The 124,535-nt window shown below is 45.5% G+C and overlaps 5 protein-coding genes across 7 annotated transcripts in view; 1 reads left to right on the forward strand and 4 right to left on the reverse strand.

Moving 5' to 3' along the window:
• LOC307239552 (palmitoyltransferase ZDHHC14-like) overlaps positions 1-35,821 on the forward strand; it is a 54,772-nt gene extending 18,951 nt beyond the window's left edge. For 2 of the 3 annotated variants that reach the window (XM_080012984.1, XM_080012985.1), the window contains exons 3-10: positions 7,135-7,295; positions 19,272-19,424; positions 22,315-22,452; positions 23,713-23,767; positions 25,141-25,243; positions 27,406-27,515; positions 30,819-30,924; positions 34,679-35,821. In XM_080012984.1, coding sequence (XP_079869110.1) covers positions 7,135-7,295; positions 19,272-19,424; positions 22,315-22,452; positions 23,713-23,767; positions 25,141-25,243; positions 27,406-27,515; positions 30,819-30,924; positions 34,679-35,113 — 1,261 coding nt within the window. In that variant the 3' untranslated portion in view covers positions 35,114-35,821. The remainder of the gene's footprint in view (positions 1-7,134; positions 7,296-19,271; positions 19,425-22,314; positions 22,453-23,712; positions 23,768-25,140; positions 25,244-27,405; positions 27,516-30,818; positions 30,925-34,678) is intronic. The other variant, XM_080012986.1, reaches the window with a different exon arrangement.
• An 848-nt stretch (positions 35,822-36,669) lies between these two features.
• On the reverse strand, positions 36,670-42,907 carry lgals8b (galectin 8b). Its single transcript, XM_080012144.1, has 8 exons — positions 42,683-42,907; positions 42,067-42,155; positions 40,447-40,657; positions 39,914-40,033; positions 39,793-39,819; positions 39,616-39,704; positions 39,063-39,228; positions 36,670-38,210 (listed from the first exon to the last, which is right to left on the reverse strand). Exons 1-8 carry the CDS (start codon positions 42,719-42,721, stop codon positions 38,061-38,063), a joined length of 891 nt encoding a protein of 296 aa, XP_079868270.1. The 5' UTR covers positions 42,722-42,907; the 3' UTR covers positions 36,670-38,060.
• A 1,363-nt stretch (positions 42,908-44,270) lies between these two features.
• Positions 44,271-49,135, reverse strand: kbtbd11 (kelch repeat and BTB (POZ) domain containing 11). Its single transcript, XM_080012431.1, has 2 exons — positions 48,837-49,135; positions 44,271-48,029 (listed from the first exon to the last, which is right to left on the reverse strand). Exon 2 carries the CDS (start codon positions 47,935-47,937, stop codon positions 45,853-45,855), a length of 2,085 nt encoding a protein of 694 aa, XP_079868557.1. The 5' UTR covers positions 47,938-48,029; positions 48,837-49,135; the 3' UTR covers positions 44,271-45,852.
• A 2,443-nt stretch (positions 49,136-51,578) lies between these two features.
• Positions 51,579-115,792, reverse strand: arhgef10 (Rho guanine nucleotide exchange factor (GEF) 10). The gene is made up of 29 exons (XM_080012052.1): positions 115,727-115,792; positions 105,873-105,982; positions 100,123-100,485; positions 97,981-98,346; positions 97,114-97,150; positions 96,482-96,570; positions 96,146-96,202; positions 94,402-94,589; positions 93,418-93,534; positions 92,748-92,859; positions 92,448-92,560; positions 92,263-92,340; positions 91,998-92,177; positions 90,247-90,363; positions 89,884-89,976; positions 88,653-88,823; positions 85,539-85,684; positions 83,368-83,555; positions 76,311-76,426; positions 75,260-75,387; positions 73,757-73,857; positions 72,802-72,923; positions 71,018-71,104; positions 70,251-70,489; positions 69,580-69,737; positions 62,753-62,895; positions 59,424-59,598; positions 53,748-53,870; positions 51,579-53,556 (listed from the first exon to the last, which is right to left on the reverse strand). Exons 2-29 carry the CDS (start codon positions 105,907-105,909, stop codon positions 53,054-53,056), a joined length of 4,347 nt encoding a protein of 1,448 aa, XP_079868178.1. The 5' UTR covers positions 105,910-105,982; positions 115,727-115,792; the 3' UTR covers positions 51,579-53,053.
• An 884-nt stretch (positions 115,793-116,676) lies between these two features.
• Positions 116,677-120,823, reverse strand: cln8 (CLN8 transmembrane ER and ERGIC protein). Its single transcript, XM_080012851.1, has 3 exons — positions 120,761-120,823; positions 119,628-120,219; positions 116,677-119,076 (listed from the first exon to the last, which is right to left on the reverse strand). Exons 2-3 carry the CDS (start codon positions 120,162-120,164, stop codon positions 118,762-118,764), a joined length of 852 nt encoding a protein of 283 aa, XP_079868977.1. The 5' UTR covers positions 120,165-120,219; positions 120,761-120,823; the 3' UTR covers positions 116,677-118,761.
• Positions 120,824-124,535: the final 3,712 nt, after the last annotated feature.

Raw genomic sequence — 124,535 nt, forward strand, 5'->3', positions numbered from 1 at the left:
AATAACCCCCTGGGATGGTCGTGTCCTTCTTTATTACGAACTTCTCTTGAACGGCTCTTTTGTAGGAATGAAGGGAACAGGGTCTCGCTGGGTGAGGAGCTGTTTTCTTTTTCTTCAAGTTTAACAGTTTTATGTTGTGTTATTTGTTTAAGTTGCCGTCTCCTGCCGCCGGCATATGTTTCCCCCTCCATGTAAGAGAGCCTATGCTCCTCCCTCGCCAGGAGGTGCCCTGGGTGAAAAGGAGCGCACCGCACCCACTGTCATGTCAGGTTCAAAAAGCGAAGGCACACACGCACTGGTCTGATTTTATTTCAATAACTTATTTTACTATTAATATTCATGCGTGAAAAGTACTATTTATACCTGTTCTACACAACTTAGTACTGGTTTTATTTATTTTTTATTGTGAAATGTTTTTAGAATATTATATATATATATATATATTAACGAGAATTAATATTTGAATTATCCACTATCCAGGACACAAAATTATGCAAATTATAACAACCCGCCAACGAACTTGAAACCTGTGATTTCCCTCCCCCCAGTCATACACACAGAGCGTTCCACTAGTTATTCGTGGCAGACTGCTGTTAAAACATTTTTTTACATTTTTTTTTTTTCATTCTTTCTTAAATATAAAGATACCGTACGGTGACTGTGGCACCAAAACAGTGATACATACCAAACCGTGAGCCCACTGTACCGTTGCATCTCTAGTGTACGGTGTGAATCGCAGTGTGTAATGTAAAGTGAGGAATTGGTTGTTTAGGCTGTTTGGACAAACAGGACAGGTACAAAATAACATGTCAGTCCTTTGAGCATTGAGTGTGTACTGCTCATAGTATGAATGAGCCATTCCACACTTAAATTTTTTGCATGATCTTACATGACTTGAGTGTGAGAAACAGAGGGTTGGTCCTCTGTAGAATACTCCTCCTGAGAGCAAACTATTTAGCTCTGAATATTTGTGAAAGGTACGTTTTAATTTGTATATTATAAGATGTTTTTGTTTTCTGATAGTTCTGCATTTTTCATGCAGAAAACCAAGCCACTTAACAAGTGGTTGTTTGAGTTTTTCTCTCTATAATAATTTGGACTAAATCTGCTGCCATTCCTTTTTTGTTGCTAATTGTACTCCATGCACAAAAATCTTCTGTAAAACATACATTTTAGGTGCTTCTTTGGTAGCAGAGCCATAGCAATGCAACAAACCAATTTGTCCAGTTTCTTTTTATTTATTTTTTTGCAAGCTTATCTGGAATCGGATCTAAATGGTAAGTGTTGCAGCAGTTCAACACTGCTGCTATGGTTCCCATTTGCACTGCAGATATTGACAGCTCCCATTACCAGTCAGAGTCCCCTTGAGTAGCACTTACAACGCTCTAAGATCTGTGGAGATTCAGTGAGAATCCGAGGAAAATAAAGAACCACGGTCGACTGTTGAATAATATTGCACAATTCTGTTTTCACACAGGACTCGCTCATAGATTGCGCAAATCATTTCAGTTGGCGGTATAGTCATTTCCTTGAGACACAAAAGGCGTGCTGGGTTAAGCCCAATGCTTGGCCAGCTGCCATGACATTTATGATTATTACTAGGATTTCTTATTTTTACATTTTCTGGCATTATTTTTCATGTAGTTATCATGAATCTGTACAGCATGTCAATATCAGTTAATGGAGGTGTGTGTGTGTGTGTGTGTGTGTGTGTGTGTGTGTGTGTGTGTGTGTGTGTGTGTGTGTGTGTGTGTGTGTGTGTGTGTGTGTGTGTGTGTGTGTGTGTGTGTGTGTGTGTGTGTGTGTGTGTGTGATGGCAAACCCATTTTCTGTGTTGATGAAGTGGGCCCCCACTTAGAGCCTTTCCACCCGTCGACGATCCTTGGAATGTATGGAACTTAAGACAAACATCGCTGACCAAAATCGCCTGGTGCATTATGATATTAGGGCACAACAGGAATGTGTCTTTACTCTTGGCAATTTGGAAATGCCTACAACTTGTTAGAACAGATTTATGTGTATTTGACAGTCCAGATCAATCCAAATAGCAGCACAGTTTGTCCAGAAGTGTATGGGTATTTGGGGACCCTACCAATAAGAAGCAGCTATCACATTGGTAATAGTTCTCTCTACCCATCCCAACTGATTAGTCTGTAGCAACTCCAAACTGGTACTGGTGTCTTTCAGAGTAGAATCCCAGGGACCTCCAGTGTCAAAGGTCGCAGATGTGTTTTTGCTGCCTCAGTGTTCTCCTGCATGGACCACCCCCCTGCTGATGTCCCAGACAGCCCTGACAGACTGTTCCTCCCTCTGTCCAGATGCAGGGAGCAGAAGGCCTGGATACATTTCACTTGAACACTAATTTATGGCCTCACCATTTGTTTATGGAGCATATTTGCCTATTATTTTCTCAATAAACGTCATTCGAAGTGCCAAGTCAATGTAGGCTAATTGCTAATTGGTGTGGGACCCCCCCCCCCCCCCCCCATCTCATCCCATCCCACTTCCCATCCCGTCCCGTCCCACTACTATAATTGGGCGACGGTCCGTTTGTGTGTGTGTTTATGTTTGTGTGTTTGGATTTGCATCGCACACCATTCCTGGGGTTACCTCCAAACTTTGCCAAAACACTGTTCAGGGGTCTGGCTTTTGCATTAGGTGTTTTGTATTGAATTTACATAAACACTCCATCAGCAGTTTTAGTTTTCTTTCGCATTACTAATTTGTGACGTGGAATCCGGAACTGATGTCACAAAGAAGAAAGAAGAAAAGGAGGAAGAAGGAGGGAGTGAGGAAGGAAGGAAGGAAGGCAGGATGGGAAGGAAGGAGGGGGGATAGAAGGAGGAGAGGTAGGGAGGCAGGCAGGAATGAATGAAGAGGGAGGGAGTGAGTGAAGAAAGGGATGGAGGATGGATAGAAGTGAACGAAGGAGGAAAGGAAGTAGGGATTCAAACTTTCGGGACGGACGAGAGGCACGTGGGGGCAGGAGCGTGTCGGGCAAGATCGCAGCCGCCCGCCACATCCCCACCCACATAGCTCGCACCCCACCCGCCCTGCAAGCCGAGGCCTATTGTGTAGTGTTTGTACTGAGTATGAGTCTTGGCACAGGGAGAGATAGACGAAGCACAACCAGACCAACGCAGGGGCGCAGCAGGCCGGGGAGCTGCCACACGGACGCTGTGCATTGTGCTTAGAGGGAATTATTCTCGCCGGACATTATGATCAGACAGATTTTCCTGGTCAAACACCGGCCATTACCGGATAACGGAAACTCTGAGAGAGAGAGAGACACGCACGCACGCACGCACACACACACACACACACACATTCCTATATTACCAACAGTGGACTATCTTTCTACACCGAGTGTATTGCAAAACCAAAAATAGAATAGATACATTTACTTTTCAGGTCTTTTCCCGTAATATTACCACAATGTGCTTTTTTACATTTTCCTTTTTTAAGAAATTGCCAAGAGGGCATCCTTGAACAATGTCTACCTATCAAACACTCAATATACTGCAGTAGAATTGTCTGTACCCATCCTCTCACCTAATGATTGTTTGTTTACTGCAAAGACTTTCTTCAGGTAATGGATAATTTAACTTTAATGTTATCAATATTCAAGCATTTCTGTGAGACTAATATTACGAAAATCATGGCCACTTAAATTGAGAACAAATAATGTTTTACCTACAATTAGGGATGTAAGCCTTTCCCTGTAATGCTGTGACCATGGTATTAAAAAAAAAAAAAAAATGCCAAAAGCACCACAAGTACCATAAATCACTTTGTGGTAAAATATTGGCATAAAGCAGTTCTGCTGACTTATTTAGCCTCTCTTGTGAATTTGAAAGCCCTGGCAAGCGCCATGCCATGCTGCACCTCGTCAGAGGCCATGTGTTTTTTTTTTTTTCTTCTTTCCTTGTGAATATACAGAAAACTAAGGGGTAAATATTAATACAGTATACCAGTGTTTTGGTAAATACCATACTGTACTGTGAAATTTCATAACGTTACATCCCTACCTGCAATTCAGAAGTAACTTGGCGGCATGCACATATGCAATATCAAGGACTGCAGTATTAGCAACACAATTAGGTTTATCTAGTCTTTACTTATATAAAATATGTTCTTACAGTTACATTCTTAAGATTGATTACATTAGTACACTCATTTTTTATTTTCTCTTAGGGGAATTCACATTCTTGTGTGTCTTATTGGTCATTTTTATGACCTGTGTGGAATGGTGAAGTATGCATTTTAAAGAAGGCTACCGTCATCCTGTGCATTAGATCTTATTTTTGTATTCTTCTTAACGCTTAAGAGAGCTTAACTGTTCCTAATAACTAAATTGCAGTAGGAAAGAAAGTGGACAAAAAAGCATTTCCCACTCTCAGGCAGGTTTCAAATCATGTGTCGACTACACTTCGTTTTGGCTGTTTGGGCATCTTCAGGGCATTCATTTTAAACTCATTCATGAATATAGAGAGGTCAGATAATAGACATTGATTTATTCTTTTTATTAAGGATAATTTGATGTACAGATTTTCTCCTCTGTTCTATCATCCATAATTGCTTATTAATGTTGCTTCTGTCAGTTTTAACAGTACAAGAGGGGACCCTCTAGTTCATACAATTTGATGATGCTGGTACTGCTTTAGTGCCAGTAATAATATCCACTCCTCGGCAGTTAGGGAACACTGTCGTGAATGTCTGGCACCACATTCACTGAGGGGAAAGCGAGGTCGGCCTAAAGCACCTGAGGTCCCGTCAGCAAGCCAGGCACCTGTGATCTTTTATTTATTTTACCGAGAGACACAGACCCATTACACACCTTACATGTTAATCCTCTTTGCAAGCATGTCCTCATAATCTGGCCACCCTTTGCCCTCCTTTTAAAGGGCAAACATCTCCACCTGATCATTTGAAAAGCCTATACTGTACTGTAGCCAACTGCTTCACAAAATAATACTTTGTCATCTAAGCCGAAAAAATGCTCTTGCCAAATCAAATTTCTAGTCTTATGTGACTAGATGGATGTCTGCTATGGGCATTAGACAAGCTCAGAAATGCAAACCTAAATATAGCTTGGCTTGGTAGGTGAGAGCAGTAGTTGGTGTTGGCACAGAACGGCGAATATGGCCAACCATCTGGAGGGGATGTGGTGTGACAGTGGTACATCCCTCAGCACCTACCCGATATACAGTATGGCTGGAAGAAGCCTTTGGTTGTCTTGCCAGCCTTTACATGTGATGTCATGTATTTTTTTTATGTTTTACCTGTAAATACAACAGTGCAGCAAGGGTGCATGGCCTATGCTGTGCTGTTCTGTGCGATCATTTTGATCAATGAATTTCTTCAAATGGCCAAAAAAGGCAGCCCTCGTCTGCCTCCTTTCAGTGTCTCCTCAACACAAATATGGTTTTAGCAATGTTTCAACTCTTTGTCAGCGGTCGCAGTCCCAAATCCATCACTGACACTTTCAGCCCTGTGTTCACTCCTAAGCTATAGCCTTTGATGCATTACATTGATTTGCAAATGGCAGTCAATGACGGAGTGAGGGGTTTAAGTGGTTTTTGAATCGCTGGAATGCCCTTCCTCCCCATCACTGGTGTTTTTCAGCTCACTGCTGAGCATTATTGTGATAGAATAATAGAGGGCTCCTCCCTCCCCCTCGACCCCAACCCAATCCCAGTGCCATTCTTAACCATTGTTTAATGTTACTAAGTAGTGCACAGAGCAAGCACGGCCTCCCCTCACAGAGGCAATCTTACATGTAGTATTCAATCATTGCACTGAGAGGAGCTGTTTTGGAGATATTGCAAGTCCAATGTGACCTGAGATTTTGGACCGTGTTTCTATGTTCTCATGTGATAAAAGCATACGTTCCAATAATTCAGCCCAGTTGCGCAACAATCAATACTAGAGGACTAAACCGACCAAGGTTATTGATTAAAAAGATGATACTATGGTACTATTTTGCATTCTTTGAGGGTATACCATTAAACACATGGGTTCCACATGCTCCAATTTCTTTCCCCTTCTTCTGTTAAGGAATGCCGCCACATCCGCTGGTATTCCACGCGGCTCCTCTGGCAACCTTTTCTATGCTGCACCATTCAATCAAGAGAAATGTAGTGGTTTGGGGGGGCCCGCCCCTATCAGGCTAAATGTGATTACTGTAATAAGCACCTGCACTGCCAGACAGTTAACAGGATTAGCTCGAAAATTTTCTAATAAGATTAGATTACGACACAAGGGAATGATCCTGACCAAGTGTGTGTATGTATACTTGGGGATTATGCCCAGCCACTGGTAATTAACTAGTGATGTAATTATCCCCATAGCACAAACTTTGACAGTTTGCCTTTTAAACTTGGCTGTGGTTAAGTATGAGAGGGATTCCCTCACTTGAAGGGCTGGTTGCGTAAGGGCCTGTCCACATGTTGCAGCTTTTACGCAGGTAAAGCCATTACTTTCAATGTAGGTGCGGTACAGGCACACTTTCAATTCTGCAGGCCACAGCCATGACACGCTGTGATGAATGTAGAAGGCACACCACAAGTCATGTGGGAAGAACTAACCAATCAGCCATGCAGGTCCTACTTCTCCGTCCTATCACCTAAGAACATTTCTTAATTTCTTTATGAGTTAGTCTTGTCTTTTGTTTTGGTCCTAGCGTCCCTACAAGTCACAAAACATTCAGTAAAAGGAGCGCATCGCAGGTATGCAATAGAGGGATTTTGTAAGTGCCGTAGCTCATGTTTTTCACGTGTTTTAGACCACCATATGTGAATAGGCACTCTTGGGTAGGGTAGACGGATATCTCTCAGGATCTCTACCCATCTTTGTCCCATGGTTCTGACTCTTTGAGCTCCATTTGTTTAAACCACTGACAGTGTCTTTGAACTAAAGATACTACTATAAGACTATAGGGGATGGTAGCTCAAGCGGTAGAGCTGGTGGTCTAGTGATCTAAAGGCTTGCTCCTGATGGCTGCGTCCATCGGTGTTTGAACAATTGTAAGTCGCTTTGGATAAAAGCGTCTGCTAAATGAAATGTAATGTAATGTAAAGATAAACTAACTCAAACTACCCCTCCCCCCATTTCCATCTCTTCTCATCCACCCAGCTGTCCGTTCCTGGCCCGCAAGCTGACCCCTGCCATCCCAGTGCTAGGGGGTGTGCTGTTTGTGTTTGTGCTCGGGACCCTGCTGAGGACCAGCTTTAGCGACCCGGGAGTCCTGCCCAGGGCCTCCGCAGACGAAGCAGCTGACCTGGAGCGGCAGATAGGTAAGAAGCCTCCCTGTGACAACCTGATTCATCGCTGTTTCTAAAACTCCTCCATTTAATTTGCTCTGTTCATTCTATAAATCTCTCACCAAGTCTGAGTTCTCTTTTTCACCTCTTTCTGCTGTCCCCTGCTTTACACCCTTCTGTCCATATGTCTGGCTTTTTTTTCAGAGGACAGGGTGCAGGTTCACCATCTTCAGGGTTGTAGTTCTCCAATGTTCTCTGAACTACAATACACACTGCTGCACTCACACACACATCCCTTCCTTCCTACTCCATTCCGAACTGGTATTAAACGGGCACCGGGGCTGGATTATTAAAGATTGTAGTATCGATAAGATCCATATTCATAACGGTATTGAAGTAATTAAGAACATTGATTTTCTATTAATTTAGGCTATATAACCCGTTTCTAACTTGCAGAAAAATTAAGATATTCTTCTAAGAAGCGAAGCTTGCCGCTTGCTGTGCAATCCTTGAATCCCAGAATTTGCCCCAGATTTAACAATTTCAGTAGTGGATGCAGAAATTGGAAAGATATGGTGATATGCGAGAGGGGGGCGGGGCCGACTCCCTCTGCATGGCTCTCACGCGCACAAGGAGACCCTGCGCCGAGCGACAATGGCACGTCGACTGCAGATTGTGCATCGACTGCCTGCTCTCCATGCATAATGGGCTGAGAATAATAAATCATATAATAAATAATATAATAATAAATAATCATTAAAATCTTAACGATACCCATCCGTAAAAAAAAGTGTGTGTGTGCGTGCCTGCCTGCCTGCCTGCCTGCCTGCCTGCCTGCCTGCCTGCGCGCTTGTCATTGTTATATATTGTTATGAAGCAATGCCTGTCGTACCCCTTCTCAAATCTCTAAAATGCTTCACACATAGACGTCACGTTACACACACGTGCCTTGTGCTGCATGTGTTTTGAATATAGTTTGCATCTGCATTGTTTGATTTACCAATAACCAAGGTAGTTTTACATGTGGTTAGTCGTAAAATCCGGGCCGTCAAGCCAGGGACGACACAAATGGGCTCCTTCCACCGTTTAGAGGGTGCGTGCGTGCGTGTGCGTGCATGTGCGTGTGCGTGCGTGTGCGCGCGCGCGTTGTCCATGCAATGGAGAAGTGATGTTCTTCTGAAATACTCTCAAAGTCGGTGTTGTTTTATTTTCAGATATAAACCTTGTGATTTCCAGCCAGAGTATTGCTTTCCATGCCTGGGGCCAGCAGGGCCTTCTTAAATACACTCTGGGCTGTCCTAATTAATCTTGTTAGAGTACTTGAAAGCCTTTGGATGGAGGTATAGAGTACATAGAAAACTCAGAGCAGCAGGCCTTGAAGCTGCACGGTGCCTGTCGGTAAACAATTGAGTACAAACAAATTACAGGGTTCCTACTAAGTATGGGAAAGTGTAGAATTTGAGTAATTTCCAGGTCGAGATAATTATGGAAAAATGCAAGTATGAGAGGAAAAATATTTACGTTTCCAGGCTATTGCCCCAGTTCTGTTTTCTAAATTGTAAAATTGAGAATATCTAAAAATGTATTGGTCATACAAGCAGTGTGTTTTTCATGCCAGCACAGCCAAACCACTACCACGGTGTGAGAGAGCGGGGCCAGAGCGAGCTTGATGTGGTGGAAAGCAAGGCAAGAAGTGTGGCGTGCGACTGAATGCACACTCCTATCTATGGGACACCATTTCAGTCAATATCGAATAAATAAATAATACTTAAATAAATATGCTTATGAAGTAAATGTGTATTAAATAAATCCTGGAATAAATAAATGAATATCTAAATATATAAATAAATGTTAATATTTAAATGAATAAATATAGTTCAATAAATAAATCGTTTATTTAAATAAGGACGTGTTTCAAAAAATGACTGCATTTCAGTGGACTTTTATTTCATAATTCCACATTTATTTATTTGAGGCAGCCTTTTTATTTCATAATGCCCCATTTCCACCTGTTATATGTGGATGAATGGATTGTGATTATCTCACCCATTCATAGCCGGTGGAGAATGGGTGCAGCCAGTGCTGCTGTTGTTGCTGGGAGCTGGTCCTCAGCTCCTGATACCTCCTCGGTTGGAGCCAGGGGCCAGGAGGGAGCGACCCGGTCACGGTGGACTGCCACCACCCTGTTCCGCTTGACCAGAGATCAGAAAAGTAAACGTCTTTTCTGTAAAACATGGGTACGTTCATCGACGTTTCCATGGACACAGTGAATAAACAAGGCTGCATAGACGCTGTGAAATTTTAGTTATTTAACTTTTGTAACTCATTTTCGGTTCTAATTTATAAAAGAGACTAAAAATTTGGGGGGAAATGTGTAGGACACCTGAAATTAAATACTTGGGAATATGAACAAAGTTGACACAAATACCTCTCTGGGTCCCTTCCCTGCAACATTGCGTCCGTCCCCTTTGGCTATCCGTTGTCAGCAAACGGTACAAACCCCTGACTGTCTCTCTCGTCTCCTCTTGTCGCCCCCTTCAGTGCTCCCTTCATCCCCCAATTCCCATATCCAGTGCTGCGCTGTTTTGATTCCAGCGATGGCGTGGCAGTTTGACATGCAAAGGCATTAGCGGCAGATCTTTTGGCTCTTAGCCGATCGTCTAAACCCCTTCCTCAGCAGCCATGCAGCATCTTCCAGAGGAAAAATGAATCCCTCTCTCACCGTCTCACTTCGGCCCTGCTTTCCTTGTGGACACATGTTTTGTGTGGTGTGCATGCGCCAGTGAGCGTTGACCACTCAGTCCTCATCTGCCTCCCGCTGATTCTCTCCCCTGACCCCCTTAGAGTTGCCGTTCTACGGGTCAGTCGCAGAGCGTGCGCTAACTTTCTGTACGACTGTGCTGCACGGCGGCTCATCCTCCATGGAAAGGTTTCATCTGGAGAGCGTAGCCGAGATTACATCCAGCATTACAACTCACGCCCTCCCATCCCCCTCCTGAGTCTATAAAACCCGTCCTCCAACCAGAGGCCCTGAACACCACAGGGGACATCTCTTACCCAGTGTTTCCCTTCTTTGAGCTGCTACTTTCTGTCTAAGCCATTCAGTTTCCAAACAGCTCACGCTATTATCTAGAAGTCTCTGGATGAAAACACAGTGGTGTGTGTGTGCTTAATAAGCATAGTGCTTTCAGCACTTGGTATTTTAGAAACCTTATTATTGCGATGTGTGTTGAACATCACGGCTGCTTTTATTTGTTATGTGTGCTTTTATGTAAGCCTCTCTTGAGCTCGCCGAGGCAAATTCTTCCCGGCTTCTGGTTGGAATGGCCTTCACGTTGACTTTGAGCCTTTCCTTAAATCTTTCCTTCAATCTGCTTGCTAGTACTCACTTGACCAGTCAGATTTGGTGATCTTACGTCTGTGTGGACAAGACAGTTCATTAATTGCCTTGGTTTTAATGTCATAAAAGCACATTTTTGTTGCTTATATTGGAATTGAGGAAACCCGTTGATTCTATCACGCCACTGTCTATAAGCCTGTCAGGGTTCAACATGACACATAATATGCCTTTTCGGAGGTTACATACAGTTTTAAAAAGTGATATTCCACACAAAGGGCGAGCAGACAAGTAGCGGGCCAATCGGAGACTGTCCATGTGACATCACAATGCAGTCTGAATGTTTGATATGTCGGGGGGAAAATCCCAACGGTTGGTGCTGTCTGTAAACAGGCTGATGTAGGGCCAGACTTATCTGTATTTTTCATTAGACCGTCCCTAACTTACACTGTACAGTATGTGGAAAGCTAGGCCACTGCTGCAACTTGCGGAGACATAAAATTTTACGCCTCAAAGATTCGCGTAGGCACTTTGATGGTTGCATTTGCATATTTGGAGCGTAGCTTTGTGACTGTATGCTTAAGTGAGAGGAAGCTGAGGCTAATGACTGGCTGGGCTAGTCCAGGCAACAGCACCGCTGTGAGAGAATGACTAAATAAAGGCATATTGACTCAGGGAACCCATGGCTAAATAAACACTGGGCCACTGGGTCAAAGAACTGATAGAATAAGAGGTGTGTGTGTGTGTGTGTGTGCCTGTGTGTCTGTGTCTGTGTCTTATGTAGACTATTCAGAATCCTCAAGGGCAGGTCTAATGGTACAGGCACACCACGGGCGACGGGGCTGCAGCGTGAAGGAAGCCAAGCAGCTCTCGTCTTGTCGCCAGGTCTCTGTACCCCTGGCGTTTGTCGGCGTGTCGGCTCCAAATGGACTGGCTGTTGTGGGCACGCCAAACATTTCAAAGCTCTCTCCCTTTCCATATTTGATATAAGTTGTATAGATAGATGGTGGAGTGTGTACTTTTTTTTAATTCAATGGTATCGCTGTTTACTTGGAAAAATAAATGATCTTCCGAAAAAACTACGTAACAAGTATTACCTTCTGTCCCTTAAAATAAAGAATTGTCCTTGTTGGTGAAACATAAAATGACGTGTACCTTATTTTATCCATATTTTAAGGGACGTTTTTCATAAAAAAAAATAGCCTAATCTTCTACCTAACTATGAAGGCGGGAATCTACCTGTGTGTCAGTGTTAATTTCGTTCAGCAAATGTGTGACGTAAAATGTTTGTCAACTATCTTTTTTCCCATGACTAAGACGAGACCTTTATTAGCTAGCAAGCTGGCAATAGGTGACATCAGTTCCGTAAACATTGCCAAAGAAACGACCCCAAATAATCACCAGAAGCAAGACATTTAACTCCGTGAAAACATATGATCCTGTGTTGTTATGGGTTACGATAAGAGGGTGGCAGAAGCTCTCAATTATATCACAGAACTGCGCTTTCAGCGCGAGGTGGCGCAGCGGGGTTCCTCCCAAAAAACAACAATTCCCATTGTGTATACCGCTGCATCGTGATGGATCTTACAATCAAGAAATTTCCACACCTCTAATATATAATACACTGGGAGTTTGATTGAATTTGGCTGTGTGGTGTGCCCCTTGGCTGGTATCTATATCAGGTCCTTTGTAGGGTTCTGCTGGCTTGATTAATTGAAATTTCTCAGAGACTGAGAGAGAGCGACTCCGACTGGCACCCCGAATTAAACGCCAGCCCTTAAAGGGAGAAAACATTTTGACTAGGTAATGATTCAAAGTTGGCCCAAATGTAATGATTCTTCGCCGACTAAAACTGGGCTAAAACGTTTCGAGTTGTCGTCGACTAAAACTAGACTAATTATGAAGGGTAAAAATTACTAAAACGCGACTTTTAAAAACTTTTAAACTAAAGCATTTTTGTCTCAAGATTAAGACTAAATCTAAAATAGCTGCCAAAATTAACACTGATCTGAGCTTCAGGGCTCTGCGACTGAGTCACTTACGTCCGCACTACAGTACATTCCAAACAGTGCCGTAGGGATGGGCCATACCGCCAAATTTAGTTTCAATCTGATACAAAGTAATACCTAGCCTGGGAACCAGACGAATCTGCAAACTCATGTTTCATTTGTTCTACAGATTATGCCGCCCTTCCATTCAAACAGATTTCAACCCGACCTCGCCAGGGTCGGGCCAATCGCAACCGATTATCTAACCTCATGTCAATTACGCATATTTTTGTATTTTTATTTATATGTATGCGACAAATAATCTCTTGAACTTGTTGAACTTGCGCCTTGTTGGTAACACCCCTCAGAAATCGAAAAAATGAATGGTCTGGCGAGGCCAGGCTAAGGAATCCCCCAGAACAAACTGTAGTTACTGGTTTTTGGGTTGGGGTGGGTTGGGTTTTGAGAAATGGTGAAGGGGGACGCACAGCGGATCGTTTTCACTGATCGCTTTTCTGCCGGTTTTGTGGATGGGCCTCACGTAACGTGCTTGTGGAAAGGATCTCCCGTTCACCTCACAGTGACGGGCACCAAACAAGCGCAAGTGAGGAAATATTGAGACAAACTGATCCCTTTTTTGGTATTGATCCTGTTGATGCTAGAAACGATCTTCAAAACGACACGTAGTATCGGCAGTAGTGATACTTTTGGTATCGATCCGCCCACCCCCGACAATGCAGCCCTGTTCTGAATAGGCACGTTTGGAAACACAAGCCATAGTTGTTCATGACTGCACTCGTCATGAACAGTTACGCAGTGGGGCCCTTACAAAATGGTGCAGGCATGGTACAGTAACTGTTATTTTGGAACAAAGCAAGCCCTGTCATGCTGTTCACTATAGATAACCAACACCATGGATATCACCACATAAGAAATGTAGGATGAATGTTGGGTAAGTGATATAAGTTTAACAAAAAAAAGAAACCAGCATAGCCTGATAATGGGCATCTAAGAAGCAAAGCGTGATTATACTCTATTTAACTCTTGCTATAACTGGGTTGACAAACATGTCATTTTGTAATTGCATTCATGGAATATTTGTAAAGGAATCCACACAATGAACCAAGCAAGCCTGCCTGAATGTACAATCCAGATCTCGCAGTGTTTTTCATTATAAACATGTAGCTGCTACCTAATTCTAATGTCGGGATTTGAAAAGACAGTAACACGCAGAGCACACCCTCCTGATTACATCCCTCTGCTTTTCTCCCTCATTTACTGCCATAACTATGACAGGAAGAGGCCACGTGCCCAATTGCTGTTCCAGTTTTCCTGGACTTAATTAACTCTGTTTTGTCGATACATGTTGTCGTCTGATGTTTCTATGTTTACCTTTTTCCATGTACATGTTGTTGTTTGGTTCTATGTTTATTTGTCTCACCCGTGGTAACTTCCCCTCTTGGAGTTGTAATGATGATTAGTTGTTTATGTTGTTTAGTTCTTACCAAAACATGGTAAGATTGTTCTCCAAAGAGGGGCGGTGGCGGTTCTGTAACAAAAAGCTGTGGTCTTGGCATCCCACAGGACAGAGTTATTGCAGCAGTTCTTGATGGTTAAAAAAATGATTAAAAGGATGCATTGCAGGTTAAGAACTTGAACTCCATTTGCAGACTAACTCCTGTCCTAGATGCAATGGCACAAATACTCTGTTGTATGCCAAGCATGCTGACAGCACAGGTAAAAAAAAAAAAAAAAAAGAATGTCCAATAGGAGCTTTATACCCACAGTCTGTCATTTTAGTGAGACTGGTAATGTTGTGAGTAGAGGCAGGAACATTGAGCTTTTGCTTAGCACTCCGTCTCACTTTGTTAAAATGGAAAAAACACGACGACAACTTGCAATCCATGCAGACACAACACAGGGAAGATCTTCTCAACATGCCACTGTGAAACTCCCACAGTGTGTCATTCATTGTGATTATTTAACCCTTAGTTTAAACATTTGTTTCCTTTCTTTGTTGTTTATCTCTTCTGTGTTTGTACCTAGGTGTGCGTATATATATATTTTTGCACCAGTCTGAATTTTAAAGCAAAGTGTATCTCTAGCAAATCTTACCTTGCACTGCTGTAATTCAACAGCAGCTTCATTAATAGATAATGATGTTGTCAAGTGCTACATGGCTCAGGTTCGCAACTATTGATCTGTTGACTAAACTCCACAGAGTGGACATAATGACTATACGACAGGACACAAGGACTCTCGTTTTGTCTATAGTCCAGGAAGGTAAGCTGATAGCTAGTTCACTGCTGCCGTGGTTGTGTTGAGCAGATCTTTGTATTGCCTTTCTATTGGGGTTTAAAAATGATGTCTATATGTTGTTGTATTCAAAACCCTGTGAGGTCAAGGGTCAAGGGTCAGTTCAAGGGTCTACATAGTTTGGTGACCTTCACCATTTACCTCTTAGACACTGGACTGTACAAACCTCCCCCAAAGGTTGGGCCATTGAACATATCAAGCAGTTTTTGGGATCGAGGACAGCAGCAGGGTTGGCGTACTCGATCATGCAAAATTCTAATCGGTGATCGCTGGTGGGCAGCAATCGCTAGTTGACAATTTTATTGGGAAGGAGGTGGGGCTGCGGGAGCACATATAACGTAACGTAATGTGGCAAATGTGGTCTCCCCATTACAGAAGTACAGGATTTATTATTTACAAGTAAATTATTTACACAAAAACATTCACAATCAGTTTTTACTCAATTAAGTCCCATAGCAATGGGGAGACACCACTGTCCCGACACGAGGGATGCACAGGTTTTTTTTAGAACGGGACAGTCCCTTAACTCAGTTGTGTTTAAAAATGCTGTTTCATACATGTAGGAAGGAAACAAAAATAAATAGATCTAAAATAAAAACACAGGCACGCGAGTCGGGAACCCGCGCACAGTGCACCAGTGTCTCGAGGAGAAATAAATAAATAAATAACAAACAGCGTAACTTCCGGTCCATTCAAGAGCGACAAAGTATGTAATTATTCTATCATATTGTATTCTTGTTACAAAACTCTCTAAAAAGAAACTGCACAGAAATACCAATAAACACGTTACATTTCATTACAACGACCCTGTTAATTTACAATTAAATCACTAAACCTGAATGAGCTTTTTGCGTATACTATTTTGTCTCTGCATCAGAAAGTAATTGGTAGACAAATTCTTCTTTAATGTTTACAGCAGTTCTTTCCTAGTGGGTTGTGCACAGCTCCCCCTGTCATCGACATGGCAACACGCAACTCTAATACTCGTGCCATGAGCAGCACGGATCGCTTGCGGCGAAAAGGAGGCTTGATAGTGTGTGTGTTCCCGAGCAGGTGCTATTTATTCACACTAGTGCAGTAGTGCATTTAAAATGAAAGACTTTCTAAGATGTTTTAACGGCACACTTTAACAAAATGTCAATGACTCAGTCCTATGTTCCACAATGGAAGTTGAAAATGCTGGTTGAAGCCGTACACCGGGGAAAGACACTCTTTGTGAGTCAGTCGCAGAGCACTAAGGCCCCGCCCCCCACTGGCTCGCTGTTTGCTGTTGATTGTGTGTTAATTAATACACCTTACATGTGTCCAAATTGTACCAAATTCGATACTGGACGCCCTTGGGTCCCCAGCAATACACCCTCCAACTGTGAAGTTGATGGATGAATGGTTGTCGAGATAATTAAACGTCATACAGACAGACACAGACAGACAGACAGATTTCTTCCTTTTTAGTTAGACTAGTGCATGCCGTTCAAAATCAAAGACTTTCTATGACATTTTAATGACCCTTTTTAACAAAATGTCAATGGTTCAGTCCTGTGTTACTGAGTGGATAGAAGATGAAACGGCCGGTTAACGTCATACACTGGGGAAAGAGTGTTTGTGACTCGCAGAGCCCTGAAGCCCCACCCTGCTGATGCACAGAGCTGAGCGGTCACATGTTGTTTATTAATATTACACGTGTCGCGTGTCCAAATTGCACCAAATTCGACACTGCACGTCCTTTGGTGCTCAGCAATACACCCACCAAGTGTGAAGTAGATCGGATGAAACAGTTTTCCAGATAATCCAAGGACGTACAGACAGACATAGATTCCTTCCTTCATAGTAAGATTATCTAGACGGTTATATAATCCTGCAGTGAGTTAACTCACTGCTTCTCTGCTGAGAGTTCATTTTCTGCGCTTTCCCTTACACTTGTAATTAGGTGTCACTGTTAAAAAGGGGTTACTGCTCAGTGGTCAGTTTGGGACCCTGGGGTCCCTGTCTGTTGTCCAAGGTCAGTCAGGCTGAGGTCAGTCCTGTGAGGTGTTAGAGTTCATCAGACGAGTCCAGTAGACTCCTCCATCTGCGAGGTGGACCTTGCTGGTTGCCTTTCCTCCACATGCACAGCAGGGTCGCAATTACTACCACTTTATACCCCGCCAGGCAAAGCATGGCGCTTTTGGCTGACATTGAACCCTCATTTAGCGTTGTGTGTATGTGTACACGCCTGTGTCTTTGTGAGCGAGCTGTATCAGCAGCCATTCCACCTGGCCTCAGGCTCTTCTCCCTCACAGGCATCTCACACTAGACTATATAAGGCATGGCACTGGCAGCAAGGGAGCTAAATGTACGCATACCTTGGCACAGCAGAAAGGCTACTTGAACATTTTTATTTTCTTCCCCTCTCAGATGGTGTCTAACACATGCATTTGAGAATGATGGGTCGGTCGTTAGTGTGCTTGAGTTTAGTCGGTTTATTTTTGGGGCCGTGTGCTACATGAGGGAAGTAGCTGAGCCAAAGGCTGAAAAAGGGAATGAGTTGATAGCACTGACTGACATGCTGAACTCTTAAGTAGAGAGTATCTTTAGTAATTCTTGCCTTTTTTAGCACTCACTCCACTTAACATTTATTGAGGAAATTCAGCTTCTTTTCATCTCCTTCGCAATAATAGAAGCAGTCTACAATCGTCAATCTCGTTTGGCTTGGTGTCAAATATGAGATGGTCAAATGTTAAGTTTTTTCTTATAAGGTGTTTTAGGATTCAACCTTTTTGAAAGCATGTCCTGGACCACGGAAGATTTATGAACATAAACTGTATGTAATGAATTGGAATAACTGTGGCGCGCCAAGGGCGTGGTTGCAGCTTCCTTCCCTTGGCAGGACAGCTGTCCCGAGCTCAGCCGCAGCGCCAGGAGCGCGAGAGCCCGACATTCCTCCTGCGCCCGATTAATAAATTTCCTATTTTTTATCGTTTTGGCCCGCGAGCCCCTAAGTTCCAGACTCAAGAACGCCTACTTGCCTATCACACATACTGTCAATAAACGCACGCCACACGGCGTTGTGACAAATAATCTCTTGAACTTGAACCGGTCCTCGCTCTCTGCCTCCTCCTCACCACCCTGAGAAGAGAGCAGTGTTTTTTTTCTGATGTTGTGAGGTCTTTTATGGGTGTCCTAAAACGGAAAATGCGAACCGGCGATAAAAAGGGAAAACTTCTACTGCCTGAACATCCCTGAGCAGCCTTTCATGTTCCGACATTTTCCTTAGGTCTTGAGGTTGGAAATAGTCGGAACAGATTTCCCGGAATATCGATCCCTGCTCCAATTCACACATGACCCCATCTAGGAACGGTTCCGGAACGTTGCTGGGGAAAAAAGACTGCATGTGCAAGTAAGGGGCTTATAATTGGGTGGGGGAGCACTCTCGCCAGGTCGGTGCAGCTCTGCTCACCAGGACCGAAGTCTGGGGCGGCATTCCGAGTTTATTCTCAAAACACAGGGGTACTGTTTTCTGTGCACGACCCTACTGTTTTATTGTAGATGTATTTATCCACTCCCCAGGTCTGTGAACATTTTGTGCGTGATAATAAAAAGGTGGGACCCCTGCTTTAGAGGACTGATTCCTTTGAGGGTCATGGAAAATACATACACAGTACACCTATTGGGAAATAAAGCATGGTTGAGCACTCCTCTTTTAGCTTGATGATACGTCACCCAATACGTCTGTAATCTCTCCAAACTGCAAATACCTGAATGAACACATCTCTCTCTGTTTTTTTTTTTTAGATGGTGGTAGTGTGGAAGGACAATGGGAGGTGGGGTGGGCACAGAGGAGAGAGGTTCTTAGGCTTTAAACACAATGGAGATTAATTAAATATAACACCTCCTTGGCAGCGTGGTATTTTACTCTCTCATAGAAACTGCCAGACCCCCAAAAGGGCCTGTGTTAACCTGTAAATACAAACCTCTCTTTCACACGTAAGCCTCTGCACTCGGGCTGGAATAAGCCTTTGTGCTCCGAACGATCTTCCCACTCATGCACTCACTCCCTCCCACATGCACGCTCGCACGTACGCACGCTGCGTGAGAGATCAAATTGAGCCAAATCAATAATGGGATGGAGATTCTACCATTTTTTTTTTAAATGGTTTGAAAATCACTATCGTCTCTAATTCTTCCGTCATACTCCACAAAATGCAATTCTAGTAAATTTCCCGCCTTCAGGTTCAGTTTTATAGCCTCCAGAGCACTGAGTAAAATGGATTTTATTTCAAATTTTTTAATGGCCTTTTTTAATGACTCTTGATTGGGCTGTCCTTCTAGACCTCCCGTTCAGTGGCATTCATTTCCTCCTTCTCTCCTTTTTTGACTCTGTTTACAAAGACGGGGCGAACGGCAGTTCAAGCTACCGGCCGCCCCCCAGGACCAAAGAGGTGGTCATCAACGGCCAGACCGTGAAGCTCAAGTACTGCTTCACCTGCAAGATCTTCAGACCGCCACGCGCCTCCCACTGCAGCCTTTGTGACAACTGTGTGGGTGAGTTCTCTCGATGTGTGTGGGTGTGTGCCTGATGGTGTAGCTACGCCCGGTTGAAAAATAATGTTGTTGTTTTTTTTTTTTTTTCAATTCAAGAAACACAAGCCCGACTAAATGCGTATCTTTGTGTTGCCTACCTTTTGGAATCCACCGGGAGCCTTAGTGAGGGGTGAGAGGCGGCGTGGGGAACGGAGAGACTGAAAGGGATAAGGAACTACAAAGACACGGCAGTGGCAGGGGGGGCTTTTGCTGGAGTTTTGTTTCCGAACACAGCAGCTCACTCTCCTGGGAGATGGAACGATGAGGAGAGGGAGAGAGAGAGGGAGAGAGAGAGGGAGAGGGAGGGGGAGAGGGAGGGGGAGAGAGAGAGAGGTGCGTGATATACCTAGGTGTACCTATTCATTATTCACCGGGGAATAGTCAACTCTCAGTTTGGGCGTCCCTTCAAATGAAACCAAACAAACCCGTGTCTGACCGAGACTCTAGGATGGTGGATGTTGACAGAAGTTTGACACCGCAGACAGATAGAGGCCAGAGAAATGGCAGAAGAAAGAAAATCGGTTGGATGACACAGAGTAGCTCAGCCATATACTGTAGATAAAGATGGTTTTGGTACATCACTTTTACCTCAAATGGGACTAGAAGTTTGAATATTATGTGATAAGTTACTGTGGAGGTTTCATTTTCGGCCATTTATTTACACATAAAGGATATTGCGATATGAGTCTTTCTAATCGAATCTAATATCCAAAGACCAAAAATGGTTTAATAATGGATCTGCATTTGCACATTATATAAAGTTATACCGCCCATGGTTGAATTAGTTCAGCAAAGTGACCCCGTTTGTGCCGTCGAGGGGCTGACAAGCTCTGTAAAATGTAACCAACCGTCAGATGTCTCGGAACAGACAGGGCCTCGGAAGGACCATAATACATGGTAGCGTCCCTTTAGCTTTCCTTAAAAGGAAATTACAGTGCACCACATTGGCATTAAACTGATTCAACAGACTGAGGCGTAATTGATTAAGTCTCCACTTGTGGCTCGCCAAAACAATCTTTACGGGGAACTGTGCAAATATCAAGCAGCTGCGGCCGTGGGAGAAACTTTGCCGCGGGGCTCGTATCCTTTTTTTTTTTTTTTTTTTTTTTTTTCTGGAGAAGAGAGAAGAAGGCTTGCTTTGTTCCCCCTGCTTAATTGTAAACAAATCTAATTTCAGAAGCGGTATGTGTGAGTCCATGTCAGTGTGCAACGCTGTCGTCCTTCAACCCAGATATGTCTCGCACACACACACAAAGACCAAAAATGCACACACACACACACACACACAGCTCTGGCTTGAAGCTGTGTGTTCTCCCATCACCTTCCAATTAAGACCCAATTAACGCAGAGGGAAGCAGGGCTCTTAGCCTCGCCGTACAAATAACCGCTCTGATTAGTAAGGGAAGTTAAGTAGCGAGCGCTGTGCACAGCGGGACCGGCTCCTCACTTTTGGGGATGAACGAGTTCGCGCTCATTTCTTAACCATAGACTTGCAATCGCAGTAGTTAGCGAAGTGACTGGCGAGCAGGTGTTCCTCGCCAAGAATCGGAACTCGGTTCGGTCGCCGGGATTCTGAAATGACTACAGCCAAATATTTCTCGGGGAGTCGAGGTCTTCACCGCTTCAGAACGCGTGGAAAGGCACGTGTTAGGATTTTCGTAATCGTGGCCCAGGTTTTTGAGAGATATTTTTGAAGTCTGTGTTGTCTTGCGAGGAAGCTGGTCTCCCTCCGCTCTTCTTACCAAGATGGCTGACTGGTGCATTGGAGATCCTGTTGGTGTTCTTTCTGCCGCAGCGCTTTAGTGTACAGCAAACGGCAGAACCGTTTTTTTGGTTTTTTTTTTCCTTCTCTTCAACCCTGGAACGGTCTGAACCGTTCTATCCGTTTCTCCTGATTCCGTGTCCTCAGAAGTCCCTAAATGGAGGTCTTGCAGGAGGCGGTTATCTGTTGACCTGCCCCCCCCCCCCCCAAACGCTTCTTTCAACCTCTGGACTCGGAACTTCCACGCAGACAGGGCTTTTCTCAGCTCTGCATAACATCTCACAGCAGATTTACACAAGTAGGGAGTTTGTGGAGAAGTAGCTTTCTTTTTTTTCCCCCCCGTTCTCGGGTCATTTCCTACCTAAAGTGGTCGGAAAATGAGTTCTATTGTTATCAAAGGTTTAGACTCTTCGGCAAGGCGAGAGGTCAAGTCTGTGTGTGTGGGTGTGTGTGTGTGTTTGTTTTACTATACTTGTGAGGACCGCTCTCGGAATTAGCTATTTTTGGGTTTAGAAGTAAGTGTGTGTGTGTGTGTGTGTGTGTGTGTGTCTGTGTCTGTGTCTGTGTATGTGTCTGTGTATGTGTGTGTGCGTGCGTACGTGCGTGCGTGCAAGAATAAAGCTCCTTGTACATATGCAGATTCTAATATGGAGTATTGACATTGGACGATGGTGTAACCACGTCAGTGCTGGCCAATATTCAAGAAATACAATATCGATCATTTGTGTTTATATATATATATATTATATCATGTAGATATTTATTATTTACACACAATAATAGTAATGGCTATTACATGTGTGGACAAGCAGGTAGAGGCATTGATTAGGTATAACAATATTAAGAATCCCAGACCATAATGGTCTCGTATCACAATATCGATGTCATGACGATATATCCTCCATCCAGCCCTAACCCACCTGTCGGATGGATCAACTGTGTTAGTACGCGTATACTACGCGTATACTACTATAGTTACTTCCTTTTGTACGTTAACTGGGCTTTCATCCCACAGAGCGCCGCTGCTGTGATCAAAACACAGCTGATGTATCTCTCTCTCTCTCTCTCTCTCTCTCTCTGTCTGTGTAGAACGCTTTGACCACCACTGTCCGTGGGTCGGGAACTGCGTGGGAAGGAGGAACTACCGGTTCTTCTACATGTTCATCCTCTCCCTCTCCTTCCTCACCATCTTCATCTTCTCCTTCGTCATCACACACATCATTCTACGTAAGTAGCCGCCGCGTAGTGAGAATCCAGAGAAGCTCTCTTTGCCTCTCCCTCTCTTTCTCACACACACACACACACACACACACACACACACACACACACACACACACACACACACACAAACAGTAGCCTGCTTTCGGTGCTCTTTGCTGCCAGCCAGCAGGTTGTAAGTGGGTGTTGTGAAAAGCAGCAGCACTCTGGCTCCTCACCATCTTTCCTGTTGGGAGCAGGCTCAGCACATCACTGTCTTCCTACGTGTGTGTGTGTGTGTGTGTGTGTGTGTGTGTGTGTGTGTGTGTGTGTGTGTGTGTGTGTGTGTGTGTGTGTGTGTGTGTGTGTGTGTGTGTGTGTGTGTGTGTGTGTGTGTGTGTGTGTGTGTGTGTGTGTGTGTGTGTGCGCCTGCTCACCCGAGTGGGAGGGTGCCAGTGGGCGGATGAACGAGAAATTGGGCCCCAAAATTGGCTGCTGTGATTCTCTTCCACTTGATTGATGTTTCTGTTTTTAATTTGGGAAACTGATTTGGTCGTGCGTGATGGATGCGAGTTACTCGTGGAAACGTTGAGGTCGGGAGTATATCAAAAGCCGATACCCCCGAGCTACAACAAACACGTCGGGGTTAATGGAAACCAACACGATTGATGCTTTTTTGACGTGTAGAAACAGGGCGAGGTGTCTCTAAAAGAGGGGAAACACAGATGCTATGTCCATTATGCCTGCTCTGCTTGAAAAGAAATTTGGGCCTTGACCTTTTCCGTTGCTAAGGTGCTTTAAAGTGCTTCATTGGAATGAAAGTCACTCGAACAATATAACCAGAGCATCTAAAAATGAATTAATAAATATTCATACAATTAAGTAGCTTGGTTGAATTCATTCCAATAAGAAGAAATAAGTGAATGAATGAATAAAATAGGGAGGTTAAACAGGCCTTAGTGGAATACATATTCAGATGATAAAACACACAACGAATATAATAATTATAAAGAAAGGTACCAAAACATGAATGAACAAGGCAAACTATGTATGAACTATGAACCGTCTCTCTCTCTAGCCCTCTGTCCCTGTCTCTCTCTCTCCATCTATCTCTCCAACTGTATCGAACCAATGCCCTTTCTGTGTTTTTTGCCATTTCTGTTTTCATCATTTATTTTTTTTGAACCTCTGTGTGAAGTTTTAAGTAAAAAAAGAGACACCACCTCTTTATTTTTGTCCACCGTGATTGTATTGAAGAGCTGATGGAGTGATGATTTGTTCTTTCAACAGTTTCCCATGAACCCCGGAATGGGTTTCTCAACGCACTCAAAGACAGTCCGGCCAGATATCCTTTCACTCACGTCTCCCGTCAAGGTTTTCCTGTGTCCCTCCCTCCTCGGTTTGTGTCATCCCTTTGTGGCCTCATCTCCTCCCCTATCTCCTTTCATCTCCTTATTCCTTTCGCCGTACTAATCCGCCTCCCGACGCTCGGCCAAAGCCGCAGTGACTTTCCAGTTGGGGGCGGACGAGCGTTGACAGACCTGACTTCCTGTCTGCGGTCAACAGGTCAGAAATCCCTCAGTCGCAGAGTCTTTTTTTTTTTCCTCCCAAATTTCCTTTTTTTTCCTCCCCCCGCCCCGGCCGCTTCTTCTGGAGCCGCGCTACTTGCACGACTACTTTTGCGCCTGATTAGTTCCGTTTCATCAGGCTCAGCCAACACGCGAGGCTGCGGCTCTCTGCCATTGATTCCAATCTCCCTTTCGTTTCACCTCACTTAAGCTCCCCCCTCCCTCGCGCCGCCGCTGCTGACGTGAGCGTGAGATTGAAACGTCGGCGCTGCTCGCCAATTGTGCGCGCGAGGCGTCTTGGGCCGCAGCTGTCGCATACAAAGTACAGACCGGCTTGTTGTCCCGACGTGATAATTCCGTGCCCCGTCAAAGCATTTTCATTTGGCGCCGGGCCGAGGTCTAGTGCCGCGCAGATTAACCTGAGCCGCCGGCTCCAGAAATGTGAGGGAGGGGGAGAACAGACGGACCGGGTCTCTGTTAAAGGAGACTCGCATGTCTCGGGGAGGGACTAAATAAATAACATGAGCTTGGAACCGGTCCGCTCACCTTGCAATTTTAATTTCACCTTGACCCGACAGACTCCCTCTGTCATAAATCAAGTAGAGTGAGGATCCCTTTCTTCTTCCTTCTCTCTCTCTCTCGCTCTCTCTCGCGCGCAGAGTGAATTAAGAGTGTCTCTGGGAAATGTGTTGCTGGGCGAGCCTGTATCCTGCGCAACTTTAATAGAGAGAGAATTAGAGGAAACCAGGTGACTCCTGACAGGGGGAGAGAGAGAGGGAGATGGATGAAGAAGAGCGCGGAAGACATACACGCGGCGCCGATGTCGCAGACAGACGTGCAGACGGTCTTGGCTCGTCACTCACACGGCCGTCTTTATATGTGCGAAATAGGTTTGAAATATATCACCCATTCTACATAATCCATTTGGAGCCTCATATGCAATGTGGACCTAAAATTAGAGGAGGCCGGTGTGTCTGAGCAGTCAAAGGACTCTTTTTGGCTCTGTGACTCCTGGTCTTCACGACGGCTCCATTCGTCTTGAATCTATTGGCCTTTGGTGTGACGGTGTGTTTTCTGTGTAACATGTTCTCCCAAATGGAAAGATGGATTTAAAAAAAAAAAAATGTTGTCGTCCTTGACTCTGCGATACTGTGCTGGAGGTGGTGGTGTGCTTCTTTTCCGTCTGGTCCATAGTGGGCCTCTCAGGCTTCCATACCTACCTGATCAGCTCCAACCAGACCACGAACGAAGATGTGAGTAGAAACGTGCCGACACAAAAACGCATGCATATATCCAAACATATATGCTCACTTAGTACTTTAGGAGGAACACCTGTACAATCGCGTGGCTGCAGTGCATAAAATCATGCAGCTTCAGTTAATGTTCACATCAACCGTCAGAATGGGGGAAAAATGTGATCTCAGTGTTTTCAACCGTGGCATGATTGTTGGTGCCAGAAGGGCTGGTTTGAGTATTTCTGTAACTGCTGATCTCCTGGGATTTTCACTCACAGCAGTCTCTAGCGTTTACTCAGAATAGCGTGAAAAACCAAAAAAACATCCGGTGAACGGCAGTTCTGCAGACAGAAACGCCTTGTTGATGAGAGAGATCGACGGAGAAGGGCCAAACTGGTTCGAACCGACAGGACGGCTACGGTAACTCAGATAACCACTCCTGTACAGTTGTGGTGAGCAGAAAAACATCTCAGAACACACAACGCATGGAATCTTGAAGTGGATGGACTACAACAGCAGAAAACCACGTCGGGTTCTACTTCTGTCAGCCAAGAGCAGAAAGCTGAGGCTGCAGTGGGCATAGGCTCATCAAAACTGAACAGTTGAAGACTGGAAAAACGTAGCCTGGTCTGATGAATCTCCATTTCTGTGACGCACACATATGGTAGGGTCGAGATTTGGCACCAACAGCAAGACTCTGTGGACCCAACCTGCCTTGTGTCAACAGTCCAGGCTGGTGGAGGTGGTGGTGTAATGCTGTGGGGAATTTTTTTCTTGAATGCCACAACCTATTTGAGTGTTGTTGCAAACCATGTGCATCCCTTCATTGCCACGATTGACCCATCTTCTAACGGCTACTTCCAGCATGACAATGCACCGCGTCACAAAGCAAAAGTCGTCTCAAACTGCTTTCATGAACATGACAATGAGTTCAGTGTTCTTCAGCAGCCTTCCCAGTCACCCGATCTGAATCCAAAAGAACACCTTTGGAATGTGATAGAACGAGAGATTCGCAGCCTGAATGTGCAGATGACAAATCTGCAGGAATTGTGTGACGCAATCGTGTCAACATGGAGCACAATCTCCCAGAATTAGTAGAGTGTTCCTCATACAGTGTTCATTGACTGTAGATACTGTCATAAATTATGTTTTTTTCATATCAATGAAAGACAACAGTTAGCTATATCAAGATATCACAATATCCAAAATCCCAGACAATATCTACGCTCTCATATCATATCTCATATCATATTATAACAATATATCGTCCAGTCCTAGTTTGTATCTATGGTCAGAGTTTCAGTGTCAGTATGGAAAATGACCAGAGGTGTTTACAACCAGACATGTGATCCAGTTCCTCTTATCCAAGTCACAAGTAAGTCTCAAGTCATTTTTCCTGGGACAAGTCAAGTCACTAGTTAAGTCAAGTCAAGTCCTGAGTTGAAGGCAAGTCAAGTCAGGAGTCAAGTCACTTGTTTCCCCTGAGATACTCCAATCTTACCGGCTGTGTCCAGTCTTTAAAAAGAGAAAATACAAGGTGTTAGTACCTGTCTAATATTGACATTATTGGCTGATCCGTCTAACCTGTTCAAAAGGTATGACAGTGGATTGAATTTGTATTATAATTATTGCTATTCAGTGAAATAAATGTAATCAAACAAAAAAACAAATAACTGTATAAAAGCGAATTTATTTCTGAATTTATTCTCAGTCAAAAAAATATTGCTTGTTTGACGACTGTTCAAATTTTAATATAGCTTTTATTTGAGCTTTATATGGAGAATTATTTAAATGTATCTTTTATTTGAACTTTATACGGAGAATTATTAAAAGGTTTCTTTAATTTGAACTTTTTATGCAGAACTGTTTTAAGAACGTGGGGTCCCCCCCCCCCCCAAAGCTGAAACCATAAAATGAACACAAACAAGTCATTTGAGTCATCACGTCTCAAGTCAAGTCACGAGTCTTTCACTTCCAAGTCGAGTCTCAATGAGTCAAGTTGTCAATTCAATCCAAGTCAAGTTGTCAGTCATAAAAACAGTGACTCGAGTCCACGTCACAAGGACTCGAGTCCACGTCTGTGTTCACAGCACACCATGACGAGGATCCTTCTCTCCTCTCCTGTTCAGCAGTTACACTGTGCTAACGTTGGGTTATTTAAATGTGCCCTCTCTTTCCAGATTAAAGGCTCGTGGTCTTCTAAAAGGGGGAAGGACAACTACAACCCGTACAGCCATGGCAACATATTCACTAACTGCTGTGCGGCGCTGTGCGGACCCCTGCCGCCCAGGTACGGAGCGTGATGAACAGGAGATAAAACTGGTGCACGTATTCCCACACACGAGCCAAAACGACTTTGCTGATGGATGGATACTTTATTCATCCCTGGAGGGAAATTGCGGTTTTTACAGCAGCTCACATGAAAAACTATAGGCAATAATGATAGAATAATAAAAATTTAATAAAAATGACGATATGCTAGAAACGCCCAGAATTAACCAAAAACATATAAAAGAAAATCGGCAATATACATTAAAGTTAAAAAGGTTGACCAAAAATTGAAAGAATTGCCATTATACAATAAACTTAAAAATGTACAATAAAACAAATAAACAATATCAGGATCAATATCATGCCAAAATAAATGATAAATAAGAAAATTATTTCAGTGGAGAAAAATACTGACTATTAACAAGAAAAATACAGCTGAAAAGGAAGTTCATTTTTATTGTTCATTTTTAAGAATATAGCATCCCGAGTAATTCCTTCATTTTCCCAGCGACGTTTTCGGGTTCACGGCGCCTGGAATTCACCTCCGCTGTAAACCATTCCTCGCGGCGAACCTGATCAAATAAAAAGTGGTATCCAACTGATGTAGAGAGGCCATTCCAAAGTAAGGCCGCCCTGCAGTCACTTCCGCTCTTTCTATACATAGCTAAAAAGATCCTGCTGAGAGAGAGAGAGCAGAATGGATTTTCAAGCCCACGTCAGCCAAAAACCCTCGGATCAGAAGTTTTGTCAGATGTGCTGGATTTCACAGTTCCGCTCATCGGGGGGGCTCAAAGGAAGCCACCGGCCGCTCGTCGTGCGACCCCAGAGCGGCGCTGTCTAATTTTTGCTGCTGCTCTGGGTTTCAGGACGTCACCCAGGCCAGGCTTCCAAGTGCGTGATGGAAAGCACACACTCTGTTGAATATCGGCAGTAAAAAGTGCGTCGTCAATACCGAGCGGCCCCAGTAGAGATACCGGCTTATCTCCCGTTATCTGGGTCCGTCACTCCACACACTTCAAGACGTAAATGTGGTTCAGAACCATCATCTGGGGGTGGGGGTGGGGTGGGGTTGGGGGTAGACGTCAGAGTGCTTGCATGTCCTGTGTTTTGGCCATCACAACGTTACTCACCAGTAATGACTCGAGTGGGCGGCCAAGGAAAGTTCTCAACCACACAGGTGGCCGCCATCTGGTGTGTGTGTGTGTGTGTGTGTGTGTGTGTGTGTGTGTGTGTGTGTGTGTGTGTGTGTGTGTGTGTGTGTGTGTGTGTGTGTGTGTGTGTGTGTGTGTGTGTGTGTGTGTGTGTGTGTGTGTGTGTCTGTGTGTGTCTGTGTCTGTGTCAGTGTGTGTGTTTCTCTCCACAGCTCAGTGTTTTCTTACATCCCATGCGTATTTAAAGCATAGTAGCAGTTTCCTTTTAGCCTCAATCACTTTCAGTGTTGGTCAATGAGGATTTCAAGGAAGGACTTGAGTATTTTATTTTTTACCGAAGCCTTATTTTTCCATCCTTGCGAGTTAATCCGAGTGATTGGCGTTAAAAAAGTGTTGTCGTTAATACTTCAATTTTGCCTGCAACCTGCAACAGCCCTTGAAAATAAAGGGATTAGGTTGCAAGACGGTTAAAAAAAACCCACAGCTTTAACAGCTTTAAAACTTCTCTCACCCCCGGGATAGGAGCGCTCACAGAAAGTGAGGACTTATTTATTTATTCGTTAAACAAGGAGATATTTAAATTGATATTAAATTTGAATTCACCGTAATGTTTTCATTTATTTGTTTGATAGATGGGTGATGGAAACAATGGAAAAACAGGGGTTTTAACAGTTGGTGAGACGTGCCTCCAACCAGAATCAAAATGGCCTTTCGTAGTATTTGCTGCAGAATTCCCAGACGGGTAAATCATAAGGATTTGGTGTGAAAACCGTTTTTGGGTTGTGGGACTTTTGTGCCTAAGTATATTTGGCCCATTGGGTCCTCACTAACCAGGTGTATTTACACAGACCTCACTTTGATACCAGCACAAAAGTGTGTGTCTGCGGCAGAAGCTGCATTGTTTAAGACCGACTGTAATCTAGGTGATGAATGGCTGCTATCAGACGTGGTTAGCAGTGAGCATACACACACACACACACACACACACACTTATGCACACACACGCACGTTAAACTCAGCAGGTTGTTGCCTAACCAACCGTATCAGGGTCCTGCAGCATTAATGGCTGTGTGTGTGCGTGCGTGCGTGCGTGCGTGCGTGCGTGCGCGAGACAGAGATGATAAAAGAGTGGGATATGGAGTCCATACACCTTATCTCTTGGGTGCTGAGATAGTGAGCCGTATTACACACATCGAAGACGCACTATAAACACACACTCACATAGACACTACAGACGCATTTCGAATTTCACAAAAAAATAGACGTTTGGAAAGAATTCATCGTTGTTCGCCTACGACTATCACTGTTTGACTATTTCATTTGTAAATCTGTGCCTAAATTCCACCTTTCACCGCTATTGATATTATATTGATAAATTGGAAACAATTGAAGAATGAGATTTATTTTTTACGATTGTGAAGACAACGGCTTTTACGATCCGGCTGCTTTGGTGTCATTTTCTCCGGCCTCTGATGGAAAATAGAAAAGAACTTAAAAAAAACTCATGTACTGCTATAATCCAAAACAGGCGACTGTGAACCCAGCAAGTGCGACCAGCCGCCACATCACTAATGATACTCCAGTATCGCTCAAGTAAACAACTCAAGAGATCAGAAGCGGTGCTTAATTGTGGCTGTGCAACCGAATCCAGACTTCTGAAGAGCTGTGTGTGTGTGTGTGTGTGTGTGTGTGTGTGTGTGTGTGTGTGTGTGTGTGTGTGTGTGTGTGTGTGTGTGTGTGTGTGTGTGTGTGTGTGTGTGTGTGTGTGTGTGTGTGTGTGTGTGCGCGCGGGGTGGCAAGTTAATGTGTTGATTATGAAAGCTTGGAGAAATATTTAACAAGCTAATTTGCAACGTTACAAAAATAGCAGCTGAATTGAAAGGAAAAGGCGGAGATAGCCATCCACCGTAAATAACCAAGGACGGAGGAACTGAGAAAGGCATTCAAGGCCGTCGAGAAATCTGTTTTCACAAGCTGCCTCGTCCCACAACAGCCAAAATGCATCAAAATGGACGATACACATTTCTACACTAAAATACACACTCTTGTGCGTTTGGCATTATTATCATTATATCACTCTGGTATAGATTAACCAAACAACTGGTGTTGAAACTCAACATAGATTACGGTTTAAATACCAGTGATGTATTCTTGTTTTGTCTTGTGTGCAGTCTTATCGACAGACGAGGCTTCGTCCAATCAGACGTGCCGCAGCTGGCGCCGCCAACCAATGGCATCGCCATGTACGGAGCCACCCAGTCCCAGCAGAGCCACATGGTAAGAAGTCGCTCACATCCCACCGCTCGAGAGACCAGCTACCGGGTTTGGTGCATGACTTAAAAAAGTTAAAAATGAATAAAAAAGAAACTTTAGAGCAGGGATCAGAAAATATATTAACATTTTTGGCGATTATGGGTTGCTATGGCATTTCAAAATGTGCATTCTAAATTACAAGTAGAATTCATTTGAAGGTAATTTAAAATTCATATAAAAGATAGGGTTAAAGATTATGTTTAAACATGTTGATTTAAAATGTGCATAGAAAAATGCACATTTAAAAAGTACATTTAAAATGAAAAAAAGTACAGTATATTTATTTGTTTATTTCGAAACAATGCTGATTATATTTACCAAAAAAAGTGATTTTTCTGTTGAAAAAAATAATTCAGAAAACAAGCGGTGAGTGGAGGAGCAATAGACAAAGGAAAGACTTAATTCTAAAAAAAATAAATAAAGTACATTCAGAAAGGTAACAGGACGTCTTGCTCTGTGTTGAGTGGTTTCTCTGAGCTGCTCGTGCCTCGGCGTGTTCTCTCCAGAGAGAGAATGACGCTCTTGTCCCTCGTGAGGCCGAGCAACATGGCCGCCCCGGCAGCTGCTGCTACTCTTTCCTCCGCTCTCCTTCGCCCAACAACAGCTCCACTGTCTGCCCCTCGGACCCCCCGCGTCCCCGCGTGGCGTCGGCGCTCTGCGTCTCGCCTCCGAAACAGCACGCGCTCAAGTAGGAAATCAATGGATCGATGGCGTCCCCCCCCCCCCCGTAGGCACACAAATACCTTTCCCAGCATGCAAATGGAGAGAGGTTAATCCCGTTAGTGGAGCCTGTTTCTCCAGATTAACCAAAATCAAATGGCTCGGGATTCCGAATGGCAACTCAATGATGATGTTTTTCAATTTCATACGAAACACTCAGTGTGTGTGTGTGTGTGTGTGTGTGTGTGTGTGTGTGTGTGTGTGTGTGTGTGTGTGTGTGTGTGTGTGTGTGTGTGTGTGTGTGTGTGTGTGTGCGCAAAGACGCATTGTAAATCACAAACAACATTGTTTACTTTTGGCCGAAATGCCTGATCTGGTTGTTTGCACGTTCAGTATCTGCATGTTTGTGGAGGCAAAACCAGAAATGGGGCAAATACGCGGTGACACGTCAGCGTTGCAAGGCGCTTTTAGCGTCTAACCCCCCCCCTTTTTTTTTTTTTTCCAAGGGCTCGTCTTAAATACCATTTGTGAGCGGTGGTTACCATGGTAACAGAGCTCATGTTCTCTCTCTTTCTCCCTCCCTCTCGTGAGGACGTCGCACACCACCCATCGAATAAAGCCTCCACTTACGCGTTGCGCTAACAATGGAAACAAAAAAGAACTTCTCGCTTTTTCTATTTCTAGCTCTGGATCCCCCCTCCCCTCCAGCGACTCCCTTCCCTCCTTCCTCGCCCGTCTCGCCGCCTCTTTCCGCAGTTTCCTTTCGTTGGCCGTGAGCTGTTTTTTCTTTTTTTTTTTGCACGACAGATTAGACCTTGATCGAGCTGCCGTTTCCTCTTTCCCCCCAGCGTGAGTGATGAGAGAGCGGGCGTCGTCCAACTGGTTCTCTTTTCCCGGTGGTGCCGCGGAGAATCGATATTAAAATCGCGCACCGGTCGTTTCATCATAAATGACGCTGACGGACGGATCGGGAAAAGGCGGCGGCGGCGGCGGCTCTCGGTGCTTCCTCTCTCCCTCGTGGAACGGCTCCTCGTTCCGACGTGGGAAGTTAGGACTCGGAGCTCTGTGTCCCTTAGATGCTGAAGCAGGAAGCGACGCCGCCGCTCCCCCTCTCATTAGCACCTGCTCTTTAAAGGACCCAGTGTGGTGCCATTGAGTCCAATGGGGCAAATGTTTAATCCTTTAAAAAAAACAAAAAAAAAAAAACCTTATTCTTTGAACAAGGTTTTATGAACAGTAATATCACATTTTATTTACAACTTGTTGCAACTGCCCCGGAACATCCAAAGACAGGCATAACGGTGGCTAAATGGAATTTTCCAGCGGGAAGCGACGCAGCTTCCTGTTTCTAGTCTGACGCGGATATAGCCATTAAAGCGGAATAAAATTCAGGCTTTCCATCATTAATAAATGTATGACTTTATGACAATATTGTGAGCTTCCTGTTTGTTGAGGTCTAACTTGAAGTGCATTAAAGCACAGCAGGAAGTTGCAGCAGAGTGGCAGGTTTCTCAGTAGTAAGGCGTCTCAGTGGGACGGAGGCTGTACACGCTTCGACGCCATGGAGACCAACGTGTTCAAAAAAGGCCCGAGTTGAAAATGTTTAACGTGTCCTTCAAGTTTCCTCAGGTCGGGTCCAAGAATGGAGCTTAATCACTGGTGGCTTTTGGGGACTTTTTAAAGTTCATAGCGTGGTTTCATTTATCTTTCTACATTGTCATACAGTATATCTTGTGGCGCAAGAAAAGTATGTGAACTATTTGAGAAATGAGAGGTGTTGAGAATGGGTTTGAAATTGCACAAAAGTAAAGTGTAGCGGAATAAAACACTCTCCAGGCGCGTGACTGCACAGTGGAAATACCTCTGGTCCACTGACACATTGTACTTTTACAGTATCAGCGTATGGTACATGACATAGTGCATGGTAAATAATATACATTCAATCTTGGTCCTTTAGTTTTCGTAAATTGTTTTAAAAAGAATGGAAACGCGAAAGAATAGAATAAATATGTGAAAGACACGCACACAGATGAACCTTGCCTTGGGTGTAGACCGAGCTCGTCCAAAAGGTAAACATTGAAAACAGTGAACACAGGCCTGGAGCTCCACGTTCAGAGCGTCGACAGCCTGCATCCTCCTCCTTCCTGTGGCCTCTTGTTCTGCCGAGTCGGTCCGGAGGGCGAGGTTTAGAAAACAGCGGCGGGGCAGCCTTCCTGTTTATCCCCCTGGTTGTACAGTTTTGGGCGCCCGCTCCCGGAACGCTCTCCCCCGGTAGCGCAGCGCTCCGTGCGGCGTCAAAGCAGCCGCGGAGGTTTGTGGCGTTTCCGTAGGAGGAGGAGGCGCTCGTGTCGTTCAGAGTTTATGTGGTAGAACGGGTTTCTCGCGCCGCTGGTGAATAAGGTGATGAATAAGCTCCTCGCGTCCAGAGTCGATGGCTCCATCGGCTGTTTGAAAGTAACACACGCCAGCGGTCGATGACTGCACCCGTTCCTCTTCCTGGACACGCGTGTCCGTCCGACCTCGACGCGGTCTGTGGCCTCGGCTCCTTTCTAATTTCGTCTGAGCGATGCTGCCGTTGTGATAAAAGGCGAACAGCATTAAGCTAATCTCCCGCCGGCTAATGCGCGGTATTGACAACCCCGTCCTAACCCTGTTATCGCCCCGTTTTTAGAGCCACGCACTCTATTCCAGAGCTGGGAAATGGGAATCAATAGGCTTTGAGTCTGTGACTTAATGGCCGCTGTGTTTTCAACTCTGCCTATTGACTTTGACGCTATATGCTGGGGTGGATGGAGCGCTGGGCGGGGTTCGAGCGCGTGGCTCTGCATTCTAACAAGGTATACTAATGCTGGTGCGCCTCTCTCTCTCTCGCTCTCCTCCCCCCTGTTCATCCACCTCTGCCCTCCTCCGCTTTCCCTTTCACTTCTCTCTTGGTATTCCGTTCCCCGCTCCCACACCTCCTCTGCATCCTCCCTCTCCACCTCCTTGTGGCCCCTCTTTCCTCGTGCTCTTTCCTTTGCACTGTCTTTGCTTCTGGTCCGTTGCCGCCTCCCCCCAGTGTGACCAAGACCAGTGCATTCAGAGCACCAAATTCGTTTTGCAGGCGGCGGCCACCCCTCTCCTCCAGCAGAGCAGCGAGCCCGTGATCCTGACCGACAACGGCGGCGGCTCCTCCCTCCCCGGACGCACCTCCCTCACACTGGGGGGTCCCTGCGCCTCGCTGCCCCTGGGACAGCCCACGCCGGCGACCTCCAACCCCAACCTCAGCTGCCACGAGTCCGCCGACATGCTGCCCGTCCACGGCCACCCGCACCACCACTTCCTCACGCCCGAGGAGGCGCCCTCGCCCCCCGGCATGCTGCCCTGCGGAAGCCCCCTGGGCCACAACCACAGCCACGCCATGCACAACCAGGCAGGCTTTTACAACCCGGCCAGCCAGGACTCCCTCCACGAGGACTCCGTCCGGGGGCTGGTGAAGCTCAGCTCCGTCTGACGGAGGAGTGAGGCCCCCCTCCTCCGCCCGCCAGGGGGTGGAGACCGTCCGCCCATGCCCTAAAGACACTCCTAGCCCCTTCACTTCCTGACTCCCGGAGGCTGACTCTATTTGTGTCAGGGTTTTGGGATATCCCACATGGTACGTGAGAAGTTCAGAGATTGTGGTTTTTTTTTTTTAATTCAGCTGCTAGGAACCGAACTCAAGCATGGTGATACCAGTTTGGCTCTGGTCGCCGTCCTCAATGAAGCCGGCAGATAAGACACTCTGCCCCCCCACCCTCGAGGGGCGGGGGACACCGCTGTAGGGGTCAGCTGCTTCAAGCAACAGAAGAGAAAGTTTCAAGTCTTAACATGACATGGTCGGTTTAGTTTTGCGTAAAGCTGCTTTATTATCTCATCAATCACAGGTGTGGCTTTTTTTTTTTTTTTTACCAAAACAAACTTAAGCCTCTTTGTCCGCTGCCGGTCGGACAGCGTCTGATGCCTTTCGTACTTGGACATTATTGTTGGCGGTCAACAGTGCAATCAGTTCCAATGGTTGATGTCAACACATTGCATTATCATTCTGCTTTTTATTTTCGTTTTCAAAGGTTTGTTTTAAAAGATATACAGCGACTATCGTTCCACGCCACACCATGCCATGGTTATTTTTCTCTTCAGAATTACTATATTTCTTGTGGATATTAATAAAAAAAATACGACTTTTTATGGGACGAGCCTGAGTCCTTATTGAGGGTGGAAGGTGCTGCTGTGCGTCATGTGGCTCGAGCCGTGACGAGACAACCGATCCTGTGACCGGCACCTTCCCTGCCGAGGAATTCCACGTAGGAATCAGTGAAACATTAATGCTAACTGAAGAAGGTTAAGGCCCGCCGCGGGGCCATTCGTCTCCCCGATCGATCCCGTTCCGGTCTTAAATCCGTGATCGCCTCCAGCTCCGACCTTTTCAACCAAGACGTAGACAAAGCCTCTGCTGTCCGGGGGAACACCCACCGTGTTAATGAAAGTGATTTGTGGATCAAAAGCATGTTGAGCTGTCCAGTTGTTTTTTTTCGGCAGGGTGTAGATGCCACAGAGACACCACCATTCATCAACAGGTATTTCCTGATTCCTCCCCAGGCACTTCACCTTGGTAAGTCTTAGTATGCAAACCAAAGGATTTCCAATCCATTATCTCTACTGGTCGCATATCAGAGCTTCTCCTCCACCGCTCTCTTGTGGTGAACTAGGAGAAATGCAACTGCAGGGCGGCGTTTTCATTGAACGAATTGAAGTGAGTTTTCGTAACCCACCCGAAAAAGGAGGACTCATTCGACAACTAAGCCACAACACAATCGTCTATGCTCTGTCTCTGAGACAGGAAAACATAATATATCAAAAGCATTCAAGCCAGTTATTTATTCAAAAAAAAAAAAAAAAAAGGACTTGTTGGACTTATACTTGGACATCTTGATGATTTGTGCTCGAAGACTCAGTCACAGTCTGACGCATTCAAAACGTTACATAATAGTAACAAATTTATTTGAAATGAAATAATACATAAGATTGCTGATTCATGTTAATTAAACTAAATAATATGCAATGTAATATACATGTCTGGGAGCAACCTGTCCTTGGTGATCGCAGGCCACAGCAATTCACCATCTTTTGATCCTGTGCAAGAAGTACAGGCTCAAAAGATGGTCACCGATGCAGAAAGGTGAGTTGAATAAATATGGATAACAGTCCATCTTCTATAACTTACATACATTTAGCAAAATCTTTTGTTTTTTGGTTGAAATCTTGTTAAACAGTAATATTTTAACGTCGCTGTGCTTTAACTCTGTTACACCAACACACTGTGGTTAGACCCAAAACAAATTTTATTTCATCAATTAATCCAAGAATATCTTTTGTGTAATTTGAGCTGTTTTTCGGGGGGATACTCTATTCAGGTCTTCTATTCAGAATCAATAAAAAAAATAAAGTGTCAGCACTTCCATCAAGTTTAAAAAGGCATAAATGAGATGGACAGACAGGATAAACAGTCGCTACTAATACGCCACAAAGGAAGTTCAGAACTGATTTAGACTGATATCTGCAGGTAGAGCTGAGGTGACGACGTTAAGATGGAGGGTTTTGTTTTATATATAGTTGTTTATTTCTAAATGTTTCAACTTGGAGAGAAACTGCCCCACTGTGGACCCTTTTTCTACAAGATCTGGACAGAAATGGCTGCAGCGGGTACCCTCAAAGTTCACGTCGCACAAAAATGTCTTCAGATACGATCAAACTCTTAAATCAACAAAAACCGGCTCCGTTGTTAAGCCCCGCCTTTTTCTTTCGGGAACAGGGCGTGTTATGATTTCATTTTCTCCGTTAAAATAAATTCAGGTGTCTAATATCCAGCTCCAATGTCGACAGCCCTTTCAAATCGTTCGGCCTTTTGAGATTTGGGACATCTTATGGAGGCCGTTTTTTTTTTACTTCTTGTTGCATTGCCATTGAAGCAGTCAGAGTGGAGTAATTACCGGTATATTGCAGTTGATGTTTTATTATAGACAGTTTGAAGAAATGAACCACGGTTAAGCCTGGCTTGTAGCCTGTAAACAATGATGGTAAATTCACATATAAGAGCTGGCAGCCTGCCCAGCTGACTCAGAGTTCTCATGCAGGGCTCCTCCCTCCCAGGGCACCGGGGCGGTTCAGAAAAGACCTTTAAGGCGACGAGAGAACCTCCTCCTCCTCCTCCTGAGTCTCAAACGAAAAAGGGGGAAAACGCTGGAAAAGCATGAAACCAATGACGCCCCCCCCCCCGGTGTCGCCGGAAGTCCAGCCCATTCCGTGTCCGCCGTCCCCCGGTCACCATAGCTACCGTTTGTCGACCGTCGTCCACCGGCAGCCACGCCCCTCGCCGGGTTCCCCGCCGTCGGGGTGGGACCCGGCCACGCCGAGCGGCTCCTCCTTCACCACAGCTTGACGTCGGTGAGCTCCAGGTCTCCCATGATCTCCAGCTGGTCCACGCTGCCCAGGTCCTGCACCCGGTGCCTGAACTCAAACAGGTGGGAGCCGTTCACCGCCAGCTTGAACTGGTGCGACTGGCAAAGGATGAGGATCTGGACGGAGAAGAAAAAAACAACAACAAAAGGAAAAACTGTGGATGGAAAGTTCAACCCCAGTTTAACAAAAACACTAGAACTGTGCCTATTATTATTATTATTATTATGGCGACTCACAAACTATTTGTTCGTATTGAACAAATCCTTGAAATGATCGCACCTGCAAAACAGTTGCAGCTGAACAGTGAATCTTTTGGACAAATTGGAAATAATTAGCGAGGACTCGATTCAATGATTTTGAAAAACAAATGATTGACGGAAACGAATGACTCCTGTGATTCTTCCGTTCACGACCTAAGAGCCGAGCCCACTCTTCTGACTCTTGTTCGTGGTTCAGGAAGTCCCCCCTCGCTCAGCGTACATTACACCAACTGGACCAAACCAACCAAGAGTCTGAAAATTGAAAAACTCTTTTTCCCCCGAGTGACTCGTGCAGAACCGACTCTCAAACAGTGGAAGAGGAACCTTTCCTCACTACGAATAGTTCTCACGTTCAGTGTGAAACTGGAGCTTGAACACAGGCTGGTTTTCAAGCTGGAACTGAGGGATTAGCACAGCCGTGACATGTTGATCTTGCGACGCAAGAGCTAGTTTCTTTTCTCAAAACTTGCAATGCAAGTCGTCAAAGTTGACGTATTACTTGGCAGTACAGTGACAGAAATTGGCAAAAAGCAATCAGCCAGGGGAAAAAAGTGATTGTGATTGACTACAAACCGAAAAAGAGGTTCCGTATGGAGGCCATGTTGGTTGGGGGGGGGGGGGGGGGGGGGGGGGGGTTAATACAGACTTGGTGATTAAAACCCAGTGCCCCCATCTAACACCTAAGACATTCCCAGTCGGGGCGCCCACCTCAAAGTACTCCCCTGGGGAGAAGGGGAAGAAGGGCAGCTCCCTCTCCTCCCTCCCCCACGACTCGCTCAGGTAGGAGTTCCTGACGAACAAGCCCGACTTCATGCGAGGGTTCAGGTGGAGCGCGATGTTCTCCGTCCTGCTGTTACGGAGGTTCACTGTGAAGCTGGATGGGGGAGAGGGGGGATACGACTTTTCAAGGACCAATCGCAGCCTTGAATGTCACTCAACTGTCAGTTTGGGCTTCTTTTCAACATATTGTCTGAAATCTTTTCAATACAGACTTTGATACTTGACTTTGATAAGAATTCCTTCACAAATCAAATACATTTCCACTCATTTCCAACACAAATGAGTTAAAGATCATACTTCTCAATTCAAAAAAAAAAAACAAAAAAAAAAACTTTGCTGCCTCCCTTAAAAAAAAAAATCTTTAAAGCCTTTAACAGACAACTGTTACTCACTCTCACAATGTCCTTTAGTTTTATTTTTTTATGAGATTAACTACTTCAGGCGTCAACCAATGGCACTGGACCAATATGAAAGCGTTTACCTGTGGGGGTACATGCTGACCTGGCCCTTGATGGTGATGTGCTGTCCTGGGATCAGCCCTTTGAGTAAACTACCCTTGTACGGGAGACTCTGAAACAACACAAGGTGAGTTCTGAGGCACCGCGGCACACCGGCCAGCGCAGCGCAAAGAGCGTAAACAACCAAACCGAGAACTTACAAAGTCGCCCGATTCGGAATATATTGCCTATGGAGGGAGAAACACACACGTGAATAAGCAGCTAGATCAAGGTGTGATTTGATGTAAAGGTTTGTGCAGAAGACGGTGGCGGGGCACGTACCGAGTTTGGGATGTATCCAAGAGCGTGCACCGCGACTTTCCCGGAAATAGAAAACGTATCGACCCGGTCAAAAGGGATTCTGTGCTTGTACTCCAGTAAGTGAGAACCGTTGACGGCCACCTGCGGGTTAGAACCACATGCGCCACAATATGGACACGTTTTAATTCCAACCATTAGGGCCCAAACAGACATAAATAACTATGAAAACGCAATGTCTGGTTGTACAAGCTACACGTGCATTAATACAAACCTGATCTGAAAGCTGAAATAATACAGACTACAATAAAATGTGGGTAAATGAACATATTTACGCTGTTCGCCAGAGACTCATAAAATTTGAAATGAAAAAGTGTTTTTTTTTTTTTATTATGTTTACTTTATATTGCTTGCTATATCGCCCCCCTGTTGCAACGCGTGGTACTGCAACTGGAGCGGCCACATTGGCGTACTGTAGTGACGTAGTATAGGGTGTGTTTCAGCCCTTAACGCTGACAGGTCATTGGTTTAAAATGAAAGGGAGCGGGGGCACTGGCCTTGAAGCCGTGGTGGTGCACCAGGATGAGGGTCTCGAAGGGGGCCCCCTGCTTGTAGGGCAGCTGGTGCAGCGTCTCCTCCTGGCCCCAGCCCTCCTGCCGCAGGGAGTTGCACACCACGCTGGGCGTTCCCCGGAAGCGGGCGCTGAAGTGCAAGGCCACGTCGGAGCGCGGTTTGGTGCTGCAGCCGCTGGACAGATCGATCTGGAAGCTGTGGAGACGCGCCACAGCGTGGATATCAGGTTTTATATTATTAGGAACCTCCTTCAAGTGGAAATCCATAAGATTGTCTGTGTTGGGTGGATTACGCGACAAATCCTAGAATTCCACTTGAACGACAAAGTTTTTCTTAATTATTTTTCAATATCTGGCTTTACTCTATATCATGGGTCTCAAACTCACGGCCCGCGGGCCAATTAAGGCCCGTGGGACAATATTTTGTGGCCCCCTACTTGACATCAAAGTTAAGCGTTCGTGCAGCCCGCAAGTTTTTCCCACACGCACCTTTTTGCCAAGTCGTTGCGCGAGTCATTGCCCTGGGCGTTTTATTTATTTTTTATCGCTTAAGGGCTCCCATAGCTCAGGCTCGTGACAGCTTCCAGTGGTGTTTGTTGACAAGTTAGCCAACGCGAATTAGCAACGTTAGTCACTTGGTTGAAACGTGATTCCGGAGTGACACCAAGTGGAAGGAAAATATATCCTGTCACCCAGTGCAAGGTACAGAGGACTTAGGAAGTGGACGGACTCAACAAGAGTAATCAGTGACCAGTGTGTTGCAATAGGAAAGGGAAAAGAATTACATGGATAGCAAATAGCATGAGATGGGCAGCAAGAACAAAAGCGAAATGGTGATTAGAACCTGAATATTATGAAGAAGAAGTTATAGATTATTATTACAAGAGAAATAAAGAGAAGGAAAAAGGACGGATATGTGCGATCGCAAAAGAAAACTAATTTACCAAGAACAATTTAATCCAAAAAGAGCAAGAAATGAAAAGATATTAAACGAGACAATGCACTTGATGTTAAGAATTAAGACAGGTGGAGTAACATGGACATATCTGTGTGAAAAGCTCTTCTCCACCATGAACTTTAATAAGTCAAAGTACAGGTCCAAACTTACTGATGAGCATCTTCAAGTCATACTGAGGGTCTCAACCGCTTCCCCCCTCAAGCCAAATGTGGCCCAGCTGTGTAAGACGAAGCGCTGCCAGGTCTCTGGCAGCAAGGAGTAGGTAAGAGAAGCCTATCTTCTGAACTGTTATTAATAAAGATTGAGAAGATTGGAGCAGTTGTACTTGTTTTTGGAACACTTGAAACCCCTTTTTTGTGGAATACTTGATGCGGCCCAGACTCTACCTCCAGCGGCCCCCGGGTAAATTGAGTTTGAGACCCCTGCTCTACATCATGTTTACTTTTGAGTTTCACTTCTTGACGGAAACAGCGTATAGAGGAGCGCATGCATAACGCAAAAACATTGAATGTCTGTTTCTCAAAGTGCCGGCTAAATAAATATCAAATATGGGATTTTTTTTCTTTTTTTTTACAAAATAATCTCACGGATTACCACTAAATTCCTCAGTGTTAGGTCTTTGAGTATTTTTTACGCTCATCTCTCACCTGTCGGCGTCTGGCAGGACGGTGCCCTGGATGATGATGATCTCTCCAGGGTGGAGGCCTCCGGGGATGCTTCCAGTGTACGGGACCACCTGGGGGGGAGGGAGCACAAATACACACAGAAAACCAACCGATGGCTTGGAATTTGTCGGTTATAAGAAATAAAAATAAACGCAGGTTTTGAGTGCTGCAGACTACGCTCCGAGATGTATCCCATGTCCTACTGGGCTGGGTGTTTGAATAGCCCTTTAACCCCTTTAAATCTGTCTTTTTGTCTTGTTTTTTTTAAATGTATTTTATTATGTTAAGTGTGTAGGAAGAGTCCAAATAGGTTTCTCGCTAGATTTGAATCCTGCTAAAGTGTGTGTGTGGCTGTTCTGAAGTGATTCCTCTTGCTTTTATATTGTGTTTCAGGCCTCATGTGCATGGCCATTGTTTTTTCTATATGCATAAACTTGTCTTGTAAGAGCCGGAAGATGACTAGTATCTGCACTATCACCGCAGAAATAGCTGCACCGGTCATATTCGTATACAGTGTCATTTTAACCGATATTTACGTGTTTTTATTGCATGTTTCTATCGACATGTTTCGCCGCTGTACAGTAAATAAGCCCCTTACCGGATTCAGCACCGTGTGCTTTGCGTTCGCCACAGACATCTCTGGAGCTCTGGGGACACGCTACAACACGCAGCGTGTGTTAAAAAAAAAATATATATATATATATATATATATATATAAAACCACACTTAGACCTACACTAAATATCAACGCTTTGAGGGTTTTTTGTTGTATCGTTTGTTTTGATAATCATGAGCTATGTTTTGATGGCGCCGAGCGGCTCCCTCCCTCCATCAGCCCTGAAAGCCATCACACCGCACCGCGCATGCGCGGATCACAGTCAGCTGACCGCGTCCGAAGGGTCGTGGGCGGGATGACGCCGCGACGATGATTTGTTTTTTATTCCCTTTCATCAGTTAATTACATATGATACCGATTTAAAAAAATATATATATATTTTACTATTTAAATTTTGTTCAATTTACTTTTAAATTTTTTTTTAAATTGTAACTATTTTTTTTATCGATTTCTTTACAATACAATTGGAAATTGGAAAAGGGTACATTTTTTATGAATTATTCCCCTCCTCAAGCTGTGTATATCTTTTTTTTTTAATCGCAAAAATATATACAAGCATAAATTGATTTATTCGTTTACAATTATCAATTGCACAAAAGGTTGTCCAGTTTACACATTTGAATCTTCTGCGAATGATCCGTTTATAATTAGGAATAGGACAACCTTTTGTCCAATTTATAATGTATGTTTTTGCGATACAAAACATAAATAAAAGCAATGATTACATTATGCATTATATGAAATGTTACCTTTTGTGCCATTTGAAATTGTACTTTTTTGGGGGATGTATCTTCTGTTAATTGTTATAAAATGGAATGTCTGACTGTCAGACATGGGATGTATAATAGTGCATCCGTTATACATCCATAATATTCCCTTTTAGATACATTACTTTAAGAGTGAATGTTTCAGTCTATCTTAAAAGTCAATCACAAGTCTGTAAGAAGTAAATAATTAAAAAAATAACATGACAAGACTTTCCTGCCGTGGATTCGTCTGGATTTTTTCCTCTAAGTACAAAAATAGAAGAACATTCTAGTATAATTACAATTGAGGAAACACGCCCTTTTCGTGTTGGGACCTTCGTGGTGGGTTGACTTGTGACTGAGACTTTCTGTTTGAGTCCATTGATTCATGATATAAGATACAGTAAATAAACCAGTGTGTGTGTGTGTGTGTGTGTGTGTGCGCGCGCGCGCGTTTCAAGCTAAAATATGACAGGATAAAAAAATAGCAAGAATCTATAACTTGCATTATCAAACAACAAAAAAAAATCCAGGATTGTTGTTCAAAGACACTTGTGCTCGACTCGTGTCATTTAGTAGTTCACTTTGCAATTCACACATTTAACAAAATCATTATGATAAATGTGTAAATTACATGAAATGAAACGACATTAAATGCAGCTTGTATATGGATTGGTTATGCTGGGAAAAATGTGTTTTAAAATCTTGTTGTTACTTGTTACTTCAGCCACGAGGCGGCAGCGCAGTGTTCGATGAGATGGTCAAAGGAGCTCAAACAGTGGGTAAGTTCAATGTGTCAGGAAAAAAACCAAAACAAGCATATCTTTCAAACACAAAATATTTTATTTGAAGCACTTAGATTGGACAGCATCCAACGGTTAGTTGGTTAAATGTCTTCGCTTGCCTAAATGCCTTTTACATCATTACAGCATCCATCAAAATAGCAGTCATCGCCAGTCTATCAAAAACACCGACGTCGGCCGGCAAAAATACCAAACACTCGAACCACATCCATGTTCGTCTTAGTCACAGTGACCACATCACCAAAAGCATTTCATCTCATCGACTTCCACACTGTAGCGTCACAAAACTCCCACTGATCTTTTATTGCAACAGAAACAAATACAGTTGAATCTAAATAAAATAAAGTTTTAGCGTGATTGGCTTTTATATCCACTAATGTGACGAGGGTGTGCTCCGTTGGCTTTGTGAAATCAGTAGAGAACCGGGAGGAAAGATGACGGGGTAAGTGCTGCGGAGTGACTTCGTACCGGACTTGACCCCCCTGCGCTCTGGGAAGTGGGTGAAGAGGCCGCATTCCAGTAATTCGCCGTTTTCCCTGAACCAAATGGGAAAAGATGACGGTGGCGGGAAAAGCCAGTGTGCATGGGCTCTTCTCAACCCTCCGGAAAGTGCTCAAAAAGCTATTGCTCCAGTCATTGTGGTCGAAATGATCGCGGCAAAGTCAAAGGAGCGCTTTTAATAAATTAACGCACTAAAATGTCCCGACTTCTATAGCCTCACCGGTGTTTTGCCTTCCTCTTTGGTAAACGTGGTAAAGGTACAGCCGGGACACCGACCCGCTGTGTATTACAACCAAAATAGTATATATTGAACACTAATGTAAACACTCGTTGGGCTTTTTTCCGTCACTGCCGATCATTCTGTTTAAAATTGTCATAAAAAAAAAAAAAAATCCACCCAACGCATCACCATCCCCACCTCACTGAGCACGGACATGCTTGCCGTGTTACATGAATACTGACCCGGGTTTCCCCCACACGGCGGGATACGTACATCCAGCTAGGTACATGCTTCGTAGATCTGCAGGGCGGGGATATTTTGTGTGCAGGGATGGATGACAGTAGCTCTCATCATAGTGTCACATTTACAACATCGATTCGAAAGGCAGCTGAGATGAGGCGTTTGGGAAGCTGCGTTGGCTCACGTTTCCTTCGCGGTCGCGACGCAGCTTCGGAACGGGCTCGCGTTCGCCCGCTTGTTTCTTGGCGTTGAGACGAAAGCAGCCGGCGGCACTGGATCTGCCCTTTGAGATGTTTCCTTTATAGCTGTTCTAACAGACATCGGGGGTGGGGGGAAAAAAAAAAGTGCACCAAACCCAAAGTGAACGCGGAAATGACACGATGATTTAAGGTCGGTTCCGTCGTGTTGTCGTCTACAGTCGGACGCGCGAGTTGTATTCATTCGTTCAACACTGAAAAGGTTGTTTTTCCTCATAAGGCTTGAACTGAAGACACATAAACTTCGCCATGCAAATGCGCACATTCCGTTTCAAGCGGGTAAGCCGGACACAATGAAAGATAAAGCCGACACTGAGCGACGTAAATAAGGTTTTGCCTGCTTGTTCCGGTCGCGTGTGACGCGGTGCCGTTCCCGGACGCGCCGCTAACACACAACCCTCTCAGGCTTTTCGGCCAAACTGAGAACGAAAGGAAACAGCACGCCTTTGGCCTCCGGAGGGGCCCGCAGCGGCTCCTCCACGAAGTGGGCCTTCTCCTCCTCCGCCATGAACCGCAGAGTCTGGCTCTTGTTGACGCAGTAGATGCACCGCCCGATCACGGCGCACCTGAAGGGCGAGGCGCTGCCCGTCCGCTGCGACGCACAGTCGTGCCACATCTTCACGATGGTGTTGTACTTGAACACGTCGATGCCCTGCTCCCGGTTGACGTCGAAGCGGTAGATGAAGCTCCTCAGCGCCACCATGTCGGTGGACTTCTTGCGGCTGTTGTTGTAGGGACACTCCTGCCACTCGTCCCTCTTGGGGTCGTACTTCAGGAGGCGGTAGAAGAGGGAGCCCCCGGACACGTAGAGCTCGCCGTTGCAGGTGGTGGCCTCGTGGGCCACCGCGAACGCCCCCTTGGGCAAGGGGGCCACCGTAGTCCAGCGGTCCATGCGAGGGTCGTATTTTTCCACCGTAAACAAACACTCCCCTCCGATGGCGTACAAGTGGCCGTCCATGGACACCAGCTTTAGCTGCGCACGCGCTTGGTTCAGAGGACGGACCTCGGCCCAGCGGTTGGTGACGGGGTTGTAGCAGAAGACCTTGTCCGACACCTTCCCCTTGTCCCCGTAGCCCTTGATCCCGCCTGCCACAAACAGATAGTTGTACATGGTGCAGATCCCGCAGCCTTTAGTGTTCACGTCCTCGGGCATCAGAGTCAGGGGCCTCCAGTCGTTGCCCGCCTCGTTGAAGTAGTAAATCATGTGGTTCTCCTCTAACGACGCCACGGAGAGGGGGCTCTGCGGTCGACTGCCGCTGCGACTGGGCGGCCTGCTTCCCACGCGGTCAAACACGTCGTTGATCTCGGCGACCATCAGCGTCATGTTTCCCTCCGTTCTCTTCTTCAGGATCAGGTCCCTCTCCGAGCCCGTCAGGCGGCCGTACACGGAGGGGTCCTTGAGGACCTGCAGGAAGTTGTCGCTCATGAAGCGGTAGGCGGTCTCCTTCAGTTCGCTGAGCCGCTGCTTCTTGGCGATGGCCAGGATCTCGTAGCAGTTCTCCGCGGTGACCTGCTCGGACATGGAGTCCATGGCCGCCTGGACGGCGCAGGGGATCTGGAGGATCTTGGCCCCCGTGATGACATCCACCACGTTGTCCTTGCCGACGCTCATCCGCGAGGTGTAAACATAGTCTATCAAGACGGACAAAGTCTTGTAGCTCAGCCCCTTCACTTTCAGGATGTCCCGCGACAGACGGGCTTTGAAGTAGTCGCTCTTCTCGGCCAAGACCGACTTGTGAGCGCTGATCTTCTGCCCGCCGACCTCGATGACCAGATCGGGCTCCTCCCTACTTTCGGCGCTCCGTCCGCCGCCGTCCCCGCGCCCCGAGTGTCCGAACAGCGCGCTGTGGTCGGGCGGAGCTGGCTTTGCGCCAGCGGTGAAACAATGGGTGTCAGGCGGAGCGGTCTCCTGGCCCGCGGAGGAGGTGACGGCAGCGTTTCTTATCTGACACTGACCCCTCATGGAAGCCTCCTCTCCAGTGGACGCGCTGCCAGCTGTTTCCTCTTTGCCTTGGAGGGAGAAGCCCACGGAGGAATTCCCGCTGTCGGATACTTTGGCCCTGGCGCCGTTGTGGTTCTCGCCGTTGCCCTGTTTACCATTGATGCAGTTCTGTTTCAGGGCAGAGCTCATTTTGTCCACACCGAAACAGAGCTCCGGGCCTCCCTTGTCGTTGGAGGTGCAATTGGCTTTTGAGAGGTGCCTTTGATTGTCCAAGTAGTGATTTCCCATCAAGCGGCCGTCCAAGAGGTATTCCCTCTCAAACGTGACGGGGGCCGCGGGATCGAACTCCAGGTCTTCCTGCAGGAATCCCCCGATGAGCGGGGTGGTCCCGTCCCTTTCCGGCAGGCCCGGGCATATTCTCCCATCGGCCTCGGCCGCCGACACGACGTCGGGGCTCCCGGCGTTAAAGATGACGTCCGCCTCCACGGGGAAGGTGTCTCCTGCCGGCCTCTGGCTCTCATTCATCATTGACCGGTTCACCTGTGCTGGGGATCCGCCTCTTCAGGGAACATCGTGTAACGGTTGCTACGGGGCGTAAACTCGGCTTCACCTTTTTCCACCTGCAGCACAAAGTGGGATTTTAAACCCGGGATGAAAAGAGGGAAATTATGTCTGAATCGGTCAAGGCATTTTTCAAACTCTGAGGGGCGCCCTTTCCCTTATAATGTGAATTAAAAAAAAAAAAATAGAATAATAAACCGCAGCGGCAGTTTGTTTACACTGTGCGACGTTTAATTGCATCGATTACACAGATAAGAATCAGCCTTTGTTTAAGAGGAATGTGAGTCCAGTTGTCAGTGACTCCCAGCTCGCACAGAACATACAGTAACATGTCAAAAGAAGAAAAAAAAAAAAAAAAGTATCGCAAAATTAAAGACAAATATGTAGATACTCGAGGTAGGGTCTGTAACAAACAGGATTTACACTGTGTGCGACAGTCACGCTGCATATTGAAAGAGGTAGAGAGGCAAATGGTACTGATCCATAAATTAATATTGAAATATCGACTACTTTTATTGCATTTTTTTTTTTTTGTGCTGTATCCTTTCTTTCGTCATTCTTATATTAAGAGCTGGATTTTCCGACGGCAACATTCCATTCCAGTTGATCCATTATTTCTCGTTATTGAGACCTGGGGAGCCTGTCACACAGAGCGCGTGCGCAGTAGGTGTTGCGCTCCACTGCAAATTGATGGGAGAATTAATCCCAATGCAAAGGCAGAGGACGTGCAAAAACCCAACAGTTGACAACGTGTGAATTACACGTCCCTATCTATAAAAAAAGCCTAATAAATAATAAATAACATTGTTTGCGTGCATTGTTCCAGCCGGCTCCAATGCATTTCCCAGCAGTTTGTTTTGACCTACTTGCGGCTCCTTCGCACGTTCTCGTTACGTAAGGAGGTGGATTTTTAACGCTCCGGGCGAGCTGCGTGTCCGGCTGCACGGATCCCTGTTTCACCGGAGATCCATTTGATTTACTCCTCTGTTATTCCCACACGGAGAGAGAGACGCGGATTGCCGGAGAACGGTCCCTCCACATCTCCCTGGACGCACGGGTGTCCAAGTCATTTCCTCCTGGGAGCCTCGTCCGGTGGAGTTCCCACTCCCGTAAGGAAACGATCAGTACAGCGTGGAGCGCAGCGGCTCCATCCTTCCGTCCCTCCTCCCTGTTGGAGCCGTTTTGGTTTTTACAGTCGGCACCAGCCAGTCCGTATGGATCTAAGCCACGCCCCCTCCAGTACAGTCATCCACAGTGTGTCAGTATGGATCTAAGCCACGCCCCCTCCAGTACAGTCATCCACAGTGTCAGTATGATCTAAGCCACGCCCCCTCCAGAACAGTCATCCAGTGTCAGTATGGATCTAAGCCACGCCCACTCCAGGCCGCTACAGTGTGTCAGTATGGCTCCAAGCCACGCCCCCTCCAATACAGTCAGCTACAATGTGTCAGTATGGCTGTAAGCCACGCCCCCTCAGAACAGTCATCCACAGTGTGTCAGTATGGATCTAAGCCACGCCCCCTCCAGGACAGTCAGCTACAGTGTGTCAGTATTACATTTCACTGCATATATGTATGGAAGTATGTATATGTATGTGACAAATAAAAATCTTGAATCTTGGATCTAAGCCACGCCCCCTCCAGTACAGTCAGCTACAGTGTGTCGGTATGGATCTAAGCCACACCCCCTCCAGTACAGTCAGCTACAGTGTGTCAGTATGGCTCAAGCCACGCCCACTCCAGGCCGCTACAGTGTGTCAGTATGGCTCCAAGCCACGCCCCCTCCAGTACAGTCAGCTACAATGTGTCAGTATGGCTGTAAGCCACGCCCCCTCAGAACAGTCATCCACAGTGTGTCAGTATGGCTGTAAGCCACGCCCCCTCCAGTACAGTCAGCTACAGTGTGTCAGTATGGATCTAAGCCACGCCCCCTCCAGTACAGTCAGCTACAGTGTGTCAGTATGGATCTAAGCCACGCCCCCTCCAGTACAGTCAGCTACAGTGTGTCAGTATGGATCTAAGCCACACCCCCTCCAGTCCGCTACAGTGTCAGTATGGCTCAAGCCACGCCCACTCCAGTCCGCTACAGTGTCAGTATGGCTCAAGCCACGCCCACTCCAGTCTGCTACAGTGTGTCAGTATGGCTCCAAGCCACGCCCCCTCCAGTACAGTCGGCTACAATGTGTCAGTATGGCTGTCAGCCACGCCCCCTCAGAACAGTCATCCACAGTGTCAGTATGGATCTAAGCCACACCCCCTCCAGTACAGTCAGCTATGGACCTTAGCCTCCTGTAAGCATGTACAGTATCTAAGCCACACCCTCTCTAGTATATCAACTGGTCTGTATGACAAGTACTTTAACTTTTAATACTCAGAACATTTAAGGGTAAGTACCAAAACACTTTTACTCAAGTATACATTTATTTGTGGTAATGCCACTTTTATGTCACAGTATTTGTATTTTTTACTTTAGAAAAAGGGCTGAGTACTTCCACCGCTGTATCATAACTACAATTTTCTAAAAACTGTATAGAATTGTTTGAGAGATGCGGTAGTGTGATCGAGTAGTGTGTAGCGCACTTCAAGATTCAAGATTTTTATTTGTCACATACATATACATACTTCCATACATATATGCAGTGAAATGTAATAAATTATAATAAATTATAAATTAATTAATAAATTAATAAATTAATAAATTATAATAAATAAATTGTACTTCGTTTCCAGCGGGCAGTCGTGCTCGAGCAGCGACGTTCGGGTGCATGTTTTAACATGACCTGGCGTCGGCCCAGCGCCTATACCTGTTCAAAAGCAAAGCTACTTAAAGGATTGTGAACCAAAAAAGTGCCACGAAACAAAACGTCCTGAGAACAAGGACCTGGGGACCACACCGACCGCTGTTACAAATGACGGCCTTCACACGTAGGAGAACTGAAGATAACCACCACCCTACCTGCAAGCGAGAGTAGAGCCCAGCTTCCGCGGGGCACATTTGATGCTGGTTATTCCGAGAACAAAAAGGACTATTCCAGAAAGAGACAAACACAGATCTCCATGGAAACCCCAGGGTTGAAGAAAAAAAAAACAACAACAAAAAAAATCCCCACTAAGTAACAGAGTCAAACCAGCAGATATGTGAAATACAACCTCAGTTCTTAGATAACCGCGGGTCACCGGGTCAGCCAGCCCGGGGGTAATAGACAGAACAAACACACGTCGGTATTTAGTTACCGCGGCTCAGTATTGGCGGATCAGATCGGTAAATATTTGGAGACATGCAGGGGCACGGTGGATTACAGCACGGGGGAAAAAGCTTGTGATTATTGACGGAAAGGAAACCCCTCCGGGTCTGGAAACGAAGAGCCATCGAAACCTTGAACCTTCCCTTTTCCCCCCTCCATGTGGATTTGTGTCAGAACAGACGATAATACGGAGGCCGGGTTGCGTAACGTGGGCGTCGGCGAAAGTCGGCCCGGCTGAAACGGCTGCCCCCGACTGTGCGGCGGCAGGAGAAGTGGAGGAGAGGCAGAGTTTTGTGTGCGGGGTGGGTGATCGTCCTGGACTCTCCCGTCGGCCCCCCCCCCCGGGCGCGGCGCCGGTCCAGGCATGCGCCGACGCAACCGCAGTGCGCGGCGCACGGCCTTGTGTCTGGAGCGCTCAAAGCCAGGACGGCGTCGTCCTCCAAAATTCCACGCCTGCCTGCACCAAACATTTAGGGAGATGCCAGTGAAACGAGGATCAAGACGGTCATTCTACATAATGGTTGCAAACGTCTCGTAAATTCAACCGTTTATTCATTCTGCCGTGGACCACCTGGAACCTCTGGAAGTACCCCTGAGAGGTCCCCCGGACCCCACGTTGAGAACCCCTACTCCAGACGGCCACAAAATGTCGACACGGTGAAATAAAAAAAACTGAAATGATTTGGGGAAAAACAAGTTTCTGAATGAAATATTGTTTATGTATTTGTTAATATACATTTCAGCAATATATAAAGAATGAGACAAAAGTAAAGCATTTTTATCTTATTTTTTCTTTTAAATACCTTGTAAGTGTAAAAAAAAACAAAAAAAAAAAAGTATAACAAAGAAACGAATCATACCAATAAACAGATCTCTCCTGGTTCCACGCCTTCCTCATCCACGTCGTACGAACCTGGCCAGCCAGGAACACTCTGCCTCTGACATACTAGTTCAGTCATCGATAAACCTCCTCTTGGGTCGTTTTTTTCCTCTACGCCAGGACCACACTCTCTTCAGTGTACCAATTAAAAAAAAAAAAAAGATTTAAAAAAATGAAAATGATTCCCCCCCTAAACGTAGGACCGCTTGACCTCAAACGCAAAGACACATCTCATGAACGCTAAACTTGCCATGAACGATGAATAAAAATAGAAAAAAAGAAACGTTTTAACCAAAACCTCCATCTTTCTAATGATAAAGCTTCAAAAGAATAGGGCCAAAGTCTCAATAATGCTTCCCCCTCTTCACAGGCAGGGAAAAAAATATATATATATATTTATAGTCTAATAGCCAACGTACATTTTCAACACTGGTTTCAATACTGTAATTGTATACAGTCAACTGGCACGGCACAAAATCTAATGTGAGAATGCAATATATTAGACCTGTTATTAGACCACAATACTTTCAGGAAGTGTAAAATTAATGACATTTGAGTGTCCATCCATTTGAACAGGACTTTGTTCTTCATTAAAAATGAAATAGTCCACCTGGATGCCGGTTGGCAGACGCCTCCTCATTAAGTGGTTATATCGATCCCTTGTTGTCCAACTCCACCATGTGCACAGTAAGTCCCTCAATACGTCCATCGAACCGCCGCGGGGAGGTCGTGGAAAAGCCTGGTGCTGAACTGACAACAGCAAGTTAAGAGTGATTCCGTACAGTGTGTCTCGGCCTTGGTTATCAGCTGACTGCAGCGGCAAGACACAAACTGGTTTATTGTCCTTATATGATAAGGCGAATAATATTGATTGAAGATATTTTTTCTTTCCAATTGGTTGTTCGTGTCAGTCGAGTCACCTCACAACAGTTAGTTCATCTCTCGCTCGCTCTCTGAAGTCACATGTTGAGCAAGGGGATCTGCCAGACCATGATGGTGGAGGTGGTGTCCTCGTGGCGCATCGGCTTGGCCTTCCTGTTGACCCGGCGGTGGCCCTGGCCGCCGGAGACCACCAGCAGGGAGCTGACATCCACCTTGCTGGAGCGCCGGCCCCTCTGGTGGTGGTGGTGGTGCGCCGGGTCGTGCAGAAGGTCGTACAGGGCCCCGTCCTCAGGCCCGTGCTCCAGGGAGCCCTGGGACGGGGCCAGGCTGCCGCACGACGAGCTAGAGAATGAGTCCTGGAGGGCCATGGTGGTGCAGCCCGCCTCCCCCAGCCACACGCCCCGTCCCTGGGGAGGAGGAGCCGGGGCTGAGTCCGGGGGCTTCTCTCCATCCTCAGCGTTGTGCGGCTGCGAGGTCGGACCGGCGTTGAGGGCTCCAGGAGGGCGGTTGCAAACTGCGGCAGCCATGGTGAGAAACTTGACTGGTCCATTGTGAGCATGGAAGGACACCATGCCACGACCTATAGAAACACTTCACAATAAGTGCCAGGGCTAATATTGTCTGGAATTACCAAGTCAAATTAACCTCAAAGAACCTCTGGTGAAGTTAAAACAGGCTCATAACTGTTGTAGAAGTTCCTTCTATGGAACACTCTCCATAAAACCATCTGCTTTTGTGATGCGCTGAGGAAGGGCCGGCGTCAATTCTTACCTGTGACCTTGGGGATGCCCTGCAGTCTGGGCACCGAGAGGGCCACCGTCACTCCCAGGTTGGTCCCCACGAGGAGCAGGCCGTGGCACACTAGCAGACTGCTCACTGACACCCTCTGGTTCCCTGCCGACACACAATGACAACGGCCGACGTCTTAGCTCGGCGCGAAAAAGACGCTAAAGTCCCGTTTCGCTGAAGGTACTTGGCCCACATGGCTGTTCTGAAACAGCTATCAAAGGTTTCTTGTACAGGTGGACACAGACATACATTACCAACAAGGGCTCTTGTGTTCCCTGGAAACCCAGATAACGCAGGTAGTTAATAGGCTACTTCAGCAGTCTTAAGCACAGTGTGGCAGGGGAAGGTGGGAGGGCGGCATTACAGCAGAGATAAGGTTAAACGGCCATTTGTCTCCAGGGCATCCTATGTAAAGAGGAGCTGGGGTAAGTAAGCTGGGGCTCTTTTCAAAACGCGCCTTTCAGCGGATATAAAAGGGCACCATTATGGTCCGGTCTGAGTCAAACAAACAAACACAAAAGCGTTACACAACAGAATGAGCGAAGCGTAATGCAGTAATTAAGTGAGCATCTCTGCCTCTATTCATGAATACGGTTGAAAAAAAAAAAGTTTTGATCTGTGTTTTGGCATTCCCTCCTGGTTAGGGAGATGTGTGTCTGCATTGTCGAGGACTCTTTGGACCATAAACTCGGGAATTGTCAAGATAGCGGCACCTTTCTGGGCTGGGCACACATTCGGCCGCACAGGCAGCCTGTGTTCAGTGACTTATTATGAGGAACTTGGCGCTCCACTCTGACTGTCCCATCCCCGCACGTTACAACTGGAATACCTTACCGTCCCATGGTTATTCAGGTTGCCGGAGGAAAGGGGAGGATGATTCGAATTTCAACAGGAAACTGCAGTTTTGCAATAACAGCTTTGAGTCGAGGTTCCGTGGGAGGTGAGAGCGTCATGAGTCATTACTGCTAAACAGCCTGACTAGCGTTGGCTCCCCCATAAGCGATCCTCCTGGACTTGAGGAGAAATCACTGATCTCTCTGCCTGGGCCCTCCATCATTGCAGGTGACCCCGTCACCCCTCGCATGGGGCAAACACACGCCACAACTGATTTCCTTACTTCCAGGAAAGCAGCCAGCCAGATAGACGGGCCCCCCCGAGAATGGTTCACATGTGCGTATAATGGAGGGCCCACGGTTAGCAGAGGCGCAGACTGCTTGCTGGTGGCTCTTGCTCAACTTCCTCCTTTCATAATATTTGGAGTTCCCCACCCACAGGGTGAACTAAAATAAACCCGGGGAGAGCGTCAACATGGCCAGACTCTGGCCCCGACCCCATGAGGCAGCGCGGCTTTGATCCGCACTTAGTCCCGTCAACCCGCGGCGGGAGGGAGAAAACACATCCCAAACATCACCGTCCATACACCGGGCCTGAAATAGCCCAGCAGGACGCGAGGAGACTGGATCCTCGCCTCCAGGTGAAAACAGCTCCTCACCGCCCACTTTTGGTAAACTGCAAACCAGGGGGTATCCCATTAGACCACAATGGGCTCATTTGGGATCTACAGTTAGAGTGTCATCCTGGTCGAGGTAAGAAGCCGCGACGACGGACAAACAAAGAGGTCTGGAGGTGTTGTTTATTGCCCCCCCCACCCCCACGTTTGTCACCCATTAGGCCCCGCGTGACTGCCTATTTAGGTCAGAGCGATGCGGACAAAAGCGGTCTGCGGAGACCAGAGCCTCCTCTTCCGTAACAACCGTCCACCCTCCGGGAAACACCTCCAGCGACGCGCCACGGGGGAGTATGCTCACGACGCTAAGTGGAGACTTTGGGACGGTGTAAAGGGGGAAAGGTGTGGTTTACCTTAACAACCTTAATAGCACCAAATCAGCCCATAAACCTATCCCCACAAAAGGGTCTGTTACAAATGAGAGTAACTACGTGCTACAGTCCAAATGACTGCCATTACATATTAAAAGACTTCCATGTGTTAAGTGCCCGAGTAAGAATTTTTTTTTTACCCCCCTGCAATCAGGGGTTTGGCAAGAATTGCTCCAACATGTCCGAACATGAGAAGCATAACCCCACCTTGTTGAGCGCCGCTCCCTTCGCAGCGACATGGAAACCGAAGCCGACGCCCTCCCGTCTTCCCTTCTCCTGTAGTGTGGTGTGATTATTGTTAACTAGATCAGTGCCCTGCCTCAAAATGTGTCCGAAACTGTCTTCAGAATTATAATGACAATCATACGTTACAGATTAGTAACCATTTAGCCTCATCAGACAAATTGTCCTGTTCTGCCAGATCATATAGCAGCCTTTTTCAATAGATTCTTTTCATTCCTTCTTTCTATCCAAACATAAGGTATTATTTGGAGGGATGGGTGGCACATTAAAAGCCCCATTTATTCTTTACCCCAAACACGTTGATTGTAGTCAATCTCTTGTGCCCAAGCAGTTTCCTTTATGTCAAGGCTTTTTTTTGCACAAGCAGCACATTCTTGCGCTCACTCTGTTTCACAGCAGCAGCCGTGCCACATTGTGGAAAAGTGCAGATCGCAACACGCCACAGAAAAAAGTGCCACGCAAGTGGGCAGGATGCCATGGCTGTATCGGAAACAAAGACAGCTCAAATCAAAAGAAACCTCGACTTGCTCTGACAAATCACATCAACGGGACTTGACAACAACGCACTGCAGTCGACCAAACCACTCGGGCTGACTCAAGCCGGGGGAAGCCGGTGGTTTGGCCAAGAACAATTCTTGGTGGGGGGAAATGGCTGTGGCGATGGCGCTCACTTCCTCTGATAACCATGACGGGTCAGTGGCATAAGTAGCAAGGCCTGGAGGCGAAGGGCTTTCATGTGTGATGGTTTTTCTTTTTTCTTTCCCAGAACCAGCTTCCTCTGGGGCTGTATGGCTTCTATTAGTTAGTGCAGGCACCGAGGTCCCGGAGCTGGGTAGCTTTATCATTCACATCTGGATGGAACATTGGCCTCCAACTACTTCTGCCACCAAAACCCCCGATATTGGAATGGTGACTGCAAGGTCTCCTGAATGTAGTTATGCAGAGCATTCTGCGTTCTCTACTGATAACCATGGTGCATTTCCAAGGAGACCCATTGGTCTGCGTGTTTAGCCAGTCACTGGCATTCCCATGGCGGCCTTTCAAATAAAAACTCTATTAGCGTTCCCTTCAAAAGGAGTGTAAAACTGTATTGTTTGCTGTGTGACAGTCACAAAGAGCAGGTTAATAAGTCAACCTCATTATTGACATAGAGCTAAATCATAGTCTTGACACATTGTCTGACACGTCTAACATGAAACCTTGAGTAGAGTAAGGGACAACTTAGAAAGGCCTTGGATAAAGGAATCCCATCTAACCAGACTGGTGCCACGTGGTGAACACACATCTTGAGTAGATCTTTGTACTAACCCTTGCTAAAACAAAATACTGTTTTACTGTTAAAAAAAAAAAAAAAAAAAAAAAGCTCCTTAATAAAGTCTACCAACAAAACTAAAGGCAGCAAATTTTCATGAATTACAGTTTTCTTGGCCAGAAATCATATTTTGCTGATATAATTTAATATGTCTCGGAGGGAAGGTCATGTTGGGCAACGGAACAATTATATCATTGTTGGTGGCATCTGTTATAAATTTTTTTTTTTTTATTATTATTTCTTTTTTACATCATCGGAAATATGCAGTTTGCCTATTGAAGCACACATTTACCCAACTTTGACATATGCTTTCCACTAGCACTGTAAACTAATATCACTTATTATTGCAATGTTTACAAGTTGGCAAGAACAACAGTTACTCAGCGATCACATAGTCTGAGCTAATGGGTCAAATGAAAGCACTGCTTGTTAAAACAGTGTGGAACCACTGCAGGCTAGTCGATACTGACTGACCACATCACACAACACAAACACTCTTGCTTTCTAGCGGGCATGCAAAGAAAATACAAAAACATAGTTAAAACACACATTAAACCAGTGGCCACCACAGAATGCACAAATTTGTCACTACAGTCGATCCATCCCAACCGCAGAGGAACACACCGGAGGAGTCTCATCCTGTCACTGTACATCTCCGCTTCAAGGGCGAGGCCCAGACTCTGCTGTCACAGACTGTTGAGATTTAACTGTGTGACAGCGTCAGCGGAGCCCTTCAGGAGACGACCGGAGAACCACACGGAACGACTGAAAAGGAGGCGAAAGCGGCGGCGATCCCGCCGTACAAATCTGGCCTCGGTGACCAAAGAAAGCGGAATTCTTTACAAGGAAAAACAAAAAAACCCAACCACCATCTTGCCAGGCTGCCTGTATGTGTGTCATTTGGCCGGTGTTTATCTGCGTAGAAGTGTTGCGTGTGGTGATATTTAAGGCCAAGGGAGGCTCCAGAGGAGAAGCGGGCAGATTATAGTGGTTCGGAGGCCGATGTCAAACGGCAGATTACACATTCCGTCGCAGCTGGCCGCGGGACGTTTCCGTCCGAAGAGGGGAAAAAGGGACACCGGTGCGTCTGGCTCGAGGCCACGGAGAGACGGAGCTGACGACGCGGGAAAATCCAAACCAAACAAAACAATGACTGTTGCATGACTGTAACCGTGATGCCATGGCAACAAATCTAAGCGACGGCCAGGAAAACATACTTCAAAGCTGTGTGTGTGTGTGTGTGTGTGTGTGTGTGTGTGTGTGTGTGTGTGTGTGTGTGTGTGTGTGTGTGTGTGTGTGTGTGTGTGTGAGTGTCGTGACCCCACTTAAGGGGGATTACGACACTCTCTTTTGGCACACGCATGATGAAGAGTAACCATTACTAAATACAGCTCAACCCAGTGTTTGTACTTCATCCAGGCCTTATCCCAGAGAGAAAACAAGGAAGCAGCGTGGACCGTGAGCCGCGTTCCAGGTGTCAATCATAACAAGCTGACCTCCGCTACCTTATTCTCTCCTCGGAGCCCAGTAGAGGCGACTATCCATCACCATTACGCCGGAATGAAGGATTGTAATGAAACTGAATCCTCAGGGGAGGCCATCTTTAATCAGTTCACGTAATCACCGCACTGGAATGTGATTGAGGACGGAGGTAGTTCCGGCGCGCTGAAGGGACCCCATTCAAATCGACGTCGCAGTTTAGGTTTACGCGAGATAACCTTTATACCACGGCGAGCCGAAAGGGTTCCGAAGGTACACGGTGAATGGAGGCTGCGACACAATGACAGGCTGTAAGGTCACTTGTTTAGACAAAGGAGGAGGATGACAAACCTGCCATAATAAAAGCGTCCCTGACGAGCACCTAGGCTGACGTCAGCTGATTACAGACAGGCACATAGTGAGACAGCCGTCTGAAAACACATGAGGTCATGGTGCACGGCAGTTTGTTCAAAGGGTTTGGACGTTCACCGAGTGACTCAAGTGCGGCCCGAAAGAGTAGAGAGAGGCGGTGGTTTTTGGTGGAAAGAGCAGAGGATCACAGTTACACAACCACAACCCACAAAGCTGGACGCGGCAGAAAGGTGTTAAATTTCTCAGAAACCTCAACAAAGTTTTTTGGGTTTTTTTCTGGGTTGTTGTTCAATGGACGTCCATGGCGGACTGGTCTGTCGTTTGGGGTTTCAGTCCACTCCGGTTAAAATTCCATGGAGGCATATGCTGCTTACCGGCCAGGATGCTGTGCACAGGCGTGGCGATGTTGATGTCCTGCAGGTGCTCCAGGGTCTCCGTGTGGAAGAGGCGCAGGGCGGAGCCCGAGCTGAAGGCGATCCAGATGCCCACTCCGGCCACCACCATGTGGGACACCACCATCCCCTCCTCCTGATGGGCCTCCAGCTTCCTCTGGGGAGGGAGAGGAGGGACAGGACGTCAACCGCCGATAATCACTCACCTCATTTACTGTAGCATAAACGCTGAAGAGGTACACTTATTTCAGAAATACAGATGCTCTTCCATTGCTTTATTTCTCTAATAACAAAAGGATTTCACAGTAAACAATGCACAGCAGCAATTTGCTGCACAGAGTACAAGCGGCTACTGACTAGAGTTGAAAATAGGTTTACAACTCAGCTGTTAATCTCCCTGGCAACGCGGTGAACATGGCGGCATCTGCGCTCCACAGCGAGAAGATTAAATGCAAGTTCAATATTTTTAATTCCCCTCGGGGCACACGGACCGGGAGAGCCACAATCACATAGCAACAACCAACGACGCCGTTACCTCACCGCCATACATCTCGCAAACAACGGGGCGCTCATGGGAAAGGCAGCCTCTGTTCTCTTTTTTTCAAAATGGTCTCGAGCGGACTTCAATAAAAGTTAAAATAAAAACACTCCAAACTGAACAGACTCGCCGTCCTCGTGATTGAAATTCATTTTGATATAAAACCTCTATTATTAAAGCCGGTATTTGGCTGTGATGTGATGTTATGAACTAACAATCGTGTACAATCATGTGCGTGAACTGGTGTGTGGGGTTCACTAGAACCTGCACTGACTGCATAAAAACAAGTTGTACAAGTAAAGTCCATTTTATGTACTGTAAGAATGTACACTTTAAAGATGTTATCTCCCAATATACGTTCAAAACTGTCTTTGTGCGGCTGCACACTGAGCCAGATAACAAGTGGGGACAAGGTTCATGAGAAGATTGGGCTCCCCAGTGACCCAATCTGTTTAGCCTACAGAAGCCCATTCAATGTCGCCGTCCGGGGCCCGTTCGGCTCTTTGCCAACAACAACAACAACACCTTCCACTAAAATAACTCTTATTGTAATTATGGCCGTCTGCCAGAAGTTGGCAAGATGTTTATTCAGGTGGGATACGAATGAGTTTGGGACTGATGGGGATGTCCAGCGTAGACAAAGAACTATGTGAGAGTATTTCATATAATTTAACAGGCTCTGATGAATCCATTTCCACTTGTGGGATCGTGCTCTTAAGTCTTCTCCTTAAGTCCTCTATTTCCACTGCGCTGACTGGTTCGAGTCGAAACAGTAATATTCATTTGAGGGGGCTAAGGACTGTTTTAACGCTCGGCTCTGGGCTCAGTGAAGTTTTGGCAGCGCTCCATTACGGCCGGTTACATAATCGCTCCGCACATCCTGCGCACACACAGTGCACCGGCGTGGGTGGAGCTGTATCTGGCCGAGCGGAGCCCATTCACAAGTGTCTGCTGGCAGGATGAAGGGCAGGAACGTAAAGCTCTGTCCCACGTTTTAGGATGGGAACGTCCTTGATTGATATTTTCATTGACCTCTCAATCACTGCGTTGTCCGTTATCTCGTCTCCCTCCAAGTCTCCGCCCCGGGGCCTATTGTAAACTTTCGGTGAGGGACCGAGAGAGAGACAGGCAACGAGCGAGAGACAGACAGGTGGTCCGTAATGAGCTTAATAGGGATAACCAGATTATGAGTGGGTGCGTGTGGGAGAGGAGAGGAGGAGCGTTCTATTCCTGGCTGCCGGGCAGGTGCTTCTCGTCCCGAACGGGACAAAACGGAGACGCGGAGACACCATCGACATTTCAGGATATTTTAAGAAAAGAACAGAAGGAAGGAAGTGGGGGTGGGTGGGGTTATTAGGACCCCACCATATCCTACTAGAGGCCCTTTAATATGATTAGCTGCCTTGAGGGGCAACCAGAGGTGACAAAGGCAGCGCGATTAGGTCGATTCCTTATTAACCCCGCTAAGTCCATTCACTCCGGATTCATTAAATAAACCATGTGAGGACCAGGACGATCAAACTGGAAAATTTAAAATGGCTGCTTAGATTTCAATTTTCCCCGACCGTGACCTAGCAATTGGGAGATAAAAAGGAGAAGGGATTTTATATTTTTTGGCAATTTATCACAGCAGCAATCCCAACACAACTTTCAGATGACAAAACAGCCAAAGCTTCTGGAGCAGAGGACATCGCTGATGAACTTTGCATTCCATGGTGAACGAGGGAGCTTCATTGCGCATCAAAATCTATTTAAATATGAAGAGAGCAGTGCTCCATGCTCAATTGTAAATATGAATAAATGAAGGTGACTACCACCTCTTCATCATACGTTTACTGCAATATGTCTCAATAAACCCTTTGGAAATCCACATAATATAAGCTTTAATATCTCTTTCTCCTCCTAGTTTTCTTCTCCCGTTTGACTACTCTGATCAGGGGAATTCGGTTCTCTGGCACAGTGGCAATTGCCCTGTAAGTGGCTTGAGGCTTCTAGTTAAAGTGAGAAATGACCACTATTGAATGTCAACGGCAAATGACGTGAAGTCCTTTCCGTTAATTTAGTTTTCGATTTGTCAAAATCATTATGAGCAAAATCTACTTTTTAGACGAGACTCACACAACAGCTTTCTACCCTGCAAGTCCCCAGCGCCGTGGATATTTCAGTGTAAATCGCTAAATTCTGCTCGGCAGTGTGGGATGCTACTTCACCATCATAATGGATCCCACAGCGCTGCACGCTACGTCATGCGTGCCAATACTCCCACGCCTGCAGAGCCACGGAGAGGGAACATCACAGGGACACGGACGGAGGATCATCTCGCTTTCGGTAAAAAAATATATATATAAATTACACCGGCACAGTCACAGGTTCATAAAACTTGATATTGCAGAGTTCAGCGCCGTGCGTGATGTGGAATGAAAATAATTTTGCCCCGCTTCCCTCTGATGTGGATTTGACCAAATGATTTGTGCAGATACGAGCAATAATACACTCTGGTGGGGGAAGAGAGAGAGAGAAAAAAAAAAAAAAAAAAAGACTTTCATTTCACTGTATCGAGAGTCCAGACTTTCCTACAAAGCTTAAGAGCTTGACTGTGCCCCCATATTTCATTCGCTTATTTCCAGCGAGATTTCCACAGGAAGACTACACACACACACACACACACACACACACACACACACACACACACACACACACACACACACACACACACACACACACACACCCCCCCCCCCCCCCCCTCAATGGCGTCGGCGACAGCGTGACGTACCTCCACGGAGTGTGTGTGGGTGCTGATGATGAAGACCTGGCCCCCTGACGAGGCCCACACGTGCTCCTCCACAGCCAGCAGGGCCTTGACGGGCAGGACCCCCAGCTTCAGCACCTTGGGGTCGTCGCAGCTCCACAGTCCGTCTGAAACACAGGACACGCACAGGGCACGGCCCGTTGACACTCCTGCTAATGCAAATTCGACAATAATCCACTCCACTCAGTGCTGTTTTGTGTAACCCCTGGATTACATTAAAGTGGTAATCCGAAAATCGTCTGTGTTGGGTGGATGGCACTTTTGTCCTCTTATAATTATTTTTTTTTTCTTGGCCGCTTGAGGTGGCAGGGATATTCTTTCCATTGGAGGGTGCAGTTCTTTTTGTGAAAGTTCATCCATATTGAAAGCCCACTGACCACACTAACGAGGCTGCTTTATGAAAGCCACTGCCTTTCACTTCTTGCGAGTGGCGGACCCCGTCACGAACAATGAAAACAGCGTATAGAGGAGCATGCACAATGCAAATACATCAAATATCTGGTTCTTATAAAGTTAGTGGCACCTTAAAAAAAGATAAATATGGGATTTTTTTGGACAACATAATTTTACGGATTACCACTTTAACCAACACACATGAATGTGTTGGTACTTCTATATTTGCAATTTACACAATTCTGCAGTGACAAATTTGTCTTTAAGCATTTGCAAGTTGTGTTTAACGTGTCATTTTCTCACAACAAAAATCGCCAAAAGACCTAAAATGCAAATAAATGGTATATATCAGTGAAGGACAACATTTTATACTGCAGACAAGCAACCTCTTAGTGAATTCCATCAGCATTTATTATCCTGCCAATAGTGCTGGAGTGGCCATTGATGAATAAACACACAGCCTTCACTATGAATATAGATGGGCTGAGAGGCATTACTCATTACCACCCACACACCCACACACACACGCGTCTAAATCGCTCAATTTGGATTCCAAATGCTGGTAAACTACGACTCAGAACGGGTGTAGGTTGGTGGATAGGAAGAAGAATCGATCAAACGGGTTTCACACCAGGAAAAGGGAGCGTGTAGAGTGTCTTGAGGTCTATAAAACTTAATATATATTGTGGCCGCCGTGAAAACAATCCCTGGGAAAGTCGAAAGAAACGGCAGCGACCAAACGCACACTTTAATCCAGAGAGATGAGTCAGAGCGCTGCATGGCTTTCTTTAAACGCTCTGGGAAATGCCCTGCTACGCATCAAATCCCTGCCACTTCCAAAATGACTACCCCGCCGCCGAAGCGGGTAAGGAATAAGAAAGATTTCCTCCAGATCCCACCCTCGTCTAACCCGGGCCGAAGGGGGCGAAGGAGGCCTGGCCGACGCATTTGTCTGGAGAAAACACAAAGACGGCCATTGAAGGATGAGGAACCGCGGGGGAAGACTTCTTTTTGGAGGCGGGGTAATGACCGGGTACGGCAGGGATTTCTCTCGCTGAAGGAGTGAGGCGGAATCAGCGTTCCGACAGTCCTCAGAATCTACCACTGCGGTAGTTGCAGTGTGTTCATGCGAGCTAAACCGGAGGAAGGAGGCGTGAGGGAAGTGAAAGGAGAGCCGGCTGCCAGGTGATACGCAGAGAAGTAGAGCGGGAGGCAGAGTGGTAGTAACGCTTTGTGCCAGTCGTATGGGGGTCATCTCCCGAAGAGCAGCACTCCACCGTGCCCCCCAGCTGCTTCGACTTCGCAGATCTATTACACGGCTCTGTGGAATACTCCGTTCCGATCGGTCAGTGTAGCGGGCGATGGTCAATTATTTCAAAATATTGACCATTTTCACGGGCAACCACTTCTCCGCTGGTTTAATGGCCAACGTTTCTCATGCTAATGCTAACGCTAGCTAGCAGCGACATGCTGTGGCGCTACATAGAAACTACAATGGAAGACTTTAAGAGATGAATGCGGATACGTCCACTTTCACATTAATGAGGTTTGTCATATGTGGGTCAAAGTTGTTTTGGTTGTAGGCTGAACAGGTCTCCATGTTGTTGCAGTGTTATCTCGCGTTATCCATTGTTGGGGACTATTTTTCTGAGCAGAAGCTTTGCTGTTGCAGCACGCTAGACATACTTGTTATAGAACTAGACATACTAGTTATAAACCTAGGCTTACTAGTTATAACACTAGGGATACTAGTTACAATACTAAGCTTACTCGTTATAACACTAGACATACTACAGTAGTTATACCACTAGGCTTACTAGTTATAACACAAGGCTCACTAATTACAACACAAGGCATAGTAGCAACAACACTTGGCATACTAGTTACTACACTAGACATAATACAGTAGTTATACACTAGGCTTACTAGTTATAACACAAGGCTCACTAATTACAACACAAGGCATAGTAGCAACAACACTTGGCATACTAGTTACTACACTAGACATAATACAGTAGTTATACACTAGGCTTACTAGTTATAAAACTAGACATACTACAGTAGTTATAACACCAGGCTTACTTGTTATTACACTAAACATACTACAGTAGTTATAACATGAGGCTTACTAGTTATAACACTAAACATAATACAGTAGTTATAACACTAGGCTTCCTAGTTATAACACTAGACATACTACAGTAGTTATAACACTAGAAATACTACAGTAGTTATAACATTAGGCTTACTAGTTATAACACTAGACATACTACAGTAGTTATAACACTAGAAATACTACAGTAGTTATAACATTAGGCTTACTAGTTATAACACTAGACATACTACAGTAGTTATAACACTTGACATAATACAGTAGTTATAACACTAGGCTTACTAGTTATAACACTAGACATACTACAGTAGTTATAACACTAGAATACTACAGTGATTATAACACAAGGCTTACCAGTTAATACACTAAACATAATACTGTAGTTATAACACTAGGCTTACTAGTTATAACACTAAACAAAATACAGTAGTTATAACACTAGGCTTACTCGTTATAACACTAGACATACTACAGTAGTTATAACACCAGGCTTACTAGTTATAACACTAGACATAATACAGTAGTTATAACACTAGACATACTACAGTAGTTATAACACTAGAATACTACAGTGATTATAACACAAGGCTTACCAGTTAATACACTAAACATAATACTGTAGTTATAACACTAGGCTTACTAGTTATAACACTAAACAAAATACAGTAGTTATAACACTAGGCTTACTAGTTATAACTACTGTAGTATGTTGAGTGCTATAACACTCTGCTTACTAGTTATAACACTAGACATACTACAGTAGTTATAACACTAGGATAACTTGTTATAACACTAGACATACTACAGTAGTTATAACACCAGGCTTACTAGTTATAACACTAGACATAATACAGTAGTTATAACACTAGACATACTACAGTAGTTATAACACTAGAATACTACAGTGATTATACCACAAGGCTTACCAGTTAATACACTAAACATAATACTGTAGTTATAACACTAGGCTTACTAGTTATAACACAAAACAAAATACAGTAGTTATAACACTAGGCTTACTAGTTATAACACTAAACAAAATACAGTAGTTATAACACTAGGCTTACTCGTTATAACACTAAACAAAATACAGTAGTTATAACACTAGGCTTACTCGTTATAACACTAGACATACTACAGTAGTTATAACACTAGGCTAACTAGTTATAACACCAGGCTTACTAGTTATAACACTAGCCATACTACAGTAGTTATAACAATAGAAATACTACAGTAGTTATAACACTAGGCTTACTAGTTATAACATTAAACATACTGCAGTAGTCATAACACTAGGCTTACTAGTTATAACAATAGACATACTACAGTAGTTATAACACTAGGCTTACTAGTTATAACTACTGTAGTATGTTGAGTGTTATAACACTCGGCTTACTAGTTATAACACTAGACATACTACAGTAGTTATAACACTAGGATAACTTGTTATAACACTGGGCATACTAGTCATAACACTAGGCTTACTAGTTACTAGTTATAAAATAATTTCAAAACAATATTCGTTCTCAAAGTATTATATTATTAGTAAGTAGCCATGTAATAAGCAGGATAATGTGCAGCGAGCCGGTCATTATCCCAAATGAACAGCCTTCAGAGTGATACTAGTCCTGACATCAACCTGTCGGGGTTATTTTACAATAATGACAGTGGTTATTAGTTCTCATGGCTTTTCCTCCTGAGGTGGATGCGTATAATGCCTAATTCTATGATGGCCACAAAAATGAACATAAAAGGCAATCAAACCCACTAAAATGTTATGATCGAGACAGCCCATTGAGTCATTTCATATCGCCAGAAGAATGTTTGTTCACATTCAATACTTTAACACACAGGACCACAGCGGACCACAGCAGACCACACAGGGAGCTGTGGGAGGAGAAGGACGAGCGAAATAAAAGTGAAGAGCGGGTTCATGTGCAGGCTGAGACGGGCTACCTTTGCTAAGTCTCTCTCTCTCTCTCCCCCCCTCTCCCTCCCCCCCTACCACAGGCTCACAAAGAGAACAACGGACATGGCAGAATGGGGCTGACTGCCTGGCATCAGACAGAGCTAGAAAGACAGCACACACACACACACACACACACACACACACACACACACACACACACACACACACACACACACACACACACACACACACACACACACACACACACACACACACACACAAACACACACAAACACACACACACACAGAAGTCAGCTTAAAGGCTGTGTGTATATTTCCATAGTATCGTGCGGGTGTTTATTTTCCCTCCGTGGCGAATCAATATTCACCGCCACCTTGCGGTTACATAACGCCAGCCGACAGGTTTCATATCGAACGATACCAGCTCGAGTTATTCTCCCTTTGTCCTCGTACAATGTTGCGAGGACTGCGATGTCTACTCTATATGCTAATAGGGAGTAGGCCGCACGGCAAGAATTTTAGGGAGTGAAAATGTCAACATCAAGTTCGGGACAATCAGAGGCGTTGCGGATGGGGAGTTATGGCATTATGGAAATGACACGGCATTAGGGAGATGATCAAGCGTCCCGACGCTATGAATGATCATGATTCGGTTTAAATAGCAAAATCAAGGACTGGATCTATCAAACTGCTGACACTTTTACATTACAGTACATTTACAAGCAAGAACTGGCTTTTTAGCTTATTTGATATATTTTTGTTAATTGTTAAGTAAATTGTATATTACGAACCAATTTTAATATTTTTATTGTTAATCTTTTCGTTTATTGTATATTCCATGTTTATCATTGCTAATTACTTTAGACCTGAGCTCTTGAAGAACCCTCTGCAGACAAATAAAGTATCGATCCATCTATACTATCACGTAAGTAGTGATAATGTAGTATGTCAATGTGTGTATGTATGTAAATGAAGTTCTTTTACAAGAGCAATTTGGCGTCTAGGTATTTGGACTTTTACTTCAGTAAAAGGTATGACTATTACTTTTACCACTGACGCCAACACCCGCGGGAGACCCCGACCGATCCATCAGTGTCATGGAGAGAACAAAGCTCGAGAGAGGGGGAGAGAGATCTGGTTGGTGGAAAGGTGGAACAAACATTCCTGAAGCGTTGCACACGTCTCATCCTGGCAATAAGCAGCTTGGCTGAGGAGCGACCAAGAATAGTTTCCCTCTCTCTCTTTCCCCTCCAGGACATTGTCATCCTCCTTATTCTCTCCATCACACACACACACACACACACACACACACACACACACACACACACACACACACACACACACACACACACACACACACACACACACACACACACACACACACACACACACACACACACACACACACACACGTCTTTCTTGCAGAGAGCCAGAGACCCGTTCCAGTCATTTGAGGATGTCAAGTCCCAGTCAACTATGCGCGATGAGAATGAACCAAACAAAACCTCGGGCAGCGGTCACACCAGACAACTCTCACACTCAGATTCCCGCTTGGAACCGCTGAACAATCAGTGTTTCACTCCACCCTCATACGAGAGAACATGTCCCCTGTCCCTGCCAACACCAGGGCTCTGGCTATTTGGCTCAGTCCGGTACAGAAATGACATATTTCAACCCATTTGCGACTATGGTGGCATTTCATTGAAGCGGAAAACGGCAGCACAAGTTCCAAAGCAGAGTCAATTCAGTGTCAGGTAGAAGGCACAGAAAGAAAGAGAGAGAGAGAGAGTAGAAGAAAAGAGTGTCTTTGTGCTGCCACAAAAGATAGTGAGAGATTGAAACACACACACACACACACACACACACACACACACACACACACACACACACACACACACACACACACACACACACACACACACACACACACACACACACACACACACACACACACACACACACACACACACACACAGAGAGTGTGTTTCCTCTGTGATGCCTGTGCTCTTCAGCGGTTCTTCAACATTTAAATAGGTCAGTGTTTTCCCCCAGACAACCGGGTCTGGGTTGAACAGGACCTCCTTGACCCCCAGCCCCTCTACCCATGTGACTGGGGCCCCAAATAACGGCTCCCTCTTTACTCAGTACCCCGCGTTGTCCCTCGAGATGTAGGCGGACAGAATATGTCTGCACTGGAAAAACATTCACCTCGCTTGGACTCCTTTACACCGACATGTTTGTTTTTACCAACCTGTAATTGGCCCTAATTACAAGCCCTTAAAACGTCAACCGACTGTACAATGGCGGCGGTTTGAGACCACACACACACACACACACACACGGCGCGGCACACACCTTGTTTCCTGGAGAAGATGGCCACGGCGCCGCTGACCAAGCCGGCGTACAGACAATGCCTCCTGCAGACCAGGCTGGTGACAGTGGACTTGTCCGGAGTGAAGAAGTGCTGCAGGCGCACCTTCTTGGAGCGCTGGCTGCTCTTGTACACGATGATGCTGAGCAAAGAGAAGAATGAGAAGAAGAAGAAGAAGTTAGTAACAGTAAAAAGGTCGAGCTTCAACGCTGTATCAACGAGGCAGTCAAATACAGAGTGCTGCTTAAATACGACGCAATCTTCCATCTGACTTTTGCAGATAACAAAGATGTTAAAGTGGAAATCCATAAGATGGTGGTGTTGTGGTGGATTACCCAGAATTCCCTTCAAAACTTTTTTTTGCTTGTTTTTAATTTGTTTTTCTCCTTTCTATGTATTCGTATCAGGGTGCTGTTCTTTATTGTGAATGTTCACCCATAGCACGTGATGGAACCCGCGGACCACAGTAGCAACAGTGTATAGAGGAGCACATAACGCTCATAACGCAAATCCATTGAATGGCTGTTTCTTTCTTATTTTCTCAAGTGCCAGCAAAGTAAATATTAGACGCATATCAAATATGGGATTTAAAAAATAATAATAATAATCTTACAGATTGCCACTTTAAATGGATGTCTGAGTGGCTGTACGCTACCTTCCCTCCTCCATGCCCAGGCAGACGGTCGGGGTGTCGCTGGCTCTTCCTGGGGGTGTTGGTTGATGGTGGTTTTCTCCGGGGGTTGAGTCCCCGTTCTCCTGGGGCGGCAGCTCGGCGGGGACGTAGGCCATGCAGAGGATGCGGGACTCCACGTTGAAGCACTCCGTCACCTTGGGGCTGGAGTTCTGCATGGCCACAATGGCGATCTGCCCCATCTGGTTGGTGCAGCTCGCCACCTGGACCCAAAATATGGAAGGTTTGATTAATAGTGGTTTGGCGTAACCAAGGCAACAAATCTGATATTATTCAAGTAAAAAGATGCTTGAAAGGGTATCTGGGAAGGATAATAGCTACGCATAATTAACAATCCCATGTTGAAAAAGTGTCAAGACTGGAGTACTAATATTCTTGCTTTTCCAAAACATAAATTCCAAAAAAATCTATTTTATCCTGATACATTGTACAAAAAAACCCCAAACCACCTCATGTACAGTATCTCCTCCATTGCACGCTGACAATGATTGTGAATTCTTTAAGATTGTTTATTCCACACTCTGACCTTTTCAAATGTAATCAGCTAATACAAACTAGTGGTTAACGGGCTAAAACTCAGTTTTAACACCGGAATGGTTCTTTAAAGGGCACATTTCGCTTGTTTTCAAGCTGGTCGTGAAAAAAGAAAATTCAGGTCATGAAGAAACCCCCACGGACATTATGTTATGATTGTAAATGAAAGATGTAAAACAATGAGGAACGGGTCTCACCCAGACGCAGCCGTGGCCCAGGACCGGGGTGTCGGCGGTGCTTTCGATGTTGATGTGCGGCTCCGGGTTGTGGACCGCACACTCCACCTGGACACAGGACGGAACCACATCAGGAGAACAGAATTTATACTTAATTGAATATCAGGGACATTTTTCTGGGCTTTATAGCTTTTGTGATCAGTGAAATAAATGAGTCAATGATGAATTACAAGTCATTGTCGTCAGTGTCAATTTAGACATTTTTGAATTCAGAGTGCTGGTGTGTAAATATCTTCAGAGTGGAAATTTCGACCCACAATTTCACATTTATTCTACACATTCTAACATCCACCCATCACATCCCATGGTTTTACATGAACTAGAACAGAGGTACCGAACTTCAGAGGCCAAGCGGGCCACATTTAAACCACAACAGACACAACAAGGAAACAACATATTTGTACAGTTATATTGACTGTATTTACCAGTGGTGCTTAATATGCTGCACAGTCTGGATGCTCATTTTTAATGCATTCCAAAGCATTGTGGAATATTAACCATAAAATATGAACTAACCCCTTACCCATTATGGAATATAAATAAATATGCTAAATTTGAGTAAAAGAAAAAAAGTTTGGTGGATAAACTTTTTTAATGCATTATGGAATGATTAAAAAAATATATAATTATATTATAAAATAATTATTATGTAGGTAAATAAAGTTTGTCTTGCTGTTCTTTTGAACGCAGCATTGCAAAGGATCGCTGAGTATGGAAAAAATATTCTCAATTGGAAAACATTTTATTTGGGTAAAAAAACTTTACTTTCATTGTGGGAAAATAAGTTACGTATTTCTTGAGAGAAATCATAATCCACATTTCTGTTTATTTATTTATTTAATGACAAGGTATGTCGGGGGTCACAAATTAAAGGGTCGGGGGACACCGGTTGAATAAATATGAACTACAAAATGACGGATTTGGCGAGTGCACTTCTTATGTGATGAAGTTGCATCTGATTCAGTAATTGACCGACCAGATTTAAGGCAAAAATATCGTCTGGTCAAAGCTAAAAGGTCCACGGCCAGTATGGGGACCGAACACGCGACCTTGGCACCACGCGCTATCCGGCCTGGATAGAGAGCCAGCGAGAACGCTCTCTGGGAGATTACATTACAGGCACAGAGTCAAAAGGCATTACTCAACCACATCAGACACACATTATGACATTCATTTCATTCACAATTTCCTATTTTTGTCATATTATTTTTATTGTTTGTAAATATTTTGGGTTTATTGTATATTGCCAAAATGTTTCTATTTTTATTTATGTGTAAGGTGTATACATCCATCGACCCATCTGTCGATCATCTATCCATCCATCTATTATACTGCCTCTGTAAAGCAGACTCTGTTTCATGGCGGTATAATTACAAATACAGTTATGTTCCTGAACACATATGAGAGTTTCCTGAATTTCCACCGGGGGATCAATAAAGTGTTCAATAAATCTTATCTTAAAAGCGGAAGCAGTATATGTGGCTTTTGAAGAGCAGAGAGAAGTCAAACATTTACACAGCGCCCAACCTGGAAAATGCTATTTTTGGTACTTTATGGTTGGCAGCAGTTATCTTATATCAGTATCACCCATTTATCACACTTTATCACTGTGTTTAAAGTTGAAAATTGCCATTCACGCTTGACATATTTCATCAACACTGTTGCTATGGCTTTTCAATCAGAGACAGAGAGTAGGAAGAGGTTGGAGTACGGTGTGTGTGTGGGAGGGTTATGATGAGCACTACCTTGAACTCCTGCAGTTTGGACATGACCACTGGCATCTGCCCAAGCAGCAGAGGATGCTTCTGCTTCTTGATGTGATTGCCGTCGTCTTCCGCAAAGAACCAGCCCTGCGCATTGTCCTCCTCTGTCACACACACACACACACACACACACACACACACACACACACACACACACACACACACACACACACACACACACACACACACACACACACACACACACACACACACACACACACACACACTCTTACACAGGATCTCTCCAAATGCTCTGTATTGTCGGTTGAGTCTGTACAGCGCAGGCCAACTCGAGACCCCTGGGGCTCTTGTGATGAATCTTCAAAAACCTAATTCACTTTGGACGGAGATCTTAAGACGAGACAAACGCACACAACTTTCTCCTTCATGGTGTTTTTGTTGTATTCTTTACGCAATTTTTCAAAATATTCTCAAAAGCAAGATTTCCCTGTTACATACAATGTAGATGAAGGAATTAATAGTAAGCCATTCTGTTATATTCACCAATATACTTTGTTCTTATATACTAGATTTACATACAGTATATAGGTTTATTAAATATCGCCAATTTTACCAAGTTGCAGCCTATGAGCCTACAGTATATGTTCTGAAGAGTGCTGCTGCTCCAACACCACATTGGCTTCGTAATATGATTATTTTTATAATATTCTATTTTACCTCTGTTTTTTAAGATATTAGGTGAAATTGTGTGGATTAATTAATCACTGCGATTTCAAAATTTGCAGGCCATATTTAACAATACATTATAAGCATGTGGCAGGGCCACAATAAATTGTCCTGCGGGCTGGAGCTGGATGTGGGCTCCTGGGCCCGTGGTTACAGACCCCTGGACTAGAGTAGAGTGTCCATTAGAACAGAGAACACAGAGAACAAACGTAGAACAAAAGTAGTATGAAAAAGTATGAAAAATGAGTACCCAGAGCCAGCTTGGCCATCTGCAGGTTACTGATCCACGACTGTTTGACGGCCGGGCTGAAGGTGTTGAAGACGGCGTTGAAGTACGTGGGCTTTCCGGTTCTGTGGATAGAAAGTTAAAGAGGCAATAGATAGGTTTTCAAAAAGGTTGTTTTTATACTCAAGGGTTTTATGATCTACCTCATTTTTCCCGTGGATTGGTACCGAGTGGCAGTCTGAATGCACCGTGAAAGCGAGGCTTATAGGGAACCAATCTAAACGCAGATGGTGTCATTATTCTGCAGCCATTACATGATGGAATCAACATTAACTTCATAATGATAAGCAAAAGCAAAAAAGTTTTCTATCGCCCCTTTAAAAGGTCACGACGGAGGAAATTAGGAGTCGGTCGACACCGATATGAAGCTCGGTCAGATTCAGAGAAACGTCTTTACTCAGTGACCACAGAGGAGGTCACAGGGGTCACGGGCGAAGTGATGGAGCCTGACAGTGACGTATGGGAGGGGAGAGACACTTATTGTAGCGCCATTTGTTTCGGAAAAGGCTTCTCGGTCGTTCGGCAAGGGTGAGAAACCTCCGGGTTAGGGGGACGATGAAGGGATGATGGGGGGAGGGGTGGAGAGGTGGAAGGGTGGGTGAGAGGGGGACAGCTGTGTTTCCAAACATAACTGGATAATATGCCAGCGACGTTGGGCACGGGGAGAGGGGGTGGGGGGTTGGGATGGAGTGAAAAGAAAAGCGAAAGGGATGGAGTGAGAAAGGAGAGAATGTGTATCAGGGGCAAATATCAGGGTTCATTCTGGCATTACAGAATGCAAATCAAGAACTTCTACATTACCATTTGAATTACAAAATCAAGGGGAATATCACAGGTTTTCAATGATCGTCTTTTTTTTTTTTTTTCCCCCTGAAGCACTTCAACACAAAAAGGGTATCAAGGTATTCCAGCACTTATAGTTCTGAGGCCAAAATTCAAGCACTTCAAGCACCTCAAGGACCAGGTACGACTCCTGAATGACACAAGATTTGGTCACAGTGGTAGAGAATGTGAGTAAACAAGTTCAAGGTGGGCACTTGGAGGGGGGGGCGTGTGTAGATAGTAGTGTGTGTGTGTCAGCTGCAGCTGCCTCCTGTCGCCAAAGGCCGACCACAGGGAAGCATGGCGGCGGATGGAAAGAACAGCTAATATGCTCCCTGGTGATTCATGCCTCAGATTATCACGGGTGATGGTGGTGGTGGGTGTGGGCGACTGGTTTATCCTGTGTAAGGGGGTCGGGTGGTGGTTGTGGTGGTGGTGTGGGAGGGGTGGTAGTGTAGGATTAGGGGGGTAAACGGGGGTAAAAGGGGATGAGACAGACCATGGATAAACACAACCACAAGGGTGTGTGGAGGATGGGGGAGGGGGTGTTATGAAGATCGGTCAAAGGGGGATCATGGCTCTCATGCCCCAGACCAGTTTGTGTGTGTGTGTGTGTGTGTGTGTGTGTGTGTTTTGAATACACACTTGTCGTGTTTGCCAGGGAGCTGGAGCTGGATGCGGCAGCGGTCGGCCGCTCGGATCTCCTCCTCCTTTTTGAGGATGAGCCTCTGGAGGCCGGACACCCAATCCTGGGCTACGGTGGGGTTGACGTTCTGCACCCGGACGAGGGGGTGGGGAGGGGTGGAGGAGAAAGTGGGATGGGGAGGAGGGGGAAGAAGGGGTTAGGAAGGATGTGAGACTGGAGTATTTGCAAAGTATACTGCTTTTAATATTTGGGGAGTCGATACTTACTGTGTACAAATCGTAAGACTGGGCCCTGACCTTCTTTATTTCCTCTTCTCCCCGTCTCTCCATCACCCCCCGCCCCTCCCCCCCTCCCTCCATCTCTCTGTGAGCCTCAGCTCAGCTCCCTGCTACTGACGGCACAAACACCGGCCTTATAGACTCTGGTTGCTCCACGCTACAGACAGGTCTCTGTGTGTGTGTGTGTGTGTGTGTGTGTGTGTGTGTGTGTGTGTGTGTGTGTGTGTGTGTGTGTGTGTGTGTGTGTCACAGATTGAGATGACAAGCTCGGACTGCCCAATTCAAGACCTGGGGAGGGTCGGGTGGGGTAGGGTGGGTACAGAAAAGTCAAACAGTCCACGCAGGCACATTCCACCGCTCAAACCTAATATGCCGGCCAACCAGGCGGCTGAGATTCCATGGAAACCCGAGTTGAACTACAAGGGACCAAACGTGATTTTGAAAGGGAGCCGTTGAGGGAAAGTTCCTCCATGTCCGGCTCCGCCTGGCTCGCCAGAATGTCCAAATACACCCTCCCCAAACAGAAGAAATACAGAATCATTGTTATGGTAAAAAGAACCTGAGACTCTGCTAACGTCTAAATTAGAGGGATAATGGTGCAGCTTGAATGTGGTGCCTCTATGAATGTGCTTATCACTTGCAGATGGTGTTGTTGTGCAATATGGTTGTTAATTGTTTCTTTAAATTGACACCATTTTTTTTTTTCCTTTACACAAGATTGAAACGGAATTTGAGTTTTTAAAATTCAAGCGGTGCGGTTTGCACGGCGTACCTGGTAGTTGCCCTTGAGGCTGCAGATCATGTTGGAGATCTGGTTAACCAGGCTGAGGTCATGAATCAGGTTCTGGAGGTCCTGGTAGAGCTGGCCGGGGCCCATGTACAGCTTGTCTGCACGGGAACATAACAACAACAAGTACAGTTAGAGAGGATGGTTGGGGTGAATGTGCCGACTCATCAATCTCACAGTCTGAGCTAGCGGTTCTGATCGACAGGTTGCCGTCGATGCAACGGCTGTTGGCGCTTTTTTTTTTTTTTAAGACTCCCTGGATTAAAGTGCCTGATTGTTAATGCTTAGCAGAAATTGACATCGTCAGCATTTCTGAGCAGTCTGAAAGAAAATAAGTTTTATAGGAGTCACGAATTTTTTTTGGGCCATTACAAGCGGTTACAGAGATGGATTTTTACTGACGGACGACAAGTTTACGGATTGGCCGATGTGCGTGCAGGGCCCCTGAAGGCACAGAATCCACGACTTGACAGGTTGTTTGGAAGGGGGGCAGCGATCTGGGAGGCCGCGACCGTCGCCCCCCATTCCCCCGAGATAAAACTATGAGTCATAAGAAGAGGAGCGTGAGAAGAGAACCGCGGTGCAAGGCCGGTGTAATGAGTTAGAATGAGACCAACTAGTAAAGACGAAAATCAATGCAGTACAATCGTTCCCGCAGAGTGCGGTGACAGCTCTGCAGAGTTAGCACTGTCCTTCAACTTTGGGCTGTGTGTGTGTGTGTGTGTGTGTGTGTGTGTGTGTGTGTGTGTGTGTGTGTGTGTGTGTGTGTGCGCGCGCGCGCGCGCGTGTGTGCGTGAGAGAGAGAGAGAGAACCAGTCACACAAAAATGCTTTTACCTTTCCACAACTTTGCAATTTTGAGGGAAAACCTTTACACTTTACACTTTTTACTTTTAAAAAACAACAGTGAAGAATGTGTGTGTGAGGCCAGTGATTCTCAACCTTCTTCAGATCAAGGACCCTGAATTTGACAGGCATTAGGCCACGGACCCCATTTGATAAGATTTAGTCTCTGGGACCCCAATCTGAGAAGATTTATTTTATTGTTGGATATGATTTAGGCCAAACTTCCAAAGCGGTCTATAATATATAATAATGGTGAAGTTGAACTATTAATCATTTTGCTGGAGCCCCCCTGGAACCTCTTCAAGGACCTCTGGGTGTCCCCCAGACCAGAACTAGTGTGTTCGGCAATGACTAACTAACGAGGTAGAAGGCTGGATGTAAATATAGGGAGAACTCAAGCTTTGACAAGTATTATATTTTTCATCTGGGAATTTTCTACTGCGTGCCATTTCCCTCCACTACGTCTGTGAGACCAGGAGCCTTGAGCTCCCTCTCCTTCTGCCAGTCTATTTTCTCTCAGTCTCTCTCTCCCCCCTCCTCCACCTCCTCTCTCAGTCCCAGAGTTCCAGCTCCATGGCAACACCCCCATCCCCACCCCCTCCTTCCTGGAGGACTTGCAGGGAAACCCAAGCCTCGTCTTTAAACCTCCACCAACTAGTTTGTATGCAAAGGTGGTCCTGCACAAAGAGAGGAATTGTTACACAGTTAACTTCCTTCCGGTTCACAGGGAGGGGATTGGAGAAATGCGGTTATCACATGCACACACGGCACAGCGGGCATATTTGGGTGGGGAGTTCCACTGACATTTACATGCCCAATGAGCTTCCATAATGTCAATCCCAAACAATGATTCAACTTGCGAAGCACTCCAGACATTAAATCTATGCAACCTGCTCGCTTGGTGAAGCCTTGACTGTCAAATCGATTTTATTTTATTAATTTATTTTTGTTACTTTGTAAGTCGTTCCATTTTTAATGCATTTATGCTCTCTGGTCCCGTACGATGGAACCGGGTGAGCTTTTCATGGTGGCCGATCAGTCTCAGTGAGAGCAGATACACAGGCGGGTTTGTCTTCGGGTCAGGGGTTTAAAAAAGGCTGAATAATCCTCACGCACCTCCTGGTTGACACATCATTCCAAAAAGAGCGGCAGCAACAGCATCCCTGAACACAGGTCGCTTTCTGACATAAAAATGAGTGAAAAAGGAAACCAGGTTTTGGATCTCCCCTCTCCAATGAACTGGCTGTTTAGGGACCTGAAGCGGACGTTGCATTCTAAGGCATTTCAAATTCATTACAAAAACTTCGTTAGATTTAGGAAAGGGGAGGTCCCATATTGAACCTTTGTTTCTCTGTGCTCTCTGTTAACAAATAAAGAACGTCTTATTCCTTATTGGATCGCTATCAAGCGAAAAACGCAACTTGTGTTTCCAAACATTTCTGAAGCCGGCTCCATGACTTAATTCTAAATTTATAATAAAGAGATTAACTTTGAACTGTTTCCTTATGTAGGACATTTCCCAAATAATTAAAAAACGGCAATCTCAATATCAAAAGTAAGTCGGGGAAGTTTAAGAGCTTCACTTACACGCCATGCAATTAACATAGCTGAAATGACCCAGCCCCTGATGAGAGGGGGCTCTATGGAAGACCTTTCCACCTCAGGTCCAACCTCCTCAATGGCTCTTTGTGAGTGCGCCAAGAGCTAGTGCATTCCCCACAACCCCCGGCCTAGAATAACCCTGGACATCTTCTGTGTGACAACAAAATGAACAGTCAGCCCGGGTTTATTATACGTTTCCTGTAGACACAAAAGGGGTCTGTGGCGGGCAAGAAAGGAAAAAAAAAAAAAAAAAAGGCATGAAGACTTTGCAGGCACGAATGACTGCTCTTCGAGGTGGTCTGTGTCTAAACAGAGGTGAGCTAAGCTTGGAGACACCCAGGAGGATGACATCATGCTACTGGACGGGCTTTTCACTGACCCAGCAGCTTCTGGGTGAACCCAGTGGACTGTGGACGCTATAATTTCTACTTTGTCAAAGGGTCCCTGGATGATGCAGCCAGAATGCTCAACATGCACATGAGGAGCATGGGTTTGCTAGGGAATTACTAAATCCAACTTTTATAAATGACGGTGGTTCAACCGGATGGCACCTTTACCATATGGGCAAAATGCCTTGCAGTGACGCAGGTTTTGGGGTCTCTGCCACAAAATTTCCTGTCTCTCTTAAAAAAAAATAAAAAAACAGGTATTATTTTTAACCTAAACCTTATTTTCCAGATCACTGGGAGTCAATCCGAGCAGGTGGCATGAGAATCTTTTGAATATATCTAATATTGAGAGAACAGCTTCAGCTGAACTGGGGCAATCACTCACCAAAGAATGTGGTTGAGATTCCCCCATTGGGCAACAGTCCACTGAGTTTAGAAACTCATTACTGAATCTGAAACTATTTAGAAAGGTTCTCATGGCAATCACTTGGTTTGATTCCCGATGAGCAAAAATAAGGTTTAGGTTAAAAAAAAACAAAAACAGAGTACTCCTTTAACTGCTCTCTTTAATTAAAGCCAAACTGCAACAAAAAAAGAAAAACATTGGTAGACATAAAAAAGAGAGAAAAATTTTTTTAACAAATTATATATATATTTCAAATTACACACACACACACACACACACACACACACACACACACACACACACACACACACACACACACACACACACACACACACACACACACACACACACACACACACACACACACACACACACACACACACACTGAATGTATTATTCTGTATGTTTTCCTGTAATTTCCATGTATATTTGATACTGGGCTCCGTGGCTACGACGGTCAGCCATGGTGCCCGGACGAAGGCCCTATGGTCATATCAGCTTGATTCAATGTCAACATTTGCCTCATCTGATTCAATTAGTCACAATTACAGGGTGACCCTCTCCAGACAGGGCAGCGAGGCCCATATGACCCCAACTCCTTCGGGGGTTTTGAGCAGCCGCATCAGGTTTGGACATATGGACGTGAAACCATCTCGCTAGCTGTCTAGCTGCAGCCTCCAGGAGGTTCCTGCAGTCAGAACAGATGTTACGCAGGTCCGTCTGTGGCTTCTGCTAAGCCCTGCTGGACTAAAAGTAGGACTACGGCCATGGTTGGGGGAGGGCGGTCGCTCAGCGGGGGTAGGGACTGATGGTCTTTACAGTGGAAGTACTGGGTGGATGACAGGGTGAGGATGATGAGTGATGGGTGTCGGTGCCTAAAAGTGCAAGGGAGAAATGAGAGAGAAATAGTCCCTGGCAAACTGAAGCGGAGATAAACTGGGGATGTGTAAACCCCAAACCATCAGAGCATTCCCAGTGGGGAAGAGGATGACGAAGAGAGGAGGGCGACTGCTGTATGATGTCTCCGATGAGTCTTGTCCAAATGGATTTGTTCAGGTTACAACTAGGGATGCATATTTAAAGGAATTGCCAAAATAGATACAGTAGTTGTTAACCTTAACAACCTTAACCTTCATTTAATTTCATTTCAAAATGGAGAAGTTTGAAGCAAGACTCGCTGAGCTGGTTCAGGCGTACAGGAATATTTACGCCCCGCCTTTGCGCGAGTTAAATATTTTAACTTTTTGCCGTCCTCCGCGACGGAATGATCCTCCCCCTCCGTGCCGGCCAGAAAGTGCCCTTTCCCGTCTGCCATGTTCCACCTGAACGCGGCATTAGTTGTTGAGCAACAATAAACATTTTGTTTCCTTCTTGGCATCGAGGAGCTCCCATTTTCTATGCACAGCCATGTTTGTTGTTTGCCATTCTTCTGGAAGCCTCCGTCTACTACTTCCTGCTCCACAGGGCACTGTCCCGTCGTTCTGGTGAGTACTACTACTTCCTGGTTGGGTATTTTTATTCTCGAAACGCCCTGCGCCCCCTACATCCCGTTGATACGACTACAACAAGACCGCAGATTGTTAAGTTCCCATACCCCTGATGGTATGGTTGGAAAAAAAAGGTATAGAATCAAGTATTCTATTGGTATCGTGAGCAAAACCATACAAACAGTCTTTTTTTTTTTCTAGACCTGGGTACAAAAAGGATCGAATGCAGGTGTTGTTCGACTGGAGGAGTTTCGATACTCCCTGGTATTGGGTTATTTTGGTCGCTACCTTAAAAGGCATTGAGTGCCAATACCCAGCCCTACCTGTACACCACCAAAAATGACAGTGATTCCCCCAGGAATTGTGCCAGCCGGTGACATAAGGAATGGTCACCGGATGATTTATAATATTGCAGGTAGATTGGCAGCATAACTGGCTTGAAATGACCTATAAGTCAGCCAATCTGTGGCTTTATAGAAATCAAAGGGTTTTTTTTCCCCCCCTCCAGAGCTCAAAGAATCACAATGAATCACAAATAAAAACACAAATAGGACCAACTCGTGCAAGACACCCAAGATATTTCTTTAACATCTGAAAACAATCCCGATGCTCTGGACGGTGGGCAGGAGTGGGAAGTCAGGGGCTCAAGCCGAGTGCATCAGATATGATCATCACCTAAATCGATGGTCCTCATGACAACTGCAATGATCCATATAGACACGAACCTCAATTGTGGAAAAATTGTACTTCCTTATTGGTGCAAAAGCCCCCTGCCCCCCTTTACCAGTGCTATGGCTCCAGTGGTATTTATCGTGGTTGGTGGCCTACATGCAACAGCAAAAGAAAGGCCAGTATCAAAGTGTCTAGACGTGAACATTCGAAGAAAAAAAATAAAAAATAAAAATGGAACAGTGTGCAATTGCATTCCAGATGGAAGACTTTAGGGCGAGGGAGCGGAGGCGGGAGTGAAAAAGAGAGCGAGAGCCAGAACCAGAAAGAGAGAGGGGGAGAGAGAGGGATCAGAGCGCTGCGTGTAATGGACTGGTGGTAATTCTAGTCTGCGGTCACAGGCGATGAACGAAAAATAAACCTGAGCCGTTGACCTCGGCTCAAACTCCGACAACCGGCATCAAACACTCCAAACACCACCTGATCCGGCCACAACGTGGGTTACACGCAAACAAAGTCACACACACACACCCCAAACAAATCCACATCTCAGAATAAAAAGTGCACAACCACAAATCACACAGCTCAGTGATGGCTGTTTTCTTCAAGTGGCTGAGCAGCTGCGTGGGACAGGGGGGGTAGAGACTCGTGGAAAGACTGAGGTCACTGGGCCCAGCGGAGGAGGAGGAGGAGGAGGAGGAGGAGGATGATGATGATGGGAATGAAGGAACTGCCAGAGGAGGAAAACACTCAGTGGAATCATTTTCATATTATTTGTGAAATATTCGGCTGGAAGACTGACTCTTTGGGAAATTATCAGCGAGGCAGGAAATTGCGCCGCCGTTCTATTCATCGTCGTGATACGGGTCAGTAAATGTGATGGATTCTAGTATTCCACGAGAATACATCCACCAGGATTTGTCCGTAGTTTGGAAGTTTTGGAAGCCCTACGTGGGCGGAGATCATTGCTTAGTCATAACTTCTTCATTCATTATGTATTTTCTATTTATTTTACCGGGTCAGTCTCACTGAGATTCTGAATCTGGCCAAAAGAGAGACCTGGCCAAGGAAGCAGCAGACAGTGTCACTGAATACGTAAAAACATAAACACATTAAGGAGACGGCAACAGAATATCAAATAACAAGTACACCTTGAAAGGGGTGGGAATCTAGGAGGTAAAACGACCATAAACATCAGCCTCCTCGCCCACAGATTTAACCCCTTAAACTTGCTCAGAGAGACAAAAAATAATGCAGCAATTTGACCACAGATGATGTGCGACGTTTGGACAAAATAGCTACATAAGTAGTTTGGGAGTTGACCTAGTACTGGTTTGTAATGAAAAATAAAAGAAATTTAGCCTGCTCGCTGCCAAGGATCGTCAGACCACGCTCACATAAAGGGAACGATGATGAGTGAGCGCTTTAGAATTGGTGACAAACCTTATTTTCCACCGGGAATCCATCAAGCAGCACTTGTTCACCTTGAGCAGTGTTTCAACTCCAGGAGCTGACTGGCCTGTCTACAGTGGCGATTACCTCACATCACATGCCTATCTCCACACACGAGAGCGAGACAGGTGGAGAGGTCCGGCAGATCGCCGCTTAAAGCCCTGAGGTCGGGAGTGACTGAGAGGTTCCTACTTGGCTTGGCGTTGATGACCACCTTCTCCCCGGAGTGGGGGGCCTGGTAGCGGCTGCTGTCGGCCATGTCCTCACTGGAGCCGAACTCCACCATGTCCACCAGGCTCAGCGGCACGCTCCACTTCAGGAGGAACTTCTGGCCCGGGGGCCCGCTGCCGCTGCCGCTCCCACTGCCGTCCTGGCTGCATCTGCAGTGCACGTGGGAAGAGAACGCGGTGATTAAATGTTCACAAAAAAAAATCCACAGGAGTTTGGTTTTGTGTCATCTTGTTGTTGGTGTTGTTCTCCTTTTTTTTTTTTTTTGGTGAGTGGGAAGTGTGTGGGCTCCAGGAAACATCAAGTGTCAAAGGAGTGGGTTCTATCGCTGCCAAGGTTCAGTGGAGACGAGTGGATATTGCGATATTGTGAAAATCAGAAATGACAATATGTTTTGGCGAAATCCTTGACATCACCAATTTGATGACAATTTTGGGGTGATCTTTGGTGTTTTCATTGGATATTTAAACACAATAAATATTTGAGAATAAATCAATAGTGTGGATATTAGGACAAAGCAGGTAGAGACAGAAGAGTATCATGGGTTTCAGAAAATTGCATTAGTTTACTGTAATACCGCCTTAAAATTGAAACATATCACAATATGATATTACCAAATCCCAGACGATATCTAGTCTCATACCACGATATTGATATATCGCCTGGCCTGATCAGATTTTCATTTTTTTCCTCCAAGTCAAACAATTGGTAAGAAGAATTTAGTAATTACAGGACAAAAAATTGGAACCCCCGGGTCAGCGCTCGACTGGTTCTCTGGGGAATAATATTTCAAAGCACCAGTGGCACACAGAGCTCTGAACCGAGGACAGGACACACTATTGTGTACACCTCTGTTCAGCTATTTGGGTATTCATTGGTGGACAACAACAACTTTACACCACATAACCCCATCAGCGGAGGTACTCTATGTGTAAAGCTCTATGACAGCGATTCCCAACATGGAGTGCCATACCCCTCTGGAGGTCGCCAGCGATCAGAGGGAGGCCTGGGATGATTTGGATCAAATAGGAAATAAAAATTGTTCAAATACCAATTTTAACACTACTCTATGCCCGAAGAGCCTTTCTCTCTCAAGGCTCCAGACTAACTTTTCCAGTAGTACAGTAGCACTGGTGCTCCCTACTGAAAGTTTCAGGAGCACCAGCACAAAATTTAGGAGCACCACTGAAATCGACATGCAACGCAACACATTCATATTTTTTCCATCTTAACTGTATTACTGATTAATGCTTTGGTAATGAATATACAACTTGCAGAAATAACAATGTGCTGCTTTATTTCAAAGGAAGAAGTCACAATGTGAAGTAGTACCTTGAAAGAAAAAAAACCATGAAATTAAATAGTGCTAGTTAATTTGATAATTTATAGACACCAAATAATAAATACAATTATGGAAACATAAGGTATGTGGTCAGTACATTACTGTCATTGACAACCACAACAAAACAAGTTAACAAGGAACTCCCTCTCATTTGTCTCTCCTTCCACTCCGTTTAGAGCACATCCCCCTGAGAGCTACTAGGGCTGGACACAGATTTTGTGTTTGTTTGTTTGAGTGAGAAGAAGTAAGATTTTACCCATTTTAAACAGTAAACAAATATAGAAAATCAATATGTGGCAGTCAGTGATGATATTCCACCACAAATAAATCCATTATGTATGGGAAACTGTGAGAACCTCAGCTCTTCAGCGCACACACACGCACGCATGCACGCGGTCCCTCCCTCCTAGTGTTTCACATGATGTACGATGATTAAAAAAGACTTCGCAAGTCGTTATAATCGAGTTATATAATTTAGTCGCACAATGTCCAAAAATTGTTGCAAAATGCTACTAAATGGTCGCAGTCTTTAGCCCTGTCTCTCTATGTTGACAATAGAGCCAAATCAGACAAAATGACTGCCGACCGATCTACAACAAAATTAATTGCGGGTTTTAAATGGGGCTCTCAGAGATTGAATCAGGTTTAATTTGGGGGGGGGGGGGGGTTGTGAAGTGTATGCTATGCTTATCTGGGGAGAAAAACCATTTGAACCAGAAATTGCCCAAATAGTCATTTGGTACAAAAATCAAAGTCATCTTTCGATGGTGTGGTTGGGCATTTCGGCTCCTACCGGACGTTTGGCGTCGCGCACATGAGCACGTCATTGAGCAGGAACAAGCGTCGCTCCTTGGTCTTGACAATCTCGCCCCGGTCGCTGTACACGGTCTCCACCATGTCGTCAGAGCGGATCAGGTAGCGGCTGCCGTTGCTTAGGAGCTGAGGGACGGAGGCGTGAGGTCAGAGGTCAAAGCAGCATCTCCTTTAAAGGTATAATCAAGCTGGTAAGTGTACCATGACATCAACCGTTTGTCATCCTTCTACCCACAACACATGTTCCTGTGCAGATACCACAGGGCTGGCTGCAGATAGACAAATGGACAAATAATTACATCTTGGGAAATTATGGTGTTCCACGCACATGTTGCGCCAGGCTCTAAAAATACACTATTCCGCAAAGGGAGGACTTGGCAGAAAATGTGAAGTATCTGAGCTGGGGATATGCCTCACACACGAAAGAAGAGAGAATCTCTTTCTGAAAAGAAGGATTTGATATTTTAAAGCAGACCTATTATGCTCCTTTTTAACAAGTTAATGTAGGGCTCTGAGGTCCCCATGTTTTTGTATTTTTTTGTTAAAAATAGCACTCAGAGTATGCATTCTAGCCATTCTAACATGCCTCTATATAACGGGCTGTTTTCTGTGGGTGGAGCCACCCTCCTGAGACACCTAGTGTAGTTCTGTGAGCCAATGGGGTGTGAGCACAAGTTCGGGGTTCTGTGAACCGATGGGGTTTGAGCTTTACTCCGGGTTCCATTGTATAAAGTACGTTAACTTTCACTGGCTTCACTATCAGTACACCAAAATCTGATTCCGAACAAATTTAAGGTGACACATAAGCAATCCAGTTGCTGAATCAAAACTCATATTAGATCTACAAGGCCTAATAAAAACATGTTGACTTTCGTTGCCATTCTGCAGGCTTGTGGGGGACACGGACACCGCACCGGGACTCTCTGGCGCAGGGATTATTTATTTCGGGGACGGACGGGGCCTAAAAAATGGCCCTGGACACTTTTACCCCGACCATACCACCACAACCGCAGATACTCCACCACCCCCGCCCGCACATACAAATACACCAGCCGTTGATTACCACCACTTACAGTATAAGTATCATGGATGGATACTCTAGGCTACTGTAACATCAAAACAGAGCTATTTTAAGAGAAAGTGAAAGGTTTGTTGCCAGCAATCCACCCCGGTGATGACACCATGATGGATCCAGGCAGTCATTGTTCCATGAATGTCTATATTTGAACAGGCTGTACAATCTATTTCAACATGGGAAATAAGTCAGATAATGCCATTGTCCACTTGATCACTTTAACCTTGACACTTGAAGGACTTTGTCTTCAGGGCAGGTCTATAAACAAACAATTACAAACAGATACAATTATAATCAGGTACTGGCTGTACACATTTGTATTTCTAAAGTGCAGTTAAACAATAAATAATATTTAAATAAACAAACTAGAAATAATATCTACAATTGAACAGAACTTAAGTACTGTACAATTTTTGGCCTGCTGCTAAAGTACAGACCATGACTCATGGCCTGTGTATTGCTGGTCTATAAACAATAAAATAATATTTAAATAAACCATCATCTTGTATATATTTGTATTAGTGCATTTCTGGTCCATATATTATAAATAATATCTAAAATTGATATTATATTATATATATATATATATATATATATATATATATATATATATATATATATATATATATATATATATATATATATATATATATATATATATATATACACACGGCGCTCGAAGGCAGCACAGTAGCATTTCCGACAGGCCTCGAATGCAGCGGTGCTACCTTTGAAAAGAAAATCCCTTGCAACTTGGAAAAACAAATGATGTTGTGCGCCGTCGGCAGTACTGCAGCTACTGCTAGTGCTCAGAAAAATATCACTTATCTCCATGCAAGTTGTAGCATCAGCATCAGCCTGAAGTTTTAATTACTTATTCATTTATCTCTAGATTTTCCAGCTCCCCCTTCCCTCTTTTTAATCAAGTATTTGTCCATTTTGACCAACTTGGTCATGAATCCACTGATCTCTCTGATCCATGGCCGGCTCTAGCCATTTTGCTGCTCCAGGCAAGCTGTCGACTCGGGGGTAAAATAAAATAACATACATGTAATATAAAAACACTGTTCACTGCATTGGTAAGCGCATCGTCGTAATTGGGACAAGTCCTGTGGATTCACCGGTGGGACACACACACACACACACACACACACACACACACACACACACACACACACACACACACACACACACACACACACACACACACACACACCAAGGTGGACTCAGCACAGGCAAACACACACACTACCAGCATCTGCCTTGAATACGCCCCTGAACACCCTCCGGAATACACCCTTCTCCTTTTCTCCCCTTTACTGCCATAGCTATCACAGAAAGAGGACGACGTGGCGTAATTGCCGTTCCAATTTTTGTTGTTAATTATTCATGTTTTGTCTCATACATTGTCGACTACAGAGACAACCAACAATATGTACTTAACAAAATAGAAATATCCTATTTTGTTAAGTACATATTGTTGGTTGTCTCTATGTTCATCTATCTCACCCATGGAGATTCCCCTCTCCTGTAGAAGTAATTATGATTAATTGTTTATAGACCAAAACATGATTATATCGTTCTCCAAAGAGGGGGATAGGTGGCGGTCTTGTATAATAAAAAAAAAAGCTGTGCTCTTGTCATCCCACAGGTCAGAGTTATTGCAGCAGTTCTTGATGATTAAAAAATGATTAAAAAAAAGGCATTGCAGGTTGAGAATTTGAACTCCACTTGCAGATTAATTCTGTCTTGGATGCAATGGCATACAAATATCCTGTGTTGTATTCCCAGCATGCTGACATCACAGGTTTAAAAAAAAAAAAGAAAAAAAAAAAAAAAAGAATAAATAAAAAAATAAAGGAGCGTTTGAGTCATAGATGTCTTTTGTACTTCCTCCTCCATCTAGTCGATCTCCGCCACCCACGTTACCCCAGAATCCCCTGCGACGCATTCCCCGACGGGTCCATCATCCTATCATATAAAAGCGAGAAGAATCCCCGGTGAGAGCAGCCGGCGGACCTTGTTGAGGTAGCGTTCGTTCATGGCCTTGGCGATGTGGCGGATCTCACAGCGCTGGTCGGCCTCGCGCTTCTTCTCGTTGAGCTTCTCCGCCAGCGTCTCCAGCTCCGTCAGGGCCATCTGCAGGGGCAGCCGGTCGGCGTGGCCCACAGGCGTGTTCTTCAACATGTCCTGGAGCACAGAGCATCACCTGTTAGGGCTGAACCCAGGCTGCTAGAGGGCATGGGCCTTAGTTGGTCTACTTGCAAAGGTTTTCCAAGCTATGAACATTTCAGACCTCAAAGCACATGGTAGTGACCATGAGTTTGTATTCTAAAGGGAACTACCGCATGGCTTCATTAAAATGGTTCTAGTGAGACTATTTTTTACAGAGTTGTTTAGGGCATTCAGGTTACACACATTTAAACTGGATGTCAACAGGCCGAACAGTTTATAATAGTGCTATTTTCCCAAGGAGGTTTGTGATCTTTCCCTTTTTATAATTTCGCAGCTAAATGACAAAGAGGAAAATCCACATTGCACCCAATTGTGAAATTCATGATGCTACCTTACTATTGCAATATTGACTCAGGCCAATACTGCACCCACTGCATTCCAAATAAAGCAAAAATTGAGAATTGCTCAGATGGACTTGCCAATGCAGAAACTACAAATATTTGTAGTGGATGGGAGCAGGATGAGCAGCTCTGAGGAAACTGTCCCGCCTGGGGCGCTGTTGGCACCGTGCTCCGGCGGGTTCTCCCCCAAATAGGAGCCTTTCTGTGTGGAGTTTGCATGTTCTCCCTGTGCTCACATGGGGTTTCCCCCACCTAACGTCAGTAAGGACCCCCACCAAAAACATGCACCCATCATCGTCTGACCAGCGATGGACACTCATCACCTGGTCCCCGGGCGCGTCCACGTATGCTGCCCACTGCTCCTGGCTGTGCCCCCGGAGGAAGGACAAGCCAGGATGGGTCAAAAGCAGAGGCCTCATTTCACCGGCCACCATCAAAGCATGTGCATGTGTGCGTGTGTGTGTGCATGTGTTTGTAGTGTGGTGTGTTGTGTTGATTGATAATTAAAGATTCTTCTTCTTCTTCTTCTACTAAACTTTCATTGCGGTTGGTGCGTTTAGAAAACAAAACAGAGCTTAGAGCTCCCCCTGCTGGTCAATGTGCATAATGCAGCCTCTGCTGTAAATTGGCAACAAAGTGGTGAAACAAAGCTCATCTTCCAGTGAGTGGCATACTTGGAGGAGCAGGATGAACTGGGGGAATCTCTGGATGGGCTTCATCATCAGGCCGTACAGAGTCACCCGGTCACTGCTGCTCTCCTGACGATGCTGCGGAGAGACAGGAGAGAGAGAGAGAGAGAGAGAGCCAGAAAGCAAAGGACGGCGGTTAGTGCAGGCATCACTGGGCTATACACATAACTCACGCTTAAATCAATTTAAACCACACTTATACTTGTATCAGTCATAAATTTGAATTCTGAAGCCATTTATGAGGCCAATTTTGTCAGAAGGCCACATCCACACTCATCCTTCCAACTTTCTTTACTGCTACCCTTTACAAGAAACTGCTTTCTGTGTGCACTTTTCTCCTTTTCTGACCTTGAGGAACTCCAGGAAGTTGGGCTTGGAGGCACAGGTCTTCCTCACCACCGCCATGGCGGTGCTGAAGTTGTTCACGTACTCGCTGTAGGCGTCCAGCACCATGGACTTGGAGAACTGTTCAACAGACACACAGATAGATAGATAGATAGATAGATAGATAGATAGATAGATAGATACAGACAAAGTTTGGCTAATAATAATAACAACAATAAGATGTGCCGGCAGACACAAAGAAGGGTCTGACTAAGTCATGACGGTATTGTGAGACAAGATGAAAGCTCTGAGTTTCAGGTCCCAAAGTAAGGTGCTAGTGCGTCTGTCCATCCTGTGCTTTTGGACGTGGATGAGAGAGCGGGACGGAGGGAGGGCGGAGGACAGCCTTGCACGCGACTCTCGAACGCATCTATTCGCAGCCTTGATGTCACGCCAGGGGTGAGAGAGCCCATGACAGTGAAATAACAAGCAGTAGGAAGTAGGGATGCAGATGGGACTATGGGGGATGTGAGCGTGTTTGTTTGGAGTTTTTGTCGGGAGTTGCCCGGCAGTGGGGGGACAGAAAAGGGTGGAGGACATCCTATCAGGGAGCAGAGTGCAGCTGTCCGTGTGGTGGTGCGCGTGAGGAAGAGAGATTGCGAGCGTTTAAAGGTGCAGTGTGTAGAATGTAGTGGCCTCTAGACATGAGGTTGCAGATGGCAGCTAACTGAATACTCCTCATGTAGGTACAACATGGCGGCCTCCGTGGAAGGGACGGTGGCCACGAAACTCGCGGAAAACGTGAAAGTCCCTCTCTAGAGCCAGTGTTTGGTTTTTTGTTCTAGGCTACTGTAGGGGAAACATGGCGGTGCAACATGGCGGCCTCCATGATGTGTACTGTCCCCGCACCCTATGTAGATAAAAACGGCTCATTCCAAGGTCACAAACACAATGATTAATTTTTTCATGGGATTATGCACTAATTAAAACAGACTTATGAATATCATATTCCATTTCTGCCACGTCTGTCCTGTAAATACTACACACTGCACCTTTAATGAAAGGAGTTGAAAGAGAAAGAAAACCCATATAAACCTTGTGTGATCAGACATTTGCTCTTGGGCCGAAAACAGAAGATAAAAGTCAACAATGAAACCATAAATAGCAGGATGGAGGATTCAAAAACAAGGGAAGTTAGACAGGTTAGGTTCTTTTTCCCCCACCGAATCAGCACTTTTTTTTTTTTTTTTCTTTCAACTTAAAAGGGAATTTAAAGTTGTAATTCATAACATCATCTTTACTGTGACTTTTTTTTTTTCTTCAACATCCAGGTTTACACTCGCCTTCATTCGAAGACGCTCACTTTATTTTCTCGAAAATTTGACAGATTCTAAATGATTGATTTTTTTCTTGGTCACTTGAGGTGGTGGGGAAATAGTTTTTTCATCCTAGGGTAACATTCATTTTTTGTGAAAGTTCCTCCATGTGTCGACAGTTTACTGACCACAACTAGCTACGCTAGTTTATCAAATTCGCCACCAATCCCTTTCACATTCTGTATGTAGTGGACCCCACCACCAACAATTTAAAACAGCACATAGAGGAGCAAATACATGAGGCAAATACATGGAATGGCTCTTTCTTATAAAGTGCCAGCTAAATAAAGCATCAGATATGTGATTTCATAAACAATGTAATCCTATGGATTACTACTTTAGCTGCAGCCAACACTATCAGCTTAAAGAACATCCTTCAGCCTTTAAGCGCCGACTCACCGACGCCACAAAGACGTCGCCGATCATCTCCAGGTTGTCCCAGTCGGCCACGCGGCTGGCCAGCGCTATCTGGAAGAGGAAGTGACACTGCAGGATCTCGCGGACCCGGTAGAAGGTCATCTTCAGCTTCCTGTCGCTGAGGAGCCGCGGTTCGATCTGGGACAGCGGCTTCTCGTATTGCTGGCGGACGAGGGAGGCGAGAGGGGGTCAAAAGAGCGGACGGGCTCGGCCGCGTATTTTGACGAGGAGTCGGCGCCGGTCGTACCTCTAATATCCTCTTCAGCGCGTCCAGGTAGTTCTTCTCGCTCTCCAGGATGGAGCCCAGTATGCACCTCCTCACCAGCTGTGAGGTGAAACAGAGAACGGCACACGTTGGCCTTTGCCGGCTGAGGACGGCGGAACTCGGGAGGAGGACGGGCCGGGGGGCAGGTTGCAGTGCATGCTGGGTACCTGCTGCTGCGACAGGCCTTCCGGGGCGGGGCCCAGCACCGGCTCCACGTTGAAGCAGTCCACCTCGATGAAGAGCTCCGACTCTTCATCCTCCAAACAGGTCGACTTCCTCTCTGCGAGAATTAAAAAACACAAGACCGACAAAAGACATGAACAGAACTTTTATCATCAGCCTGTAAGTCCTCATGCTTATTTGCTTTCCCTTCATACAGAAATTTATGATGTGTGAAGGTTCGCGTCATGAACGGGGGAACAGCGTTAATCGATCAGTGATAATCAATCCTCCCCGGGTGTTGGTACCGTGACAGAAGGACTTGGTCTTGATGAAGGAGCGTCCCTTCTTCACGGCCGCTTTGGTCTTCTCCAGCCCGTCTTTGGTCCCCTCCTTGGCCGCCTTCACCAGCTTTTGCATCTTCAAGGCAGAGAATTAAAAAAAAAAAATAATAATCCGTCGACAGGTATGAGAACGCCGAAAAAAAACTGGACATTCACAGCACTCTACGGTTCATCTCGGGGCGGGAATTCCCAAAGAGGGCAGCGAGGAAGAGAAGTCATGTTAGAGGCTGACATTCAAAATGGCGGATTTACTGACTCGCTGACTAACTACGGCTACTTCTACTGCATAGCATAGAAGATGCTATATCTCCTAGTGACGTGGAGACTCTACTAGGACGATGAACGGGCTTTGGGGTGGGGTTGAATGAACTGTTAAAAGGAAAATACACCAACACAGGTCTTACGGAGGTAATGATGCAGCTTAGCGGCCGACAAGACAAATGGATTGCACACAAACCTACAGAGACCACGCCCTCCACCACCACCACCACCACCACCCGACAGCACCAGAGCAGGATGAGGACACCGACGGCCACAGTGGGGGTTAGCGAGGGGACGGAGGGGAGGGGGGCTAAATTATCTAGCGCAGAGCGGGGGAGACAAAGGGGAGGGGGGCGAGCGGCAGGCGGTTTACCTTCAGCTCGTGCTTCTGCTTAAGCTGCTGCAGCTCTACCGTTCCCACCGTATTTGCCATAAGATCTTTCATCTTTTTCTCATAGTGTTCTTTCAAGCGTGTCAGATCTTGAGAGAGCTTTGAACAGAAGCAGAGCAGGTGTTACCATCGGAGATAAGGTCGAAATCAAAAGACCCCCAAGCTGGGACGGGGAGGGGGTTGGCGGGGGCAGCAAGCCAGCTTCAAGTAAACAACTCCTGAACTTTCATGGAAATATTAAAACGCAGCAGTGATAACACTGCGAGCCACGACCGACGAGGGGGAAAAAAAAAAAAAAAAAAAGCTTGAGCTTGGTTGTCCTTCTGCGACGCGATCTGCGTGAAAATTAACAAATGAATGAGACATGGATTTATTATGATTCAGCCCCGTTCCCTGCTTTCATCGTACACGACTCATTTCATTTGGTGCTTACAGCATGCTGAATTTATTTTATTGATTACTGGAAGCCGAGCATCAGCGCCGTATTTGATTTTTTTGGTCATTTAGTTTGGGCCCATGGTTCAAAAGGATGTGGTCCCAAAGTATTTCCAGTCGTGTGTGCAGCATGTGTATTATTATAGCCATAAATTATATAACTTTAAATTCAAAATTATTTCTTTCTGTTTGATTGGAATTTTTGCTGATTGGCAAGGCTTTGAGAAACAAAAAACAAAAACAGAAATAAATAAATAAATAAATAAATAAATAAATAAATAAACACATACATACATACATACATACACACGAGAAAAGTTTTGAGATAAGCAGCTGCAAAATCAAGCAATTTTGGTCCCAACCATCACAAAACAAACCCCAGGAACTCCTGGATGGACATGGAGCTTCCCTCCTCGTTCCATTCTCCCTCCATCAGATATACAATGAGATATTGCTGTCAAATGGTTGTTTTTGGTCTGTTTTGTGCACCTAAACCTAATTAGGTTGTTTGTTTTGTTTTTTTTCACTCACGTGTGTCTTCCTCTGCGGCGGCTTCCCCCGCATGAAGGCGTGGGGCATTCCATTCTCGGCGCGGCCCTCGCCGTCGCTGGCCTCGTCGTAGCTCTCAAACTCGCTGGAGCTCCAGCCGTTGTCCAGCGAGCTGCCGCAGCCGCCCTCCTCCCCCAGCTCCACGTCGTCGTAGATCATGTCATCTGGCTCTGAAGGGGGCGGCGGGACAGAGGTTTTGGTTGTACTGAATCCAGATATAATATATATTTGGGATGCACTGGGGTGGATTGGGGGACTGAAACAGTATAAGAGTGTTATATTAAAACACACACACACACTGATTCTAACTTTATATGATTGTTTTCGGTGTCCAGAGTATATCTGGAGAGAGAGTGAGAACTACGATATTTTGTTTTTGTTGTCATATTGATGTGTAAAGTTTATTAAAGTTTATTTGCAAAGTAATAAAGATATATTTTTAAAAGCATTTATGATTTGTCTAGATTTAATATACAAACTATAACTAGTGTAAAACATATGAAATGGTATTACATTTGGTGAAGAGCACATTAGGACTGTTTTAGGACTCAAAACTCAGAGTTTAGGACCTTGACTTGGACTTGCCCGTCTTGACTTGGGACATGAGTGCTAAGCTTTGTTCCCACCGCTGCCCCTTAGAGTCCAGATCGTCCTTCATCAGTAATTACACCAGGGAGAAAACTATTATTCATTGGCAGCATTGCACACGGTTCAACTGCGGAACAGCTCTGCAGGTTCGATGAGAGCGGCCTTTTCTCCAAACAAAGCAAATAAAAACAATGTGTTTTTATTGCAGATGTATTTGATTTACTCCATTTCCTACTGCTGCTCCGCTGCGGCGCAGTTAGCCTCTGAAAAGATTGCCGCCCACGTTCTCACAGGCTGCACTACAAGACATTCTAACTCTGTCGGTGACGGTCAGGCGGCTTCGGACCATGTACCTCAGCTCAAGCTCGCAGATTCAATCTTTAAATCCAGACCCCTGCAAGATGTTAATTGGACGCAATTTATCTGTAATCGTCATTTGGCGACGATTATAGATAAAGATAGAATATAATATATATTTGGGATGCACTGGGGGGGATTGGGGGACTGAAACAGTAGAAGAGTGTTATATTAAAAATAACACACACACACACACACACGTATGTATATACTGTATACACACACATTCATATACTGTACTGTGTATACACACACAAATATATATATATATATATATATATATATATATATATATATATATATATATATATATATATATATATATATACACACACACAGACATTTATATACACATAAACACATAAATATATATATATATACAAGCAAGTTCAAGAGATTATTTGTCACACACACACACACACACACACACACACACACACACACACACACACACACACACAATATTAAAATGTGAAACTCCGATACAATTATATTCTATTGTTTGAACAATAATCAATTGTAGTATTGATATTTTCGCATCGAAGCGTCACCCTTATTTAATTTGAAATCGACTTGAATCCTGAGATTCTGCCCGGCACCCAGCCCTAGTTGTGGCGCTCAACTGACACTTAGCATTTAGGATTCAGCATTAGCAGTTGAAAAAGTGCACCTGTACTCCCGGCAAACACAGTCTGATCACAATTCCTGCATACATCAGGCTCATAAATAATTCCAGTGCCCTGGTTTTGATAAATGGAAGTGATGAAATGAAAACACGGACCTGTGTTGGAGTCAGAGTTTTCTCTGGCCACGTCGTCATAGATCACCTCGTCTGGATCTGCGCGGCAAAAAAAAACAATCAAACAAACAAACAAAAAGTGTTCACAGCGACCACATCAACACCCGACAGCACGCGTGTGTTGGCAGAGCTTCATTTGAAAGAGCTGTACGAGGAGTAACTAGTTCCTCAACACAAGAAGAAGGAAGGAAGTTTCTGGAAGTTGAGATGAGACATTGGGGGGGATGCCGTGCCAGCGAAATGGTTAAGAAGAAATGAAACCAGGACGACAAACCACTACGGAGACGACCGCAGCGCTGGTGAGGAGCAATCACTTACTTTCCATCCACGCGGTGTTGGCCGGATCCGACACCCATTTAGTCAAGGCATCCTCCTCTCTGATTGGAGGGTGTTCTTCACTGAAGACACTACAGACAGACAGACAGACAGACAGACAGACAGACAGGTGTGTTATATTTCCCCTCCGCCCTGAGCTCCTCCTGGATAAAAAGACATGTATCCAGGAAGGGGCTACAGTAAGATATACTCCATCATGGCCAGTATCTAGGGAGCTTGTGTTGAGACACCGAGGCTGAAATTCATATTCATTATATTCAGGATTCATTCTGGCATTGAAAAATGAAATTCAAGGACATTCAAGCACAATCTTTTTTTTTTCCAACGACATGCAAAATAAATTTCAATTTCCAATGTGATCTTTATAAATAAAATAGTCTTGATTCCATCGTCTATTATAAGATATATATATATATCGATTTGAATAACAAAAGCAGGGGGAATATCGCAGGTTTTCAATTATGCTTTTTATTTTTTTCCTTTCAAGCACTTCAGCACAAAAGGGGGTATTTTCAAGGTATTCCACTACATAGATTTCTGAGTACGAAATTCAATGCACTTCAAGCACCTCAAGGACCTGGTAAGAACCCTATTATATGATACAATTAACGTACCTGTCGACAGAGGTGCTTCCTGCCCCCACTATTGTGACTGGAGAGGAAAAGAGAAGAAAATATTCACATTTCTACATTAACTGTCACACACCACCAGAGGGCAGCAAGCGTCCCCCTTACACCGTACAACTTTGATTTATTTATGGAGTTGATTGTTGATTGTTGATCGTAAATGTGCTTCAATAAACACCGTCATGCGCCCGCAATTTTAGGTAGTTCACAGATTGGGAAGGTTTTATCGGACCCACATGTCGGAACACAATGGCGAGAACAACTTAGTTCACGTTGCATTTCAGTTTGTACAGAACGCAGAGTCTTTCCGAAAACCGTCTGAGTTTTAAATCCAGATTTGACCCTGAGCGCTCTGGTGTAATTACAGAGTGAGTCAGAGTGCGGTGCGTGCCAAGCCACGGGCTTTGGAAACAGGCTACTGTTAAATTTTCAAGGAAAACAGGAAAAAAATAAAATAAAAATCCTCGCAGCCAACACGGAGTGCAGAGGCACGCGACTAAATTTAGATGACGCTTCCTTGTGGCAAGGGCTTATGGTGGAGGTGGTGGTGGTGGGATGGGACTGGGGTGGAGGGGGCAGGCGGAGGAATGCAGAGAGAAGAAAAGAGAGAGAGGAGAAAGCAGAAAGCATTCATGTGTCAAGACCTCTCATCACGGCTGTGGTGTGTGTGTGTGTGTGTGTGTGTGTGTGACGGGGGGGAATTCCACTACACCAATGTAATGTGCAAGAATTTTGCCAACCACAGAACTCTCCATTGCCCCAAAAAACATCCTAAACATCCAGTGATCGAAACATTCTCCGTTGGTTAGATCAGATTTTAAAATTTAAGTTGAGGGTTTGGATTTCTCCCTTTACCGTCCTCGTCCACGGAGAGGTGTCGGATGATGACGGGCGTGCTGTAGGCCGGCGTGATGAGTGGAACGCCCGAGGGTGTGGCGTATCCGCAGGGCACGGGGACCGCGTACCCCGAGGGGACCCCGGCCAGGGCCCCAGCAGGGCTGCCGGGGGCGTCCGGGGCCTGTGCCCCGGGCTCCGTCGGGCAGGGCGAGGAGGCTGAAGGGGAAGAGGAAGGGGAAGGGGCGGAGCCGAGTTGCTGCTCCAGCTGCTGCACTTGGAGCGGGGTGATGTCGATCACAGAGTAGGGGTTGACCTTGCCCTGGGGGTGGGGGGCGTTCCTGGGGACCGGTTCAGGGAGGGCGGGCTCCTTCGGGGCCTCAGTCCCTGACACACAAAATAAGATAAACAAACAAAATAAAATGAGTTAAAAAATGATTCGGGTGCTCCAACAAATACGAGAGCTACAACGTTATGGGCAACCAGATTGTGGCCATTGTCAACCACTCTTTAAAACGTAAAACAATAACAAGTGCAAAGTTAGACAACGTAGAGGGCAGAACCTGATCTTACATACCAACAAAACCAACTTAGCAGAGGACAACAACTCAACGACACACAAGGCGTCTCAACAAAAGACAGACGCTTAGCCTGAACCCTCTGATAAACCTGTTGATAACTTTCAGTGGAAAGGTCTTTCTCAAGGTGTACATTTTGCTGTTAAATAAATGGTTGACAATACGGGCGTAGTTGAATATTTTGGAGCAGCCCTAAAGCAGATCCCCTCATGACCAAACAACCGAGGACGGTTCCTGGTTGCCAGAGCAGCTGGGACGAGGGGAGGGGGAGGCAGAGACAGACAGACAGACAGACAGACAGACAGACAGACAGACAGACAGACAGACAGACAGACACACACACGTAAATGAGGTGATCCGTGGGGTCCTGCTGGATTAAGTATTTGTGTGACAATAGATAAATGGCATCAAACAAAGTTATTATCTTTTGATTATTGTGACATAAACAAACTGGACGGCAGTCAAGGGTAGATTTCTAACTACTACTACTACAAAGAACTAATATCCACTGCCTGGGCTGAAAAAAACATGTGGCCAGTACGGGGATCGAACCCGCGACCTTGGCGTTATTAGCACCACGCTCTAACCAACTGAGCTAACCGGCCTGTGGTGCCAGAGCCACCGCCGCCGGTTGGGCTCGGGGACAGTATCGGCACACACCAAATTCAGACGTCTACCGACAGTAACATTTGTTTGGGGTTTAATGCAGAATATCAGTGAAAGGGTAACTGCCGTCTGATGGATGATCCTGACTCTAAAGCCTGAAGCTTTATGGATGAGCAGTGGTGTGGACTTGAGTCATAAATATGATGCCTAAAGGCTCGACTTGACAAAACCCAAAAGATTTGCAGCTCATCTTTGACTTGAGCCGTTTGACTCTAACTGACTTGATGATGATGCTATTAAAAAGAGTGTGCAGCGAATCAACTCTTCATCTAACAAATTAAGACACACACACACACACCGTTCAAATTCAATAATGCATCTACTGCTGAGGGTGAATTGGGTCAGAGATAGCTGGTTTGATAACACCGTCTGTAGTTAATTATCCCAGCCTTTCACACACACACACACACACACACACACACACACACACACACACACACACACACACACACACACACACACACACACACACACACACACACACACACACACACACACACACACACACACACACACACACACACGAGAATGTGAGTGGGAAGAAACAGCGGCCGGCGTGGAGATATCACTGATTTGTTCCAGATCCCTCCCACGCCAGGCGGCTGGGTATACAGTATGATATTTCACCTTACAGTGACAACACACACACACACATTCCAAGAAAGCGGAGAGGAGGAGGTGCCCTTATAAATACTACCTTCAGTGCACTTCATTCAACGTCCTACAATTTCAACTGCTTTGCCATTGTCTCGTTACCCGCCAAAACACTTTTTTTTTTCTTATTTTAAATCTGGGCGCCCGACTTGATTGTCGGAGTGGTGTAAAGGCCGATGAAAAGGTGAGAGGAATCCGACGCTACGTTTCCAAGTCGATACCCCGAAGCCTCGTATCGGATTTCCACACCTCCTCTGACACCAACCTGTTCTGCCGCTGTCTGTCCCCAACTGTGTGTTGTCGTCGTCGTCGTCGAGAGGGGGGGGAGGGGGGAAGTCGGCCTCCTTGTCGTCCGTTGCCGTGGCTACAGAAGTCCCCGCCCCTTCACCTGCCGTGACCTTGGTGACCGCGGCATCCGTCGCGGGGGGGTCCGCTGCGGGGCGCCCACCCTCCAGAGGACCGGCGACGGCGGGGGCGACTGGGCCCGGGGTTCCGCCGTCGGGGGCCGCGAGGACCAGGGGCAGGCGGGCGGCCTTGGGGACCTCGTCGCCGCTGTCGTCGAACTCGAAGGCCTCACCCTCGTCGTCGTCGTCGTCGTCGTCGTCGTAGGGAACGCCACCTGCCAACACTGTCCGAGAGAGAGAGGGAGGGCGGTGTTAAGAAATACTTAAGATGCTGAGAATATGTTTGTGTTAAAGTCCCCTCGAACTGCCGCTACCGTTCACAAACATCAACCATATACGTATACAGCGGATTGGAGAAGGGCCTGGACCCAGGATGTACGACAGGTCTATATTGAATTGCGTTTTCGTAGCCGTGGCTCGTTCTTTCCTGAACAAAAACGTACAAAAACCCCAGAACTGTTCATATCCATCCACGCTTTTCCCGCTGGTAGGAGTGTGAGCGCCGTGGGTGGTAGCCGTCATCCCTGGACCGAGTTCTAAGAATGAACCGAACGCAGCGTTGTAATTAAGGGTGGGGTCCAACAACTGAGCGTGTTTTTTTGGGGTTGTTTTTTTTGTAGAGCTTCCACGTAAAAACTCACACATAATATTTTACAGCGCGTAAAGCAGGGGCTTCAAGTACGCGCAGCGGTTTCCCGTTCAAAGCCATAGCGCTCAGACGCCTGAACGCCTCGCTGTGCTGCAGACAGGAAGGGAAACAACAAAAGTCAAAAGTTTCCACACTGAAATTAGGCCAGCAGGAAGCAGGGATGTCACTCCCACCGGTGGCCAGGAATACTGCCTGAAATTCCTCGGCCCCCTCCCCCTACTCCTCCTCCTCCTCCTCTTCCTCACCAGCGCTGCTCATTACGGCTGCAGGGCCCTGGGAGCCGGCTCAGCGCGGAGAAAGTAGTAGATAAGGAATGTGCGTGCAATTAACTGTTACAATAGCCCCTCCAAAAACAATCCTGAAAATAGGATTATTAAACTAGCACTGAGAAGAAAAATGTCTTCAACCATCAACCACCAGAGAAAAAAATAAAATAAAATAAATAAAGATAAAAGAGGATTGAAGTGAAAACCTTTTGAAAGGGAACAGACTTTGTTTTTGACTGGATTTTAAGGAAACAACTTTTTTTCCCACATGGCTTCCTTATCTTAAGAAAACGTAGAAAAAGGAAAAAAAAATTCCATATCTTATCCCATGGGCAGATTTGGCTGCGGTTTTGAAACAGATGTTCCTTCCTTTCGCATGAGGGATGTAAAATGTGTTAACAAGCGTGACTTGCAAACCTGGGAAAAAAAAAAAAAAAAAAAAAGCGGGCAAATTCAGAATAATCAAATTGTTGACCAAACCACCGGGGCGCCAGTCAAACAGGGTGCTTGGAGGGATAGGCCCAGGCCAAAGCAAATTCTCTGAATGGAAGGAATTCCCTCCATTCATCCATCCCCCAAATCCCTGCCTTTCCCTCCAGTAAAGCCTTGGTTTCCTCTGAAACCCCAACCCATGGCGGCAGCCTGCGAGCGGGTCACCGCGAGGTCTGAGGGCGACACTTGATCATATCCATCAGCTTTTCATCCGGCTCACCGGCGCTCCGAGCGCTGCCCGGCATTCCTTTGGGCCGACACTTTTCGTGGCAGCGGTCAAGGCTCAGTTGTATTGGCTCGCCGGCCAGATCACATATCCCCTCCCTTCAGGCCTGCGCCAGCGGTTCATTTCCTGAGTTGGGAGAGCGTTAGACTGAAGGTCCCTGGTTCGATCCCGGGTTTTCCGCATTTTTCAGGCCCAGGGGTGACTAGGGTTTGTCCCCGATGTGACCTTTACTGAGCGCTTCTGAGTCGGTGCAAGGAGGAACTTGATCAGTCACAGAAGCGCAGGTGGAAGGAGAAGGCAACAACGACTTGGTCCAAGGTGGCGCGAAGGCTTGTTGAATATTCGGGATGAATCGAAAACACCAGCCAGCCTCGTGAGGGGGCTTGAGGACCCTTGAGTTATGGCTGTGTCCGTCGTGAAGCGGTCAGGGCCGGGGGGGGTTTGCTTTTAGTTTCATGAAGTCGTTTGCGACACCTGGACGGTCCAAGGTAGCGAGATCGCTTGGATCCAGGGAAAGGTACAGCTAAGTGTCTTTGACAACGTCTTCTCATGCATCTGGCTTTCGTGTTTGGGATATTCTCCCATGCAGATCAGATTTTTTTTTTGAGAGCTGCTATGATCGGATCCTCAGCAAAACGTTGATCAAGAGGCGGAATTTCCTCACGCCGGCTGTCAAACAGCTTGCTCCAAGAGTTCCTATTTCCTGGCTGGTAACACGAGGAACCGGCACCACCCACTCCTGCCGCAGCAGCCGAAATAGCTCAGTTGGGAGAGCGTTAGACTGAAGATCTAAAGGTCCCTGGTTCGATCCCGGGTTTCGGCATTTTGGGAAGCCCTGTTTTGGGCCAGGGCTTCACGTAACCAGACCGGCAACACCTTCTTTCCTGAGTGAGCGGTTTCTCCACCGCTGGATGTACTCTTTATTATCTGCAGCCTTCACATGAGCGTGAGGTGAACCCTCACATGAGCGTGAGGTGAACCCTCACATGAGCGTGAGGTGAACCCTCACATGCGTTCAGGGTCAAGCAGATCACCGTCGCCGCGGCAAAAGGTGCGGCCGCCCCAATGAGAGAGACCAAGTCGATCTCGCTGGGAGCGCCCTCCCCCTCCCCAATGGCTTTCAAGTCTCCTGAAAACCATCCAGACGGTCGTAAATCAACCTGCACCGCTCCCCCCGGGGCCTCGACGGATAGTTGTTCTACCCTGTAGTCGCCGTGTGAAAGATCTTTCTGAGGACAAATGCTGTGGGCCAACACTGTGACCCTGCGTCCGGCTGAAGTTATGAGTTAAAAAAAAAATAATAAAAAAAAGAGGGGGGGGGGGGGGGCGGTGAAGCGGAGCGACCCAACCTGGGCCGAGAGATGGTATCTCTTCCTTTCCTTCTGCCGTCGTAATGACTGGTGTGGGACAGAGATTAGGGCACAGCTCCGCCGCTGGCTAAGGGCTTTTGAACGCCGGGATGAATAATTATGCCAGTGGCCGGCTTACGCGTGAACTCTCCCTCAGCGGCGATAGAACACCGTTGTGTTCCAGAAATAGGAGCGGGGCTCGATGGCATAGGACGCGGCCAGCGGATCTGCTTCAACTGGTCGTTCAAATTCAATAATGCATCTACGGCTGAGGGCGAATCGGGTCAGAGATAGCTGGTTTGATAACACCGTCTGTAGTTAATTACCCAGCCTTTAACACACACACACACACACACACACACACACACACACACACACACACACACACACACACACACACACACACACACACACACACACACACACACACACACACACACACACACACACACACACACACAGCTCCCATTGTTAATTTAGAATCACAATATGGATTCTGTTCTCCTCTTTCTCGGCTCTTCCACATCACGCTCCGTTCAAAATGAGTCACTGGGCTGCGATCCGCTCCAGCATCGCCCTGGCAACAAAGCAAGAGGCTGACCAGCGAGAGACCATGCATTTCTCTGGCCTGCGACTGTCCCCGCAGGCTTTTTCTGTGTGTGTGTGTGTGTGTGTGTGTGTGTGCGCGCGCGTGTGCGTGTGCGTACAGTCGAATTCAATCTAATACTGAGACACATTGTCTGGTATCCACAGCGGCGGAGGACATTCTCTCCTCCTCTACTCTTCCTCTGTGGGCAGAGGAGCGAGGGAGGAGAGGAATGCGTTGTTTAGACACGCACTTCATCTATTCCGCTCCTCCAGAAAGTGATGTGGTTAGGGATGAGCATGAGAATGAAATCGCCATTGTTTATCCTAATTTTTTTTCTTTTTCCTAAATAGGGAAATTATGATTCCTTGACCAAGAATATTTTTTTCGAAAGAAATAAAGAAAGTATACTGGATATATAGCAGGGAAGTTTACAGCACCAAGCACCTGATCAAAATAATTGAAACGGTGCCTCTGCCCAATGTAACTATATACATTTAAAATATTTCCAAACACTTTTTAACACTAAACATCTAGTCATGTCATAGCTTGACCCCGAAAAGATAACTTCCGTTTGCTTTTCTCCCAACTAATGTCCCATGAAAATATGGTTTCACATGAACTAGAGTGAGACAAATACGGAACGTGGAATGAAGATTTCTTACATATGCATAAGAGTTCAATTCTTAATAATGTCTAAACCAGTTGAGACCGAGAGCAAAAACGTGGGAGACAAAATCTGGCCTTGAATAAATTCAAAAAACCTTGAGTTGGGAAAGGGAAACCAGCTGAATTTGCATACCAAAAATGCTATACTGTTGTATTTTACCTTGATGAATCCATCATATATGATGACAACCTCGATCTGAAACTGTAAATTATCAAACATACCAGACGCACGTCTGTTTGTCTTTTAAAATTGCATGGACAGCAAAGATTTGATTTCAAGCTATTGGCAAACCAAATCTAAAAGATGAAAATGTCTCCAATACCTAAACCAAATATTTAGCTGCTAGCTATAGCTATATGACCTCCTTTGATATTGATTAAAAGTGCTGAATGACTGTCATGGACGCTACCGCTCCACACACCACCTCACCACCGGCTGTCTGCTGACAAACTGTGAAAAAAAATGTGACGGACGGCACCGAGATCCAGCCCCAAAACACAGATGTTGCTGCTGCCGTCAGTGTGTGTTCTTCTCCAGGCACGTTGAGGAAAACATGGCCTGTCCCACCCTTGTTGTGGGGCGTCCCCCAAAAAGCCTGTGGCCAGTACGGGGATCGAACCCGCGACCTTGGCGTTATTAGCACCACGCTCTAACCAGCTGAGCTAACCGGCCTGTGAGGACCAGCTCTTCCGGCTAGGTCAGTCGTGGGCCAACAGCCGCCTTCAGAAAACACACAGCGAAACAACCCGTTCAAATTTGCAGCCCCTTCCTACGTCAAGCGGGGACTTTCGGTAGAATTCGAACCGCCCTCCATCTGAGAACTGGGAACTGCTCCGTTGGCGTATAGACCAGGACACATATTTCAAAAGAAAAGCCCCGGGGAGGTGCCCCGGTGCGGTGCAACCGGCGGCGCAGCAGTGCCCTTGCCTTACGAAAGCCCTTTGAAGACCCGGTGACGGCAGAGCAGGGAATTTTTGCGCAGAGCTGAAAGATTCAAACCCTGACAACTTCCTGTTGCAGTGGGTTTAACCGAGACTGGAGCTGTATTATTACAACCGTACAGCAACCATTCAGTGATCAAATCTAAAAACGCTCTCTGATCCTTCAATCACAGGATGCGAGTCATAACGACAACACCAGCTTTTCAAATTCCCCAGCTCTCCCCTGTCCATTACCGTGGCAACGAGCAACAACATGACATGCCGTCCTGTGGCGAGGCTGCATGACCTCAGCACACTTTATGCGTTAACATATGAAATATGTGACGTGTTAATGCAGAGAGATGTGAACACAGGCCAGAAAAACAGCAAGAGAGCGATGAGAGGAGAAGGCAAAGAGTGGAATTGCGGCACAGCGAGGGGTGGTTGAATTACTTTCAGGCGGAGGGGGAGGAAAGTCTTCCATGTCCATGCTGTGGGACCTCCTCGTGGACACACTCTTCAGTCAGCAGCCTGGCTGGGGTCCACCGTGCCCACACACATCCCTGTGGAGAACACAGCACAGAGGGACGGAGATGTAAAAAAAATTAATAAATAAATAGAAATGGGGTCCGAATGTGTGACACACACACACAGACACACACACACACACACACACGCACACACACACCAATACATCAACACTTAGGCATTCCCGCCAGGGCCCTCGTCAGCCCTCCTGCAGGAAGCCGAGCGAACGCCCATTATTCCATGTTACTCCATCTCAATGGTGGTGGAGCTCAGCCAGCAGGGGAGTGTAGACGTTATGGTCTGAGGTCTTGGGGTCCTTTGTGTTTACATTAAGCACATGCAACGGAGATAACTGAGACAAGTGTATACATAACAATGTCAATGTCATTTTGATGCTCTCTACAAAAGTAAGGAGTTCGGTTCAGTTCAGGAGCCAAACAAATGGCCTCCACATCTCTGACTTTTGATATTATTAGAATGCCATTTCAGGACAGCACTCATTTGTATTGTTGTATGGATGGGAATTCCAATGTGATATTACAACAAAATCTTATAGAACACGATTACTTTAGAAATTTGCTTTTGTGAGCAATGTGAATACATTTGTTAAAAGTTTCGGTAGGCTTTTAAATGTCTTTACTGAACATTACGCATGCACGGAATGATCGGCCTCGGAAAATGTTCCGCTGAAAGTGGTTCAAAATAGCACATTCAGCATAACAAATAGAAACAATTGTGGATGACATGTTGAACGACAGTGTTTATACTGCACAACCGCAGCCCCCCAGGGGTGAAAAAACAGGGTCACTTTACACCTCACTCCTGCTGTTTCAGACTGAACGTTTGCAGAACACAACCATATCACCAAAAGCGCATTGAAGGAAAGGTTTGCAAGGTCAGCGAGCCACAAACCTTACAGGTGGCTCAAGCTGGCCCTGTAGTCTATTTATTTAGTTCATAACAAAATGTATTTCATTTATTTCAATCCATCAAGGATATAAAAATAAATAAAATAAAACAAATGGCCTTGTATCTCGTCTGGACCTGTTGATCGTAAAACTCGTTAAAACAAAAAGCTATGGCCAGTACGGGGATCGAACCCGCGACCTTGGCGTTATTAGCACCACGCTCTAACCAGCTGAGCTAACCGGCCTATGGGACCACCTGCCCTTCGGAATCTGAGCAGCTGGTTGGTGGTCCAGGAGTGCTGACAAGTTAGGACAGACTGGGGGGTGACAGCATGACCTACAATCTGTGGGGAAATGTAGCGTCAAAGGAACGGGTCTCAGTCAACATCCATTTCCCTCGTGAGCTGGGGTAAATGTCGCCTGCATGCTAAAGCGAGGGAGGCCTTCCGACCTGCTCAGGCTTGAGCGGGAGGGGGGGGGGGGGGGGGGGTGAAGGCACATTCCTCGGCAGCACAAGTTTGTTTGCGGATGTGCGCAGACTTTCCGCAGGTGACGGCGTCTGTCAAGAGCTCACTCCGGCCAGCGGCCCGCATGCGCCGCTGGCCGGCTTGTCGCTTCTGGACTGGATGACACGGCCGTGACGTCACGCTATAGCATAAAGCGGCCCTTGTTGTGGCGAGCATTACCCCGCTCTGACAGCCTCACTCTCTCGCCCAACGCCAAGCCACAGCAGAAATTCACAATGATCCACCAGTGAGCCAGACAGGCCCGAGCCACAGCAGTGCAGCAAAAACGAGAGCCAAAAGATAACCCCATTATGAGTCTCAAAGCTTGTTTTGTCTACCAATAATGTGAAATACTCCTCCGACTCTTTGTCCTCCACCCTATCGCCGGGGCACGGGGCCAGAGCGGTGGATGTGAACAAACAGGACCAGTGTTTGCTGGATACAGTATGACTGACAGCGACAGCATTAATGGAGACAGGTAAAACCCCCCACATCCTGTGGGGGTAGACTGAAGACGGGAGAAGAACGGCGCGAGAGAGGGACAGAGAGTTGACGGAGCGAGACAGCAAGAGTTGTAAACGGCGTGACTGTTGATGAAGCTGCCTGCATTTCTCTAGAGTGGCCGTTGCAAATGTGATGGTGCAACCTCTGCACAGTGGCGTGTCCGGGCGCAACGGATCACTAAACTCACGGTTCTCACTGGACTTGCGGTTCGGATCGTACCGCGGTTTTGACTCGCGGGTCGGATCATTTTTCGGATCAGTAAAAATAAATAAACAAATAAAATAAAATGGAGACAAATATAACTTTCCTTTTCATTTATTCTGTAAAACACTTAAAGCAAGGAATTTTGGCCATGTTCTTCAATGAAAACAGCATTCAACATGTCCAATGTTTAAATAAAATCTTAATATAATAAATGTTCAATACTCAATGAGTAGGGCTGGGTATTGTTCAATCATGTACGATATCAGTACCAACACCAGTACCCTTAAAGTGATACAGATGCCAATAGAGTACTGTATTTCAAAACCTTTTTTTCCACTATACCCATCATGTGGATGGAAGCATTGAGTTGCATAAAATGCCACCACTACTCCCCGTTTTACACGAATACATTTTGAAATATTTATTAAATAACTGTACAATTAAGTATTTGGGCAGTGTAATTTAAAACAAATAGCCAGTATAGGAGGATTGATTACATCAAGAAAAACGTCTTTCACGGTTCATATGGACACCTGACTGTTGTTTTCAGACAGAATTGAAAAATTGTGACCTATTCCTTGTAGCTGCTGCAGTCGTGAGCAAATCAAACGCCACATTAAATCAAAGAACACTTGCGGTGATGAGCTGCGAGCAAAAGAATACAAAGTCATTTTTTTCTAGATCTGGGTACAAAAAGGATTGAATGCAGGTCTTGACTGGAGAAGTTGAGATACTACTTGGTATTGGGTTATTTCGGTTGATACCTTGCATGGCGGTGACATAAAGCTGCTCATTCACCACACTTTGTAAAGCAGCAGCAACACAGCGCAACATACTGTAATCCAATCATTGTGCTTCAGAGAAAAACAAGCACTCATCTATCCCGATCTTTTCCCTGCAAGTCTGCATCAAGATTCAGGGAATTATTACTTTAAAAAGTGGCAGCGGCACTAAAACTGTATTTCACTATGATGGTAAAATATTGCAATTAATCCACGGTTCACATGTGTGCTGAACCGTGGGGGGCGACCCGTACGGATCACGGATCAACTCCATTCCGTTACACCAGCAGTGGCATGGGTCAGAGTGTAGACTATAAACCCTTTATGGGTGGAGACAAAAGGATGGGGTGATTCATCTTTCCCTTCAGGACAACTGTAGAGATTGCTAGGGCAAGGGAGGGAGGGGTAGGAAGGAAGGGGAACGCTATGACGTTCACAAGTCCTTTCTCTGTCTACAGCCGCTCTGAGAGCAAAGCATTCCGGTTTTTCCCCTATTAAATATTTCACATTTCAAAGCTTCCCGCTGTCGGTACATTTTCCCTCCAATTGCGTCCATCTTCCAGAGCACTCTGTTTGAAGATTAAGTCATATTTGGAGTCTTTAGTAAAGACACAGGCTGCCTTCCTTTTACTGGCTGTGAAAGCAGCATGTAGATTCCTGCATTTCCAACCTCCTGCCATAACCCTGGTTCTCAACTATTTTTGCAAGATGCACCTTCTCAAAATGACACCCTGGATGTCTAGTGGTGGGTGGGTGTGTGCTCAGAAGCCGCCTAGCCAACATGGGACGCGTCTTCCCTCTGCAAGGTTCTAACATTTGACTGTCGGTCAGCAAACAGTCTGCGCCCCAGCTTTGTAAACAGACAGTTTTGCTGTGTGCTGGGCCAACTCCAAGCAACCAAGCACTTACCATCAAACAAGGTGCTGTTCGCTCATCTTGAGAGAATTTGTCTTTCCTTGTCGGCTCAAAGCTCAATATTTGAAATTAGGGGTTTGGTGCAGTCTGTTCGGAGACATGGTGATTGAAGACTTCGGTAGAAGAAAACAGAAGTGTTAAAAAAATAAAAAAAAAATAAAAAAAGAAGCAGCAGCCCAGTATCTTTGATGACGGAGGGACCTTCCTGGAGCCTGTCATTACACGTCAGCGAGGCTAAGCCGTGTTGCCTTGACAGAAAAACAGTTGTCCAAGCTGCCGGCTTTAATGCGGAACAATTAGCTCGCCTGTGTATCGCAAAACAACCTTTGTTACGGCACAGACCATTGCCACACTTCCGTGGTAAACGTGGCGGCCACAAGTGAGGCGGATCTAGAAGTGAGGCGTCCCGAGGGTCGGCCATAAATTACCACCTGGGCGCTCGGGTTGCATGGAACGAAAATCGAACGGTGGTCTGCGGTGAAAGTGTCACAGAGTACTTCACATAGTACTTCACAGAGTACTCTATACTCTATGACCAGAGCCTCTGTATGGTGGTGGGGTTGAAGTTCAGCACAAAAGGCCAGAAAACATTTTGGATCACTCTTAAGGACAAGAGGGATTCCACTCATGGTCTGTGAGTCACAAACAAGCGCCTCGGGGAGAGGGTGGAGGAGGGGGGGTATGGAGGGTGGAGGAGGGAGGGTATGGGGGGTGGGGGGGTGGCGGGAGACTTTTTTTCAGGCCGGTTGCTTTGTTAGCCGTGCATTGCGAGCCAAACTTCTTGCACTGCCAGTATTACAATAATCACTCCGCCATTAAACTCCAGCAGGTTCGCAGGCGCACAGAGAGCGGATGGAGCGACCTGGCAAGGAGCAGTATTTGTGGGCAGGTCAGGCCGGCGCACTGAAGCATTCGCTCCCTTTTCTGGTCCGCTGTCCACAATGTACATAGGAAAACAGGCCTTTTCCATTGCAGTGGGTAATGTAGCAGAGAAGGGTAACGACTATAAAGTTCTCACACAAGATGTGACGGTGCTGATCAAATACACCGCGTCCCCGTGTTAGATGAATGGACATTATTGTTGTCCAATAAAAAACACAATGCAGACCTGCTATAATATCACCTCATTCCTATGAACGGTCATTTTTTTAACCTTCTCTAGGCACCAATGACACCATAGTTGCGGTCCTGTGCTGCTCAAAAGGCCTGTGGCCAGTATTAGCCCCACGCTCTAACCAGCTGAGCTAACCGGCCCGGGGTGATAGTCGCCAGAGAGGCGACACGGTGTCGCGACAAAAAGTGTGCAGCGTGCAGGGAGCAACAGTGGTGAATGGAGGCGCCGACGGAGCGGTACACCTGGATAGTGCTGCTCAATATGTTCCCAGACCGCACAGGGACGTAAGAAGCCCCTGGCTGAGGGGCTTACGTACCCAGTACTGGCCTGCAAAGACCGCGGGGGAATTAGCACACGGTGAGGGATCAGTTCTACTCTGACTGCACTTCACGGAGGAAGTGAACTTTCTTCTTCCACGCACATTATTATATACCCACATGTCAATCCCAGCGCATCTCACTGCCTGTCATCACTGCCCACGTCACAAAGTAGATTGGGATGCCCATGTCACAACACACTTAACGTTTAACTGAGAGCACATTTTTCATATGTGACCCACCACAATGAAACCCGTACTTCTGCGACCCCTTGACTTTAAACATTAAGCACGTGAGATTTAAAGGTTGAACTCTATCAAAAGGGCTTCACATTCTGACTTGACATCACATGGAAGATGGAGGAATGATCTTCAACTGGACCGTTGCTTTAAAGGAAACGAACGATCGGCGTTCGCACTGTTCAGCGTCTCGGTAAGTGAACGTCTCGCCATGTAATCTGGAATATTTAACTCCACAGGTTAACATTTATCTACTATTTATAAATCAAACTCTGTTTTGAAAATACATTGAGATAAAGAAAAACCAAAAAAAACAAAGGAACACCAATCCGGAAAAATCTCATTTTCCTTGTAGAAAGGTTTTTATTTTTATTTTATTTTTTTACTTATTTGGCGGCTGGTGGCGATTTCAGAAATGCGCGATAATACGGGTTTTTCAGCAGTGGGTCACATATGTCAACCGATGCTTCACCCTGTGTTTATTCTGCCGGGCGAGCACTGGGTTCGTACGCCGGAATTGGCAAACAATTGAACTCTGCCAACAGCTGAGGAAATCACTTCAGTAATCACTGCAATGGTTTAAATGTTTGCTTCTGAGCGAGTAAAAGTTTCTGCATGTAATTAATCCTTCTATCACTACTCCGCCCAAAATGAAATGTGTGTGGTAACATCAGCTACCGGGTGTAATTATAATAGGCTGCCGTTTACGTAATATTCCTAAATAAAGACGCCCTGGGGCTGCATTTTCATTAAGGTTTTTTTTACAGAAGCCATTATTCATGCGAGTAGAAAATATATAAATTCTTATCTGCATTCATCAAGGAAAAGGACATTTTGGAATGAATGTGGCCAAACTGAAAACCCTCTAAATAGTCCAGTGTTCAATTGCGTCAACTCTCACGTGGGTTATATGGTGTAATTACATACGACACCAACTTTGGCAGCCTTTCAACACGATAACAGACCGGGATAGGACATGTTTTACCATTAGTCACCATAGCCTGATTTCAACCCCTTTAAGCTTAACATCAGAACACATCTCCACCCGGGCCGTCCAACCCTGTAAAGGTCGGACACAGCAGCCGCTAGACAAAATGACAGACTGAAGAGTTTTGGCTTCCAGAAACACTATCCAGTAAAAATAATGAAGGCAGCCACAGCCGGGCTGTCATTCCTAAAGTAGGACCCCGCCCGCCTACTTGGTTTACAACAGACCACGGCTTTGAGAGACCTACCTGTCGTGCAGAAGAACACTGATGTGTGTGTGGCGGGAAAAGATCAGCAAATATTATATTAGCTGTAGACATTTTAAGCAAGCAGTCAAGTGCAAAATGATCTTACAAAAACCTACTATGCACTGATGTTATCCTACAGATGAGTCTAGTTTAGTGACTTGACTTCCTCAAGTCCCCAAAGGGATGCCTATGCAGTGCTTTCCACAGCTGTTGCTGAGCTACGTTGCTAATCTATAGTTTATCCCACTGGATCATCCCTGGCATGTTCAGCTACGTAATTAATAATTCCTTAAAATAATGATAAGCTTTCCTTTCCCCCCGCTCACAGCACATAGTGCTAAAGGCATTTTGATAAGCCACTCTTAGCAACACAAAACGCCACTCTCACCACAGGCACAGTAATCGTTTTATTCCCATCTGAGCCGCATCTTCCTTTAGAGAGCATAAAAGGGAAGATTTGAGGTTGGATAACCACCACCCCCGCTTCATTATGACAGGCGGCTGGATAACTAGCATGGGATCATTCTTTACCTTTGGCTAATGCCACAGGCCTTGCTCACCAATATCCTTATCTGAAAGGTAACCAGCGCATTTGCCAAAAAAGGCAGACGTCAGCTCTTCTGGGATAAGGGAACAGTGTTGGCCTGCTAGTCTGAGAACATCAAACAGCCAAGGCAGCTGGTTGGATGAGTCGAAGGAAATGTCAAACCAAACGTGTGTCTACACGACTCACAGGGGTAAATTTGGGGGAGGCAGCCATTTTCAGCTCATCAGAAAGGATATTAGAGAGAGGTATGGAATACACACGCTCCTTAGCAAGGCATATCAGCTATAGGCTTGGGTGATTAGACGAATTATATCGGCCATTGGATTGAGTCCAATCAGCATTTCGTTTTTTTGGGGTGTTTTTCTGTAGGAATTCTCGTCTTATTTTGCAAATGTTATGGTCTGCCCCCTCGAGAATTCAACTCGGCCAATAATTAACCTGTAAAGCACAATTCAAAGCATGAGCGAATAAGAATTGGCAGTTGGGCCATATGCACGTTCTTATTGCCCTGATTTCCTGAATTGTGGTGAAAAGCGGGACAATTTGGGAGGGTTAGTCGGAGCCCGTGAGCCGGAGCCTGCGAGCTAGAGCTCACAGCTTGTGCATTCTAATAATTGAAAGAAAAGGCGTCCCAGTTTTCCTGGCTGAGAGTCGTATCATTTGCTGACGAAACGCGAACAACCGGCTCGAGATTCGGCACCGGCTCGAGATTCGGCACCGGCTCGAAACCGGCGCTTGAAATGCGTCGGTGGAAAAGGGGGTAAGGGAGGAGCTGTTCTCTACCTTGCATCAGCCGAGTGCGGCGATTGCCGAATATATCGGCAATTCCCAATTGTCGGGATGACGGCGGCCGGTAGGAACACTTTGACATGTCGCTCATCCCTATCTGACTATTTTCAAATCAAATCACCAGGGAAAGATCTTTGCGGTGTGTGCATAAACCTCACCTATCTCAGCATTTCCCTTCACAGAGCTGGTAGTCAACAATACAAAAGATTAAAAAAGGTTTCCCAAGAAGTAACAGCCACAGATGCCTGAAACTCCATGGGGCAGTTTTCCGGACACAGATTAGGCCAAATCTTAGACTAAATCACACGTTTACTGACTGACTGAAATAGCTTTCAGTCATGGTTTAAAATAGTATCAGACTTGCTAGTCTGGGTTAAAAAAATAAAAATAAAAATCTGATTCACAGGAAGAAAGATTAGAGCTACTCTCGGTCTTAAGTGAAGGCTTGATTTAAGAAGCAGGTTTATTTTCGGATTCATGGATTAACAAATGGACTCCTGCTCGACCCCGATAATGGAGAATTGGTCATCGCCACACAGGCACCAACATGGAACCGACAAAGGCGGGAGAAGGAGAGGAAGACGCAGAAGAGAAGGTGGAGCAGGAGGTCCAGGCTGTGGGGCTGTCACGGCAGCAGCTCGATCCAAAAGGGCGAGAGATCGGAGGGGGGGGGGGGAGGGGGCGACGGCCCACCTTCCACGGGGATCACGAGGGCCTCAGTGAGTTAAGTAAGAAAGGCATTTCTTTTTGTTTTTTTAATTCCAGATTAATTGAAGTAGGATCTGCTCGGTGCTGATTTAGATTAAACCCTGTCCGTGAAACCGCCCACGGTGAGTTCATGGGCCGAAAGAAGGAAAGAAAGAAAGAGGTTTTATTCGATTAGGAGTCCTGATAAGGTGCTGGCTGATGTTCCAGGTGAAGGGCGCAGTGCAGGGCTGGTGCTGGTGCTGAGGAATGCCATGCATGACTAAGTGAATTTGCAGACGGGCTGGGTACCCAGCGACCAAACACTGGGCGGAACTCCCGCTGCAAACGGTACAAACATGAATGTAGATTATTATTAATTATTTTTTTTTAATTATGGAGAGTTTTTCCTTACTTCCCCCCCTGATTAAGTGGATGATTCTACACCCCCCCCCCCCCCGTCCTACTTGGCGTTTCCCCTTCAACCTCACGGCACCTTACGTGCAGGACTACCAGAGCGTCTTGAATGGAAAACATTCCTGTCATCCACGTTCCATCAGTTGTACGTGGGTGGACGTGATGGCCGTGGCTTGACAGGGCCCCTTCCGCGGTGTTTTCGACTCGGAACGCCACAGACGACGACGAGGGCCGCCCCCCCCCCCCCGGGGCCCCCCGCGGGACACCGTGGGCCCCAGCGCATTTCAATTTCGTCCAACAGGAAAACACCAACACGGGGGGGGGGGGACGGCGACGTGTTCCGTGGGCGGACGTGGACGTCCCCACTGAACGGCGTTGTCACCGGCGCCAGGAGCTCAGCTCAGGAAAGCGTTGAAAGTTGACGAGAGTTGGTCTGGCAACGGCACCGCGCCACGTTAGGCTGACGTTAAAGCGGAGGATTGAATAATAATAATGATTATAATAATAATAATAATAAATGAAACTAAATCAATAGAGTAATGACTCCACAAACAAGTTGGCGCGGACTTGACGTTGACACCCCGTCGGAAAGTGAAGAAACCGGGGTTTCAAACTCACCGCGTCGAGGCGCTTCCCCCCGGAGAAAGTTCTCCCCAAGTCAAAGCGCGCGTCCGCTCGGAGTCGAACGCCGGCGCCGAACGAGTGCGTCCTGCGGTCAGACCATCACTTGGGGGGTGGGAGGGGAGGGGGTAAAACTTGCCGCTAGTCCGCGCAGGCTCTGCCCCCGCGCAGCGCCCGCTCCGCCGCCGCGGCTCGTCCCTGCGCCGCCCCTCTCCTCCCTGCGCCGCCCCTCTCCTCCCTGCGCCGCCCCTCTCCTCCCTGCGCCGCCCCTCTCCTCCCTGCGCCGCCCCTCTCCTCCGCCTCCTCCTCCTCATCCCCGCCCCCCCTCGGCTCCCCCATTGGTCGAGCGCCCGAACCGGACGCCCCCGATTGGCCGGACGGGGCTGTCACTCACGCCGCCAGACGCTCTCCCCCCGCCCCCCCGCCCCCCCCCCCCCCCCGTCGGGGTCGCTCCGAACCCGAACCACGTGACCCGCGAGGCGGCTCCCGGGGAAACAGCTGCGACGCCGCCGCGGCTTTAAATACTATTCCATTCTATTTGATTTTATTGCGCATTGCACCTATACCTTCATTTCATTTTTGGGGTTTATTGCATTTTTTTTTTTTAAGTTCGGTTTTAGGTTTATCTTATATTGCCCTATTTTCCCCATCTTTAATTATTGTTACTTTATTATTGTTATTATAGCCTCTCGTCTGGATGTGAGCTGCTGTAATACTGCCTTCTCACTCTGGCGACGAATAAAGCATCCGTCTACCAGTAGGTGAATGCAAAACCTCAAACTATTTAGGTGAATGACAATCACCCCACAGAATTGCTAAAGCATCGATCCGTTACACAGACTTGTAACCGAGAAATTCGGGATGAACTGGCAAAGTAAATTGACCCCCATGCTGCCATCTACTGGCAGCTGATAGAATTACAGGTAAATGAATGGAGCAACCCAGAGTGATGGGAAAAAAAAAAATAATAATACTTTTATTATGTCAAACCTCGTTCAAATGAATGAGATTCCCCAACATAATCGCGTCGTTATCTGATGGGCTGTGGAAAATGGACAGGTAGAGACGATATTAATAACCGTGCCATTGATGTTGGACAGTAGGTTGTGGAAGACAACCGAAATGTAACATCAATCTATCACCATTTATACAATTACAATAATGAGGAGAATTGCACTCTTTTCCATTGTATGAAATGAAATCATTTTGCTGCCACACTTTGCTTCTATACTTTAATTGGAACAAGTCAAAATCTGAAGATGTAATACTGTCTAAAAAGTGTAAATACAGGGGAGACATGGATGATGCCTGACAACTGGGGGGGAAGGTTTTAAAAATCTGGATAAACAACAAGTGAGCGTACGTTAATAAACCCTACTCATGTAACATCTGCACCACAACCCTAAAAAAAAAAAAACAAAAAAAAAAAACCCTTCCATTCCATCCCTCATAAAGATCAATTCACACCAATACAAAGGAACCCATTTTTCCACAGACAATATCCACCCACAAACTAAGATGTAGATTCACGATCAGGGCATCGTAGGACACAGGCGGATCTTTGTTCATTCCAAAAGGCTTGTTGAAAGCTTGTGGTGGGAAAAAAAAAAAAAAGTTTGATGATGTACAAATTAAAACTGCAGCATTTTTCCACCACAACAGCATCAAATGTCAATTGACAATTTGAGTTTTTGATCATTATTTTCTCGCTTCATAATTCAAACTAATTATGGTACATTATCCATGATTAATAGAAGTTATATTGTGTTAAGTGTAATTTATGTTTTTCATGAAACGGTCCAGTGATCTGTATTGTATTTCACCTGTAGGAGAGTGGTCTCCCAGTGCATCAGGAAACCAGCCAATAATCATAATAATTGCAATCATATTCAATAAAATAAAAAAATTGAACATAAGCTTCAGGATTAAAAAATAAATAAAAAAAGACGTGGCCACAGGATAAAGATTTTGTTAATTTAATTAAAAATGTTTATTTAACCTTTTTATTTTTTAAATCTAGAAGGTTAATAGTTTTGACAATATTTTAATTTAATATTTGAAAAAGTTTGAACCAAGGATTTCCAGAGTTTATAAACATGGGAAACGATGGGTAATTGTATAAGCACTGGAAAAAAAAATAGGTCGCTTTCGACTGGAGTTAAGCAAGTTTGGTGCAAGCAATTAAGTATTTAAGCTACAAACTGCCCCCTCTGCCATTTCCTACCCGGGTCACTCGTGAGAACTCGTGACCCGGCACGGTTCTATAATAAGTAATGGAACTGGCAAGACTGCAGTCTGGACTCGCTATCGAAAAATCTTGGGTTTTACCTGGGACCTGATGTCATCTCGACTACAGCAAGACGCACCGCTGTAAAAATCTGAAGTGGATTTCAAAAGTGGTCTGCCTTCGAGGGGAAAACGGCAATTGAGCCGCCACCCCATTCCACTGCCTCGCATGACGGTCACACCTTCCTGTTACAAGCCAAACGAAGCACGCCGAAAAGTCACAATGCTACCGCTGAGTAAACACACATGAAGTGGGATCACGTTGGCTGATCACTTCTGATATCCTGTTTATTTGATATATTTGGCTATTATTGTTTTGCCCCCCCCCAGACTGTCAAGCTTTTATGCTAGTCGTCGGTAGATATGCACCATTAATCACCATGCAAATGCACCTGGCGGAATAACACCCTTTTACAACACCACCAAGAAATAGTAACAATTGAAGATGATACGAATATAAATTTTTTGTTCCACTCCCAATATCCGTTTGGACTCCTAAACATTAGGGATCCGCCGATAAGAGAAATGAGCACTTTTGTTTCTGGTCAAGGGAACCCAACAAGTCACTACGATCCAGTTTCCTCTTTTTAGAGTCTTCAAATCTGCCCATTAAAAAAAATTAAAAATTAAAATTAAATTTAAAAAAAAAAGCAGGAAATTAAGATGCTTAGCAGTTGGACCCATGTCCTTGCACCAGATCCACAACCAAAAGTAAAAGCGCTAAAAATGCAATCCCCAGCGAGCCTTTAGCTGACGTGGAGTTTGGCGCCGATGCCCGCGGCGCTGTTCGCCGGCGCCGGCTTGTCGCCGAAGTTCCAGTCGACGGGGTTGAGCAGCTGCATGGTCTTCTTGTGCGTCCACACGGGGTTGATGAGCGCGGTGAGCAGGGCCAGGCCGCTGTAGAAGATCAGGCGCGGGACCGGGTGGTAGACGGCGTTGATCTCGCCCCAGTGGCTCCAGGTCACCCACCACATGTAGTAGGTGAGCACCATGCGGCAGTGGAACATGTGGATCATCACCCACTGGTTGGCTTGCCAGAACAAGCTGCGAGCGCAGCCGGCCTGGGAGGGGGAGGAGAAGGAAGCGGAGAAGGGTACATTTGGGTATTCGATGGGTTAATGAATAGTTGTACAGGAATTGCTCGGTGGTAATGTATAATTGCGGCGTTATCTGCGTATTGTTTTCCTGCAAGTGCAGATGCAGGCGAACAGAGAAGTTGTGTGTAGGAGTTGTTAAGTTGGCCCTGTTTGAAAATGCGATGCTAATCCTAACAAACAGGCATCGCGTTTCGGAGTGTGTGCAAATGTTTTTCAGGAGGAACTGAAACCTGAAAACCTTCTTCTGTTTTATTTCTAATAAAGCTTTATCTCCATTATGTCCTCTTTGTTCCATCTTCATTTAAATCTGTCTGTTTGTCTTTAACCTATTTTTCATTGTGTGAAGTTTTATCTGATCATTATTTATTTTATTTTTTACTCTTCCTAATCGTCTGCAGTGAAACGCACCAAATCTCACAACAAATTACTGGTATACGTTAATGTACCTGACAGAATAAACAGTTTCTGAAATTGATGACGGCGCTGTGTGATCGAAAGAGAACCGTAGCTCGTACCTTCAGCAACATCCAGGAGACGCAGGTGAAGGGCGTGCTCATCTCCAGCAGCAGCGTGACCATGGGCAGGTAGTGCCCCAGCGAGTCCCAGGCCACCGCGCTGGCGAACCCCGCCAGGGCGAAGAAGTGGTGCATGGCCAGCGGGAGGTCGAAGGACCGGAACGCCAGGCTGGAGGCGTGGAGCGCCGCGTTCTCGAAGACAAAGAACCCCGTGGCGGTGAGGACGTTGAACCACGAGCGGTCGTCCTGGCCGCTCACCCGGTCCCTGGACACCGCCGAGTCTTGGGTCAGCGCCCACAGGCCCGCGACGGTGCTCTGGACGCCGAAGAGTCCCCGGGTGGCCGCCAGGTCCCAGAACACCTTCTCCTTGGCCGGGAGGGAGCGGTAGGTCCGGGAGAGGGCCGCAGACAGCAGGTGGGAAAGGAGGAACGCCGCCGTGTAGAAACCGAAGCCCAGGCCGATGACCTGGAGGCGGACGTCCCAGGAGGCGTAGGAGTCCGGGGCCAGGGGGCCGGGGGCCGGCCGCGCGGAGGACATTCTTATGGAGGAGGGGCGACGGAGGCGGACGTCGCTAGTTTAGAGATGGGGTCACCTGGAACGGTTGGTTGAAATGGTCTTAAAATGGACATTGTCACTATCGGTTTCGCGGGACCGAGCGGAAGAAAAAAAAAAAAAAAAGTGCACTGTACACACAACCTCTGTTTCTCGGATCAAATGTCAAATTCACTTCCGGCTCTTTTAGGCACACCTCGTTCAGGGCGGGGGAGAAGGTTAGAAATCGACAAAGAACAACGTGTCATTTAGTGAGGAATTTGTGGAGTAGAGGATGCCAGGCACTACTGCCCCGTTGGGATATCAACGCACCAAGTCCAAGCGACCGCAGCAGCAGCAACAACAACAACAACAACAACAACGACGACGACGACGACGACGACGACGACAACGGCAACTGAACGGCTCACGTCGAGACATTTACTTTGATTGAGATGAATCTATTCCATTGAAACAGGACCACACGAACCATCTAACGCACGCAAACACACGTCGCATTTCGTGGTGAGTAACATTTTGGCGCCGTAGACGAAGGCAGGTGTCCCCCTCCCCCCCAAAAAAAACAAAAACAACAACCTTACCGTCATGTTGTCAGGTCACTGGCCGCCCCGACGCAGCGGCCGCAGCGCACGGGCGGCAGCTTCCGCAACTGCAGCGTTTCCGTCCGGTCACGGGGCTTCCTCCACCGGTAGTCCCGCCCATTTTCATTCTTTCGTCTCGCCCCCGTTGGCCAATGCTGCTCGGGGCTTGATTCCATTGGCTGTCGTAGTTCGATGGACTCTCCGATTGGCTGACGGCTTCCCAAAAAAACTGGTCAGCGGTGATTTGAATGACATGGTTTCATGTTTATTTCAGTTTATTTCGATGAATTTATTCTTTTTTTTTTTTTTTTTTTTTTTTTTTTTTTCTATTTGTATGTATTTATTTCTTTTAATATTTTCTTCGTTTATTGTTTACGTATAGACAGAGGGTGTTTGTCTATTCCGTGCATATGTATTTCTCCTTGTCCTCCCACCAGCCCGCCGATGCATTTTGTTCTGCTCTTCACAGTCATAGTATTTATTGGAGCCAGACGTCTTTTCAACATTTTTAATGCATTTTAAAGACAAATAAAATAAATTCACATCAAATCAAAACGGTCGTTGACAGTTGAAATGCTTTGCAAGCGGCTGCATTTCCCTCTGTGTCCAGAGGGAGGAAGCCTTGTCTTAAATATGTTTTGAATTTTGAATTGAGAACAATATGTATTAATTTTATGAAATCATAAAAGGAATCTTAGGAGTGATGAATAATAATAATAATAATAATAATAATAATAATTATTATTATTATTATTATTATTATTATTATTATTATTATTATTATTAGTAGTAGTAGTAGTAGTAGTAGTATATGATTATAAGCAGTAGTTATATAAGTATTATTATAGTATTTATAATAATAATAATAATAATAATAATATCAACATACATTAGGATAAAAATTACACTATGTAAGAATAAACCATATTGGGAGACGATTCAGAGGCATTATCAACAACTCAATGATGAACGATGTAATGTGAAAGCAATATGTATTAATTTTATGAAATCATAAAAGGAATCTTAGGAGTGATGAATTATAATAATAATCATAATAATAATAATAATAATAATAATACTACTACTACTACTACTACTACTACTACTACTACTACTACTACTACCACCACTACTACTGCTACTACTACTACTACTACTACTAATAATAATAATAATAATATTATTATTATTATTATTATTATTATTATTATTATATATTTTGATTTGTACGATTACATAGTGCACTGTCAATATGAGCGAGAATATAATAACAGTACATCCTGCGACACCAAACACACACACACACACAACCTTTTTCCAAAAGTTTTCTCCAAAAAATTTAATTGCAGAGTTATTTACACTGGATAATCTTTGAGCAATGATTACAATATTTAAAGAAGCAAAAAAACGAACAAAACAAACCCTTCGTAAATTCATTTGGAAAGAATGAGATGGAAATACATACAAATAATACAATTTAAAAAAATCTTATAACGTTACACATTGGGAAACATAGCACTGATCGAGAAATGCATTTTGTAACGAATAAATAAATCAATTTGGAGGATCCGTGGGAATCATTGTGAGGGTGTTGTATTTTTGGAAACAAAGGCCAGAATGAGCGGAAGATGGCTCTACATTCAGAATCAGTACTTCGCATGCCGTCAAAACAGCGTCAAAAGGAACAATAACAAACCTAAATAATGACGAGCATGAGCAAGCATGAGCAAGAGCAGAAAATAGTTGTGTTTCAATGAAGCATATATTATATATTTATATATCTATATATATATATATTTCTTTACAAATCATGAATATTTGGCATTATATTCATCCTCACTATAGATATGATGTACAAGAGATGAAAATAAGTTTGAGCTAAACGACTACTTTTTTCATTTTTTTTCTTTTCGTTTGTCTAGTAATTATAGAGGGGTTTCACGAAGACCCCCAACTCGGACGGAGCGTGGTGTGGTAGTCGTGGTCGTACTACTCCACCTCGGTGATGTTCTCTCTACTGCGATGGCAGGGAAACAAAGAAAAGTCCCTGAAACGATTGATACGATGGTTTCAGCACAAAGAAGTGAGGCCGCGGATGGAGAGTGAGGCCGAGTGCCTGGAGTCACTGGAGGAGTTCAACAGATGCACAAAACAATGGCACTTGGAGTTCTTTGTTGCCCTTATGATTCATGAGCATTGAATGGATATATATATATATATATTAAAAAAAAATGAATTTTATATATATATAAATGTACTTATTTTCTTTCTTCTATATGACCTAACTGTAAAATAATGAGCCGGTGCTTTTTCAAGGTTTTAAGGTTCGACATGAAACCGAATCGACCGCATCCCCGCCCGAAAGTGCTCCACAAACAAGGGAATCTAACACAGCGTGGAAGATTGAATGTTGTAAGAAGAAGCCAGAAGAATGTCAGAACAGCAACACGATAACAATATATAAAGATCAAGGGAAACAAAGACAGAGGAAACAAAACAGTTCATGGATGAGAATTAAGTTGGACACATGGAGTTCATAGGCATGGAAAGAGGGTCGCAATTGTCAAATAGGTATTTTTAGTTCGAGCTGTTAAGTCTTGTCTCTAAATTTCTGTCATAATTTTGTCGTATGCTACTTTTCCACAATATTTCAGACTACATGAAATCATAGTATACTCTAGCAGCTTAGTCACTGATTTTTAGGGAGCAGCTTCCTACTTGCATGACCCATTCACCTGTAGGAAATGCACTGTATACCGCTTAATTTAATGATCCCCTTTTTAAAGCTCATATCCCTTCAACAAAGTGCTGAGTACAATTATAGACCATAAATCAAAGTTAAAGGTCAGCTGTAGAGGCCAGACACTGGATATAATACTTTCTACTTTAAAGCCTTTACATGTGACAGGTGAAGGGAGTTAAAAGTCAAAGTCTGTTTTTCAAGTTGCCTCAAACGGGCTAAAAATAGTGGCACTGCTGTGGAAATGTTTTCCAAAAAGTCCCTTTTTATTTTTAATCTTGAAAACACAAATATATTTGTATTTATATAATGTATTTTAATAAAGCATTGTCTATACACCAGTAATTTATTGAGATCCATTTATTCATTTGTAGTTGTAATTCATATATAGTTAGGCCTCCATTTGAATGTATTTTTCTTCACATGACATCTCATGGAAGGTTACCCCCAACATAGCCAACTAAATAAAAAAATAATAATGATTTTATATTGAGTTTAAGCTTCAGCTTCCATAACTGAAAATTGGCACTGAGATACTCCAAAAATAAGTTTAACTTTTGGTATGTGTTGTGAGATTTGTTTCTTTGCTGATTTGCCACTGCAGAGGCAAATCTTCAAATTCAAGTTGTCCACTGCAAGAACCCCATGTGGCAGGTTGTGGTACTGACCCCACCTCCCTTTTTAAACCTCACAGTGTCAGTATGAAAACAGTCTCATGGCAATATTTTTTTTTTTCAGAACCGCGTCGATGGATGGATTTAGGATGGTGATGCTAAAGCAATTTGACAAAAAAAAAAAAAGAAAAACTCAAACACACAAGTGCATGAACCAGTTTTCGTCACAGCCCTGATCAAGTTGCATATGAGACACACCTTTGCCATTTCAATTAAAATAAGGGGCAGATTCCCCCTTATTTCCCCTGGTCCCCAGAAACATTGATGGAGGCTTTCTCATAAAAAAAGGGGGCCTGGGACACTGTTCGTCTGATCTCAAAAGCTGCTTGGCCGAGTCAAATGCAGACTTAAAAAAAAAAGA

The sequence above is a fragment of the Zeus faber genome (genome assembly GCF_960531495.2).
Source record: "Zeus faber genome assembly, chromosome: 13".
NCBI classification, from domain to species: Eukaryota; Metazoa; Chordata; class Actinopteri; order Zeiformes; family Zeidae; genus Zeus; species Zeus faber.

What these genes read in the sequence shown, in the direction of transcription:
- cln8 (XM_080012851.1), bottom strand. Translation starts at nt 120,164, where the DNA reads ATGTCCTCCGCGCGGCCGGCCCCCGGCCCCCTGGCCCCGGACTCCTAC. An exon ending in TCTCCTGGATGTTGCTGAAG is followed by an intron (nt 119,077 to 119,627) that starts GTACGAGCTACG and finishes TCCCCCTCCCAG; the next exon opens with GCCGGCTGCGCTCGCAGCTT.
- arhgef10 (XM_080012052.1), bottom strand. Translation starts at nt 105,909, where the DNA reads ATGGACATGGAAGACTTTCCTCCCCCTCCGCCTGAAA. An exon ending in GCGACGTCTTTGTGGCGTCG is followed by an intron (nt 90,364 to 91,997) that starts GTGAGTCGGCGC and finishes TCTGTTGAACAG; the next exon opens with TTCTCCAAGTCCATGGTGCT. An exon ending in GCCTCAAGGGCAACTACCAG is followed by an intron (nt 75,388 to 76,310) that starts GTACGCCGTGCA and finishes GTCCGGGTGCAG; the next exon opens with AACGTCAACCCCACCGTAGC.
- kbtbd11 (XM_080012431.1), bottom strand. Translation starts at nt 47,937, where the DNA reads ATGATGAATGAGAGCCAGAGGCCGGCAGGAGACACCTTCCCCGTGGAG.
- lgals8b (XM_080012144.1), bottom strand. Translation starts at nt 42,721, where the DNA reads ATGTCTGTGGCGAACGCAAAGCACACGGTGCTGAATCCG. An exon ending in TTGGATACATCCCAAACTCG is followed by an intron (nt 39,820 to 39,913) that starts GTACGTGCCCCG and finishes CTCCCTCCATAG; the next exon opens with GCAATATATTCCGAATCGGG. An exon ending in CCCCAGGGGAGTACTTTGAG is followed by an intron (nt 38,211 to 39,062) that starts GTGGGCGCCCCG and finishes TTCTCCGTCCAG; the next exon opens with ATCCTCATCCTTTGCCAGTC.